The 133,317-nt window shown below is 47.3% G+C and overlaps 23 protein-coding genes and 2 non-coding genes across 35 annotated transcripts; 14 read left to right on the forward strand and 11 right to left on the reverse strand.

The window, feature by feature from the left end:
* Nucleotides 1-3,711: 3,711 nt before the first annotated feature.
* On the forward strand, nt 3,712-5,710 carry LOC120458138 (xylulose kinase). The gene has a single exon (XM_039645682.2). It carries the CDS (start codon nt 3,915-3,917, stop codon nt 5,631-5,633), a length of 1,719 nt encoding a protein of 572 aa, XP_039501616.1. The 5' UTR covers nt 3,712-3,914; the 3' UTR covers nt 5,634-5,710.
* Nucleotides 5,643-10,350, reverse strand: LOC120458137 (cGMP-dependent protein kinase, isozyme 1). The gene is made up of 5 exons (XM_039645681.2): nt 10,009-10,350; nt 7,745-8,115; nt 6,236-7,681; nt 5,984-6,169; nt 5,643-5,919 (listed from the first exon to the last, which is right to left on the reverse strand). Exons 1-5 carry the CDS (start codon nt 10,147-10,149, stop codon nt 5,757-5,759), a joined length of 2,307 nt encoding a protein of 768 aa, XP_039501615.1. The 5' UTR covers nt 10,150-10,350; the 3' UTR covers nt 5,643-5,756.
* A 20,611-nt stretch (nt 10,351-30,961) lies between these two features.
* Nucleotides 30,962-31,916, forward strand: LOC120450782. Its single transcript, XM_039633945.2, has 4 exons — nt 30,962-31,150; nt 31,201-31,413; nt 31,487-31,601; nt 31,658-31,916. The coding sequence occupies exons 1-4, from the start codon at nt 31,038-31,040 to the stop codon at nt 31,823-31,825; spliced, it is 609 nt and encodes a 202-aa protein (XP_039489879.1). The 5' UTR covers nt 30,962-31,037; the 3' UTR covers nt 31,826-31,916.
* A 70-nt stretch (nt 31,917-31,986) lies between these two features.
* Nucleotides 31,987-33,741, forward strand: LOC120455761 (probable ATP-dependent RNA helicase DDX28). Its single transcript, XM_039642214.2, has 2 exons — nt 31,987-32,898; nt 32,961-33,741. The coding sequence occupies exons 1-2, from the start codon at nt 32,020-32,022 to the stop codon at nt 33,708-33,710; spliced, it is 1,629 nt and encodes a 542-aa protein (XP_039498148.1). The 5' UTR covers nt 31,987-32,019; the 3' UTR covers nt 33,711-33,741.
* A 75-nt stretch (nt 33,742-33,816) lies between these two features.
* Nucleotides 33,817-36,387, reverse strand: LOC120455757. Its single transcript, XM_039642198.2, has 5 exons — nt 35,928-36,387; nt 35,728-35,874; nt 34,696-35,674; nt 34,404-34,637; nt 33,817-34,343 (listed from the first exon to the last, which is right to left on the reverse strand). Exons 1-5 carry the CDS (start codon nt 36,282-36,284, stop codon nt 33,901-33,903), a joined length of 2,160 nt encoding a protein of 719 aa, XP_039498132.1. The 5' UTR covers nt 36,285-36,387; the 3' UTR covers nt 33,817-33,900.
* A 78-nt stretch (nt 36,388-36,465) lies between these two features.
* Nucleotides 36,466-37,484, forward strand: LOC120458081 (peroxisome assembly protein 12). Its single transcript, XM_039645597.1, has one exon. The coding sequence runs from the start codon at nt 36,534-36,536 to the stop codon at nt 37,425-37,427; it is 894 nt and encodes a 297-aa protein (XP_039501531.1). The 5' UTR covers nt 36,466-36,533; the 3' UTR covers nt 37,428-37,484.
* Nucleotides 37,447-38,472, reverse strand: LOC120458082 (post-GPI attachment to proteins factor 2). The gene is made up of 2 exons (XM_039645598.2): nt 37,687-38,472; nt 37,447-37,625 (listed from the first exon to the last, which is right to left on the reverse strand). The coding sequence occupies exons 1-2, from the start codon at nt 38,339-38,341 to the stop codon at nt 37,489-37,491; spliced, it is 792 nt and encodes a 263-aa protein (XP_039501532.1). The 5' UTR covers nt 38,342-38,472; the 3' UTR covers nt 37,447-37,488.
* Nucleotides 38,473-38,476: 4 nt separating this feature from the next.
* Nucleotides 38,477-39,888, reverse strand: LOC120458083 (post-GPI attachment to proteins factor 2). Its single transcript, XM_039645600.2, has 2 exons — nt 39,090-39,888; nt 38,477-39,032 (listed from the first exon to the last, which is right to left on the reverse strand). The coding sequence occupies exons 1-2, from the start codon at nt 39,718-39,720 to the stop codon at nt 38,896-38,898; spliced, it is 768 nt and encodes a 255-aa protein (XP_039501534.1). The 5' UTR covers nt 39,721-39,888; the 3' UTR covers nt 38,477-38,895.
* Nucleotides 39,889-40,314: 426 nt separating this feature from the next.
* Nucleotides 40,315-41,572, forward strand: LOC120453105 (cleavage and polyadenylation specificity factor subunit 4). Its single transcript, XM_039637642.1, has one exon. It carries the CDS (start codon nt 40,444-40,446, stop codon nt 41,332-41,334), a length of 891 nt encoding a protein of 296 aa, XP_039493576.1. The 5' UTR covers nt 40,315-40,443; the 3' UTR covers nt 41,335-41,572.
* A 325-nt stretch (nt 41,573-41,897) lies between these two features.
* LOC120453093 (integral membrane protein 2B) lies at nt 41,898-44,876 on the forward strand. Of its 2 annotated transcripts, XR_005616526.1 has the most exons (4): nt 41,898-42,131; nt 43,351-44,062; nt 44,126-44,662; nt 44,714-44,876. XR_005616526.1 is itself a non-coding variant. In XM_039637627.1 (3 exons), the coding sequence occupies exons 1-3, from the start codon at nt 42,024-42,026 to the stop codon at nt 44,263-44,265; spliced, it is 960 nt and encodes a 319-aa protein (XP_039493561.1). In that variant the 5' UTR covers nt 41,898-42,023; the 3' UTR covers nt 44,266-44,876. The 2 variants fall into 2 exon arrangements, 1 of the variants encoding a protein (XP_039493561.1); XM_039637627.1 differs by having other exon boundaries at nt 44,126-44,876.
* On the reverse strand, nt 44,863-46,407 carry LOC120453084 (RCC1-like G exchanging factor-like protein). The gene has a single exon (XM_039637614.2). The coding sequence runs from the start codon at nt 46,365-46,367 to the stop codon at nt 44,967-44,969; it is 1,401 nt and encodes a 466-aa protein (XP_039493548.1). The 5' UTR covers nt 46,368-46,407; the 3' UTR covers nt 44,863-44,966.
* Nucleotides 46,408-46,521: 114 nt separating this feature from the next.
* On the forward strand, nt 46,522-53,496 carry LOC120453067 (cytoplasmic protein NCK1). Of its 2 annotated transcripts, none has more exons than XM_039637595.1 (6): nt 46,522-47,040; nt 50,078-50,738; nt 50,889-51,093; nt 51,477-51,822; nt 51,900-52,349; nt 52,485-53,496. In XM_039637595.1, exons 2-6 carry the CDS (start codon nt 50,306-50,308, stop codon nt 52,692-52,694), a joined length of 1,644 nt encoding a protein of 547 aa, XP_039493529.1. In that variant the 5' UTR covers nt 46,522-47,040; nt 50,078-50,305; the 3' UTR covers nt 52,695-53,496. The 2 variants fall into 2 exon arrangements, with proteins under 2 accessions (XP_039493529.1, XP_039493537.1); XM_039637603.1 differs by having other exon boundaries at nt 50,227-50,738.
* An 816-nt stretch (nt 53,497-54,312) lies between these two features.
* On the reverse strand, nt 54,313-71,631 carry LOC120453045 (arf-GAP domain and FG repeat-containing protein 1). 3 transcript variants are annotated; one of them, XM_039637568.2, is made up of 6 exons: nt 71,021-71,631; nt 57,409-58,238; nt 56,519-56,998; nt 56,166-56,360; nt 55,772-56,106; nt 54,313-55,354 (listed from the first exon to the last, which is right to left on the reverse strand). In XM_039637568.2, the coding sequence occupies exons 1-6, from the start codon at nt 71,188-71,190 to the stop codon at nt 55,316-55,318; spliced, it is 2,049 nt and encodes a 682-aa protein (XP_039493502.1). In that variant the 5' UTR covers nt 71,191-71,631; the 3' UTR covers nt 54,313-55,315. The 3 variants fall into 3 exon arrangements, with proteins under 3 accessions (XP_039493502.1, XP_039493510.1, XP_039493518.1); XM_039637576.2 differs by lacking the exon at nt 71,021-71,631 and adding an exon at nt 63,441-63,563; XM_039637584.2 differs by lacking the exon at nt 56,519-56,998.
* An 843-nt stretch (nt 71,632-72,474) lies between these two features.
* LOC120457942 (WW domain-binding protein 4) lies at nt 72,475-73,955 on the reverse strand. Its single transcript, XM_039645451.1, has 4 exons — nt 73,806-73,955; nt 73,675-73,747; nt 72,894-73,618; nt 72,475-72,816 (listed from the first exon to the last, which is right to left on the reverse strand). Coding segments are annotated over exons 1-4 (1,017 nt in total). The 5' UTR covers nt 73,808-73,955; the 3' UTR covers nt 72,475-72,599.
* Nucleotides 73,956-73,998: 43 nt separating this feature from the next.
* Nucleotides 73,999-75,763, forward strand: LOC120457953 (probable serine hydrolase). Its single transcript, XM_039645462.2, has 3 exons — nt 73,999-74,207; nt 74,393-74,479; nt 74,747-75,763. Exons 1-3 carry the CDS (start codon nt 74,138-74,140, stop codon nt 75,583-75,585), a joined length of 996 nt encoding a protein of 331 aa, XP_039501396.1. The 5' UTR covers nt 73,999-74,137; the 3' UTR covers nt 75,586-75,763.
* Nucleotides 75,764-76,696: 933 nt separating this feature from the next.
* On the forward strand, nt 76,697-77,470 carry LOC120454430. The gene is made up of 3 exons (XM_039639724.2): nt 76,697-76,864; nt 76,927-77,050; nt 77,102-77,470. The coding sequence occupies exons 1-3, from the start codon at nt 76,791-76,793 to the stop codon at nt 77,342-77,344; spliced, it is 441 nt and encodes a 146-aa protein (XP_039495658.1). The 5' UTR covers nt 76,697-76,790; the 3' UTR covers nt 77,345-77,470.
* Nucleotides 77,471-78,518: 1,048 nt separating this feature from the next.
* On the forward strand, nt 78,519-83,293 carry LOC120447857. Of its 4 annotated transcripts, none has more exons than XM_039629476.2 (4): nt 78,519-80,560; nt 80,732-81,753; nt 82,184-82,777; nt 82,858-83,293. In XM_039629476.2, the coding sequence occupies exons 2-4, from the start codon at nt 81,665-81,667 to the stop codon at nt 83,123-83,125; spliced, it is 951 nt and encodes a 316-aa protein (XP_039485410.1). In that variant the 5' UTR covers nt 78,519-80,560; nt 80,732-81,664; the 3' UTR covers nt 83,126-83,293. The 4 variants fall into 4 exon arrangements, with proteins under 4 accessions (XP_039485410.1, XP_039485425.1, XP_039485417.1 ...); XM_039629491.2 differs by having other exon boundaries at nt 81,490-81,753; XM_039629483.2 differs by having other exon boundaries at nt 78,519-79,059.
* A 49-nt stretch (nt 83,294-83,342) lies between these two features.
* LOC120447837 (epidermal growth factor receptor kinase substrate 8-like protein 2) lies at nt 83,343-89,995 on the reverse strand. 3 transcript variants are annotated; one of them, XM_039629451.1, is made up of 6 exons: nt 89,702-89,995; nt 85,918-86,314; nt 85,714-85,857; nt 84,064-85,644; nt 83,815-83,994; nt 83,343-83,753 (listed from the first exon to the last, which is right to left on the reverse strand). In XM_039629451.1, the coding sequence occupies exons 2-6, from the start codon at nt 86,263-86,265 to the stop codon at nt 83,661-83,663; spliced, it is 2,346 nt and encodes a 781-aa protein (XP_039485385.1). In that variant the 5' UTR covers nt 86,266-86,314; nt 89,702-89,995; the 3' UTR covers nt 83,343-83,660. The 3 variants fall into 3 exon arrangements, with proteins under 3 accessions (XP_039485385.1, XP_039485393.1, XP_039485379.1); XM_039629459.2 differs by lacking the exon at nt 89,702-89,995 and adding an exon at nt 89,483-89,608; XM_039629445.1 differs by lacking the exon at nt 89,702-89,995 and adding an exon at nt 86,434-86,480.
* Nucleotides 89,996-90,354: 359 nt separating this feature from the next.
* On the reverse strand, nt 90,355-91,549 carry LOC120458612 (KRR1 small subunit processome component homolog). Its single transcript, XM_039646323.2, has one exon. The coding sequence runs from the start codon at nt 91,458-91,460 to the stop codon at nt 90,426-90,428; it is 1,035 nt and encodes a 344-aa protein (XP_039502257.1). The 5' UTR covers nt 91,461-91,549; the 3' UTR covers nt 90,355-90,425.
* Nucleotides 91,550-92,198: 649 nt separating this feature from the next.
* Nucleotides 92,199-98,854, forward strand: LOC120458598 (serine/threonine-protein phosphatase 1 regulatory subunit 10). Of its 2 annotated transcripts, none has more exons than XM_039646304.1 (6): nt 92,199-92,278; nt 93,077-93,317; nt 93,391-93,488; nt 93,558-93,832; nt 93,986-95,317; nt 96,848-98,854. In XM_039646304.1, exons 2-6 carry the CDS (start codon nt 93,315-93,317, stop codon nt 98,545-98,547), a joined length of 3,408 nt encoding a protein of 1,135 aa, XP_039502238.1. In that variant the 5' UTR covers nt 92,199-92,278; nt 93,077-93,314; the 3' UTR covers nt 98,548-98,854. The 2 variants fall into 2 exon arrangements, with proteins under 2 accessions (XP_039502238.1, XP_039502246.1); XM_039646312.2 differs by lacking the exon at nt 92,199-92,278 and adding an exon at nt 92,771-93,010.
* Nucleotides 98,855-99,144: 290 nt separating this feature from the next.
* Nucleotides 99,145-100,100, forward strand: LOC120458135 (peptidyl-prolyl cis-trans isomerase, rhodopsin-specific isozyme). The gene is made up of 2 exons (XM_039645678.2): nt 99,145-99,708; nt 99,802-100,100. Exons 1-2 carry the CDS (start codon nt 99,202-99,204, stop codon nt 100,003-100,005), a joined length of 711 nt encoding a protein of 236 aa, XP_039501612.1. The 5' UTR covers nt 99,145-99,201; the 3' UTR covers nt 100,006-100,100.
* On the reverse strand, nt 100,011-106,872 carry LOC120458134. The gene is made up of 15 exons (XM_039645677.1): nt 106,672-106,872; nt 106,478-106,602; nt 106,215-106,425; nt 106,029-106,161; nt 105,832-105,968; nt 105,147-105,773; nt 104,885-105,086; nt 104,447-104,826; nt 103,839-104,395; nt 103,458-103,757; nt 102,784-103,395; nt 101,673-102,722; nt 100,658-101,616; nt 100,220-100,601; nt 100,011-100,162 (listed from the first exon to the last, which is right to left on the reverse strand). The coding sequence occupies exons 1-15, from the start codon at nt 106,814-106,816 to the stop codon at nt 100,109-100,111; spliced, it is 5,874 nt and encodes a 1,957-aa protein (XP_039501611.1). The 5' UTR covers nt 106,817-106,872; the 3' UTR covers nt 100,011-100,108.
* A 14,126-nt stretch (nt 106,873-120,998) lies between these two features.
* LOC120458089 (larval serum protein 1 beta chain) lies at nt 120,999-123,672 on the forward strand. Its single transcript, XM_039645607.2, has 2 exons — nt 120,999-121,298; nt 121,358-123,672. The coding sequence occupies exons 1-2, from the start codon at nt 121,089-121,091 to the stop codon at nt 123,521-123,523; spliced, it is 2,376 nt and encodes a 791-aa protein (XP_039501541.1). The 5' UTR covers nt 120,999-121,088; the 3' UTR covers nt 123,524-123,672.
* A 188-nt stretch (nt 123,673-123,860) lies between these two features.
* LOC120444168 lies at nt 123,861-124,025 on the forward strand. Its single transcript, XR_005615634.1, has one exon. It is a non-coding gene; the product is annotated as a U1 spliceosomal RNA (small nuclear RNA).
* A 921-nt stretch (nt 124,026-124,946) lies between these two features.
* Nucleotides 124,947-125,111, reverse strand: LOC120444179. Its single transcript, XR_005615645.1, has one exon. It is a non-coding gene; the product is annotated as a U1 spliceosomal RNA (small nuclear RNA).
* Nucleotides 125,112-133,317: the final 8,206 nt, after the last annotated feature.

Consider the following 133,317-nt stretch of genomic DNA (forward strand, 5'->3'; position numbering starts at 1 on the left):
TTTTCTAGTCGTTCTCTTTGTTGGAAACCTCTTACTACTAGTCTAGCTTTGTATGTCCCATCACTTTTCTTTTTGTACACCCATTTTACATCTATAATCTTTTTGTTTATCGGTTTTTCTACAATTTGCCATGTATTATTTTTATTTAAGCATTGCATTTCTGTATTCATTGCTTTGAGCCATTCTTTCTTTTCATTACTATTCATCGCCTCTTCGTACGTGTTTGGTACAATGGCATTTACATAATTGATATAAATAAAATGTGTTACTGGGTTACCGTATAGATTTACTGGTCTTTTATTTCTATTTGATGTTCTCTGCACTGTTAAATGTTCTTTGTTTTCCTCACCCTCGCTTTCATCGCTAGTTTTTGAATTAACTTCTTCCGTGTCATTTAGTTCGTCTGTCTTAGCGTTATCTTCATCATCTTCTTCATTTTCATCTATTTCACTTTCATTATCATTCTGCTTGTTTTTCTCTAGGCAAATTAATTTTGTTTTCTCTTCCACAACTTGAACATGTCTTGCGTTTATTACTCTATTGTTTAGTAAAACTCTATATCCGTTTGTATTATAACCAACTAATACTCCTAATTCTGATTTGTTATCCCATTTACTCTTTCTGCGTACTTCTGGAACTCTAACAAAAACTCTACTTCCGTATATTTTTAAATTTTCTACATTTGGTTTTATACCAAAAAATATTTCATATGGGCTTTTATTTACTGCTGTATTTGCGATTGTTCGATTTTTTAAATAAGCTACTGTGTTCATCACTTCTGGCCAATATCGCCTATGTATGTTTGCTTCTCTCATTAAGCACCTTCCAATATCCATTGCCGATCTGTTATATCTTTCTGCTACGCCGTTTAATTCGTGTACATACGGTGGACATGTAGTTAACTGAATTCCCTTATACTTTACAAAGTTTAATATTTCTCTATTCAAATATTCTTTACCGTTATCGCATTGGATTTGTTTTACTTTTTTACTGAACTGATTTTCAACATAATTAACATATTCTTTTAAGCAGCTCGCAGTTTCGGATTTATTTTTAATACAATATATTCTCGCGCATTTACTAAAATCGTCAACGAATGTCAAAAAATATTTTTCCCCACAATAACCTGTTGTGCTGTGTGGTCCGTTTAAGTCTGTATGTATTAACTCTAATGTCTCTTTAGTTTTCTTTCTATTGTTCTCGAATGGTTCGTTTGACATTTTACTTTGTATACAATTCGCACATTTCATTTCGGTATTCTCGATTTTATCTGGCAGACCATCTAACATTTTATTCTTAATAATTCTATTCAAATATTGAAAATTTACGTGGCCTAATGCCCTGTGCCATTTTTCTTTTTCAGTTAATTTAGTTACATTTGTATATATTTCATTTCTTTTATTTTTTGGCATGAAGCTTTTTACATTATATAAACTATCAATTTTACTCGCAACTGTCAGCAATTCTCTCTTTTCGTTATAGATTTTTGTATCATTATTTCTGGCTACGACTGTACATTTATTTTCAGTTATCTTTGATATGCTTAGCAAATTTTGTTTTATGCCTTTTACAAAGTATACATTTTTAATATCGATCAAATTTTCATTGTTGTATGTTCTAAAATATGTTTCTACATTTCCAATCTTGGTCGCTTGCAATTGTTTGCCATCGGCTACTTTAACATTAATAGGATTTTTCAAATTAATACAGTTCTTAAAAAGTTTACAATCGTTTATAATGTGATCAGTGCATCCACTATCTAATAACCAATTTACTGTAGTTTCGTTGTTACTTTCGCTGTTATTACAATTTATTAATTTTTCGTTTCTTATCATTCTTGTTGTCCATGACTGTACGCTGTCGCTGTTTTCTTGTTGTCTTCCTTGATTCCTGTCTCCTGAGTAATTTCCACGTCCTCGACCATTTCCATGATGTTGACCTCTGCCTCGGCCGCCTCTTTGATTCGTATTCTGATATCGCCTGTTGAATTGTTGTTGTTGTTTATTTTCGCCTCTCGCATTTTGCTCAGCATGCCAGCAGTCCCTCTGAATATGACCTGTTTTGCCACACACATAGCATTCTTTTTTAGTTTTGGTGTTAAATGTGCTTACGTTATTTTGTTTGTCCACTGGACCTCTGTTTAAACTTTTTTCTTTTATTTTTGATTTTACGTACTCTACCGTTCGTTGTGCTTCCGGAATTACATCTAAGAAGTCCCCAATATAACTGTAGCTTGTTGGTAGTGCTTTTAAAAGATACCTCATTTTTTCGTTTTCGTCTATGGTGCCTCCAGCGTTTTTTAATTTATTTACTGCTTTCTCGAATTCTATAAAAAATTCTTCCACTGTTTCATAGTCTTTTAGTTTAATTTCGTCGATTTTTCCTCTGCACAGTATTTGCAGGGCTGTTGATTTTGTCGAATACATTTCATTTAACTTGTTCATAATTTCTAATGTCGTTTGGCACTCACTAATATATTCTAACTGTTTGTCTGATATTGTACTGATTAAAATTGTTTTCGCTTTTAATTCTGTTTTCATCCATGTTGTTTCATTATCTTCCGTTGTTCTTGTTCGCACTGCTGGTTCTTTGCACTCTTTGTATTCCAATATTGTCATTAATCTGAATTTCCAGCTTCCAAAATTAGCTCCATCGAATATGGGCATAACAATGTCTTCGATTTTTGCGTTAGCACTCATTTTTTCCGTTTCACTTTTAATCTGTTTGCACACTTCTTTTATGTCTCTTTCTATGTCATTCATTTCATGCACATTTTCATATAGGGTCACACTTTTCTACTTCCATGTAATAAAAAGGCTTGCACGTGAACTTTTAAATTTTTAATCTGCTTCCATCAATCCTTTTAGTTTATGTTTTCAATCTTTTTCCGTTTAATTGTTCAGCATTAGTCAATAGTCTTGTTTACGTATTCGTATTTTTTAATATTTCGCACTTTTAATATTGTTTTTCTCTTTTTATTTCTTATACACGTTTTTCTTTTTTTTTTTTTTTTTTTTTTTTTTTCGCTTCACTCGAACAGCATTTATTTTTATAACTTGGATTTAGTTATACACTTTGGATTATTTTCTTTTCTCGAACCTTGCTCTGCTACCATGTTGATAATAAAGTGGATTGCTTTATTTTAGTTAGAATATATTTATTAATACTTTTGTTTTGTGCTTCGTGCACTTCCATTCAGTTTTACATTCTTTGAGCAAGTGACATAATTATGTTATTTAACATTACATTACATTTCATTACATTATCCGCGATCAGCTGATTCATTCTTATGCTAATTAACATTTCATATCAAGGCATACACATTTATTCCAACAATATCAACAAAAATTTTTTTTTTCTAAATTTAGCATTTTTGGAAAGGGGTACCATCATCATTTTTTGCAAAAAGTGGTCAAAAATAAAAATTTTAAAGTGGCAATGCAGTTCGATGCGGAATTTTATTACGAGTTCAACGAGACATAACACTCCATTCTAAGATTATTTGTTGGAATTTTATGCAAAAAAATATTGACTTTTTTATGACAAGAACATGGGATTGACATAAATGTCCACTTTTTCATTGCAATCTTATGTAGAAACATGTCCCACATCCAAACTTCTAGCTGAAGTCTCCAAATACAATTTAAAAGGCTTCAGTTAGTTATCAAATTTACCAAAATATGTATTCAAAGTATTTTGTATTTTCTATATTTTCAATAACTCACGAATAACTTATCTGGAAACTAAGAGATTCTAGTAATAATATATGTATCTACATTGCAAGCAACTACAGATAGCACTACACATTTATTGGTCAATGTGTTTCTGACTTTCCGTCTGCCTTAGAAAATTATAAAAAAATTCGTTCCCACAAAATTTTGATTTGCAGCTTGCATTGAATCCACCGATGGAACATGTGCCACCGCATCAAGCAGGACTACAGTGGCAACAGCTACCTGGGCCTCCACTTGGGCACCCAACTCTTCCGCGCCCTGATCCTCGACTCCAAATTGAACGTTACCTATGTGGCACAGATCCGCTATGACGTTGATCTTCCAGAGTTCAAGACAACGAATGGAATTCTAACAGATGGCGGTCCTGGCGAGTACCTGGCCAACCCGGTGATGTGGGTAAAGGCACTAGACATGCTGATAGACTGTCTGGTGAAGCAGGGAGCGGACATGCACTCGGTGGCCTCGATTGCCGGAGCAGCTCAGCAGCATGGCTGTGTCTTCTGGTCGGAGTTGGGCCTAAGGCGTCTGTGCAATTTGAATATCAACCTGCGGCTCCACGAGCAGATCACGGAGAGCGCCTTCGAGCTGACCAGGACGCCCACGTGGATGGACAGCTCAACGGACGTGCAGGTCCGTGAAATGGAGCACGCTGTCGGCGGTCCCGCTGAACTGTCAAAAATAACGGGCTCCAGAGCCTATACGAGATTCACGGGTCCCCAGATACGGAAGGTGTATACCCAGTGCCCGGAGCAGTACGCAAGAACTGCCAAGATTTCGCTGATCAGCAGCTTTTTGGCATCGCTCCTTATCGGAGGCATTGCCTCAATAGACTACACCGATGGCTCAGGGATGAATCTGCTCGACATCCGGAAAAAGAACTGGTCTCCTACGTGCCTAAACGCATGTGCTCCTGACCTGGCCAAACGTTTGATGAAGCCCATTCCCTCGTCGCAGCTGCAAGGACGCGTAGCGGACTACTACGTGAAACGCTGGAACTTCAGGACGGACTGCATGGTGGTGGCTTCCGCCGGGAGCAAAGCCTCGGAAATGGCAGGGCTTCTGGTGGAGAAGGACTTCCTCATGCTCTCCCTGGATACCAGTGATGTGGTGGTCATGCCATTGAAAAAAGCTCCGCGGCTGGAGGACGGCCATGTGCTGTGCCACCCGACAAGAAGAGACGAGTACATGGGCCTCCTGTGCTTTCAAAATGGGGAGTTGACACGAAGAGCCATCTGTGAGGATGTGGCGGGAGGCAGTTGGAGGCGCTTCTACGAAATGCTTGACGCTACGCCTCCGGGCAACAATGGCAATGTGGCTGTCCACTTCCGGGACCGGGAGATTATACCCATTGCCAAGGGCACTCTTCGCTGGGATGCGAACATAAACCCGCTGACGGCGGAGAGCCTACGTGGCCGACACCGCTTCTCCGCACCGGAGATTGAGGTGCGGGCTCTAATCGAAGGTCAGATCATGCACCACTGGGCCATTGCCCACGAGATGGGCTTTCACCAAACACCGAACACAAAGATCATCGTGGTGGGAGAGGACTCGCGGTGCCAAAGTGTACTGCAGATCGTGGCGGACATCTTCAATGCCCCCGTTTACCAGCGAACCGGCGTCGAGGTCAGCCTTTTGGGATGCGCCTTTCGTGCCAGGTACGCCTTTTACGAACACCGGGAGTCCGCCTGCAACTGCCAGTCCTGCATGATGCCCCGTGGCCGTAGGAAGAGACTTAGCTACGACGAGTTCTTCAGGGGCGTGCCTTCCGGCTTGAAACTGGCTGCGGAGCCAACGCCGGGCTGCGATAAGATCTACACGCCCCTGATCGCACGATGCTCCCAAATTTGCCAGCTGCTGGCTGCCAAATCCAGTGTGTACTTTTACAGCCCAGTAAATTGAGTGATAAACTTCAATTAGATGGTTTCCTTGTTCCTTTCTACGTCTATACGAAAATCAGTAAAGTAACCTACATTTAACTAAGGAGTGATCAAATACTAAGTCAAGGGGGTCGGCGGAATGGGCCTAGAAATCCGCATCCCAGCCGGAGAGCTCGTCCGGTGGCTCGTTCAGATCGCACGGAAAGCGGTCGAAGTAGCGCACATCCGTCGGATGGGCGATGGGTCTCACGAAGGGCGGAATCAGCAGCTGGCTGGCCAGGCCGTCCCAGTCGAAGCCGAGGAACCACCTAGGATTCAAACACATCATCAATAGTTATCCATCAGCTTTCTGAAACTCCTTCTCTCACTCACTTGTGCTTTTTGATGTCCTGGATGCCACCAGTCTGGTAGCCAAGGCGCTCCGATGGAACATCGCGGCATAGCCGCTTGATGAGCTGCACGGCCCAGCGGGAGATGTGCTTGGGAAAAGCTATCATGTCAATGCCCTTCAGGATGAGGTTGTACGTCTGCATGGGATCTGGAGCACTGAACGGTGGCCTACAAGCGAAACATGACCATTATTGGGGGAGTTGAAAATTTCAAATGGTGATCTCTGTAACGTACGTTCCGTTGAGCAGCTCATGGATGAGAATGCCCAAAGCCCAGTAGTCCACGGCTCGATCGTGGCCCTTGTTCAGGATAATCTCGGGTGCCACGTACTCCGGGGTGCCGCAGAAGGTCCACGTCTTGGTGCTCGTGCCGATCTGCTTGGCGAAGCCGAAATCCACGATCTTCACGTAGCCGCGCTCATCCAGCATCAGGTTCTCGGGCTTGAGGTCTCTATAGATGATACCGCGGGCATGCAAGTACTCAAATGCCTGCAGCACACAGCCGATGATGAACTGCGCCGCGTTGTCCTCAAAGGAGCCGCGATCCCGCAGCATCGTCCATATCTCGCCACCCATGCAGGCCTCGAGCAGCATGTACACGTACTTCTCGTCACGGAAAGTGCGATACAAGCGGCAGATGAAGGGCGACCTCGAACTGAGCATGATGTGGCGTTCGCTGAAGATGTGCTCCTCCTGCTTGGTGTCCACAATGTGTCGCTTCTTGAGGCACTTCAGGGCGAAGATATCCACGCGCTCCTGATGGTGGGCTTTCACCAGCTCCACCCGGCCAAAGCCTCCGATGCCAAGAGTGCTGACCACCTCGAGGTCCGTGAGCTTAAGGTCGGGGAACTCCTGCTGCAGCTGCTCCTTCGGCTCATCCCGGCGGCTTTCCCGCGCCTGCTTCATGGCTAGCATCCTGCTCTCATCGCCGTAGTCCTTCTCCTTCAGCTCGCAGAGGTCCCCAATCAGCCGCTTGAAGGAATCCCTGTCCAGGGTCAAGCATTCGACTCCTGGTGACAGAGCGATGATGTTGGCCGTTCGCTTGTCCTCATTGATCAGCGCCTGCTCTCCGAAGTAGTCTCCCCTGGAAAGCGTTCGCAGCTCCGTTTCCTCCGGCGAGGTGGGAGTTAGTTTCTGGGTCACTCGGACATTGCCCTGTGAGATCAGGAAGAAACTGTCCCCGGCGGTTCCCTGGCGGATGATGTAGGTGCCAGCGGCGTAAAACTCCAGCTCCAGAACATCTGCTATCTTGGCCAGCAGCTCTTCGCTTAGGTTCATCAGCAGAGGCACGGATCTCAGGAAGTTCACGCTGTTTTCGATTCGCTGGAGACCCGTGCACATCATGATCTGCTGAAAGACCCGCCTGTCCAGCACCCATACCCTCGCGGCCTCGCTTAGAACTCGAATGGAGGCCGTCCTGGTGCAGTTGTAGAGGATAGCCAGCTCCCCGAACGCCTTGCCCGCCCCCATCTTGTCCAGTACCTTGCCCTGCTGCATCACCGCAAACTCGCCGGCGGCGGAGACGTACAGATGTGCACCCACTTCGCCCTCGCGGATCACAAACTCCCCGGCTGCTATGCTCTTGGAGTACATTGAGTCCACCAGCTCCCGCACCTGCGAGGCGTCTATATTCTTCAGGAAGTCGTTGTCCATGATGGCGTCCTTGATTTGCTGCTTATCACTGGGGAGGATCAAGGCTATGGGATGCAAGGCATAAAAAGGAAGAGCTCATTTCAAGACGTACCTGAAATCCTTGTCGTATTTGGGAATGGGTATGCTGTAGGATTGCTGCATGGACTGCACACAGCTCTCGGCGGAGACACCTTGTTTCTTGATGGCCGCGGGCATGGCCTTGGGTCGCACTTCATCCGCAGATGTCGATCCGGATGGGGAGGCGGAGGATGTTGAGGCTGAGAGGCACAGCGGTCCCAGAGAAAGCGCCTCCAGGGCGAACTCCGGACTGGTGGGCAGCACCATGCCGCAGGAGCTGCACAAATGTGGATTCCGTTCCCTGTCTTCCTGCTCGCCACACTGCTCTGGTAAGGAGTAGAGCTTCGTCTTGGCCTTCTCATGTCGGCTGACGTTCAGGCTGTTGGTGGTCTGCTGGAGCACACTCTGGAAAACAAAGGAGATGGGTGTCAGAGGTTGGAGCAACAATTGCGATGCGTCCGTTAATCAATCCCCCGGCAATTGGGAGACAATCAATCGATGGAGGCGCGTGATTCCCTCGTCACCCGAGACCAACTCAATTAGCTGACCCACTGCGGATGGCATTCACGTGCTTTCGCGATGACAAACTCTGGGACGGAATACACTCCGAGAACGAAGCTATTTAACCAAATATCAGTGGCTTATTTATAATTCATATACTGTACTAGACTCGTTTTCATTTACCAATAAGTAGCACTGAAAATTATTAGTAAGTAATTTTAGATAAAATGCTTTTCACGCACTTTTTTGCCAGTGCATGCCAATTGGGTGCGTTTTTCGACTCCCTTATCACGATCCGTAAATAGAATGCTAAATTTTCCCCTCGGCGGTGTGACCCAAAAACAGCATAGATAAGGCCGCAGCCAAAAGGGAAATCCAAATCCGTGGCGCCTCCCCAGAAATTGGGCCTAGTCATGGAGTTTCTGTTTCAGTTTCGGCTACGGTTCCATTTCCAGCTCAGAGGGTAAACATGATAAGCCGAATGTCAGGGCGAGGTGTTACCACCCACCATCCCGCTCTCGTCCCTGGTCGCCAACCACCTTTTGCTTGTTTTCCAAATTATTTGCATAGAAATTAGCATTTCAAAAACACTCTTCGCGGGCCCAGCTCGTATTTCCTATGTTCTCGCTCGCCGCTTTTTGTGTCGGTTTCAGTTCCCAACCGATTCCGATTCTGTTTTTTTTGAGATGCGCGTGCTGCCTCGGTCGGAACTATATTATCTATGTATCTTTGTATCTCTGTTTGCCCGCAAAGTAATCTGGAGACGGAGACCTGAGATCTGGGGAAACAGAGGCGCGGGCACCGGATCATCTGCTCGAGCTGGAGGTGATTCGGCAATTAGCGACGCAGCCTCGTGAGGCATTTGAATTGGGTGCCGAAGAGAAGAATTACATCCCGGTAAAAGTGAGTCAGGAAAGTTAAATTATCCAGCCACTTGATCGATAAAACAAATCATATATTTATGATTGTTTAAATAACAATGCTTTAAAATGGGAACCTCTTTAAAACGTAGTATGCCCATTTCTGTTTTTATACCTTACTATTAACCATGAGAGGCCTCGCCAAATTATCTTATATTAGCAATTTCTCAGTCTCAGCTCTTCTCTTTACAGCTCCAATTAGTGAGATAATGGAAATTAAATGATTTTCGGCTTCCAGATTATTTGAGCAGTGGCTACCAAGTATCTCGCAGTCGCAAGTCTCGAATTTTCACTCCGCTCTTTGGGCTATAAAATTGTGCACGACGTTGAGATCTCGCCAAGAAGTGCTAATCACTTGGCTCAATAAATCTGCCTTACAGTTTGAATATGTGTGGATGGCAGCCGGGGACGGCGGGGGCTCAAGTACAAATTATAAGGCGGGGATGGGGCATTAGATAGATACGAGTATCTAGTAGATACGCCGGCAAGGGCATGGGTTAGCCCCCGTTTTTGCTGCCTCCACTCCTCCGCCTCTGCGGTTCAGTGGGGTAGGCATGGTATATGGGGTATATGGGCTGTATCTGATATCTGGGCAGAGTCTGCTGCTGTTGCCCAGATAACGATGTGATAGAGATAGAGGAGGGGCTGCCTGTCGGCGTGCGTATTTGCAGATACTTTGTATCTCTGCGATACACAAAGCGAATTCGAATTTAGTCCGAAAAATAGTGCGGTCTGTGTGGCTCCTGCTTATCTGGCAGGGGCAGCAAACAAAAAGCGAGCAAACAAAGCGATGCAATAGACAGCGATGGATGGATGGCTTTTCCCGACATTCCCCTCACCTGGCTGACCACCTCCACCTCCACCTCCACCCCCTCACCTTCAGCTTGTGGATTTCCCGGTGCAGCTTGACCAGCTCGCTCTCCCGACTCCGCACCATTTCCCGCAGAGCCTGCACGTCCTTGGTCAGGCTGCTGACGATCGCCTCCCGCTCCCGGTCAGTCAACATTCCAGCGGCCATTTCGGTCTGCTGCGTAGTCCGTATCCGTTGTCCGGGTCAAAGGTGACTTGGTTGGTGACCAATCTTCTGCCTCGAGATCTGCGATGTTCGGTTCCTCAACCAAAGGCGAGGGTTATTCCATTCAGGCGGAGATGCTCCTCCGCTGCTGTTCGCTGGCGGTTTGTTTGCGCGCGCGATTCGTTGGCGACTGCCATCCGGCGACGATCGACACGGCGTATACGTGATTTATCAAAGAGAGTGCCAGAGAAACAGGGCCGTGAATCGAAAGAGCGCCTTTAAGAGCATTCCCGGTTTATCAGCAGAGTGAACCAGAGCCGAAGAGCGCACAAAGGCCAACAAAGCTCACAAACCCAACAATAAGGCAATCTTCATTAATTTGTATTAATAATAATTTTGTAAACTCAGTTACACAATTAACTTATCAAATGCAATGATGAATTTGGTTACATAAAGGCGTCATATCTCCGATAAAGTAAACAAAATAATACTTAAATATTTAGCAGAGCCAGCTCTTGATAGCCCTGTAATGAAATTTAATTTGGCTCTTCTGCTGCCCCGAAAACAAAACCCAGCCACAAAAGCCAGGCGTAATTTGATGATGACAGCCAACGCGACATCCACATCCACAGAAGGACACCAGTGGCCTCCGATGATGGGTCAAGAGGGGTCAGAAAGGGGTGAGCAGGGACTCGGATGGCTGCTTTAGAGGGGTCAGTGGATGGCAGGGAAAGGGCAACTGGGGAGCGAGTCCTACGGCGTCACAGAGCGTATAAATGAAAACGAAAATGCGAAATGGCAGACTGAAAATATGAAAACGAAAGGCGGAAATTCTAAAAATAGGGAAAAGGAATATAGTCACCATAAGGTATAGTTACCAACGCTCCAGAAATTGATCCACGTTTGGACACCCAACTACAGAATACTTTTTGTTATTAAACAAGTTACATGTTTACAAATTTTTTCAAATTTAACATAGCTTCTTTAATATTTTCTCCAGAGAGACACAACCATTGGCTTTAAAGCTTTCTTCACCATCAGCCAGGTCCTTGATAAAGTGAATTGGACAATTTATTGGTGTAATCTTACTCTTGATTGCTTACTTTAAGTACCCAACTGGAAATTTGAATTTATGTGCACTCGTTGCTGTCTTATTTGTCATTGCAAAAGTTCGAAATGAGGGGAGCGTCTTAAAGTAAATGTTCAATGCTGAAAAGTTCCAGCCAAAGCCGTTTTTCCGTAGTTTTCCCTTGATGACTGACGTCGAGCATAAACAATGTGAAATAAAATTGCATTACAGCCATAATAGAATTATAGTGGTCCACTTCAGGACACGGCTTTAAAGCGAAAAGCTGGGGATATTTTTGGCTGTTTTTCGGTGTCTGCCAAATGCAAGCGAAAATAAAATGAAACGCAAACAAGCGAGAATTTCGCTGGTGGCATCGCTGGCTCCAGTGGCTACGGTGGCTTCGGTGGCTTCCGTTGGCGGTGGCCCACATTTAATGGAGACTCGCATTCCGCCGCAGACAGTGATATATCTGGATGTGCAAAAACCGGGGGGAAAATCCAACGTGGAGAGCGATGTGCGGGCGACGTGACAACTGGCGGGCAGGACGCCTCCCTCCTCCAAAGCAACGAAAACGAGACGTCGAGCAGAAGGATTAGCTGAGCTACAAAGGAAACGGCAGCGGGGCTCACACGGCGTATGCGCAATGATGCAGCAAATGATCTATTAAAGCATTGCCGCCAGTGGAGCCAAGATAAATTACCTGAGGAGAGGTGAGCAGGCGGAGCACGACTGCGGATGAGCCGGTGAACTGCGACTGAACTGAAAACTTTGACATGCTGTGGTAATTATCTGCAGGGGCAGAGGCGTCCCCCAGCATTGACCCCCACCAGGAGCAGCCTCAGGGCAATCCGGGGTCCCAAGGAGCAGAGGCCATAGAGCACAGAAAACCGGGGCCAGCAACTTAGCGCCAATCCTGCAGAGCCAGCTAATTAATGGACGCTAATTTCTGATGGCACAGGAAAGTAAAGTGGGGAAGGGGATGAACTGGGGCATTTCCCACGATGACGAGACGGGCTTATCATAAAAGTTTGTCGCGCATTAAAAACAGAAAGTGAGCGGGAGAACAACAGTTTCAAAACACAGATTAAAAGCCAAATAACTAAACTATTTTCACTGATTTTCATTGCAAGCTCAAAACGGTTTAGTAGTGAGTTGAGTGCGAGAGAGCTTCAAGCGATTAAATTCACAGTGCGAGATCTGAATTGTGTTAAAAATAATGCCTTGAGATGCAGCTATGGATGCACTATGATGATGAGTATGCACACCTAGTGCAATTTGTAGTCACATTCCATTTCGCAGGACGTTGTAAATCAGGATTATCCGATCAGGCGAAGTGAAAGGTGGTGGCAATCTGGAGGCTTGTGAATTTGCAGCCTGCCAATATTTGCATAATAGATATCGCATGTCACACATTTCACTGCGGTGATTACGGCTGCCGAGGGCCACAGCTCGCATGGGCTTTGCATTCCTCCGGCTGCCTGACTGTCTGTTTGTCTGTCTGTCAAAAAGAAAATCCGGAACTGAAGGGAAAACCATGGAAAACAATGGAAAACAGGGGCAAGACAAAGCCAAAACAAATGCGATTGGCGCGCATAAAAGGCGGAGGACAAATCAAGTGGCAATCTGCGGTTATGAGCGGGTTCACCATAAACATTTCTCCGAAACCCCTCATATGCATGCAGATCGTATGTAAATGGGAGCTTAGGCTGGCTTTTCCTGGGAAAACCATCAACCTGTCAACACAGGGGCGATGGAGGTGACAATGGAAGCGGGAAGAGATGAACAATGGCCCAGTTTCCTGCATTACTTTATACCATTTGTCCGACGAATCCAACGTAATCTGAGTGCCCTCCGTTTCCATTCCGCTGCCCGTGATATGCTGCGAGGACACACTTTCCCACGTCTCCACGTCCCCGGAAAGTGACTCCCCAGGGAACGGTGCCATATCTTATTGCCTTATCAACACAACATAACATTTCGTTCGTGCAGTTATTCAATTAAAATCGGCTGCCGAGGAGAGAGGCCAAAGTGTACGCCGGGGATTAATTCGAGGCACTCCGGACCAGGTGGATCCTTGTAACGGCTCCCCAATCCTCCGGCTGACCCCCCTAATCCCAACCAGCAGCCATTATCACTGGCTTCGACCAAGGTCCTGACCCGGCAACTCCACCTCCCATTCAGCCCATTCATCGTGGCCTTTTGTTGTTCTCCGCTCGTATTCGCATTCGTATCTCAGTTATTGCCTTTGCAATACCCTCTAATCCGAGGAGTATGAAGTGCTTTCGACTGGGAGCAGTACAGAGAAAACTTTGAAGTTTGTCCAGGTTTCCAGAGGTTCATGTCTACATCCAAATATAGCGTATTCCCATGCCATGCAAATGTATTGAAATACTAGTTATCCGATCCATCATTAGGTACTTTACCTGTCGATACCTCTCGGCTGGAGCTCTCTTTTTTAGGACTTTGTCCGTTTTTTGTCTGCTCCATCCCCGTCCAGATAAATGTAACATGTTTGTTTCGGCACAAAAAACCACTGGAATAATAAACCATCAGCCAACAATGCATCATGTGCCGGCCAGCAGGTCTTCTGAATAATTCCATGGACAGCAGCACCTCCATGTGGCGGCTAATTTGGAGATTTCCTTGGAGTGCACACATCGAATTATTCTGGGGATTACGTACCTGTCACACATCGAAAGGCAAAGAGTTGGAAAATTAATGGAAAGTTCTATTATTTGAGCCGAGGACAGCAGAAACTTTTTCACTTTGGCCAGTTTTTCGGTCGCATAATAAAAAGCCCTTCAAGGAAATGTTTTTTAGGATGCAATCTTGCCCAAGCACGTCTCCTTCCCAAGCACTTCGCCACCCGCATGCTCATCCACTTTCCCATCTTTATGCATAGTTGGCGTGCTTTCTTGGCCTTTTCTCCATGTCCGAAAGGAAAAGGCGAAATTTGTTGCAGATAAATTTAGATTTTCCGAATGGGTTTCGCTGGCGGGAACGGAGCAACAAAAAGAGTGTTAGTTGGCAAGTTAGCTAAAATGAAGTTTCTACCGAAAGGAAAAGAAATGCGAAATCAATTTTAAGTGTCTGAATGCATGAAACACTTTTCTTGTTGGATACATTTTTCTGCACCCGATTTCTCTCAGTGCACGGGGCCAAGCCCGAGATGCTGATGGCTGCCTGGTGCGTGTTTCTGAAGTTTTGCAAATTGCTCGCACACACACTCGCCAGTTGGCCGGTGGACAATGATAGATTAGCCACCCCATCCCTCACACTTTCGGACTTCTGGCCGGTTTTGGCCTTTTCGTGTGCGCTTGAGAAAACTTCAATTGGCAGTGCCAACATTTCTTACAACAAAATTAAACTGTAATTGAAAAAGTCAATTAAAAAGTTTCGCACGCCCCGTCGCAGCCCACAAAGTAATGTTTGCTGCACTGCTTGCGCCTGGGGGTATGCAACGAAAAAAGGATGAAAAGCCATGGAGAAAGCGAAAACTTTCTCCTCTGTCTCCGTCTCCGCCTTCGCATCCACATCCGCCTGCAGCGCCACCCAATCGCACAATTGATCCCTGCGGACTTGTGAATAGAGTCTTCCGTTGGATTGCAAAGTGTCAATTAGCGTGAAGTTCCCTAAACCCAGTAATTGTGCACAATTAGGGAGGCACGGCTTTCGCCAAATACCTAAATACCCAATGGCGAAACTATCATTACTATATATGTATCCCATATCTGCCAGAATAGTGAGTAATCATTTCTTAAAGAAAACACCTTCGGTTCAGTTATTATTTGGCCTGAAAAGCTCTTTAAAGCTCGAACACTCGATTTGCCGAAGGATATACTGTTCAATGGCTGTATTTTTAAATCATTTATGAGTTCTACGGGATTTGGTAGCATGAAATCTGTTTGAAAAATATGCCTCTGTATTTTTGAGCATACAATTCTCTTGTGTTTGTAGAGAGAAATCGACAATCACACGAACAGGATAAACACTCGAACCATTTTGTAATTTCAGAACAGAAGTGGAAAAGATAGAAGTAGATTTAAAGTATATCGTATTTTTCCACAGAAACTGACAATCCAAAAAGAAAATCTTAATTGAGTGAAAGTGAAATATTGGCAATGCCAATCAAAGTTTATGCTCAAAAATTCAAATAAATGAAACACTATCTGTACATTTTGACAGACACAAAAGATGCGGTTGGAGATTAGTTTTTTCAACACTCGAAATTCATAACGAAATTTGTCCAAATTGGACGGCAAGTGCAGTGGAAAAGCACCAGCAGCAAAACTTTAAAAGAAAAATACATTGAAATATATCAACAGTAATTGGCAAACTTGATTGCCAGGCAAAAACGGCCAGGAAATACACTTATTACACTGGAACTAACCATAAATTAGGAAGAAGAGATTTTTAATAGACACTGATAAGTAAAGAAGGTTGCTTAGATTGATAATAAAAGTAAGATTGTAAGATAAAAGTATTCTTAGAAAAAATCATCATATATTATAGCCATTTTAAAAGCCAGTGCATCATTTTTGTTTGTTTGTTTTTTTGTTTTCAAAACTAAATTGAGCACCTTTAACAGCATTGCGAAACGAACGAAGATGGATCTATTCAGACCGGAAGTGTACAAAATTCAGTACTACCCCTTAACCCCTTGGTGGCCGCCGTCCAGAATCCTTTATTTAAAAATGCAACAAGCAACGCTGAAACTTTTTGTTTCTGATTCGCAGCACAAGTCGAAAGAAGCAAACAAAAAGCGCGAAAAAAATGGAAGTGGAAACGGGGAAAGGGGAAAAACTGGCAGCCAAAAATGCCAAACAAATTGATTGGAATCGAAAACGAAACGCAAAAGAAAACGATTCGAATGATTGACTGGCTGACTGACTGACTGCCTGATGGATCGACTGACGGACGGATGAACAAACGGGCGGACGGACATACGGACGGACAAAATATGATGGCTTATGGGGGTGATGGAGGTGATGGAGGTGATGGCCGAGCTGAAATGTAACCGAAAAGCGGAGACTTTGATTGCCCACGTTCGAGGCTCACCTTCAAATTGGGGTTCGCAAAACATTTTAGCCCGGAATTTAATTTGATTGCCCGACTCATGAGCGTGGCAATGAATAAACGGACAAACGAATGGATGCCATTCGCCATTCATTTTTTGACGAATGCAATTACGCAACGGGCTGCAATGCAAACTTGTGCATCGCCTCCAATTGTTGTCCCACTGCTCACTCATCGAAAATGCATTTGGCATTATTTGCTGGCCGTCGCCCGAAGGAGACTTCCGCCGCCATTCAATTCAAATATCGCCTCGCATAGAACTCAATCGAATCGAATCGAAACGAACGAATCGAATGGATTCGAGGAGCGGCGAGGAGATTCGTGGAGATTCGAGCTGAATCGCATCGAATTGAATGCACGGACGTCTCATCCGCATCGCCCTCACCTCTTCCGGTGCACTGAGAAAAATTATTATATATGTATATCCCTTTTCATATATCCGCTCCGAAATCTCTGTCTCTCTTTCTTGCCAGGCTGTTGTATGAAACCTGAAGCTAATATGCAGAACAAAAGAACTTACAACATAAGATTTTCAAGAGTTACAGACTCTTTTCTCGCCGTGTAGGCTTCGCAATGACAACGGAGGCGATGGCAAGCCCGCAGCTCACAATGCAACTCATGAAATCGACGAATCGACAACTCGACGTGTTTATTCACTGCATTTCCTGTTGATATTCAACAAATGTCAGCCGCACCTCCACGGCCCCTCTGCGTCTCCGAGTCTCTGGAGGAAGCAGGAAGCGCATTTGCAGCGCTTTGGCAGGACATCCCGTCGAGGAAGGGGGCGCGGAGGCGGGCGGGGAAGCGGGAAGAGCCTGGAGCTGTGCATTGATTTTTGCACCCATTGTTGCCACACCAAACAGCAGGTCCTGCGAAGCCACGACTACTATAGGTGTAGCATGATTTGCTCACAATAGTTAGAACAAAAAAGTGCGGAGTGAAAGCAACTTTCTGACTGAGCTGGCAGGGAATATGGAATATGAGTTTATACAGCAGACGCTTTTAATTTGGTTAGGCCCTAAACAATCAACTGCACCGAGTGCTATCCAAATGTTATTTCAAATCAAATATGAAGCGGGAGTACAGCCCAAACTCCCCAAGTACCGAGCATAATTATTGACTCAGCCAGGACTCCTTCTGCCTTTCGCCAGCCACTTTCGCCTGCTTTCACCACCCAAGGCCGACTCCACTGCGTTCGAATGAGAATTTAATTTTCATAAATATTTCCCATTCCCCGCAATCGCAGATTTAAGCTTCTGTTGCAGTTGTCGTCATCGCATCGCCATCGCCATCGCCATCACCATCGCCTTGCTTTGTGCGGTTGGTTTCCCTCCGGTTCTCGGCACTCGGTTCCTTTGGATGCGGAACACCCGGGTTTTCCGCACAACATGTGCCGCCCCTCAGGCGGTGCCACGCCCACTGCAGCAGCGGCAAGTGCGTCAATACGGAAAAAAACTCTGGGAGAACGTGAGAGAACGAGAAAACGGTATGAGTGGGCGAAACGTGAAAAATTTAAACTAAAAATGTTTTATGCATGGGCAAACCACAACAAAGCGCGTAAATGTCATTTCCTTTTGACTAAAAGGATACTTTGAAATTGAAATTGTGGTATTTTTTACACACCCACACAGCTGCACTCTCGCCGGGGGCAGAACCTGCAGGACCTGCAGGCTCCCTCCATCCAGGGACAGGAGTCTAGCTGTCCTGCTGTCTAGCTGCCGGCAAAAACGTCAGCGATGCCTTTGTAATAGTTGTAGCTGCTCCCCCCAATTGAGTTGCTGTTTCTGTTTGGCCGGCTGCATTGTGCGGCCATCGAGCGATTTGAGTGGTCTGCTCATGTGAGCAGCCATCAATGGGTATGGGTTAAGGGAGGTACTTTGGTTTGGGACAAGGGCAAGTGCTTTTTGGGGCGAGGACACACCGAAACAAGTGGCGAGCTGGATAACAAGCAGCAGCAAATTTGACACAACGCAAGGCTATCTATTTATACATAACCAAATCGTGTTCGACACTCAGCTGGCAGATAAGTTTGAGCAATTTGCGGGAGTATCAGTTCGATGTTGACAGCTTATACCGCAGCTTATCAGCATTGGTAAGTACTTGTGCATAATGCCAGTATAATCCGCTTTTCTCTCTGTGTATTAGGAGTGCGGAAGAGAACGCCACCATCACAAAACCAAGTGGCGCAAGGACCTGCGACGACCAGTGCAACTATTGTGCAAACAGTATACTTTGCGGCTAATTACGCCTGACAAATGGGGGCGGAATGATGCCACGCCCTCGGGCTAACACTGCTTTTCACACCACTGCACAGTGTTGACTGAAAGTGGCTGGCTTTTCCATTCCAGGGATTCTGGGAGGGGATTTGGCGGCTCAGCAGCGGGCTTCCACTGCACACTTGCAGACAAGAGGTTGGATTTGCAGCTATTAAATGAAAATAAAGAAGCTCAACATGTTCAATCGAAAAGGTGTTCGTTCTAATTGCAATTTGCATGTATCACAGAAACAAAGGTGTCCAAAAGTAAGCAACTCTGTATTCTGAAATAAAAGTCCTTGTAAATTTCGCCTGTAGTAGTTATCAGAGCCCAAAGAGCATTCGCACGCTTAATGTGAAGCCAGGACTTTTCAGCAAGTTCTCAGTCCTCGGAGCCATCGAGCCATCCTGCCATCGACCACTGTGCCTGTGAGCTTTGAAAGTGGAGGAAGTGGGTCGGCGGAGGAGGAGCATTGTGCCTGTGACAACGAGCGACTAAACATCACAATTGAGTGCGAATCGGGCGGGGAAAGGGGTCTGCTCTCAATGCATTTTCCGACTGGCTGCGCAGCACTTGCACTTGCACTTGGAAAGCGGGAAAGCGGGGGAAAACTTGTCGCTGGCAGGGCGAGGAGTGCCAATTATCGGCATTTTGCATTTGGAATTTGTGGCCAAGGCAGTCGGGCCATGAATTATTATGCCGAAAAAGTTTCGAGACAGAACTCTGTGGCATGGGCATTGGGTTGAATTTGGATTTGGTTATAGCACTTCTTGTGGTCCCCATCTCATCCCATTCTCGGTCCATAAACCCTCGAAGGCTCCTTCTGAAATATTCATGCGTGTGGCGACAATTATGCCAAGTCCTGAGCAAAGAGGCCAAATGCCACGGGTAATGCAAATGCAACACAAGAGCTGCAAATGCAAAGGGGCAGCACTGCATTGTTTCTACTTTTTAGTCTTTCTTGCAACACTTGAAAAAATAGCTACATTTTCTCTATACTCTTGCGTACATATGATACTGCAGTGTTTCGTTTATTAAGGTGATTAAAATTTTATTGATCCTGTTTTTAATAGCTTCTTGCTCCTTGGTCACAGATGCTGGGCGGAGTGCAAGGAGTCCACCTGGGCCGCTTAAGATTTTAATGGGTTATTATTTGTCTCTGTGCATCTGCATCTGGTGGCGCTTTAGGGGTTTTCGGGAGGGGTAATTTGCGGTTGGCCTTATAAATTGGACCGACCACAACACGCGCATAAAAGCAGGCACACAGAGACAGAAATCAACCATTCGCCGCAGGCGGCGCGCGAAGAAAGCGGGAAAAATGAGGAAAAGTGAGGAGAAGAGCGAGGAAAAGTGGGCAAGGCGAGGAAAAACTTTTACGAGCCTCGCAATGAGCGGACAAAAGTTTGCTTTACGACAATTATGGCGACCAAAGAGCGGGGCGGGGTCGATGTGAAGTGCGTTTTGGGGACGACAAAGTTCAATTACGGTCAACAAATTGTTTCGCAATTTGAAAACACATTTTCATAGTTTCTTCTGGCCGGCAGCTCAGGGAAATGAGGGAAAGCCAGTCCCCCTTTTTAAAGCCCGATTACAGCCGCAAAGTATGCAATGAAAAGCACGCACAAGATTTAATCGTGATTTGCGCATATTGCGTAAAATTGAATTTTGAAGTAACACAAAAGTTGCCTCCAGAGTCTTAAGTGGGACAAAAGGCCGAGGAGCCAATGGGCGTGGCAAGCCGGAAAATTTCTCAATTCAAGTTTTGAAATGAGTGTAAGCACAGTGGCGATGACAAAGTGACTGCAAGTTTGAGTTAATGGAACAAAAATTGGTATTATTGATATAAGTGTATCAGAAGTATCAAATTCCTGTACTATTCCGATTCTTGGCCCCAAAATCATGTTTACATCTCCCCCTTCACTGCGAATGCCAGTTGCAGTTGGTAGAGCACTCGTGGCACCGATGTGTTTACATGTTGTAGCAGCTGGCAGCATCGAGTCCTCCGAATCGTTTGAGTCCTTGCCGCATCCCTGCACTCCGCCACCTCCTATTGCCCCGAGTTAATTGTGGACAGACTGGAATCGAAGGGAAGATAGGAAAACAGGGAAGCAGGGAAACAGGGCAGCTTACATCACTAAATCCTGGCGTGCTGTGGAATAATCTTCAAGTCGCCGCTTCCCAACCTCCTGTCCTCCTTTCAGCTGCTTCCAAGTAGATGCAACCATACCGCCAGGCTTCAACGATATTCTGTTTCCTTTGCTGTTGTTCTGGCATTATTATTTTTAGCGAACACGTTTTTAATTTCATTTGAAATTCATGAGCTGCATTTGCCTGCTGTCCGGGAACCAAGAGAAGTGAAAGACCTTAAAGCTGCAATTGAATTCGCGTAGCGTCGCGTCGCTTCGCGTTTCGACGTCAAACAGCTTTATTCCGGTCTGGCGCAGAATTCAATTTGGGGTAGCTCTTTTGATATGCGACGTCTTAGACATTGTTTTCCATTTCCATCTCCTAAGCGGCTTTCCTCGACCTTCAGGTGCTCCGCTCGCCAACCTCCAGGCTGTGCGTTTCGTTCTTCTTTTCTGGTATTGCCCAGCAGAATGGCAGTTTTAATTTAATATTCATAAGCAGCAGTTAATGAAAAACACTTGAAGTCATCACACGGGGCCCGCAAAGCGGAGGCGACACATGTGTGACGGGCGCACAACTTCTGCCGATATTGCGTTGTAACCTATATAATAAAATGTCAAATATGCTTGACGCAATTTAACCGCAACCCCCCAGCACCCAACCCCCAACTTTGCCACTCGACGACTCTGGAGGACCCTCGGGTTATCAGGTGGAGGGGGGAACGACTACAATATCGCTGAATGGGACTGCGACAACGTCGATGTGGCCGACGTGGCAGGTAAAACGGCAATTCCCGTCTTCAGTTACCCATTGCAGCTGCCCGGGAAACGGAGCCAATACTCTATACCCTGCAAGGTATACCTCTGCATGCAACAAGTGGGAAAGCTCTCTCTCTCTCTTGAAGTTATGCAACAATATGATATACAATATATTTATTCCAAACGAGGTGTTTCTTTTTATGACACAGCCTTGTAGTCTTCGATAAGACTACCCATCTATGTCAAATATCATTCAAGGGAATCGAGGTTGGAGTTCGGTTTCTTATGACAGGCATCGCCATATCCGTTAACCCACAACTTCCGTGCTCGGCACCGCTTTCGCTGTTATTGTTATTAGCATAAAATGGTACGTGAGCGTGGCGCAGGTTGAAGGCCAATCTTAAAGAGCCAATCAGAGCCGAAGAAGGGAGGAGGAGCGGGGGAAAGCCCTTAAAACGGTTGGCAAGTCAATCTATCGATTTTCCAGCAGCACATTTTTCACCTTCCCATCGAAGACAAAGGCGATGCACGCCATTTGTTGCGGCCGCAATGAGATATTGCCCAGATATCTGGGCGAAAGGACATTGCATGCTGCTCGGTAACCGGAGAAGGACGAAGGACGATGGCAGAGGTGTAGAAGAGTAGCAGGGGAGGAGCCGACCTTGTCCCTCCGGCCATTCAGTCAGCCAGCCAAGCAGGAAAACAGTCAATAAAAGTCCACTTACATTTCTGCCGACATCTCAATTATTTTCCTTTCTCTCACACACGAAAAATGCAAAGGACTCGCAGGGGAGGAATCCTTCACCTGGCGGAGCACTTTGAAGGCCTCTACGGGTCCGATTCTTGTCTGGCTTTGACACCTACATTTTCGCCAGCGACGATAATTCAAATTAAATTTTGAAATACAGTGGAGCGGGGGGAAATCATAAATATTTCACAGATTCCTTTGGGAGCTCATAATTTGAGGTGGCAAAGGATAAGACTCTACTTGTAATTGATTAATTAACAGCAGGCGGTGGAAAGCAGTGGAAAATTACAAGGAGCGTTTAAGAGAAAATTACATTAATTTATAATGCGACCACAAAGCTGGGATAAAGTAAAGTATTAAACCATTGATTTCGAGTCATTGCTTTAAAGTCATAATCGCACTTTGATTAGCATTCCTTTTTTGTTTGATTATTTAATTGGACATTTTTGGACTGTGATCGATTAGCGATAGGAATTCATAATGGGAATATAAATGAAAACGACACACATTTAAAAGCTTAGTGCATTTAGGGCAGACGTGACTTGTTGCCCCACAGGAATGACTCGAGTGAACGCTCGAAAAATCAAACATTGCGATAAGCGATAAAATGGATTAATGAATCGAGAAACCCTCAAAGCGAAGTGGGACAGGCAGCCAGCCGGGAGTCCAAAGCCAAATGGATCCCCGAGGAGCTCCAATTAAGCAAAGGAAAACGGACAAACATTACGGCGAAATCGCTTTATTCTTGAAGTTGTTCGAAAACACTCGAAATGAACAAACCCATTTGAGCAACTTAAGATGATTACGCTGCGTTTTGAGCCGGGCACACGACAATGCCAAACAATTCATTTGGCGAGCGGATTTCTTTCGCTCCGCCGGGGATAAAACAGCCGGCAAACGGAAAATGGGATACGGAACACGGGAATCCGAGCAGAGGGTTTTTTTCGGAACGGGATGGCGAATCCCGTCAAGCTGGCATAATCTGCGCTCCGCTTGCTTATTTGCATAAAATAATTGAAAGGCGAAATTTAAAAGAATCAACAAAGGCGCCAAAGCCGGGAAAACAGGGGAAAACCGGGGAAAACAGACCAACAGAAACCAAGGGAAAAACGCACTCGAGAAAATCCCCAGAAAAAAGGAGCCCGCCGAAACAAGAATTCGCGAACAAAGGCGCACGGTCAAGTGAGCCGGACTGCACCTTCGAGTGCACTAATTACGCCGGAGGCCAGTCCTCCGGACCAGCTGCTCTACACTGTGAGATAAGAAGGGATTAGTAATGATATAAGTTTTAAGATGTTTATCTCATATAAAATATTTATTGATACTATCCCTAAGAGGTACACATAAGTGCAGTGATTCTCGTGGAGTACCCTACCATCTCCATTATCAGCGGAATGGCAGGGATCCTTGGGCTTCTGTTCTTGTGCCTGGTTAATTGGGCTCGCACCCAACATTGTTTGCTCCCAATGGGAATCCGGATTGTTGCCTTCTGCTGATTGACTAATTGCGCGGCAGGATGGGGAAATGCTGGAGGAGATGCCTGCCAAGTGTCGCGGCAAATCATTCACTTATTCAATTTGCCAACGATGCGAACTCGATTCGATTATATGGAGATTCCGATTCGGATTGCAATTCTGCCGTGCAATTAGTTGCAAAGAGGCACTTTGGACTCGGAGGTGGAAGTGCAGGGGGGAAATTCAATTGCCGATGCCATCTTCGACGAGCAATTGAATGGAATTAAATCCAGCACACTCGGCCAATAATAATAACCCGACTACACGTGTCTATCCAACGCTCGTTACGTCCATCGATGCTCATAATTGAGTTAACTCAGCCGTCCTGGTCATTCGTCCTGGTGGGCGTTGCAATCACGGCACCACGTGGGTGCAGTCCCTTTCGCTGCTCCACTCCGTGGTGTCGGTTAATTGACAGCGACGTATTTAAATGGAATGCCCGGCGATGGACAACGGATGGCGACGGAGTCGTCATCGGGTGGACAAAATGTGAGTTTATTGCCACGCGTTAAGCGCCTCTGTCAGCTGGATTTGCCATGTTGGCACAGTGATGCTGTCCCGGCCACAAGTCATATGCTTGCCGCTCCATGTGAGTCCTTGAATCAACTACAAATTGTTGCTCGCTCTTAAGCACCTTGTAAACCCACGTGATTTCCGTGTGATTTGTATTTTGCATTATCCATCACTTGGCTGGTGGGCAGCACTGCTGCTGACTGTCGTCTCATCAGCTTAATTGAATCTGCGCCCAGCAACAGCGGCAACAGTAGTGGGATAATATCCGTGGAGTCAGGCTGGAGATGGTGGCTATGGGCATGGGGTGCAGGTAAATGGGGTGCCAGGTGCTGTCGAGGATTGCTTACCCAGTCGGCGGAGCGAAGAGGCGGCGGCGGAAGTCTTTGTAATTTAAATTCGCTGTCGGGATTGCTGACGCGGCTCCTCCGCGGGGAGTCCTCCTCCAAAATAAACGTCAGGTAGACGACATAACGCATACTTTTTTAATTATGCAAAGAGCCGGCGTCTCCGGGAAACCCGAGAGCAGAAGCAACTGATTGATTGCCGACAAGTCCTGGCTGCTAACGAAACAATTGATGACGACCGAGGCGGTGAAAGTGATGCTGACTGGGCTTACTCCCTCGAAGCTCCTGCTCCTTCAACTTTCTCCTCCTTGTGCCTTCAGCACCTCAAGCGTAAATCTGACCAAGCCCGCTAATGGCTTCCAATCCGCCGCACTCTCCGGACTTCCCGGACTCCCCCGCCCAAAGACGCGCCAAAGGAACTATCGATGTCGCGTACTTTCCTCGAACGACAACAGCAGCCATTACACTTATTGGAGGACACGCCTCCTCTTTCGCAGCTGCTCCTGAGAATCTTTAAGCCCTCTTCCCAAAAAGAGTCTTTAAAGATTCAACAACGTGTTTGAGGCAAACAGGATTCCCTGCCAGGAGGAAATGGCCGGAAGTTCATTTCGTGAAAGCTTCGCCAGCGTATCAGCATTTTACAATTTATCTTGCAGAAAACTTTTTGCCAACGGGAAATGTTTTTAATCCCAACTATATAATGCATTTTTAATATATTAATTTAAAGTGCGTTTCATGTATATTTACTTACATAAATTGTTCATTTGCCGAGGAATATTTAATCACATTCTTAATGTAACCAATGTGCGTATACAAGACAAACCCAATTAAAGCAATATATGTTTTTCAATCGAGTGTGGCATTAGGATATGGATTCCTTGGGATTTTCATTTGCAACAATATTGCTCTGTCCAATCGCATCTGTCAATCCGAACTCATGTAGAGTTTTAAACTTCAATTTTCTTCAATTCACTCAACTTTCACGGTGAATGCTATCGAACGGAATTCGATTTGCCACAAGGACTTCGTCAGCACCTCCCATCCACCCATCCACCCATCCAACCAGCCACCCATCCACCTATCCTCCCACATTCATTGCCCTTTCCGGCAACTGCTGACAAGTTTCGAATTTCCTGGCGCTTCAATAATAATAACCGGCACTCCATCTCGCCAGAAGGAGGAGAAGGAATGGAGGATGCACGGCTGCGGCTCCTGAACCCACTCCATTCTCGGGATTCCCGATTCCCAGAGCTAGACGCGATCTGCCTTGGCTTCCTAAGTCCGCACACATCGCTGCACATTTATTTCCGGCAAATTAGGCCCAGCACGGAACACGGAATCCCACGCCCACGTTCCCAGCCAATCCATATCCACAGCAGTTCCGCCATCCTGCAAGTCGCTTTTCGATGCGAACTTGACGTTGCTCATACGCCCCGTCGACCCGGCAGCTCGACCCCGAAAGCCAACCGTTGTCAATGCGAAAACATGAAAATGATAACGGACAATTTATTGAAGCGCTCAGCTATACATACCGACGGTCAGGGATTGCGAGCCACGGTCCCTCAGAAGTTCCAGTAGCCCCCAAGTTCCAGAAAATGCTAAGATACGCCCAGCCAAATGCGAATGCGAATGCCCATGATTATTATGATTTGTCGATTCCCGGCCACTGCCTCCTTTGCCGCTCGTATATTTCTGTGGTATATCAATGCGAGCTTGTTTATTTATTACATTTCCCATGCACTCTGCAAAAATATCCAGAGATGCTACACTGAGAACTCCCGAGCTCACTAAATCTGAAATGGAAGGACATTTTTTGTATTTTTAGAAAGCGCTTAAAGTTCTGCCTCTGTAGTAATTCAATCCGAAAAACTGGGTTTGGGTTTGCTGACACGAATCCCGGCCGAAATTCATTTCATTATCCACACACAGATACACACACAATTGAAATGCCGGCTTTTTCAACTTGACAAATATGCATCGCTCTTGAAAGCGAAGCTGTTTTGCATGTATTTGATTTTCTAGGCAATCCGGGGGGAATCCCCCGCCAGTCTGGCCGGAGGATCCCAACCCACAGGCCCACAGGTCACCTTTTTTTTGGCAGCCAGCTGCCGGGCGAAGGTCGGAGTTCCCAGGAGTTCCCAGGACCCCGACTTCAACAGCTTAGCAGCCCGTGTCAATGGCTCAGTGCGTGAGAATTTGTTGCTGTGGCAGCTTAGAGGGTGGAGCCGGGAAATCGGAGACGGGAACGGGAACGGGAATGGCAGGTGACAGGTGGCGGCGCTCACCTGAGCCACATACATCACTGGGAGCCCCCGATCCGTGTTTAGTAGACAGTTTTATTTACGCTGATGGCCATAAATATTTGAATTACAATATAATATTTAAGCCCGAAGCCAGCCTCAGCCTCACAGCCTCAGCCTGTGTTACTTTAGCAGAGCTAGGGGTGAAAGATTTATGGCTGCCGCAAATCTATGCCAGCCACTTAATGCATTTTAATTTATTAAGCTGTCAATCTGCCGGTGCGGAACAGGCCGACATCCACATCCGCGTCCGTATTCACATTCACATCCGTCTATCCATCCGCCACCGGCACAGGTGTGCCTTAACACGTGTGGATGGGATTTGGGCAGCGAAGAGTTATGCGATTTCACCTGGACACGAACGGAATCCAAGTTAACTGCATTAACCGGAGGGCAGGAGGGGGAGCCACAAGTTGAAATCCACACAGCAAGCAAATACTTGCGCCTGGATACAAAATGTATCTTGTGGATACAAAAGTTCCAATACCGCTGCTGTACTATGAAGATAGGTCCTACTATTGAGTCACGATTATAATGACACACTTTGCATGCCAAGCAACAAGTTAGCTACTTTTCTCTCCGTGCAGGCAGGATAAGTTGACAGTTTGACGTCGTTGCTTGCCATTCACTTGTCGCCTGTCATCCGTCAGTCCTGCGAACTGAGACCTGAGACCTGAGTCTCCATGTCGTCGGTCGCTGCAAGTCGTGTGCCAAATGACCAATTTCAATTAGAGATGCGGAGCCGGAACACCGGAGCTTACAAGGAAGCACGCAGCACCCACACGCACCATCAAGTGTCCTTGGGGGACTACACGGAGAACTACTTGCACTGCCATCAGGTCACCACATAAATAGGCAGATCGTTCTGTTCATAAACACATCTGCAGATACGAGTTGAAAGCACTTCATTTGAATAGAAACTTCAGCATTTTTGGCAGGGTCTAAGAAGTATTTGTGGCAACTTTATGTGGCATTCTTCAGTTTAAGCTGACTTTTTGCCTTTATCACAAAGAGCGTCGAGTGGAATTTTCGCAGTGCAGCCACACACTCAGCAATCTGCTGGCTGTTTAAATATGAGCAACAGATTAAAACTTAATTTAAAGTTGACCCAGCCGGGCTTCGTGTTTCCACTTCAAGTTTAATTAATATGTTAAGCCCGTAAAAGCCGCTTCGGTAAACTAACCCCACCATTCGGTTGTTGTTGTTGTTGCTCCGGTATTTGTTTTTTGTGTGCCACCCTACCACCCTACACCAAAAACAAAAACCACTCGAAAGCTTAGGCAAACAAAAGGTTGTGGCATTCCATGTAAAATCCAGCCGAACACGGAAGATGAGGCGTCTTCAACGATTTGATGGGCTTACATGTGTAGCTGGCTTGAATACTCGGCTTGAATACCAATTGTCTGGCGCTACTTTCGACCATTCTACTTGGGTTTCATCTGCGTGTGCAGTGTTAATCCGCAAAATCGGTAGAACTGCGGCTGCCATATCCAGATACGTACAGATATATACGGCCGAGTATATGGCTATAGCTGTGGTTTTATGCATTGTTCTAATGCGTGCTTAAAGCGCATTTCCAGTATTTCAAACTCGTCTGCACGCATGAGTACCCACAGCTGCGGTCACATAAATAGTGGTCGCCTCCCAGCCGCCGATTCGCGGGGAATTCCGAAAACTATAACAAGTCGTTTAACCAAGGCATATTCTGTACAAGCAGCTGCAGAGCTGATATATACCAGGCATACGCATGTGGCCTCCACTGTGGATTTGCATGCGAATGCAGCTTCCAAATTCACGAACAAAGCACAAAGCACCACTCGACAAATGCGCTGTAATTTGAGGCGACAAGTATGCAGGAAAATTTTAAATGCATTTCACGCACTGCGGCTGACGCACCAGCCAGCTCCACCAGCCCCAAACCATCCCCACTTGTATTCCCCCCGGTAGCTCCTCCATTCCTGTCACGCCCGAAAGTGTCGCCAATGGCCGATGGCTGTCGCTGGCAGCCAGTGCCCACTGTGGCACACAGAAAGAACAGATCAGTACCTAGCCAACATCGAATGCATTGGGATGGTACTCACACTGCTGCATCCTTTGATATTTGAATAGCTCATAATCAAGGGCGACCATGACAGCAAACCATGATAGCAAACTGAATAACACCATCAGCAAAGTGTAATAACTAGTTTCAGTTCCAATAAACACTAGTGTACTTTAACTGAAGAAACAACAGGATTTATTGCTGCATTTTATGGTTTCTTTCAGTGCAGATGGCGTTGGCTTGATTGGAGCTGGACCAGAATGTCTCAATTAGAGCCAAGTGATTTATCCAATTTGATGTAGGAGAATCGCTTGACAGGACACGCGACTTCCTGATTAGTAAAATTAAACTCGAATAACTTTGCAGCAATCTCACGTCAAAGGATCGGACACGAACGTTTGCAATTGAATATCAAGAACTTTCTTCCTTCCTCAGGATACAGTTGAACTTTGCTCAAGAACTGTCTGCTCAGCTATTATATGGCAACTCAAAGGAACAACTTTTTCGCAGGGTTTCTAAGTAAATGATATGGAGTTTATTAATAAGAAATATTTCCGGAACTTTACGTTTTCACTAATTAAAGAGCAGACTTTTTGGTAAAGCATATCCGCACTGCTGCAGTATTTTGAGCAGGACAAACAGTGCGAGAAATACATAGTTATTTGGACCGGTATAATTCGGAATTTAGAATTCAGAATTTAGAAAAGTATGCAAAACTTTGTCTCAGAATTTAGGCTCATTTGCATAGCAGTCCCACCACAAAAAGTCAACCTCTCCAAGTTCTTCACACCATGCGCACGAGAATAAGAATATTAAAATCGCATCTTGCTTGAGGTGTTCGCTTTATAAAGCCATTACCAACTATCCGCAGGACGAAGGCGAGTGTGGAGTCCTGGGCGGTGGTTTCTGAACAGTCCGCATGTGTCGGCCGGCATTTTAACACTTTAATCATTGAAATGCAAATTCAGAGCCGAGTTTTAGCAAGACAGGCGGCAGAGTAGCAGCACATGCATGTTAACACGGCCACCGACTGGCACGCCTCCTGATTCTGGAGGGGACAGCTCAGGATTCTGGCCGGGATTTAGCATATCTGAGACCCAGGCCACACACGGAGAAAATGTGTATCCATTTGGCGGAAGAGCTGGTTATTCGATACAATATAGTAGGTTTTTGAATCTCGCTTGAAGCGCCTAAAAGTATGCACCGAGTTTTAAACATCGTGAAAGTCCGATGGCAGTTTTCCGGGTATCGTATCGTTTCTCTGGATTTTATTGGTCATTATAAGATTGATGCCGAAATGATTTTTCCTGTGCAGGGGAGAACATTTCGAATTCTGCCTACTCCGCAGCTGAGTTCTTTTTGGACCCGGAAAATAATGGAAATGCAGGACCCGGCGAGCGAATAAATTAACCTGGATCGCATTTATATTCGAAAGTAGTGGCACGGTGATGCTTAAACCTGAATTTGCCGCAGAATGCTTCCTTTATTGCACGTAAATAAAGTCATAAAGTCATCATTACAGCCGCGCCAACAAGGGGCACACGATAAGGAGCACAAAGGACCAACTTTTGTGACTGCGATAAAAATTCGCAAATGCGCACAAATTACTCAAAACATATTAAAAACTGCGTCCCCGCCTCAACAATTTGCCCAAAACGTTGCACAAATTAAAAACCCTCTCGAAAGAGCGAAGAGATAAAAGGAAATTCCATTGTGGCAAGTTTTCCCGATGTGGAAAAGTGCAGTGGCAGCAAAACTTTCGGGGAAACCGAAAAGTGGAGTTATTGAGTGTTGGTAGCAAGTTTCCATCGCCGATACGACATGTGAAAAGTTGTGTAATTCAGTTCGTGAAATATACTTTGAATTTGGCGTTAAAAATGAGTTGTGAGCATTGGGTGTTATGAATTGTGATATTTGAATTGGCTGCGTTGAAATCATGTAGTTCGGTCAATTTAATAAATATTTTAAATACGCCTATTGGTACCGCCAAGCAGTAAGCAAGAAACAGTAAGCAAGCAACTTGAATACCCTATACCTACGTTCTTACAGGGGCTGGTATTCCCGACCTATCTGTAAATGGTCACATATGTTTTTGGTCGCCAATTTTTGTTTGTCATTATAATTTATCCAGGAAAGTGTGGAAAGTATGGATAATATTGAAGAGGCAACCGAAGCAGCCTTCAAACGGCTCCAGGCGATCATTCCCCAGGTGAAGCAGGCCTACGAGGAAGCCATTGGACAGATCTTCTCGGACTTAAAGTAGGAGCAGGGGTAGTTTATAAATTGAACCAGCACTTACGATTGTGTAGCTCCTCAGATCTTGAATCCTGCGCCTCCATCCTCGAGGCGCACGAATCCACAAGCCTGGACACAGAGCAAATAGTCAGCAGCACCCGGCGGCTCATGACCAAGGTTGTCCTGGATGTGAACCAGTGCTTCTTCTCCGGCAACGACGTGGAGACCAAGCTGACCACTCTGGAGATGCTCAAGGAGCAGTTTGCCCCCCACGAGGGCAAGAACTGGTTGGTGAATAGTTTTAAGCAGTTGGTTGGTTGTCAAGCAGCACTTCCCATGGCTTTTAATCGAAATCCGCAGGAACTTCAACTGCCTGTCTCCTGAGGAACTCACTCGCCCGCTGCGCATGCACAACTTGGACCTGAGCATCAAGTTCATGGAGAAACAGCTGCAGATCCAGGAAAGGGATCTCGAGGCATGTATTTAGGTGCATGTGCCTTCGATTTAAAGGTGTAATATCTTGGATTTCAGATTGCTATGACCAAAAGCATTGCAAATCGAAAGCGTATAGATGATATTAACGCCGATCGAGTAAGAGTGGGATGTATGATGAAGGAGCAGATGGCCGAGTACCAGGACATAAAGCCACGGTTATTGGAAGTTGAACGGCTGATGAATGATTCGTATTTGCAGCAATGAAAGTAATTGTATAAATAAACTAGATTATGTTTGAATACTCTTAGTGTATTAAGGTTGCTGTTTGTTGAATAAAAATGATTTTCAAACTTACCGCCACAGCTGGAATTGAATTCGACGGGCGTTTTCCAACACTGGCATGCGTGTGCACAGCTGACTTGCCGGCAACTGAAAACATTGAATAATATCCCAGAAGCATGCTGAACTTGTCCGTGGTGCTCCGGGTGCAAACCGCCCGCCAAACGGCTACATATGCCACAGCAGCGGCGGTGGCGAAAACTAAGACGCAAGCGAAGCCCCCAAAGGCAAAGTCCTCGAGGGACAAGGCGAAAAAGCAGAAGGAGGACCCCCTAATCTCGTGCAGAAGAAAAGAGTTCGATTTAACCCGATACGAGCGGACAGATGCCAAGTTTGGGAGCCTTGCGCTGGCCTCCAAGGGCTGGCTGCACAACAAATCCAAGGGAGACTTCTTCATTCTGAACGCCAGCGTGCGAGGTGAGGAACTGCAGCAGGAAATGCAGGCCGTCGATGAGTTCCTCGCCTGCACGGGGATGAGCATTCACCCACAACTCCTAGAGAACCTGCGAGTCGAGCTGGGCATCAAACTACTGACGGGAATCCAAAAGCAGGGAATGCACATTGTCCATGGAAAGGAGCACTGCCTCATTGCCGCCGAAACTGGGTGTGGAAAAACTCTCACTTATCTCCTTCCTATTGTGGACAAACTCCTCCAGAAGGAAGAGATCACCGAGCGAAAGCTCAACACTCCCCGTGTCCTAATTCTCACTCCCGGCAGAGAACTAGCCACGCAGATTGCTGGAGTCACGGAGAAGCTCACCCAGGGCACCAATCTGAAGGTGCAAGCCTTACTTGGCGGCAATACCAAGCAGCTCATGATGAACCCACAGTTCGCGGAGGTGGACATACTGGTGGCCACCCTGGGGGCACTTAGCAAACTTGTGACCACAGGCATCTATCGCATGGAGCAGGTTCGACACCTCGTTCTAGATGAAGCGGATACCCTGCTAGATGATACATTCACGGACAAACTCACCTACTTCCTCAGGAGATTTCCCGTATGTCTTGGTTGCGGATTCCCAAAGGAGCCACTTTAAATAACTTTTTTCTTATTCGCCAGTTCCACTTGCTGCAAAAAGAAGATGCTGGCACCCAGATGATTCTGGCCTCGGCCACCATGCCCACGAACACCAGGGAGATTCTTCACAAAGTCATCGACGTGGACACCATCCGGGAGGTGGTAAGTCCGCACCTGCACCGTCTGATGCCTCATGTGACGCAGAAGTTCCTGCGCATGTCGAAGGCCGATCGACCCGCCACACTCCTGTCACTCGTGAAGCATGATCTTGCCAAGCGGCGCCCCCTTATCGTGTTCAGCAACAAATCCACCACCAGTGACTTCGTTTCCATTTTCCTGAACAACAGCGGAGTGAACTGCTTAAATCTGAATGGGGATATGTTAATGAAGATCCGTCTGGGTCGATTCGAGCAATTCCAAAACGGCCACTGTGACGTCCTCTCCACCACCGATGTAGGAAGTCGTGGCCTGGACACCACTCGAGCACGACATGTGGTAAACTTTGACTTCCCGCTGCATGTCTCCGACTACATCCATCGATGTGGCAGGATCGGGCGGGTGGGCAACATGGACAAGGCGCTAGTCTCGAACCTGATATCATCGCGCCGCGAAATCGACGTCGTCCAGCGGATTGAGCACGCAGCTCGAACAGGTGGACTTCTGCCGAATGTGAATGCCAACATCCGAAACATTATCAACAAACGGATTGTGGCCGAGATGAAGGCTGCGGGCATTCCCGTACCGCCTTTGGGGTCTCAAAATGGACATCCAGCTCAGGAAGAAGCCTTTTAGTTCTGCGTTTGTTATGTATTGCGAGTAAAGTTGAATCAGTATGAAATCATCCTTAGTTTAAAAACCCACTTCAACAATTCGCCTACGAAAGACCGGAGAACAAGACTAGAGTAAACAAAGAGTTTTATTGAGATCCGCAGGTCTCCTCCTGGACCTCCAGAAGGTCTCATAATACTATTCTAAGCCCCTTTCAGATCCTCAAGAAGTGATAGCCACTGATGGGCGACCACTTTCTCACGTTCGTTAGCGGCTTGAAGAGTTTTCGTTTGGCGATCAGAATATCGGAGCTGGCACCGCCACCGGCACCGGCACCACCGTTTGCTGTCGACGAAGGCGACTCTGCCGAGTGGGGAGCAGTCGAAACCTTCGGCTTCAGCAGCACCGGGCGGCAGCCTGCGAACTTAAAGCGAATGTTGCCCGCGCAGTTGAGCTGAAGATTCGGTGACTGGAGGTCAGGGAAAGCCTCGCAGAGAGTAGGCTTCGGTTTGAGTGCCTTGCTAGGATCGTCCCCATGGCACATGGCTGCCGCAAGAGTACTCCATTCCAGCCGACGCACTCCCGGCACTGATTCAATCCTGTAAGCGGGTTGTTTGGCCTTCACATACCGCCTAGTTACCATCTTTTCATAGGCTTCTGCAATAAATTTTAGTTACTTAACAGCTTTTCACGGAACACTCTGGTGTTTCTTCTTACGCGCATAGTGGACCATGAAGGGCTGCAGAGCAGCACCGCATCCGTGTTCCAGCCATTCATACAGGTATACGTCATCACGGCCGCCGAGGAAGATGGCAGCGGGAGTCAGATCCGGCCACAGGCTATCCGGGATATCCTCTACACGAAGTTTGTAGATATAGGGAATAAACTCACGAAAGGCATATTCTCCGAGGGCAATAAGCCCACGCACTGCTCTACTAATATACCTAAAGTCTAAATTCAGAAATCCATATAAAAGGATCCAGGCTAACAAATAGTAAGGATGATTTACCCCTTTCACTGCAAACATGCCGGCCCTCGAAGAATCTCGCTAGGCGTCTTTTGATCAAGAACAGGCACTCTGCTTGTAGGTAGCCACTTTGAGATGCCAGTTGCCCAATAGTTTCGCACAGCTCGTCCACCAGGCCATTGCCGACTGGACTGGCGAAGTAGCTGGACAGGTGTTCTGTCTCCGGCTGGGGATTCACTTCTTCCTCATCCGATTGCAGCTTGTAGATTGTGTGTTCCATTGTGTTTTCACCCGGAAACATCTGCGGGTCCTGCTCCTGTTTATCGACTTCCATGACATCCGGATTTTCCTGAGTTTCCGGATTAGGGCACTGCTCAGGCTCAACCTTAAGTTCTTCTTCAAACTCCATTTTGATGGTGGTGGTTTGGCCTGGATCTGGGTCGACAGGTGGAGCCTTGATGGTTTCGTAGGGCGCCATTAGCTGACTGACAAGTACCTCCGCCAGGTTGAAGTACTCCGGCCGGCAGGCATTGTGATTAGCAGTGGCGTTGTAGTTGCATGCACGGAGCAGTCGCCAGCATCTCTGGCTCAAATGGTCCTGCTGCTTAAAGGCCAGCAACTGGACCATCTTACTCACTATCACTCGGTAGATAGATCCCATCAGGGGCGTCTGAAAAGCATGGCAGACGGCGGCCGTCTGGGATTTGCTGTCCGCAAAAAGGGCTGCCGTAACCAGACTCTGGACGCACTGCCTTAGCTGATCCGTGTGCTTATCCTCCACGGGACAGATGCTCTGAAAGTCTGCATCATCGGGTGTGCACAGATTAATTTCCTTCTGAAACTCCGCGCTCAGTTCGAAGATCTTATCCGAGTGAAAGTAAAAACTGCCGTCATAGTCGATCCGATCCCAGTCGCTGTCCATCGCACCCAGCATGGGCGGTACATCGGCGTCTTTAAGCACTTCGTTCACCAGATCGTAGGTTACCACTCCGCCCGAGTGGCGAGAGTATATTTTGACATTCTGAGAAATCAGTAGGTTAGAGAGATTAAAGAGGTGAAATACGGCGGACATACATTGATCAGCTCCCAGACTTTGTAGGAGGCATCTTCCGCCAAACGGGCGCAAACATCCTGAGACAGTTCGACATCGGTCTGGTCGTGCTGCTCCCAAAAAATCTTAATGCTGCGCGGATCAAAGCCAGCATAGCTCTTCTGGTGACCCTAAAGTAAGGAGATTTGGTACCATGAGAGTGCCCAGAGAGTGGTATCCTCACCATTCGACTTGAGTTGCCGGAGGCTTCTGCGCCCGCGATGCCGCCTGCGAGTCCGTGCCCACCGCTTCCTGCAACCGCAAATGAGGCGTCAAACAGATTGTAGTTACCCAGACTGGATGTTGGCGTGGTGGGCGTTGTCACCATGTTTAGGTGGGTGGGCGTGGCCGGCAGGCTCCCCACTGCAACGCCCCCGCTGACTGCGGATACGGAGGAGGATGATGCGGATGCCGAAAGGGAATTCTTCCCAGTCAACTCCAATTTCGCCGACTTGGATCGCGACTTGGTAGACTTCTTGCTGACCTTGCTGTGCGATGACTTGTTCAGCTCGTCAGGATTGCCGGCGCCAGAGGTTTTCATCTTCTTGGTTGTATATAATACATAAATGTATATATTTTCATCAGTTGGTAAATAAACAATGAAGCTGCAGCAAAAGATAAACAAATCTTGCAGATTATTAGCAAAAATATCGATGGTGCCGACAACTTATCGATATATTGATGAACACTCGACTATTTTCAAGCCAAAAGCGATATCAACCAGTGCTGATAAGAAACAAAACAAATTGCATTCGAATTTATTTTTATCGTCTTAATGCTATAAACAACAATGGCAGAAGCCGCCAATGTGCGCCAGAACCTCCAGAATGTGCCGTCAATCTTCGAAATTTCGGCGGCGGAGACGCTGGACAACCTGATTTACCCGGCACTGAGCAAGATATTCGACTACTTCGGACTGCGCCTGGACTTTAAACTCTGGGGGAGTCTGAGGATTCAGGAGGAGCTGTCGCCGTTGCTGACTTGGCTGCTGCAGTACCTGTACCTGCGAAAGAGAGCCTCCTCCTTCGGGGAGAGCTTCTACGGATTGCAAAGAACGGTCACAAGCACAGGGGACCTGCTGAACCGCAGGCATCAGTTCGCCTCTGCCACACTGCTAACTTTCATGCCTTACGTGGAGCGGAAGCTGAGGAGCAGGATCACCAGGCACGAGGAGACTAGTCCTTGGGAGCAACGCCTCCTAAGCGCATTCCATGCTTTCCATGCCGCCAAGGCGGCACACACATTCCTTTACCTCGTAAAGTACGCCTCAAACCACTCGCCCATCTTCAGATTGTTGGGTCTGACCCTTCGCTATCCCAGCGAACCGCCCAAGGAGGATCAGTGGACCTATGTGGTCCTCAAAATGCTTGAGGTCCTGGCCTTCTTTCTCCAGTTTGTCCAGTGGTGGTACTCCAACGACCAGCGGCGCAAAGTCGGTGGAACCCTGATTAATCCGGAAGCGATGCCAAGAAAGCAGCTGCCCAAGGAAGTGGAGCAGAGCCTTCCGCAGAGTGGAGAATGCCCGGTCTGCCTGCTGTCCATCCAGACGCCCACTGCCTGCTCCGTATCCGGCTACGTCTTTTGCTGGAAGTGCATCGTTAGCCACATGAAGGAGCACGGCACCTGCCCGGTCACCCAGTATCCCATCAGTCTGGACGACCTGGTGCGCATCTACGAGACGTAACGTCTTTTTGTGTTTTTTGTATATTGTTGTTTAATACATTTCATAATCAATTGGGAACTGTTTACAACTCGCTGAGGAAGAAACCCAAACGTTGATCGTAGTATATGTAGACGTGGTAGAAGTCAAAGTAGACCGTGCTCAGATAAATAAAGAAGCACTCGCAGGATATGAACTCGCCTATACCGAACACGGAGTAGGCTGCAGAAAAACCGGGGATTATAATTATAAACATCCTTCCTCTCGGTTAGGTTCTACTCACCCAAGGGAAGGCAAAACTTCTGGTGTACAAAGTAAAAGATCCACATGATCACCACCCACGTGTAGTAGGTGAGCACCAGGCCGCTCTTCAGCCGCAAGGAGAGTTCATCATGCATCTGCCGACTCCTTTCGCGCATATAGTACTTGGCGCACACAAAGGAACCTGCCATGTAAATGGCACACGATCCGAAAAGCGACAAGGCAATGGCTATGTGCAGCAATGAGTCGCCATCCTCTTGGGCAAAGTTGCCCCATAGCAGCATACTGAAACTACTGACAGCCATAACGATGGCCATCAGGCAACCGAAACTACGCACCGGCCTGGGCAGATTCCTCCGATAGAAGCGGATATGCAGCCATGCACTGGCCATGAGAAATGGGAATTCCAGCCAGCAAACCAGAGCCCATACTTTGTGCTGGGACTTGGCAGCCGCCGATGTAGTGGGAAAGATGTTGAAGGCATGACAGGAGGTATACGTGGTGGACTGGAAATCCGTGGTGATGGCCATCACCAGGTTGTATGCCATGCCAACGGGCATCTGCAAAAGTCCCAGCGCGAGAGGTGGACCAACTGGGATGCGGAAATGCCGCCTCGCTTGCAAGTCCTTGATGGAACTGGGCAACAACTTGGCTTGATCCTCCACAAAGTGCTTCATTTTAGAGAAGGTAAATCCTAGATTTCTGTTGTCCCTTTAGACAAAGTAAGACACTCGAAAATGACACATAAAACTAAGACTTTTGCTTGATATTAAATATTAAGAGTTGACTACAAGTACCAAAAGAATAAGCAGTTAAAAATTTCATAATTTATCTGAATTCTAATAAATACATTTTTAGACTTACAAAATACGAAATTAGAGCATCAAAGCCAATCGCAAGTTCAGTACGTATAAAATAGAACCTTATTAAAGCCTTGTTCTTAACTGAGCATGTGTATAAATAATGCATTACATAATGATGGAACTCGGTTCGAATTTAACTAGATCCTTTAGGTGTAAAATCGTGTTAGAGTCTAAAGCTAAAAGCGTGTGTATGCATCAGATCCTGTCATACTGAATCGTTTCCTCTCGGAATCCCACGGAAGCAATTTCCTTTTGGTAAAATTAAGTAAACATTGAACTTAAGCTAATACCGCGTATGTACACAATACTCGAGGACGACCGGCTGGCTAAAATGGCGGCGCAGGCTGGGACTGATATAATTCATTGGTCTACGATTGTGATAGGTAAAGGCCGTGCTTGGCATCGCACACCACGTTCAGGGCGTAAAAGTCCCAGTAGGAAGTCATGTGGAAACCCATGTTGGTCAGCACTACGATGTACTCGAACAACGCGAAGAATGTGTAGACTGTATGAAGAAAGAGTTTATGATCGCAATGGTGATCGCAAGCTGATTCCCACTCACCTCCCGCCTCGCAGTGTGAGTTGTGTCTCACGAAGCAGTATCCTGCCATGCCAAATGAAATCACATTCACCAAGAACAGATTCCTCTTGTACCTCAGCGACTTCTCCTCGTGCGGCAAGAGCACTGTCTTCCGGATATTCCTGTTTAGCAGGTAGGAAACCAACATGTAGCACTCGGAGCAGGCAATGAACACCACAAACGCGTTTCTGTGGGTCTCGTAGTGATCCGCCGAGGTCCAAAACGATAAGCAGAAGAGGGCGAGATCCTCCACGACATTCAAGACGCAGGCCAGGATGCCCAGCAATCTTCTGCTCCGGCGAATGTGTTCTCGGTAGTGCTCCAAATAGATTTTGGCCACTGCCAAACGGAGTGGTAAATGCAGGAAGATGGCCAGTCTCCAGACGGTTTTTTGGGGCTCATAGTTCCCAATGGCCGCCGAGACGGAGGGCAGATAGTTGGTCACATCGCAGTGGGTGTAGGTGCTCCTCACGAAGTCAAAGGTCAGAGACCAAATCACGCAGAAGAAGAAGCCACCTAGGGGCAAACTAAGAGCCACCAGTGCCAATCTCGCGAAGGGAAGCCGGAAGAAAACGCTTTTGGGATCAGTGAAGCGCTCGTAAGTAGGCAGCATTTGACCTTTGGAGTGGGTGGACTACGTGGGGAGTTGGTTGGTTGGGTGGTTCCTTCAGCGGCGCTCGCTCCACATTTTTCAGTTCCTCGCTATATTAACTAAAGGCTTTTCACGCGGATTGCTTACGTTGTAAACATTGCGAAAAGTTGTAAACAAGTGATCGATACCAGCTGACTATCGGCCTCTGGCGGCGGGGGTGGTTTATAATCGAATTTACCACTGCTCAATGTTTTAATCTAAAAGCCGTTCAAGTGTTGCTCTTGTGTAAGGGCAATTCTTTAAATTCGCTTGTCTAATTGCAGATAAGCCGTTTTATCATCAACACTAACGGGGCGGATACTTAATTTCCATGCAATGATTTAGCCGCCAACAGTGCTGACCAACAGCAACTGACTTAAATAGTTAAATAATTTAAGTAGTGTTAAGTTAAATAAGTGTATACAATAATATAAAAATATACGTCTTTTTATTTATAACCATTCTTATAAATTTAGCAACATCTTGTAAAACAAATGTATACTTTGTGAAGTCGGTAGATTTGGCTATTAAATAGCCAGATGGCCAAGGCCTGTCTAGCTGTCTATCGATATCGATAACGCCGGCTCCGTGTCAGCACTATTCGCACTGAAACAACAAAACACGCGCAAAAAAATAAGAAAACTGCATTGTTTACCAGGTTAATAAGCTTTCTCATCTATCCGAGAATCCGCGAATCCGGCAGAGATGGACATCCTTTTGGCCAACGTGAGTGGGCTGCAGTTCAAGGCGGAGCGGGATCTCATCGAGCAGGTGGGCGCCATTCCGCTGCCTTTTTACGGCATGGACAAGTCCATTGCGGCGGTCTGCAACTTCATCACGAGGAACGGCCAGGAGTGCGACAAGGGAAGTGCCTGCCCCTTCCGACACATTCGCGGCGACAGGACGATCGTGTGCAAGCATTGGCTGAGAGGACTGTGCAAAAAGGGCGACCAGTGCGAGTTCCTGCACGAGTACGACATGACCAAGATGCCCGAGTGCTACTTCTACTCGAGGTTCAACGCCTGCCACAACAAAGAGTGCCCCTTTCTGCACATCGATCCCCAGAGCAAGGTTAAGGACTGCCCCTGGTACAAGAGAGGCTTCTGCCGCCACGGTCCCCACTGCCGGCACCAGCATCTGCGGCGTGTCCTGTGCATGGACTACCTGGCGGGCTTCTGTCCCGAGGGCCCCTCCTGCAAGCACATGCATCCCCACTTCGAGCTGCCCCCCCTGGCGGAGCTGGGTAAGGATCAGCTGCACAAGAAACTGCCCACGTGCCACTATTGCGGCGAACTGGGCCACAAAGCAAACTCGTGCAAACAGTATGTGGGCAGCCTGGAGCACCGCAACAATATCAACGCTATGGACCACTCCGGAGGACATTCAGGCGGGTACTCTGGACACTCCGGTCATTCCGAGGGCGGCGAGGACATGCAATCCAATCACCACAATCAGTCGCATGGACCCGGGTTCGTCAAAGTGCCCACGCCCCTGGAGGAGATCACCTGCTATAAGTGCGGTAACAAGGGTCACTACGCCAACAAGTGTCCCAAAGGCCACTTGGCCTTTCTCTCCAACCAACATAGTCATAAGTAGGACGCTCTGCTCTGTATGATTAGACTTTAAGAGTGCAGAAATAAAGGTCGAAACGTGGTCTGTATGGACCGCTGTGTAGTCCAGAGGTCGTAGGATCGTAACTGCTGCAGGTGAACGTTTTAATCATTTTGTGTTTAAATGTATGTTAAGAAAACTCGCTCGCAACTTCGAAAATGTCCCAAAAACTGCCAGTAGAACGTATTGTGTTATCAGCGAAATAAACTTCCATAAACTATTACTAAAGCCATTCGTCTTGGAAGGGAATTTAGATGTTTGTTTTGGTTTTCAAGTAAAAGATTAGTAGAGTTTGTTTTTGGAAACCCTTTCTCCTTACATTGAACCACACTTGGAAAATATATTTGATGTGTTTCAATAAAAGTATCGCATTTTGGTTTGTAACACTTAATTCCGTGCTCATTGCATTTGCTTCCTGTAGATACAAATTTCTATTCGAATTCGAGTTTGAATTTTGTGCGGCACACTGTCTTATCCGAGTTCACAACCACTCATCGGATGCCTCACTTTTGGTCACTTTTTCAAAAGGGTCAACTCGGCGACTGAGAACTGGCCACATTGGGTCGTCTGGATCGAGATTTCAGCTCGTCAACAATTGCGCACTAAATTTTCAGTAAAAACAAACAAAGTGGTCGTTCGGAGGCGTCGAGAATACAGAATATAGCCGAGCAGCCATGACAATTCTTGGAAAACTGCGTGGAGAGCCCACGGACCAGGAGAAGGTGCCTCTGCCCATGAACCTCAACGACGAGGCCCTCATGCACCATGGCTCCCTAATCGCAGTGAGTTTTGCATGGCGTCGCATCTGCGAGATGTGGCCTTATTTTTGCGCAATCGTTCTGTGTCCTTGTCCACCCCTCGCGCCATGTCCACGTCCATGTCCGTGTGTTTCGTCCTTCGGCCCGAGAGCCACAAGTTTCGTGATAAGTGGGTGGCGCTGGGGGCAGGTGCAATCCGATTCGGAATCCGAATTACAGCCTCAGCAGCTCGCCATCGATTTTTCCCCGCCGAAGCTCCGCACTCCTCGGTGTCCTTGTGGCCCCCGAACCCCCCGTGCACTGCTGCTCCACTCCAAGTGACGTGTGCCCATTCACTTTCCTGGGCTCTCCGCGCCAAGGACTCGCTCGCTCCCCGAGGTCAGCGCGGAGGGTGTTCCTGTTGCTGGCGGAGATTGGCCCTGACGGCTGGGGAAAGCCACTTTCGGTGCCAATTCCAGCCCTTTGTGTGCTGGCGCTGTGCACTTTGGCCTCGATTTGTGCTCGAGCACGAGGAGTAGGTAGTGCGCTCGGGTATCCAGAGAAAGTCGTGTCTTATCAGCTGGCAGCCATAAGCACCTACTCATTCCTAGCTCCCAGCCGATTTGCTCATCTACAAGCTGTATCAGGTTTTTACGAATTGCACAGTCAATAATTTACTGCATTCTGTGGAGATATTACTTATCTTACAATTTGTATTTTCACGAGTCATAAATACGGAGATATTGTATACAATTTAATGTAAACTATGCACTATCTAGTAGAACAAGGTCCACTCTAGAGCATGCAAATGCTTTAAATTGAATCACTTGTGGCAGGGGCATCTTCTCTGACCCCATAGAGAAATCTCTAGCTAACTACACATCTTCTGAGTCAAAGTAGACTAAGCAACGCAGTTAATTATTGGAATATAAACCGGCTGAGCTGGCAGAAAATATAATAATAATATTCAGCAAATACACCCCTTTTGAGTTGTGGAACTTGCACTATCAACATTTCAGCCAACATTTAACTGCCTTTATTTGTATTCTTCTACGACTTATCGTCGTTTTTATGACTTTCGACTGGAACAATGGGTGATAAGGAAACAGATATAACAAGTCGGTCCATTTAGATAACTTTAGAATACAAATAGAAGTACTACTACAAATAAAAGTACTACTTTCCTCCGAAATGGCGAGTGACTCCTAAAGGCGTAACCCAATTCTGACATCCCCTTCCTTAAACCGCAATTTTCCTTGCACAGCCCAAGGTCGCCTACAGCGACAATGAAGCCGACACGGAATCCATGGTCTTCAACCGGCCACAGCACCATTGTCTCAAGTCCTTTCTGCTGTTCCTGATCGCCGTGGTCGTGATGCTCCTGGGTGTCCTGGGCGGATGGACTCTGTACCGAGCCTATGCTCCTTCGCGCAGCAGCATGCGCTACCACGCCCTGTGCGAGATTCCCTACCCGGAGGACTCGATGGAGATGGCGCGGGTGTACCCGCGCACCGTGGAACCCTTCGCCCTGAACTGGCGCTCCTTGCTGCCCGAGTTTGCCCAACCGATTCCCAACAGTGGATCGCTAGACGAGAGCTTCTTCCGCGAGGACATCGAACTGGACGGCGACAGCGATGAGGAGGGCTACGCACGGGTGGATGTTCCGGACTTCAAGGATGGACGCCGAGGTCGCTTCATGCACGACTTTAAGGAGAACCAGTCGGCCATCATCGACACCACCACCGGGCGGTGCTTCATCATGCCTTTGGATCGGGACACGACCCTGCCCCCGACCAGCTTCGTGGATCTCATGAAGAAGATGAGCACTGGCTACTACAACATAGATACGGAGCGCGTGCGACGGCAGATGCGCGTGGTCATGCCCCGCATCACCGACGTCTCGCTTATCTCGGAGCGGATTGCCAACGAGTGCTTCGATATGAAGGTTTACATGATGGAGAAGTTCGTCTCGGGCGGTGAGTATCAGTAACTTTCAGGTGCACGTAACTTTACTTATCTATTATACTTATCTATTGCAGTCTCGAAGCGATCGGCTGATCCCCTGCCGGAGTCTGCCAAGTACGCCGAGTTCATGGGCAAAGGCGTCGTCGAGTACGACCTGGCCAACATCGCCGAGGTGGAAGCCTACGAGGCCAACGAGGCTAGCCAACATGCCTGAGCTTTGGAGGAGGATCTTTTAAGCTACAATATTCATATGAATACACAACCTAAACAAATTATTACTTAGAATCTATTTATACATTTAGCGGAGCGAGGAGACCTGTTCGAACTTCAAAGAGCCATGCCTACAAGTCTAGATCTGGTTACCACTGGTTAGCAGGACACACACCCCACTCCGGGTGGATATATCATCATTGGCCAAGCGAGTTTAGCGAATCATAGACCATAGACCCTAGTAAAGAAGCGTAACGAAAATGTACCTAGAACGCAATCAAAAGCGATCGACGAAATTGTGACAAATACATACGTGCAATGTTTTAGCCTTGAGTGCGGGTTAAAAAGGATGTGAAGAGATTGGATCGGTACACACGCACAGACACACTGCGGCATTCCAAGTACATATTTTATATATATGCTCTTCAACAATTCTAACAATTAATGTATAGAACGGATTCAGATCGAAGCTATTTACAGCAAAACCAAAACCAAAACCAGGCGGAAAGCGAAGTGGAACGGAAACTATCAGCATGCGTCAGAGAAACAAATAAATTAATCTAAATGTTCTTTAAAACTACTTACATGTATTAAACGCGAATTTGTGATCTTTAACAGTTTTCTATTTATTGGTTGGGCTGCCATGGGCAATGATATTTCGACTAGAATATATTCTAAATGAACTAACCTAACAAACAGCTTAATCTAGAAGAACGACTTGCACAAGGCAATGGTGTGGTCCACTCCGTAGGCCACTTTGGTGACCTTTCCATTGATGGCCGTCTTGAAGGGGAAGAACTGATCCTTCTTGTGACCCAGTCCCAGATGCCCGAATCTGTTCTTGCCCCACATAAAGAGGTCTCCATCCGAGTTGACGGCGCCCATGTGAAATACTCCGCATCCGATGGAAACCACAGTGGTTTCGTTGCTGAAGTCATTGCGCCCGAATAAAGGCGGCAAAAGATGCTGTGGCTTGGATGTTTGCTCCACGAAGGGTCCGAAGCCGAGGATGCCAAAGCCCCAGGTGTACACGAGACCCTGGTCATTGAGAGCCATGCAAAATGAGCCTCCCGCAGCCACGTCCTTGATTTTTCCGAGGGACTTTGTTAGTTTGAGGGCTCTTGGAATATTTATTTGGGTTTCGGCCAGCTCAGAGTCATCTAGCTGTCCGTACTCCGAGTTGCCCCAGCCAAAGGCATCGCCCGCCTCGTTGAGGGCCAAAACGCAGTCTGAGGAGCAGCTGAGCCTCACAATCTTTTCCTTTTCTATATCTCCTCCAATCAGGGTTATTTGCCCAGCGGTATGGTAGTTTCCCTGCCCTGTTTGTCCATCCGCACCCCAACCACAGGTGTAAACGCGTCCCTTTTTGGTCAGGAACATGCTGTGATCCTGGCCGCACTCCACCTGGACCACCTCATCCTCCTTGCCGCATATATCTTCCTGGGATATCCTATGGATCAGGGCACTCTTGCTGTACCGCTCCTCCTCGATGATGGAGCGTCCACATTGGCCGTAGGAATTGTTTCCCAGGGTGAAAATGGTTCCATTCTGGGTGAGAACCACCAGGTGAGCTCTACCCGCCGACATGTTCTTCACACGCATGTCCTCATCGGTTTCTCCGTGGACTCTCGGCAGTTTAATGGCTGTGGGATAGATGATCACGTCCAGGTTGGCTGGATCATTGGGATTTCCCTTCACCTGGAAACCTAGCTGGGAGTCGGTGTTCAAACCACTGCCAAAAAGCGTCTCTCCGTCATCTCTTTTTACGGCGTAGGCGGTGAATCCGTACCCGGCAGCCAAGTCTGTGATTTCGTTGTTGTTGGAGAACTGCAGTCGGGTCGGATGGTGTACCATCTCCGTGTAGCGTTCCTTGGCCTTCTTCACGTTGGTTTGAATGCCGAGGGCTCCGGTTTCCTGAAAGCCCCAGACGTAGACTCGGTGCTCATGGTTATCCGTGGTTTTCGGCGAGTACTCCTTGATCTTCGTCTTGTCCTGCGCCAGCACAATTCTTTTCGCCTTGGCAGTGTAAGATCTGCTGATGCCGATAACAATTCTCTGGGTTTTCAGCATGGTATTCCCGGTAAAGACCATGTAACCCAAAATCATAACAAATAACGCCACCTAATATCGATAGCCTCGATGACTGGACAAGTGTTGCAGAGGGCGGAAAGTTTTAATCGATAGTTCGCTGAGAAGTCTCCGCTGCTACGCCACCTGACAACCCTAGTCCTGGGCAATCGCTATCGCCTTCCGCATATCGAAATCGGATGGGCGACGTGAAAGAAACGGCTCCGGCGAAATCATTAAAATTTAATTAGTTAACCGCAAGGGAGCGCTGCAAAATTGTGCAAACAATTTGCCACTAAACGTAGTTAACGTGTGCGGTGATCGGAAGCGTGGAAAAGCGTTTATTTGCCAGGATTTGTGTGTTTTTCAATCGCGGCAGCAGCATATGTACACACACACACGCTCACCCCCGCCCCACTCACACACACACACTAACGGCTAGGTGTATTATAATTAAAGTTGTGTTTCAAGTGTGTGTAGAGTGCAATAGCCCAGTGGAAAGTGGAAGTGAAATAGAGTGCGTTCCAGGAGTTCCAGGAGCAGTGTCTTAGCCCACGTCTTCCAGACCCAAATCCTGAGGATTGCCAAGGGTTAAGGCTGAGAAATACGGTCTCGGACTTTCCGGATAAGGATACGGATACGGATAAGGAGTGCCAGGATAAGGAGATCCAGGAGGAATATAGGAGTTGCCAGTCCAACCGCTTCGTCTCCGGTAGGTACACACAAAATATTCGGCTGCTCCTTTTAGCTCCTGTTCGAATCTCTCTCGGCTCTCTCTCTTTCCCTCTCTTGACCTGCGCTCTCTCTGTCTCCCGCCCTCGTCACCTGGTGGTGCGGAGTCCTTTGGTTCGGTCCACCACCCTCCCAGTAGGCGGTGTTGCAACCCTTAGCCCTCCGCTCCCCATCACCTTTTTTTGGGTAACCATGGTCGTGTTTACGGCTAACTGTGCCACCGAAGTGCCAGTGTTGCAGAGCTCCTAGAAAAAGATGTACCTTTTCCTTGTCCAGATGGTAGGATTCGTCTTGAATGAACCAAAAAATTGATTAAATACCAACAAGTCTTTAAATATTAATAGTTTGGCTTACCGTAAATAGATATAAAATCAGGTTGTTACTCAAAGAATACTAAAATAGGTACTTGTGTACCTTGTGTAAGCCTATCTCAGGTACAAAAGCTGGTACTCTTACCAACACTGGCCACGAGTCCTGCCATCCTTTGCAGGACGAGAAGTTCACCCTCTCGCTGCCAAAAAGCCACCACCTTGCAGAGATTTTGCGCAGCATCTCTTTAGGAAACGGCCGGCAAATGTCACAAACTCCCTCGGCAACAAAAGCGAGAAAATACAAAAAACAAAACCGAAACTGAAACCGAAACCCCATTTGAATCCCATTTCCCAGCAAAAGCATCTACTTAATCAACTCCGGGAGTAAACTTTCAGCCCACAGAATGAGTGATCTTATGTAAACAGGCTGCCCTTTGCCTCCCACGCCACACGCCCCAAGATCCAGATAAGAGTGCCCCACTTTCAGTTCCTCCTTGGCTGCCCCATCCACCCATTCATCCATTCACCCATCCACCCAAGTCGTAACTCAATGTTATAGACCCAAATGCTCCCATTTCGGGGCCACCAATTCGTTCGTGATGGCTTTTCTTGGGGACCAGTGGCTATACTCCCTCGCCTGGAACCGATCTCCAAGCAATACGCAGACACAGCAAGGGGAAACAAACTTTCCGCCTCATAAACTTGTGGGCTTGTCCCCCAAGCACGTGCAACTCTTTCTTTCCCTCAGCGAAAAGACGAACTGCTGTCAGGAAAACAATGAGCGAGTGCACGGAAAAAAATAAATATGTCATGCAGGAAGCTAACAAATCATACCACATTAGTTATGTTTACAGGCAGAAATCATATGACTCCCAGTTGGAAAACTAAGTGGAATTCCTAAAAAATAGATCATCTTTTTTCCCTCTAAAGTTGTTGCACCCACAGTTGTGAGTCTTATCGGATTATTCAAGTTCATATCTTAGTAATAGCACACATTATGTTTTTTAGATCATTTCCAATGATAAGACCCAAGTAGTTTACATATTCTCCGCATTAACAATACCCAATCTTATCAGTAAATTCAAGATCATATCGCAAACAGATGATCAAATTCAGTTTCCTTCCGATTTCGTTGGCTTTTATCAGCAGTGTAATGTCAATGTCTCGGCTGTTGGGCTTATGCAAGCGCAAACAATAACAAAACAATTGCCAAGCCAAAGAAATCCAAACACCAATCCGAATCCAACGGTGGTGCATTTCAGTTCATTGGCAGCCAGCCAGTCAGGCGTTTCATGTTTACCAAGTCCCCAACCAAACCTAACCGAACCGCCCCCTTATCACTCGAGCATTTGCACAAACATAATCTTTTTCGGGTTCTTTCTCCGTGCTATCTGGGTTCGGTTACGGCTACGGTTACGGTTCCACTCCCGCTTTCTCCGCTCAAGAAATAGGGAAAACACAAACAATAGCAGCGAAAAGTGATTCACTTTGCGACCAGTTCTTCAGTTGAACGGGGGCTTTTTCGTATCTCTGGCTAACGCAAAACCTTTGACTAATCGATGGTAAGATAAACAAAAACACTCGTTATCACATGGAAATTATTATGGCAACGATTGGAATTTTAACGGAGAAGCATACATTCCTGCATTTCTTTTTATACACCGATTGGTTCTTAGGAAACTCTAGGTCAGTTGCTAGTAGATATGGCACAGAGCTGGAAGAATTGAATGTATTGAAAACACTTTCAGCTGACTCAGCCTCTCGTGTATGATCTAACAATCATAGAAAAGGGAAACCAAAGTTGGCCTAGAGTCAAAGCCCGAGTAGAGCGTTTTCTCGGCGTGGGCCACACTTATTGATTTTTAATTATCCAAAGATGGCCCTCGGCTATGACATTGACTTTGATTTTGCTGGCTCGCTCGCCAACCTGGCCAACGAACTCGGGAAGCCTCTCTAGAGATCTGTGGCCGTGATAACCTTCTCCGCCGCCCGCTAACTGCCTTATGTCACTCTGTAAATCTCGGCCAAGAAACCAATTTCCCAATACCGCCGACCATTCCCGTTCGTGACTCATTGCGGTCGAATGTCGCAGTTGATTTCTGTGTCTTTCTTGGCCTGAAAAGGTCCGGATTTCGAGACTCTGGTTCTCCAGCCAGCAGCTTCGGTGAACAAATCAATACCCGATGGCCACTCATTCGCTCGCCTGGCAATTGGATTCAATTGAGTGGAGTCAGGCGGAGGCAACTTTCACTTGCACAGATTTTAATTGCCCCACAACTGGAATGGCCAGATCCCTCAGCCCCCATATCCACCTCCCGCTCAAACTATCATCATCATAATCATCATCATCATCATCATCATGATCATCATAACACAAACACTCCACTCATTCATCTTCATCGCCGGCTCGCTGACCCCAAAAACAAACATTCATCTCTCGGCTAATTTTGAGTTGATTTCCTATTTGGATTTTCGTGTTTCGTGTTTGAGTACTTGCATTGTATTGTTTAAGCTAATCATTTTCACGCTTTTTAGCTTCTTGAGTGCTAAACAATTAAGCCTAATTTGCATATATCATTTGCTCTCTTTTCCTTTTTTTCCTTCTACGTTCATTGCTTATGTTATTGCGTTGCTTATGTTTACGTTGCCACGCCTACGCTTCCGCCCACGCTCACGCCCATTCGCCCCCTGAAACCACGCCCACAGCAATTATGCATTGGCTAGAGGCGATCTGCAGCAAGCTTAGAGTGCCAGCGAGCAACTGCAACACATAACCAAACCATCAAAGACTTGTTCATCAACTCCAACCCCAACTCCAAGTCCACCAACACTGAGCCACCGCCTCTTGCCTCCAGGAGCAGCACCAGGAGCACCAGGGCAGTCCCAGCTGGAGGAGCAGGAATCCCCCCGCGGCGGAGGAGCAGCCAGTCTGGAATGTTGGAACACCCCCAGCGGTTCGTGCGCAACATCCCCGACTCCTCAGCCAGTTCGCAGCAATATCCGCAGCAGCAGCATCCGCCACAGCTGCCGCAGCACCAGAATCTGAATCTCAACCAGAATCAGAATCAGAACCAGAATCAGATCTACCAGTACCGTCCCCAGGTGCCCGTGCCCGTTCCCGGCTCACCTGCCCACCACCAGCGGCACTCTTCGCTCTCGCAGCAACAGCAGTTGCACCACCACCGCACCCTGTCCACCGCCTCCTCCTGCAGCGCCCAGCACAAAAGTGTGACCTTCGGCCAGCCAGCGCTCGACTGCGGCGGCAACGGCAGCGGTAGCGCCAACGGAAGCGGTAGCGGCAACTCCTCCAGTGGCAGTGCCGCCGGCAACGCTGGAACCCAATCAATGGCGGGCAACATGAAGCACGGTGAGCAACTGCAATACAGTAACATCACAGCAGGAAAAGCATTGGGGTGCAAATATGAACCACTGGGCCTTTTTGCTTCTCCTACTGTGTGCTCTTGATAAATTTCTAAAACTAAATCCATACTAACTTCTCCCATTATTCAACTCGCAGGCAAATCTCAGGACGACGTCTGCTACGTGGTAGCCAAGTACGACTATGCGGCGCAGGGTGCCCAGGAGCTGGATCTGCGCAAGAACGAGCGCTATCTGCTGCTGGACGACTCCAAGCACTGGTGGCGCGTCCAGAACAGCCGCAACCAGTCCGGCTACGTGCCAAGCAACTATGTGAAGAAGGAGAAGCCCTCGCTCTTCGACAGGTGCGTCAGATTCCTGGGCCGACTAAATCTAAGCGTTCTTCTTGCTCTGATTTCAGCAGAATTAAGCCCTCTCTATCTGTATCTGTACCCGTATCCGTAGATGTATCTGTATCGCGTTCAAATGCCCGCCTCCACCTTTTGCTTTGGTTATCGTAATTTAACTTATAACTGCTTTCGGCTTTTGTATTTTGTATTTCAAAACAACAAATTCGTTTTGATTTCGTTGTCTGTCGAGCCCCCTGCCCCCTAAAACTAAAGCTCCACTAACACCCAAACCAACTAGGGCTAGTCTAACCCACCTTAAAACCCCCCTAATGAAATCTAACCAAAAAACATCAACCCAATACTGAACCTTAATATTTTGATTTATGATTTATGTGCAGCATTAAGAAGAAGGTGAAAAAGGGCTCCGGATCGAAGACGCTGCCCAATTGTTCACCCTCGCGACAGATCGAGAGTCCAACCATGTCGCGCCGACTGCCCCCAGATCCCGCAGAGGCCATCGGAACGGCTGTGGTCAAGTATAACTATCAGGCCCAGCAGCCCGATGAACTTTCGCTGACCAAGGGCACCCGAATCCTCATCCTGGAGAAGTCCAACGACGGATGGTGGCGTGGACAGAGCGGCAATTCCGTCGGCTGGTTCCCCAGCAACTACACAACGGAGGATTGTGATAACGACGGCGAGATCCACACCTACGCCATGGCCGAGAACGTGCTTGATATTGTGGTGAGTATAAGTTCATTCACATCAAGCTTAAGATGTTTTCTCAATATGTTAATAACAATTTTCTTTCATTTATATAGGTTGCGCTATACAGCTTCACGTCGAACAACGACCAGGAGCTCTCGTTCGAGAAAGGCGATCGCCTGGAGATCGTGGATCGGCCCGCCTCCGATCCGGACTGGTACAAAGCTCGCAACAATCAGGGCCAAGTCGGTTTAGTTCCACGCAATTATCTCCAAGAGTTGAACGACTACCTGGCCACGCCCTATCGTAACACGAGTGCCAGTGCAGGAAACGGAAACGGAGGAGGAAGTAATGGCGGAGCCGGGGGTGGCGGAGGAAGTGACTCCATGGAGCGACGCAATGAGGGTAATAAGCCGGCGGCGCAATCCTCCGGCCAGCCAATTGAACGGCCAAATCTGGCGGGCAAGTCGTGGTACTATGGAGCAATCACCCGCAGCCAGTGCGACACGGTGCTCAACGGCCACGGGCACGATGGCGACTTCCTCATCAGAGACAGTGAGACTAACGTGAGTGGAATCCACCATTGAAATGCCGCAACATAATTCCCCACGAATTTTTAACTTTTATGGAATGTTGTGGCATTTTACCAAGGAAACTGCCAACTTAATTATACGTATTAACGAATTCATCCTTCCTTGCAGATGGGTGACTATTCGGTTTCGTTGAAGGCCCCAGGGCGCAACAAGCACTTCCGCGTGCACGTGGAGCAGAACATGTACTGCATTGGACAGAGGAAGTTCCACTCGCTGGACCAACTGGTCGATCACTACCAAAGAGCGCCCATCTACACAAACAAGCAGGGCGAAAAGCTGTATCTGGTGCGATCGCTGCCGAAGGCCAATGGCACGTAAGCAGGGTAAAAGACCAGGACCAGAGCAGCGGAATCTCAGCATTCATATTACCCGTATTCAGCAACACACATATGCAACACAAAGATATACCAAGGCTAACTTGTAGGCAGCTCAGCTCAGCGCGACGTGTAGTTCAATGTAGTTCGGTTTGGATATTCAATTATGGACTCAGTTTTGGATTAGATCAGACCAGCGTGTGTATATAGATCGGTTGGTTCAACGCGACCCGTACATATAGCCACGGCCAAAGGACCTTTTTGTACTTTTATATAATTGAATTAACTAAATTACCGCTTAATTACCGCATTGGCTATGTTAACGAGAAACGTAAAACTCAAGAACTCATTAATGCATTCGATTCGATTTGAGCAAATCTAGATGTCAACATGCAATACATTTACATATTTACATACCGTACATGTGCACATATTATACTATATTCTAACGCAAAGTTGTAGCTTCCCTATGTACACAGAGAAAAGAGGCCGCTTTTAATCAGAACACTCGAACATGTAATATGAGATATGATATGATGTCTATTATCCCCGCGTTAACCATAAGCAAAATGTGTACGATCGTAACCAATCCGCATAGATATCGATTTCGTGTATGTACATACATAGGTGAGACATCCTGATCCTGGATCCAGGACACTCAACCCACAAAGCCAGAGTGAGGAAAACGCTCCTACAGTCATTTTTGTTATTTATCCATTTAATTATCGACTACGACATAACCACGCAAAACAAATACACTTGATATCTCCGGGCGGAGTCTGCTCCCCGCATTATTATAAACATAATCTAATCGTTTGCTGGCGTGGAGAGGGGCGGCGACTTATACGCGTATAAGCCATACTGTACAGTTGATGCATTGCTAACCTAGGCACTCTTTCATCTCTAGATATACGTGTACTCTTATTTACGATTACGATAGTAGAACGCAGCGATTCCAGCTTTAACTTTTGTTTTGAATTATTGCTATTATTTGTTTTTCTACGTTTACGGTTTATTACGATTATTACCATTACGATCATTATTTTGTTTTTATTTAGCTCTAGGAAAGTAATTAGCGAAGGAACGTAACGATAGAAGGAGAAAGGAGTGGCTGCCAGTTAAATGACTTTAGACCTTTTTCTTTCACGCGCGAATTTTTAAATTATAAATCTACATTATACGACTACGTAACATAAAACTTAAATAATTTATAGTAATTTAAACAATTGCTAAACCAACTAGTACTAAAGACGAAGAGAACAAACTAGAAATTATACCGAAACGGAAATGAATAAAAATACATTCAAATAAAACAAACGACCGGCTCTTTGTTACTTACGCATTGGAAATCACTATCAGTAGCATACTTTTCGGAGTCTGCGTTTCCATCCTGGAGTCTGGGGAAGCTTCTGATTTGGAATCGTAAAATCCTGCATCCCCATCTCCCACTTTCTCAGATTGCTACATCGCCATTGACTAAATGATGCACAGTAATTGTACGCACTTTTTCTACCCAAAGAAACTTCCTAAAAGTATGCCAATTCATTAAAACCATTTGTTTTGAATTGGGCTAAAGATTCGACGACAAAAACCTACAAACAGGAATCAAGAGAAAACAATGATAGCGTTCTTATTTGTTTTATTGAAATTTTCGTAGTTTTAAATAACTTTAAGGCTTCGATAATGTTTGACACGTTAAGGCTAAAATGGAAAAATTCTTGCTTCTTATCTGGACATGGACATGTGAGCAGTGAATTGAGTCATGGATTCGGGGTTCGATCGATGGATGAACGAATGGCTGGGGTCGGGTGGGGTGGTATGGGATGGGTGTTAATGGAGGTATTACACGAGGCTTACAATCAGACAGTAGTATATGTACAAATGTCTGCCGTGGGTGCAACCAAAAGAGGTTCGACTCGCGAGCTGAGCAATCTATCTGCACGGCCGATATCGCACGTACTGGTATATAAAATTAGCACACGGAAAACAGATGATTAGCAATGGAAACAAGAAGCTATTAATTAGGTACAAAAGCATATATATCTGTATCTGTGTCTGTATCTGAATCTGTATCCGTATATGTATAGTCGTACATTATAATATTTAGTTTTATAATCTTATTAAGGCCACACAATCAATAACTGACAAAGTTCTTATCCGCAACGAAAGTGCTAAATGGGACAAAGACAAGTACGAGGACAGGCAAAACAAATAACAGAGGGTCTGGACCAACTGCATCCTCCACTAGGATCAGGATTAGTAGCTATGTTAGTGGATGAAGTGTTCATGGGCGCTTAGTACAAGTATAGAGTTCTAGGGCAAACGGCAAATACAAATATTCGTATCCGTAAACGTTAGAGTAGAGTTACCATGTAAAAGAATATATCAACGCCCCAGTCCGCCTCCGCCATCCTCCAGGACTGGCGTCAGCGTGGAGCCTTTCGGGTGTACATATTTGGGCTATGTACACAAAGAGTGCTCTCCGGCGTGCATTATGTATACATAGATTAACGCTATTGTTCGTAAAATGGACTAATTTCGGTTCGGTTCCTCCGCTTCTGCTCTTTGTTCGCTGGCTCAGCGCCTCTGCCAGGTGGCGCGTGGCGAGTTCTCCTGGGTTGAGTCTCATAAGAATGGATTGTTAGTGTTCATGGCGCCGCTGGCCTGTGGAATATAAAGGAAGAATTGTGTCTTTAGCAAATGTTGAACTGGACGGAACCAATCCTGTCTGGAAATCCACCGACCGTCTGGATTTAATATGTGGCAAAGGAACGTGAGAAACAGACTAACGTGCACATGATTGCTTGTTTGCTTGATTAATATTTATTGAAGCGAATTACGCAGCTCTGTGATATTGTTTATCACTATGGTCGGCACACAACGTTCTACAATTGCTAATTAGAGGAATCGTAAGTATCATCAATGGGGACTGAGGTGTGTTGAGGTCCAAAAGGGAAAACAACACGTATCTAGAATTCTTCACTATTTTATTTCTGTCGTTCATCACTTTTAACAGATTACCGCCTTGCCAGCACTTTTCAATTTGTCGAATTAACTCAGAGAGTCGGCTCGCATACTCACTGCAAAGGGATTGTTGGCCATCACAGGCGCGGGTTGCATGCTGCCAAAGCCGCAGCCGTTGGGCAGACCCTGCGAGATGGCGAATCCGTTGTTGTTGAAGTTGAAGAAGCTCTGCTGTTGCTGCTGCTGCTGCTGCTGCAGATGCTGCTGCTGCTGGAGGAGATGGTGCCCCATCTGCTGCTGGGGACTGCTGCCGTAGGCATTTGGTATGAGCGTCAACTGGCCATAGAGATTCTGCTGATGCTGCTGCTGTTGCTGCTGGAATGGATTCACCACATGGCTGCTGAGCTGCTGCTGTTGCTGGCCCTTGAAGGGATTTGGATTGTTGTTGAGGGCTGCAAAGAAGTACCCAATTAGCGGGGGCCCCAAGAGAAAGGCTCTGTGAAGGACTCACCTCCACCAAAGGCGTCTGTGGCCTGAACATTGCCATTGGTGGGCGTGGGCGCTTCCGGGGCGCTTTCGCTGGCCTTCAGTTCCCTTAGCTGCTCGTCGAGGTCCTTGAGAGCGGCATATCTGTCCTCACTGGGCGCCATCGCTGCACTTCCGCCTTTGGGCGGACTGGTCGCATGGCCGTTCTGCAAGGGTGCACCTGCAAAATGGGGAGACTAATTAATAAACTCTTCGTGTCTATGTTTTCGTAGTAAAAACCGAACATAAACAGGACAAAAACAGGATCAATTAAAAGAGCGAGCCGAATGCAACAGAAACCATAACAGAAAACAGAACTCAAGGCAATCAAGAACTTACTCCACGTAAAGAAATCATGGAAATTGGCATTTAAAATATTCATCTCACGATCATCCGCCTGATCTTCTTGGGAACTATTTGATATGGAGCTGAACAACGAATACGAAAAGGAGGGCTTCTCTGGGTGATTTCGATGCTGCTCCTCATTGATAAGGTAGGGCAGGAAGGGATTCGAAGGGGAAAGGGGCGGAGTACTATTCGAAAAGGAGTAGCTCAACTCCTGCGCCTTCTCCTGCGCCTCTATTCGCATCTCCTCCTCCCAAAAGTTCCACGCCAGCTCTGGTTCCTCTCGCACGGTTGGCAATGGTGATGATACTGCGGGGACTTGAGCAGAAGCTGCAACTGGAACTGGAACTGGAACTGAAACTGCAACTGGAACTGGAGGCCGGAAGCCTGGTGGCGAGTCATCGCAATCGTCGAAGGGATCGTGGAAGCCCCGCCTGCTCCAGTCGCTGATCCAATCGTTAAAAGTCGGTGGAGCTGTGTTCAGCCAAACAGTGAGACATTAGAAAGTGGATGCGAACTCTTGGTGTGGGGTGCTCGAAGTGGAAGGCGAGCGGAGGGCGCAAGCAAGCTGCAGGATCTTTCAGGATGCCAAGCCGCAGGTGCAGGAGCGAAGGTATGTGTTTGAACAACTCTTATTTGAAAACTACTGCGTTTCGTTTAGCGTTCGATACATGTACAATTTGGTTTGCTTCGATGGATGATTGATTCAGAAAGTCTAAAGCTGTACAATGTTTAATTATGTTCTGAATAATAAATCATGATAGTTCAAAAATATCGTGCTGAAAATAGCTTATATTTGACTGATGGTCGGATCAAGAAAGCATTTTTTTTGTTAAAAACTAATTGAAGGGAGAAGAAAGCTGGACTGAGAGATGGAAACTTACCCACAGCATTGTAGATGGGCGCGTGATCGAAGTCGGCAAAGTTCTCAGTGGCCTGATGGCCATTGCCATTGAGGAGCTGCTGCTGTTGCTGCTGCTGCTGCTGCTGCTGCAACTGCTGTTGCTGCTGGAGATGAGCTGCCCGGATGGGCTGCACCTTGGCGTAGCCATTGCTGGAACCCACTGAGGAAACGGAGGATACCGCCGGCGATCCTGTGGAGCGCGCCGATGTGGCATCGAAAATGTTGGCCGAGCCAAAGTCGGCCACAAAGTCGGAGTCCGCACCGAAGCCATTGCTGGCACAGCTGCTGGTGTCGGAAAGGGCTCCGGTGGATGTGGAACCGGCGCTGTTGAGGCTGCTCAATCCGCCACCCAGGCCAAAGGCATCGTGATTGTTGTTGTGGTGATTGTACTGTGGCCTGCTGATCGAAGACGAGGACTTTCCAGAGGAGCTGCTCGACGAGTTGGCCACTTTCTGCAATCCATTGGCCGAGGTTCGCTGGGCAGCTGGAGGCGTCAAATGGATGCTGGCATACCCATTGTGGTGGCCATTCTGCGTGTGGTTTGTCGCCGGCGCAGACGACTTCAGGTTCACCGCATTGGCCAGGGACTTAAGCGGACTGGCCGGCTCCAGGTAGTATCGCTTCCTCTCATACTTATCCATCATGAGCTCGCGCTGCTCCTGCTGGTGCACAGCCCGCTTCGGATCCCACAATCCCAGCCAGGTCTTGGCGCACAGCTCGTTGCCATGGCTGCGCAGGAAGTCGATCTCGTCCTGTGTGAATGTGGCCATCGATATGGATTTCACCCGATGAGGCGGTGTCAGGCCGCGTCTGGAAAAGATGCAAATGGATAATTATTATAATGAAACACCAACCATTTTCTTTCACCAACTTCACTAATTAATATTGCAACATCCACAACCATCCTCCCTAATTCTCCCAAGTAGTTCTCTATTCTATTTCGGAAATTGCCCAAGATTAATCCAACTTGTCGCCCATTTGTGGTCAGGTGGCGGAGATGGTGGGGGTTGCTTGACCCACTTGCACCTACCAGAATGACCCGTCAAATAGGCGTTCAATTTCAGTTAATTGCGCAAATTAATTGCGCTGGCCTTGGGGCCTTGGGGCAGAAAGCAATTGGAGCACTTTGGAGTGCCCAGAACGGCATGAAAAATGAAACCCATAAACAAACCGAAGAGCCGCACTGGCTGGTGGAGAGTTTTCCAGCAAATTTCGCCCCACAACGATGGCTAATTTCGGTTTTTCACGAATTTCCCGAACGAAACGAGTACACACGGGTGGCAGCAACAACTTGGCCACAACATGGCAACAGCAATGGCAACAGCAACAGCAAAAGCAACAACAACAACAGCAGCAGAAAAACAGCACCAAAAGTGGCAAAAGTGGCAGAAGAGGGCCAAATATGCATTGCAGGGGGAAGCAGAAACTGGACGTTTCACATGAACGCTTCGCTGGCTCCAGTTGGTTGTAGGTTGTTGGATGTTGGTTGTTGGTAGCTGGTTAACTGGTTGCCGCATGGAAAAAGATAGAACAAGAGTTACGGGTCTAGCGACCAGAAGATACCCTGCAGCTTAGGAATACGAAATAAAATGTTTGTAATCTTTAATCCTTAGGATGTTGTGGTTTTCCTTCGCTGAATTAGTTAATTTATTGATTGAAATTAGTATAACCCATATACCCCATCACGCACGGGGTATCAAAACCGGCAAGCTGATGTGGAACATGCAGCGAAAATTCTAGAAGCTGCTGATTGCTGGCTAATGGCATTACAGCCATCTCAGCCAAGGGAACGACGTCCTTTGTCATTTCATCTCGTCCATTCCCATGCTTCTTATGCAATTGTGACTCAATTTGAGGACGGAAAGTAGTGGAAGACCCTGGCAGAGATAGAAACAGCGGCGGAGGTGGAAAGCGGATGTCTTTGAGTGCTCACCAGAAAACAATCAACTCTCACTTAAGTGGGGCTCGCAGTGGAGCGGATCGCAGGGGATTGGATTAGAGCAAACTCCTCCACGGCTGACCCGTGACCAACGGAGCACAGCTGAAGAGCTGAAGAGCGGAGGACGACTTCCGCCGGCGGATAAATGATCTGTGAAGCTGCGATTCCGCAGCGGAAATCAACAGGAGGTTGTCTGACCTTACACGGCTTGTAAGCCATCTCAATACAGAAAGGCCATCGCTGCACAGGCAGAAAAAGAGCTTACCTACTACTTCTTCGATTGAATTAAATAAACAAATCCAAACTTGCCAAACTGCAGTAACAAATAGTTTATAATGAAGGTGTTACTCCATCGTTGTCTTATCTTATCGTACCGCTCTTGAACTACTGCTATTAGTGAGTATGTTAAGTCAGTTAGCCTCAACACAACGGTGACCACATTAAAAGCACTTGAAGGAAGAACAGTGTGCTTGAAACCCTCGAAACAACACTCCTTAATAGAGACTTGATTGAATCTTTAAGTGAACTCAATCTACGGTGTTCTACTTATCCAATGACACTTTAATTTCCATTTCGAAACACACAGCTAAGAAGTTGCAGGCTTCAGGAAAAGCTAGTAGCTGCAAAGCCATAACCCAGTGAACGAGAATCATTTTCGAATCCGATTTACCTTCATAATTTATTCCGTTTTAATCCTATTAAAATATAAACTAGGCATTTGCCGGATTAAGGCGAGCACGGAACGTGATGTTTTTTTGAGTGGCCACATCTAGAGAAGCACGCACAGGCAGTTCGTTAGGGCACCGAAGGAGGAGGAGGAGATGGGGACGTGGACGTGGATGCAGATGTAGCTGCAGTGGCAGTGGCAGTGGCAGCTGCAAGTGGCAAAAACAAAGAGCGCGGCAGAATAATGCGCCATGTGGCAGTGGCTATTTTTGAAATCCAGCCGCGTCGGAGAAAGTGAAAGTTGCCTCCGCACGGAATGTAAAAGCAGTGGCGGCATTAGAGGCACTCACTCTGCCACGCCCACCGTTTAAGGCGCGCATTTGAAACGCTTTGTCAAGATGGAAAAATAAAGAGGGGAGGAGGGTAATTGACAATCACAGCGGTAATGACTGCAAATTTCTATGCAGCTGCGTCTTCGGTTAATGCGAAAAAAACCCAATATGCTGTGGTAGTGCTGCTCCACCCTCTTTGAATGCGGTTCTGGGAAACAAATCAGCTCGAAACTGCCGGATGGAAAATATATTAGCGCCAGTAAATGCCACAGTTGCGCTGCCAAAGGGATGTGACTACTAACGTAATCATCAAGTGGCTTAAGGACATGTATTTCCTGCTTACAGAATGATCGAGGATTTGCAATAATGAATCCCCCAAACTAAATGCATGAAAGCATTTATCTGGGTCTCAGTTGCCAATTTCCCAATGCAAACTCTGAGCCGCTTTGCGCGGTGTTCAATATTAGCATTGCAATGCTAATTGTTATACGAGCCCAGCCAGTAAACACACTCGCATTGGTACACACTGGGCGTCATCGACGGAGGAGTTCTCACCCAGCCACATCTGCAGGCCGAGATCAGAGAATGGCAGAATGCCATGCTAATTGAGAGTCAACAAAGCAGCGCTGGAACTCACAGCTGGAATCGGAAAACTGTGTCACACCTCGCAGGTCATGGCAGTTCAAAGGGCAAAGTGCAAAGGGCGCAGGCAAAGGGGAATGACTGCGAGACTCATCCGCTCTGATACAATTTACCAATTTACAGAAATAATAATCGACTTTGCTCTGACTTAAAATCAAGTCTACCCTTAATAGTTGCATACAAAAAGCGAAACCAGCTCAATGTTGAAAGGGAAGCGAGAATAATCATAAAATCAGGTGCTTTAGGTGTTTGAAATACATGAAATACATACATACATTAACTTTGGCAAATAACTTCGAGTGTAATGGGAATTTAAAAGGCGGCGACGACTTCAAGGATGCATTTAAGCTAATAAGCTGGGAATTGTTTGAGATTTTATGGACCGTTCTGAGGAAGGTTACCACAGGTTTACATATGTACATATGACCGACCACTTCCCTCCACGACACCCAGCGCCGAGTTTCCACAACGTCGCCGTCTCCGGCGGATGAGATGGGCACCACGATCTGAGATCTCGGATCTGAAATCTCGGCGGTTTCGGTTTCGCTTCGTGCTTGGCACAAGTGGATACAACGAAAATTAAAACAAACACAGAGACAATTTAAAGACTAAAACAGAGACGGAGACGAAGACGAAGACAGAGACGAGCGACTGTAGTGCAGATAAACAAAAAGCTTAGCTTACAATCACTCACACTCTGGCATTTTAAGTTGGCTTCAAATGTGCAAAACCCGTTTTTGCGCGTTTTGCGCACTCAGCGTGAAAAAAATCAACTCAGCTGAGCTCCGCTCTCAAACAAAAACAAAAGTAAAACTCGTTGCGGCAGAAAATACAAAAAACCCAGGCGATATGCATAGAAAAAATAAATACAATGAGCTTCGAGTACGTCGTCGAACAATCCACGAGATACAAAGCAAATCCAAATCAAAATCAAAATGGGAATCAAAGTGGAAATGGAAATCGGAATCTGATTCGGAATCGGACCTACCACATACTATATATATATATATAGTTCTTTGTGCAAAAGGCGAATTAAGCGAAATTCGAGGAAATAGAGAAGCAAACAACTGCAGGCCGACATATGACAATAAATAACCACTTAGGTACGAAGTGGGGAACACCCCAACCTCCAAAGAGGGGACATTAGGGGGCACTTGTGGACAACGCCATTTCGATGATTATGAATAATGCGAATGCTCGCATTTAACAAGCAAACAATCACTGATAATGATTATATTTATTGACGTCTGGTCCGACACACTCGCAATGGTTTTTGGTCTGAGTAAAAGCTGAAACATTACTTGTCAGGTTCAGGAAACTATTTACGAAATACGTTTAGATGCACTGAGCGGATTTGCAGTTCAGCCAGCTGCCCAGTTCCAGATTTGAATAAATTCCCCAAAGCAAACAACACGTCCATTAAAATTAAATGCACAACAAGTTCAGCATTCCCCCCGTCGAGGGTATGCAAATATAAATGCGAAACAAAAAACAGATACCGAGCAGAAACAAAAAGAGAAACAAAAACAAAAGCATCTACGCAATTTCTCGAGTATAAATACGAATACCATTTCTTTTTCACTCCCATGAGTCACGGATCCCAGACAGTCGGGGGTTCAAGAGCGGTGCCAATTCAGCAGCATATCTGTATACTAGATATATGTTGGGTATATGTTGGTTTACACTAAGAGAAATACCATGGAACATCGAAATAATGCATATATGATATATATTATCCGATTACTGCCTGAGTAAGCACTGCATAGCGCAGCGATATCACTCTTTTTCTCGCTGTGCAAGCGGAGCACATTCACTGTGGGGCTGGAAAAAGCAATTAGTCAATTTCCAAAGAACCCCAGAGACGGGAGACCTTGCCCCAAGACATGACTCGTTGCTCGGCAACCGAAGAGGAGAGATCTCGACGAGATGGGGAAGAATGACTCTGGGGCCACTGGAGCAGTTACTACGGTTAGTTATGACCACTCCAAAGAGCTAATTTAATTTTTAGAGCTCCACTCTTTAGGCCAAGCACTTTCTAGCTTCACAATGTGGCGTGGTCCAGTTTCCTAACGATGCAGAGCCTTAATGGCCTGAATGCCGCTTACGAAATAGCCCAAAATGGATGGCCGGTATCGAGGCAATAGAATCAATATCACCACAGCCATCAATACACGTTGTAGTCAATTATTACGAGCTCCATTCAGAAATCGAAAACAAGACAATTTATCATTTCATTCTTATCAATTTGTGGGGCTGCACTGCTTAAATCACTTTAATGGCGTCAGGAAATCGAAATTTATTGGTACAATTTTGAGCATTCAATTCACTTGAAACGGTCATTGATCCATAATTAAAAACAAATCTCCATTTAAATTTATTTCTTTTCCTTGGTACAAAAGAACGTCGCTTTGATTTGCTCCTAGGCCAACTTACTGCGTTTGAATCGCGTAGTGGGAAGCGCTCTTGATCGAAGACCTCTGGCAGAGGGATTGGGAATGCGACTGCTGGAGTGACTGGTGATGAGCTCGGAACCCAACTGTCGCCCCACCAGACCGGACCAGACCACCACAGCCGGAGAAGTCTGGCGCAAATGCGTTTCAGACGAGGCGGAATTCGGAATTCATGCAAATTGCGAGCGACAAGTGCGATAAGTGCGAGTCAAGGGGCCGGCGTACCAGGAATCGATGGTTGCTCACAATGCGGACTGGGAATATCATTAAAACGCCCCAATGGAGCACTAGTTCCTCCCTCCAAAGCATCCGAAATAATGAAACGGTGATCTGCACTTAACCCTAAGAACAACTGGCAGAACTGCAACTTGATCATGATCACCATCCCGAGCATTACTTCTTTATTGGATCTTTACTTCCTAATTAAGCGACAAATTGAGCTGCATTCCCTTGTCTTTTCACGAATTTTCCCCCAGAGGGAACAAAGCGGCGCCATAAGCCACAAAGCACGCTTGCAGCAGAGTTGAGATTGATTGGCATTGATATTGACCTCAAGATAAAGAAGTGCCATCGATGAATCAGCGGCGAGTGAGTCGTAAGTAAGCTCGTCGTCGCTTTGTGGGTGGCGTCCCTGGAATTACACTGAAAGTCAATCTTTGTCTCGGGATTACAGGGGCCCCAGTAAGCTCATGCTCATGTGCTCATCCAGAGCTAAAAATAAAATGCCGCCTGGTTTCAATTTCAAACCGCAAGTGACACACAAGGCGAAAAAGTGAAGCGAAGGCGACGGGATCGAGACACAAAGCCTGGCCATTGAGGCGCGCACATTTCCAAGCACAGTGGACACTGACTAAGTGGAACCCGGCATCTGATGGTGTGACTAGCTATTGACTTGATCAATAAAATACTGACAGCATGAATAATGGCAAACTTCAATATCATTCCAGTGGTTCTATTCATTCGCCTGATATCTTAGTGTGTCCCATATTCCTCCTGTTTTAGACTTTAAACAAAAAGTCTGGTTTATCTAGACTTTCATTGCCTTGCAATTGATAATGCCATTATTGGCTTGTTCTTAATTGTAAATTGGCTAACTGAAATTACCAGTTGCAAGATGCCAATTACTTGGCTGGCCATTTAATTGCCCAGCGCCCACTGTACTTGCGAGTGGGCTCCACAAATATTGGCTGAATATCTGTTTGTTTGGCAAATAAATGAAAATTGCCGCTAACTTTGATTTGGCTGCCGTCCCCTTTCCCTGCCCAAAAGTGCGAAACTGACCTCGACTAGACAAACACGCTAAGTGAGCCAAGGTCGATCGGAAGGCAAAAGTCCGGACTACTGCATCCCGCTCTACGGCGATCCCCGCTGGTCAAGTGTCCTACACGGAAAAATAAATGGGGTTGGTGTGAACTTGAAATTCGTAGATTCATACTTATTCGCCTTAGCTGAGTGCATGATATTACATGTGATGTGCCTTTTCTTTCTGTGCAAGGGAAATCACAATTCAAGGTCGTTGCGGCTGGAGGAAGCAAACTACTAGACTACTACTAGATGAATAGCTGAGCCCACAGATAAAGCCGCAGACCAGCGATCCGTCTCTTTTTCACTTCTCCACTCGAGAACATTTCCCCGACTGCCGGAGCTCGAAACTGCACAGTTCGCGCTTATTCATAACGCCGCGGGTTCCCAAGCCCGGAAAAACATGGAAAGCGGGCAGAACTTTTTGCGGGAAAAGCGCTGACCCACTCTGAATGCAGAGTGCTGAATGCAGAGTGCAGAATGCTGTCCAGCTGGGGAGCGATTTAATTGCAAAGTTATGCCGAGCTGAAAAGTCAGCAGAACGACAGACGCTGCAGTTTCCCATTCCCGCTCCCTCGGTGGCGTTACTCAATTAGGCCAGGCCAAATGGAAAGAGAATCCCACGCATTCCGAACCCGATTCCCGTTCAGCTTCTTGCCTCCCATGTGTCCCCCGATCCCCCAGTTCCCCCGATCCCCCAGAGAAGCTATGTGGGCGCCTTCAAACGAGTCCGAGTCTGCTGCCTAACCCCCAACCATGCAGCTCACACTTCTGTGTGGCTGCACTGCGAGAAATGGCCAGCTCAAGTGGCTCGTTTTAGACATCAGCTTTCGCAGTGTTATTTCAGCAAAGCCCAAATATAGGAGCACCATTACTTAATATACTTTATCGCTTTTGCTAGTGTCGCTTTTGGCGCAGAGTGGTCGCCTTTGGCATTCGCTGACAGTTGTCGCGTTTGTCGCACAATGCAAATTAAACTTGGCAGGCGGAGGAGGAGTTCAAAGAGGAGGAGGAGCAGTTGGAATGAGGACCCTCCACTGGGGGCCCATGAATATTTTAATAACGCCATCGTCTGGGCCAGAGCTGCAAATTGCCAGAAGAGCCTTGAGCTCTTTCGGTGGCCGTGGGATGGCGAATGAAAAATGCAAAAGGACCTCCGGATTTGCCATTGAGCCATTCACTCGGCCGGAAAGAGATTTCTCGGACAAAGCCTCGTGGGCAGCCGGATTATGGCATCTCCGGCGGACTGCACAGTGGCTGACCGCACTGCTCGCCATAAATCGTTGCATTTAATGACTGAAGTGAGTTATTCCATGATTGTAACATATATAATTTGATTAATTGAATGCCTGGTTGCGCCAAGAAGCTGCATTTGCAGTTCTGCTCGCGGATCCCCCTGATCCACTGCATACATGCACATGTATGTGACCATATGGCAGCTCACCCCAGGACATCCCATAACATCCCAGAAGGGGCATTTGGGGCACGCAGCGGGCTCCAACTGACGATGTGCCTCCCAGGGAGAAAATGGGGATGCGGGCCAAGCAGAAACCATAAATCTCCGTGTGGGCAGGCGCCTCCTGCTCGTTGCTCTCTCTTCAGCGTGCTCTTGGAACCTCTTTTCTGCCGGCATACACTGGAAAAAAAAACTTATTTCCTACCTATAATTGGGAAATTACCAATGTGAAAAGGGGATAGGCCTTAACGAAAACTAAAAGCTTTTCCAGTTGATTTGAGATTGATTAAATGTTTCACTTGTTCCCTTTATTTCTTTTGGTGTATCGAGCACTCTTAATTGGCATTTGGCCCTTCTCTCCAGCTGTTTGTGCTCTTTCCAGGGGGAGGGTGTGGCGCCTGGTGGGCGAAAGTGGAGCACCCCCCTCCTCGCGCCATTCCCGCCCACAAGTTTCCGCATTTGAATTGCACTCACATCTGAGAATCAAGAATTGAGAATTCAAAATCGAGAGCCCAATCGCTTGACGCGCCGCGTTTGCGCCTCTGCATTATTAATAGATTTCAAATCTCTATTTCAAGGCAAGCGCCAAAACGGGCAGAGGGAGCAGAGGGGAGGGGAAGGGGCTAAGTTGGGTGGGTGGGGGAATTAACAACAACGGCGAAACAAAGGAACCAACCAGCAGTAATTACAACAACGACACCTTCTGAGAGTGCTTTTGTTTGTGTTTGCTTTTGAATCAAAACTGCGCAATAATTGCCGGCACCCCCACCACCACCCCCACCCCGCACCTCTTCCTCCTTTGTATTTATATTCCTATCTTTATGGCCCCACGCCCCGCACAACCCCCCTCCTTATCCACCATTTCCACTTCCTTCAAAACTCAAAAGCGATTCACGAACATTTCCTCAAATGCTAAACGAGTTAGAGGCGACTCAGTTTAATTCCAGGAACTCAAATCGCGCATATACAGTGGAACAAAAAACGGGGTCATGTTCGAGAGTATTTACGCGAATTTAATCTTTATCTTATCACGTTGATCCAGTGGCTTAACGATTGCTAAATTGTCATTAAACATTTGCTCCGCTTTAATTTCGTTACGTCATTGCGAAGAGCAAGCATATTGTATCATAATAGGGAATTTCGGATTATTGCGATAAAATACAGCTGCTAGCGCTGAATAGACGTGCTTTTTTCTCAGTGTGGAATACATTTTGCATTTTGAATAGAGACAAAATGGGAGTGCTGTTCAGTGTACACACTCGGCCTCTTGTATTTTGTATTTTTATTTAATTGCTCTTACGCTTCGCCTTTTGGCTGCTTTTCTTTTAGTTTGTTCGTTTGTTCGTTTGTCGTCTTGGCTTTTTCGGCGCATAGAGAGGCAGTAAAAAAAGGGGCCACACAGCTGACACCGCCTGGTGAAAGTGGGCCCCTTTCCCCTCCACCCCTCCCCCAGTGCTCCTCTCTTTTCGGGGCTGTCAAATGCAGACGTGTTTATGCTGTTTCATAATCGGAAATTAACATACGAGCCGCAGAACGGGCCAAATGAAAAATAAAAAACCAGAGAGCGAGCGACGTGCTCCCTGTTTTTGTTGTGGCTGCCTCCACTCGAAGGCAGTTGGCCCAGTTCGACAGTTCGACTGCAACTGCAACTGCAATGGGGAAGCGGAAGGGGATCGGGGGCATGGGGATACGGGTGGGGTCTGGGTCTGCTCCACAGTTCACTTGCCCGCTGACGCATGTAACTACAACACGACACGCGAAAATGTATCCAAAGGTTTCGGATACTATGTTAACTAACTGATATCACAGTGAAAGGCAGTTGTTCATTGGTGCTTTTAGAAGCTTCGGATCAGATTGTGTGCTTATTTCATATTCGACATCAACCAAATATGCCATATATACTATGTTCATGTATTTTCCTGTGAGCAATGGCATGACTGTAGTCATCGACTCCCAGACAGATAGAAACGCACAAAAAACACAGCGAACGACTGCAAACATACAGTTGCGAACAAAGAAATAGCGCAGATAAAATATATTCCTAAAAAAAAGTTGAAACACCAAATATTAACAACTAAACAAATTCTACGAAATCGCACATAATAAACATTTGAGCGCAAAGGAAGTGCACAGACTTGTTTTGAAAGTTCAAAGATAAAGACTGCTTATACACTCGAAATATGTAAAAAGTTTAGAAAAAAGCACAGCTGACTCACAAATGGTTTGAGTAAAGTAAACATTATGACTGATAATATATCTAACTGAAATTTAGTGAAGAAGTAGAGGCAGCAGCTTCAATGTTTGCCAATGTTACAAATCGCAAGTTCCATCGACTCCATGGGTTTTTTCCATTTTTCGCCTGAACTCGCACTAATACACATCGCTCGGTTATTTAATAATTGGATAATGCACTATTAAGCCGGCAACTCCGTATTCAAATGCCCGTTGCTGTGTGTAGTTGGTGCGTTGTGTGCGGCGGCAATGATGACGAAGCCTGAGAAAGTGGCTCACCATTGCTGCTCACCATTCCTGCTCTGTGCTGCTCCCAATGGTCGTTTGCTTTCGCCTTATCTAATCAACAAGTTTCTTGACTTTTATGAGCCAGCACAAGCTTTGAACTCCGCCAAAGTTAAAGCCAAAGCCAAAGGCAAAGGCAAAGCTAAAGACAAAGCCAAAGCCACGGAAAGAGTCCACAAAAAACGGAGCCACCGAAATGCGGTGTGGCAGCAGATGGCGGCGACTGCTGCTTGATTGAGGTGCAACAATTTGTCTGCAATTGGAGGCGCAACAGCAGCAGCAGCAGCAGCAACTTCGGCCCAACGAAACAATCGAGTGGCAAAAGCCGTCGGACGGGTTTGCGTTTTCCTCTCCCTCCCCCCGCGCCGCCACAGACATTCCCATTCTGAAACCCACTCCCATGCCCATTCTCATTCCTGAACCGCTTCCTCCATTAAGCGCTCCAAGTGACCGGCCGGTCTGGTCTGCAGCGGATTCCGATATCCAAAGGCGGGCCGAACATGCACGGCCATTTCTTCATTTCTTCATGGAGTCGGTTTCATTTGGTTTCATTTGGTATTCCCTGCACTCGCTCCCTTGTCGCAGTCCAAGTTCCAGTCTCATTTTCAGCCAGGAAGTTCGTTGTCGCCTGCTGTCGCCCCTGCCACGCCCCCTTCCCCTGGCCGAGTTCCCTATTTGCTGCAGTACCTTTCCACACCCCTGTGGCTACACAGGGAGAAACGTCGCTCACTTCGATGAGTGCATAATGCAACTTAACTCAATAAACGCAGGAGTATCTAGATTGAAGAAGTACTTGTTTAGGGCAACTACGATGATTAACTCTTTCTCGCAGTGCAATCGTTTGGCGTCCCCGGCATTTATGTGGCTTTTCATTTACATGCCAACATTTGTTTCCCTTGGCAGTTGGCAACGAGGCTTGAGGACTATGGACTGAGGATTGAGGACCGAAGACCGAAGACCGAGGAATGGGGCATGAGTCATCGAAGGAAGAGTTGGGGAGTTGGGGACTGCAGAGTGGAGAGCAGCAGTGCAGCAGGGCGAACGCATTGCAGTTGGCCACTTTTCAACCTGGTTTCGATGATGGAGATAACTCAACGGAGGAGCCCGCATGCTGTCCAATTGAGAGGCCACAATCTGGGGCACAGTTCGTGGGAGACTGGGCTTCTGGACCTGGGCCAAGCGGAAGTTTAAGAGCAATCATGTAATGTGCTTGATCCGGAAATGCGTAAATCAAATGAAATGCACTGCCGGTGGAGTGCTAATATATGACCCCAATTCAGCCAAAGTGCTCACAAATCAAAGCCAATTACTTCAAAAGGTAAAAAACACAACTGCTGGGCGCCAAGGACACCCACAACTCAATTGCCAGGTGGGCGGTCCTCGAAAACGTCTCCCCACCACGAAAAACACGAATAGAAAGCGCCGCCGGCGAAGACAAAGCAATTTTGTTCAACGCGATGTCGCGCAATTGAAAGTTGTGTCTTCGATTTGCATTTCAAAAAGGAAAGGAAGCCAAATTGTGCAAAATTGTTCGAAATTGTCGGGGAATTGCTTTCGCTTTCACACACAATACAAAATAATAATGGCAGCCGGGATCGGACATTGCATCGAACTCAAATTATCGGTCACTCCACTCGGCCGCCGATCGAAAATGAACGTCAGGCGAGGAGTTCAAAGCTGGGTTCAAGTGAAGATAACACGGCTAAGAAAGACCAAGAAAGGTCCACGGATCGATGATGCTTCTCAATTTTCAGTTCTATTTTTAGGTGCACTCAGGGCGATATTTAATGAGATCCTAGAAATATCAGCAGTGAAATACAGTGGAATTCCCCGGGGTAAACCATTTTGTAGTTATCAAGTTTCAAATTAGGTAGCCAGCACTTGTGATAAGAATGTGTGCGAATTCAGGCATAGACCATTAAAGTAAGCGCTATCATAAATGTCATGAATTTAGATTCTTCTTTTTGGCAGGTTTTATGAGATCATCTTAGTAAGACTGCCATTTTATAATCCAGCATCCTTGAACAGCAAATCACAAGCTGGTTCAATGTAAAGACAATATCGTGGATTGGAAATAGTATATAATCTTTTTCAGAACTTTCATGAATATCGGGTAAACTCAGCGAGAACACCGTGAACCAAAGAAATAGCCAATATATGAATTGCCAAGTTATATATCCCAAACAAAGACCACCTAGCAGGGACTTATGCCAAATTCCCGGACTTGCCCTCCACAGGACTACCCTACATTATCCTTATACATAGGACAAAAGAAGGCGGATACTTACAGGACTCCGGAGCAGCGGGTGCAGACAAAGGATCCGATGGTCATGTTCACGTAGGTCGGTCCCTTCTGGCCGCAGTCGAAGCACTGCCGATTGCCCCCCGTCCCGCTGGCCACCAGTTCCCGCAGGGCGAGCAGGTACTTGTCGTCCTGTTTCTTGCGCACCACCGCCATTGTCGCCGTCTCTGTTGCTCCCTTGGCCGTCGCCTTTGGTACCGCTTCCGGTACTACTGTTGTCGTTGTCCTCGTTGTTGTTGTAGTTGCTGCTGCGATGAGCGGCCTGACGGAGGGTCCGCTACCTGCGCGCTCCTCCTCGGATTCCGCCTCTTCCTCTTCCTGGCCCTGAGCCCGATCCTCGTCGGATCCAGCTAGCTGCTCGGTGTCCGAGGGCAGCCGCTCCTCCGGGGGCGGGAGTGGGTGGTGGTGGGTGGACCGCTCGGCCGCGTAGGGCGCAAAGGGGGCGACGGCGGTGCGGTAGGAGGAGGCGGCGTGGGGCGCGGAGCTGTTGTAAGCGTACACGAACTGAATCTTGCCTGATTTTTCGAATTCTTTCGGGAATTGGTATCGGTATAGGTATCGGTATCGGAACTGACGTAAATTTCCACTGTTATCGTTTTTTGGCTATCAGGATCGCCCAGGGAATCGAAATTGTTTATAGTGCATGCGAAACTGACGTAACTCCCCGTTCCCCTCTCTCTTTGCGAAATTCCTTTACGCAATTTTCGGCTTGACCTTTCCTCTCCTTCGACGCACACTGACACACTCACTTTGCACACATTCACAGGTGTGTGTATGTGTGTGTGTGCGGTGTAATTTATCGAAAACCACTTTTTCGATTGCCCGTGTTATTGTTTACTTTTCACTCCTTCGACTGGCAGAATTTTGCTTTAATTCAATTTATTTACACTGCAATTGCCACACAGATTTCAATTGAAATTTCGACGCTGCGATTGCACTCGCCACTTTTGCTGCTTCCCCTTCTTCTTGTTTGTTTGCAGTGCGGAATCGCAGACGAGTGGAAGGCGAACAACGAACAAACGAACGGCGAAACGAAACCAAACCAAACACCACAGCACGGCGCACTCGAAACAAAACAGCGCGACTCGGACTCGATTCAACGCAATTCCGACGCAATTTCGACCGCTCGCCTACAACAACTGCAGCAGAGTGACCATCCGCGGAAGCGGGAAATATACCGCGGTTCGTCGTCGAAAATGTACTAAAATTGACAGTGGTTTTTAGACCTTAATATGCCGCACAAAAGCCGAGACACAAACCGAATTTACTGTTATCGGAGACACACGCCGATTGTACAGAAATCGTCTACTGTTATCGGAATTTAAAATTTATAATCATGGATTTGAAATAAATGCATTTTAATTAAAGCAAATGGTAGCAAATAAATCCAATATTTTAAACTGAATTCCCTAAGCCGGGGAGCTAATACATCTGCAACAATAGCTTTATGAAATCCTATATTATTTGAACGCATCTCACTTTGTAATTGTTATAAGCAAACACTTAAAAACCTAAACATCTCTTATGCCTAACCATATCTAATAAATATGGAGTCCAAAGAGTCTTTAGTCCTCGACGCGCTGACGGCTGTTTCCCTTCTTGATGAACTTCCTCTTGAAGGTGGCAGGCGCAGTGGCGGCTGTCTCCGCATCCAGACCGCCTATCGTCTTCTCCTTGAACTTCTTGACTGGTGGTTCTGGTTCAGTGGAGGCGGAAACCACGGGAGCAGCAGTGTAGTAATCCGTTTTGGGTAGCTGCCAATCGATGGGCTCCTCAGGCGCTCTACAAAAATCATAATCAGTTTCAGTAAATAAAAGAAAACCGAGTAAACAGCATGGATTCAATTGTTAAGGCCTTACTTCACTTCGACAGTTTGCCACTGCCCAATCTCCTTGGTGGCCGCCTCCTCCTCTGTTTTGAATGTCTGACGCCTCTCTTCCTTCTGCTTCTTTTCCTTGGGATTATCGGTCTTGCGGAAGGCTTTCATCTTCTCCCGATTCACCCTCGCCACTTCCTCGTCGGCATTGGCGCGAAACTTGAGGGATTCCTGCGCCTGGGAGATCTCCTGCTGATCGATGGCCAGTTGGTTGATGCGCTCGTACTCCTCGTAGGACAGATAGCCCTCCTTCGGCGGCTTCCAGACGGATTCATTGGTCTTCACGTTCCAGTAGTAGGTGTGTCCTTCGTCCGACTTGCCCTCCACCCAGAGCGAGGCTTCGGGAGCGGCTGTTTCGCTGGTCACCTTGCCGGGAGCCACCCGCCTCTGGTCCTCTTCCTCGTCGGAGAGTCCTTCCAGGCGCATGGGGTCCACTTGGCGGGATCTTCCAGCCGATGACTGAGCTCCGCCTGAAGAGGAAGCAGAGGCGGTCGCCCTCATCACCGTATTGATGGACCGCGCGGTCATGTCGCCGCGGGAATGCACATCCTGGGCGTACGACTTCATGGCCGCCTCCTCCATCTTGCGGATCTCCGCGTCCATTTTCTGGCGTTCCCGCTCCGATTTCTCGCTGTTGCGACTGATGTCGGTGATCCTTTTGGCCACATTCAGCTTGTGCCGCTTGCCACTCTCGTGGAAGGCGACGCTCTGCGGGATTAGGAGTCATTGGTGTGAGGAATAGAGCCTTTATTTCATAAACTCACCGCCTTGTTGTCGCTTAGCCAGCATTTGCAGAAGTCGCAGAACTTCCGCTCGTTTGACTTCCAGTACTCCGTCCTGTTGGGATCGAGGGTTAGCTATTGTTATAGCTGGTGTGAAAAAAGAGTAAACTTACATGTTGATTTCACAGCTAAATTGCCTAAAACGCGAGAAATATTAAATTTTGTTTGCAATCGCAAATGAAAACAATGTGCGGTAGTTGCCACCTAGTCGAGAATGGTTTGCGCTCAGTGCTGAGCATAACCCACAATAGCCTGGTATCTGGCTTTCTAAACATTCCTAGTCATTCTGACATCTCTGTCAATACCTATCGACAATCGAATTCAGCGGATCGGGAAACTTTGCGAAACTAAGTTTAGTTAGTCGCTCTTTGAGATTCCCCGAGGCAGGAGCTCGCCCGATCCGCGTCCAGCATTACGGAGCACTACTTCCGAGCAGCAATTAGCCATGGGCCAGACACGCGTGGCAACAACAACAGCGACGCCATCTCCATCGGCGTCACCTGCGCCAGAAACAAGTGAGTAAGCCGGAGGAGGAAGTCGTGGTCAGGTCAGCAATTCGCACGCTCTGCGCACCTGAGTCCGAAGTTTTCGCTGGTTGCGCTTCACCTGGCTTACGGGCGATTTCACCAGACACACTTTCGTCACAGCTTGCTTTTGTTTTAGTCTTGCTAATGTGAATGTGGATTCCCCTTGTTTTCAGATGGCCAGACGGAGGAGCCCCTGCAGCTGCTGGGCGAGGACAGCTGGGAGGAGTTCTCTATTGCCGTTCCCTGGGGAACCGTTGAGGGTGAGTCCCCTGCAAGCCGTTTCCTTATCAACATCATCGACCATTCATGGCAATCTGACGTGATTTTTTTTGTGACGCAGCTGCGCGAAAAGAAAACTATTTTGATAGTTTCGGCGGACTAAAAATGTTTAGGCTACTTGACCACACAACGCTATCTCTTTACTTTTTGAAACATCATCCGATTCCTCGCTACTATTAGCATGCACGTGATAAATATAAGTTATGTACCTTTTCTTTCTGTGAACTAATTGATTTTCCCGCTTGCAGCCAAGTGGTGGGGCTCGAAGGAGCGGCAGCCCATCATCGCCCTGCACGGCTGGCAGGACAACTGCGGCAGCTTCGACAGGCTGTGCCCCTTGCTTCCGGCGGACACCTCCATCCTGGCCATCGATCTTCCCGGGCACGGCAAGTCCTCGCACTATCCGATGGGCATGCAGTACTTCATCTTCTGGGACGGCATATGCCTAATTCGCCGCATAGTGCGCAAGTACAACTGGAAGAACGTCACCCTGCTGGGCCACTCGCTGGGCGGAGCTCTGACCTTTATGTACGCGGCTAGCTTTCCCACGGAGGTGGACAAGCTGATCAACATCGATATCGCGGGTCCCACGGTGCGCGGCACTCAACGGATGGCGGAGGGCACTGGCAGGGCGCTGGACAAGTTCTTGGACTACGAAACGCTGCCTGAGAGCAAGCAGCCCTGCTACTCGTACGACGAGATGATCAAACTGGTGCTGGACGCGTACGATGGCTCCGTGGATGAGCCTTCGGTTCGGGTGCTGATGAACAGGGGCATGAGGCACAATCCGAGCAAGGATGGCTACCTGTTTGCCAGGGATCTGCGGCTGAAAATCAGCCTCCTGGGCATGTTCACCGCGGAGCAGACGTTGGCCTACGCGCGCCAGATTCGCTGTCGCGTGCTCAACATCCGGGGCATTCCCGGTATGAAGTTCGAGACGCCACAGGTGTATGCGGATGTGATTGCCACGCTGCGGGAGAATGCCGCCAAGGTGGTCTACGTTGAGGTGCCTGGCACCCATCACCTTCACCTGGTCACCCCAGAGCTAGTGGCGCCCCATGTCAACCAATTCCTGAAGGAGGCGTGAGCTGCTATCGGGATTGAGTAGCAAATTACTTAAGTAGACGGATAGGTAGAGAATACTGTATGTATATAGTTAGTGTATTTCATCCCACATGTGATGTGACAGTGAACAAAGGTATGTGCCCGATTTGCGCGGATCTAAATATTATGACAGATAATAAACACAAATTATGGTCAAACAAGGTAGTGCCTTTTCGTCACAACTTGGTAGGCTTTTGCCACTTGGACTTTGAGCGGCGAGTTTAGCTAAATATCTTCAACAGATATCTCTTCATGGCTACTATTCTCCTTTTGGCAAGTCATAATTAAAAACACTTTTATGTTATTGAGGTGTTTAGCGAGTCATCATTACAATTCAATTTGAAACCTGGTGAAAGACTCTTAATATTAAATATCTCTATTTAATTGAGACCCATACCTTTTCTCGACCTTTGAACCAAAACATGGATACTTGATGGTATTGAAGGTCCCATAAGATATCACAAGCTATAATCACCCTTAGTCGCTAAAGTAGATAAAAGAAATTTAAGTTCGTCGCGCCTAAAGTCGTAATTTGATCAAACAGAGATTATAGCCTGAAGGTGTAAAGACCGGAAAAGGTTCCACCCAGACAATATACTTTCGTCTCCAAGATAATGCTGGCATACAAATATCTTCCATGGAAAATAAAGCGGATATAACAACTTATGGATCATACGATATGAACTGAAAATTAATTTGGAACAGCAAACTAATATTTCTATGGCAAGATAGTTGACAAAATTGGTTTATTCCACAATATAATAAATCTTGTGGAGATAAACTATCGCATTTTCCTATGTAATTACTTTCGCATTTATTGGCTATGCAGATAAAGCTGAACTGATTGCAACCAACTGATATGGAAATAGGGTTCTAATTGTACACCCATTAATACTCTGAAAATTGTTATGCTTTACGATATTATGTTGCTCATGTTAATTTATTTTGAAATCAAATTAACTTTACTTTAAAGTGTAAATTAATATTTTCAAATTCTTAGCAAAATACCGTTGGACCTTAAGGGTTAACACTACCGTTATATTTATCTATCCATGTGGCAACTCTTTCTCTGCCTCCATAAGTTTCCAAGCAGCTGGCAACGCCCGGTAACGGCCACAACAAAGTACCGTTGCATGGCAACTCTTTTGTTTGGACTTTGTTTACAAAATCCGTTTGCAAGGCCGCACAATGGACCTCATCAAGGAGATTAACGACAAATACATGGCCCTCGAGGCGGAGATCGACCAGAAGCTGGAGAAGGTGTAGGTTGGCCCTGGTAGAGTGCAAGGATATACAAGGTTATATACATTGAGCTACTTCTTAGGCAAGCCGAGGAACTGAAACTGGAGCGGCAGAACGAGCAGCTGGCCGAGACCTCAATCTGTGCACCTGCTCCCAAGATTTTGTCTTACGAGGAGGCTCTCCTGCGGAATACCAACACCTTGAAGGTGAGCCATCTCCTAGGGTATCATAGGAGCTCACGGACATTACCATTTCAGGCTCTGGAAATAGCCAAGGCCCGTTTGAGATCGCGCTCCACCTACTCCCCGGTGGAGAAACTGCTCCAACAAGCCCTGCACAACTACCGAAAGGAGCTGGAGAGTCTGCAGGATGCGGTGGATGAGCGCCAGGACCAGGAGAGACCAGAAGACCGGAAGGAGGAGGAGGAGGAGGAGGAAAACCTGTATGAACTGGTCATGCAGAATGTGATGGAAGCCAAGAGGCAGCAGACCGACCTATAAGACATGTATTTCCCTGGAACTCGAGCAGTTCGTGTGGCCATATATGATCTAGTTGTATATATTGTTCACAAGCTAGACATTGCCAAGCTGAATAAACAGGCCGCAAGTGCACACATTTGCTAGAAATTGAATCGAGAATGGAAGAATGGGAATGGGAATGCCGGGTGAAATGGGGTGTATGCTCACTTTCTGTTCCCACTTAAAACAATGATCAAAATGGAGCAAACAACGGATGACGAAACGCAGCCGAAGCGGACAACCTTGTCGCCATCCCAATCATCTAAGTGGCCGATCGACGACGATGTTCCCACCCTCGACGTTATCGCCGCTGGAAATATATATCTGCCAAGGCGAGAAGATATCACCCAGAGTCAGGTAACATCAGAGCAAACACATTTACCTAATTAGTTGGCCATCTAACCACTTGGACATCCCCAAATCTGTCCGGAGCAGGCCGAAAGGAAGCCCAGGCAATCAACTTGGGTAATAAATCAATTAATGACACTCCGTCTCGTGCAAACATCAAAGAACATTATGGCTGGGTTCTCCTGGCATGTTCGCCTTGTCTTCTGATAAAGTCGCCGGCGACAGCGGCAGTGTGGAGCAGATCGCTCCAGCGACTGGAGTTGTCACTTGTCACAGGTACAGCTGAGGGCAAAAAGATGTGCCCAATAATCAGATTTGGAGGTACTACTTTAGCATAACCCCTTACATTATAGAAGTAAGTATTGTAATACCATCATTGGAAGTAAGTTTGACACATAAGATGTCATGGTATTCCTTCCTGTTTTAGATATTAACGTAATGAGGATCCAATCACTTGAGCACTATAGTAGTGACCTCAGCTGTGAGTTGGCTTGAATGGATGCGCACGACCGGGTCGCAGGTAAAGGAAGCGGGCGGGGGCGAGGGCGAGCACCCTCACCTGTGAGCGCACTACCTGTGCTGATAAGGCCAGCCACGACGGAATCTATTGAGACAAATTGTGGGGCGACACCTCCATATTCATTTCCACTGGCACTGGCACTGGCATTTCCATTTCCATGCCGTTCAGCCGTTCTCTTCAGCCCTTCGGCTACGTTGACAGCAGCGTTTAATGGCCAATACAAAGACAGCACGCACGCTCGGGTGTGAGTGCTATCTCGAGAATATCACCCACTTTCTGCTCCAGTTCAATATTTCATATTTATTTGCTTTCCGTTTCTGTTTTTCGGCTCTCCCTCCGCTCTCCCGAGCTCCTTGCACTCGCACCTGTACAGGTGAGATATGGACAGCCGATCGACGACACGGGGTGCACTTCGTGGGCCCCGATTCTTCGTCGGGAGCTGGTGTTTTAAACTTCACCGTCAAATCCGACGTTTCAGTTACGTTCCGAGTCGCGACAAGTGCATGTAGTGCCGCCCCGATCCCAGCGATCGCCAAGATATGGGCCACTCAGTGTGGAAGGTGCCTACGTGTAGCTACTCCGCTCCATGGAGCCATCCGAGTCCCGGGCAGCGAATTACTTGGGCCAAGGGAATGCAAACTGTGATGCCTAGTAGTTTGTTCGTTTGGCTTAAGTTATTTTCATGTCCGACTAAAGCGCCACGTGGTGGAGATCGGTTCTAATCGGATCGGATTGGATATTCATGGTGCATGTGGTATCTCTCAATCAAGGAATCGGGTGAACTAGTGCGTTGGCCACGCTTGGGCATCCTAACTGGCTACGTCATCAGGTGAGGATCGGGGTGTGTGTGAGTGTGAGTGTGAGCACCTGAGCAGCGCCTCCTCGAAGCCCCATCGATCTGGAATGATTAGCCTGGCGCTGATACCGAAGAGCGACGTGATTCGCTCCGCTCCCAAAAAGTAGACGCCGGCTGATTAATTCCGCCGCCATAGTCGGCTTCCGTTTGGTTTTCGGAGTCCGATTCCGAATTCGAATCCGTATCCGAATGGAGCACTGCTCTTCGGATGGGCGTTCGGGTTCGGGCTGGGAATCGACTCCACTTGGTGCGCTGGCACGGTCTCTCGGGCCGTAAACCCATTATCACTATATTGGTTGTACGATTTGCGGATCCGTCGCCAGTTGGCCGACTGTAAAATCTGATTTTTGTAGACGTGTCGTCGCTTCGCCACAACCGATTCGATATGGCTGGGGAAACTGACTTGGGAACGAGATAAGAACTCTGGTCTGGAAAGGCACAGAGAGAAAAACAGAGACATATGGTGATCATTTCGAAGATCTATCATCACACCACCCAGGACTGAATTGATATGTGGAAATATTCAAAGGGTTGAATTGAACTGGGGGGATATGAAAAGATATCCTTTTGATAGCGACTTGAAATTGAGGTATCTATGTTATCCTGGGAGCATTAAGTTGGTTTTTCCCAGTGCAGTGGGGTAGCAAAGGGTTTCTGGGTAGGACAAACGTGGCACTCGGCGAGTGTAAGGCGAAAAGGTAGCCGAAACCAAACTGATAATTGTGCAACGTACACAAACCTTGCTCGCATTGCTCCACTTGCTCGCGGGTTATCAGTTGGAGTGACAAGCGGAAATTAAAGTTGAAATCGACACGATTATTTCATTAGTTCTGTTTAGTTTGCGAAGGGCCGAACAAGTGAGCATATGCCCGGGGGGTGGAAGTGGGTGGTATCCGAAAGGTCGGGCAGGAGTCGGCAAGGTCACCCGGATGTTTATATTCGGCAGTCTAGTTGCCGATTGACGGATTGATTGTCAGTGGCCATAACTAACCAATTAGCGATTGCCATTCGTAGCAGGCAAAGCCAGGCACATCCTTGGGTGGTTGGATCGGGTGGGTTGGACCTGCTGCCTCACCAGGTGGCTCGGGTGCTCCAAGGTGAAACGCAATCAGAAATAAGTGCGCCCAGCCAAGTCGAGTTAAGCTGGAGACTTGGACCCAATTCCATCAGGTGCAAGCGACAGAAACAGCGAAGACAAACAGAGGCCACGTTTTCGCTAAGGGGAGTACAGTGAAGCCTCCAAAAAGGGTTCAGTTTCGCAGAAAGCCGCCTTAATCCTAGATATTGTTCAAAAATAAGGCTAATAAAACACAAAACTCCGATTAGATATATACTCTGGTCAGCTTTAAGGAGCTTCCACTGTTGGAGGGCACGAGTGGAACCCTGGGAAGATGTCATTGGTTTGGACGTGGACGAAAGCGAAAGGTGTAGACGCAGACAGAGACGGAGACAGAACTTCAGCGAATATGCCAAGGTACGTCAAAAGAAATGAATTACCCCGGACTGGAGTCGAAGGCTCGAGGGGAGGGGGATGTCTCGAGGAGGGAGTGGAAAAGTGCTCCAGCCCCCAAGTCGCACTTTACTGCAAATGCAAAAACTTTAGACAGGGAATCAATTGTTGTTACCTTGTTTTATTTCGCCCAAGACACGCAACAACAATGGAACCGTCAAAAGGGAGAGGCCAAGATGGAGAACACGGCGAGAAGACATTCTAATACTCGTAGTACAATGCCTCGGGTCGACAGGGCGTATTAAAATGTAGCAGCATGATATTCATAAAAAGGATATGAGCAACCATCAAAGAGTCCTTATCAATAGAGCTCCAGCAAGTAAAACTCCTCCAACTTGCAATTCTAGATCACAAACCCATAATATGCTTTGTATTTTTATAACCAGTAGCTTGCGAGGTTATATGCGCAATAAATTTTATGATCGGAAATTTGTATGCGATAAGTACTGTTTCGAGTTAGGATCATAAATGTTTTATCTTCGAAAAAAGTATTTGATTTTGCTTATGGTATAAGTGCTACGATGATGATCAAATACTTAAAGTTTAAGCAAAAATAGGGATAACAACTCATTGCAGGCTAGTTTTTCTCGCAGTGCCTCTGGTAACTAGCAACAAATGGGCAGTCGGCAGTTGGGGGCGTGACAGCAACCGTGAAAAGAACTCGAGGATGACAGTTATGGGTTACAAAGGCAAGGATTGAATCAAATAAATAAACGCGCAAGGTTCTCGTCATGGAGCGCGGCTCACTGGGTCGGATACAGGGGGCGGGGATTTATATGGGATTCGATTGAACGGGTTGAGCTGGGGATTCGGGCATGGGCATTGGCATGGGCCTGGGGGTAACCTTACCACGTCCACGTCCACGTCCATGTCAAGTTTGCATGCGGCTGCAGGTAATTCCCCATTTCACCCGCCTTTACATAATCACAACAAATGAACGAGGAAAGGCGACGGATGGCGAATCTATTAGCATAAGGGCGCATAAAACGGCGCCGTATTTGGATCCGGCTGGATTCCATCGAGGATTCGCACTCGTCGACTCAGTTGCAGTGGAGCCGTGGAGCCGCGATGAACGTCTGGAAAGCAAAGGTCCTAACGGAAGTCCCCTTCGGACACGTCCTCATCGTCAGTGGGCGCGTCAAGCCTCATCCGAATAAGTAAATTATATCCTTGGGATACCCGGTTCTCCAGGAAAAGAATATTACTGTACCGCTTTCATCTGAGTTAAGGTTTAAGTTTCTAGCCATCAAACAGAGACAGTGGGTTTAGTTATTCCAGCTAAATTATGTTTTCAACACTATATATACGTGTCAAGCTGTTGAATTCATAAATTATCAAGCAACTAATTCCAATTAGTTCAATTACTTATTGCGATTAGGTATAAACTGTATTCAAGTTATCCGATAATTGACTAAACAATGCAATTCTAATGCCAACGAAAAACTTTCAAGGCTCTGCCAGAGATTTGCCTTCATGCATATAACTGAAGTTGGTATCCTTAGCGAAGTGGAGTGCCGAGTATCCTTGACCCTCATGAACTCAAAATCCTTCATTTCTCACTAACGAAACCTCTCGAATTGCGGACAGAATTTCGCTGGACCTAACGGATAATGTGAACGCGCAGAACGAGAGCGAAACGGTGTTCCTGAAGATCGAGGCCAACTTCCGCGAGGGCCAGATCATCCGCAGCATGTTCCAGCCGGGCGAGGGATGGCAGCAGGAGGAGATCTCCAAGAACTGGAAGTGCGACGGCCCCAAGAATCCGCTGCAGCCGGGCCAGAGCTTCACCTTCCGGGTGGCGGTGCTGCAGCGATGCTTCGAGATCTACGTGAACGATCAGTTGTACGGGTCCTTCGAGTTTGTGAAGTTCCCCAAGCAAATCAACTACGTGCGCACCTACGGGGACTTCGAGAAGATCACTCAGTTCCACCACCGCATGCTCTTTCCGCTCGTCTTCCCCAGAACGCTCATGTGTCCGGACAAGGTGGCCTTCCAGAGCGACGTGCCCAGGCGATACGAAACCGGTACTGTGGTGGCCATGGAGTGCATCGCCAAGGGGCCACCGACCACGGAGTTCTCCATATGCTTCCAGTGCAACGACACCGGGAGGACGGTGCTCCGGTTCCACGTGAACTTCGATCGGACAACGGTGTCACGCAGCTACCAGCGCGAGGACAACAGGTACAATGGAGTCCAAGACTCCAATACGTACATTTAGCTAAATTTGAATAGAAGTCTTTAACTTTACATACTTGTTCTAGCTTTGCCTTAAGCGACGAGGAGACCGAGGGCGAATTCCCATTTGTGCGCGGAAAGCTCTTCAAGATCGCCTTTGGGCTCGGGGATCGGGCTTTCCTGATCGCCGTCAACGGGCAGTACTTCACCTACTACAACTTCCCCGGACGCCCCTTCTCCATATCCACCCTGAAGTGTTTCACCAACGAAGTGGGCGACTTCGCCGTGAGGAGCATGGAGTACCACTCGGATTCCCCGCTTCTGTCCCGCGTGGAGAAGTTGTCCATCATTTAATCGAAAGTGATTCCTGTAGTCTTCTATAATCGATTCGATTTCTCGTAGTATGCTCTTTGTTCAATCGTTGGCTTTGATCACCGTACAGCACCAGTTAACTTCTTCTTGTGAGCATATAAATAAAGCAAAGCAGCTCTCCAAACTTACAAAGTAATATATAATTCCTAGCAATTAACCTATAGTGTTATTCTCGGCTACAATTATTCACAACAGGGGATCCTTTGGATATAATTTTATTAAAACAAATTATTGCCGGCGCCTCCCCTTTTTGCCTGGATCAGCATCAGCTTAAGCATCCGCATCAGCAGGAGCCACGTGCTGCTCAACAGCTCCCATCTGGAGCTCAACTTAGGTTAGTCTTAAGGTTAGTTCTGGTTTGCACACTCCTGCGAGCGAGTGCAAGGTATGGGAGCCAATCCGATCGCTGGTGACCTGGATTAGCATCCTAGACGGAACTGCTGATGTCTGTCTCTCTATAACGCTAGATTCTCACTACGGAATATGTGTATATGTATATGGTAATCGTATGTCGATCCTAGAAGTAGCGGAACTCGCCCTTCTTGCCCAGATGCTTGCTGCGCATCATGTCGGTGGGATCCGGCGATCGCTGTTCCATGCCGGGATTATCCTGGGTTAAGATAATTCTGTTAGCAAGTCTAGCTATGAATCGAGTTGCCATCTTTACTCACCCCTGATCGCGATTTGTTGCCCGGACCCGTAGGACCCGCCTGCGGCTGCTGTTGTTGCCCGTAGAACTGGGCTCCATCTCCATCCCCGAAGTTGAAGGGGGTCACAATCGTGTGCGGCACGTGGGCCACCTGGCCCCGCATGTTGCGCGCCTTCCACCACTTTCGGGTGTCGTCAAGGATCTAAAGTTCAGAAGAGATGGTTAGTGAACAGAACCCAGGTGAGCAACGTTGGGTGGGTGAGTAACGTACCTCCAAGTATTCGCCTCGCATCACGCTAAGCTCCTTGTCGTTGTTGGCGGTGCGCGGATAGGTGACCAGCACAATCTTGGCTCCCGTCGCCTGCAGATCCTCCAGCCAGGACTCGAGCATCTGGTCATCGCTGACGTTCGGCAGACCCCTGCCTCCACCGCCCAACTCAGACGAGGGCCCTGGGCCTGCTCCTCCTCCGTAGCCGTTTCCACTGCGAGACTCCCTCGTGTGCAGATTCTGCAAACCAGCTGTGATGGCGCTGAGGGTGGGTCCAGCTCCTGGTCCATGGCCATGACCATGTCCATGTCCCGCTGCTCCGCCGCCTCTGCCTTCAATCGAGTCGAACGATAGCTCGCTGCGGGCGTTAAAGTCGGACGCGCTGATGGCTCCCGTCCGATCTCTGTCGCGTTCCCTTTCCCTCTCCCGCTCCCTCAACCCTTCGTTGCCGTGGTGGATGGTGTACTTCTCGATACCCATGGCCATGTTCATCCCGTTCCCCGAGTCGTAGTCATCGTAACCGCCCCCTCCACGACCATTTAGTCCGGATCCAGCCTGGACCTCGAGTCTGCGCTTGCTTACATGAGCGGGCGGGGAATTTGGTGCTGGCTCCAGTTCATCGTTGATCAAATAGTCCGGTGACCAGCCGTCAAGGAAGACCGGATGGTAGGATCCAACGTCATCCTTCCACTGATCTCGCGGAATAACCCAGGCATCGCCCAACGAGCGCCACAGCTCCGTTTCCTTGCTGGTTACACAGTTGATGAGCAGGTTGATGGCCTCTCTGGTCAGCAGGGGATTGACCACGCGCGCCGGCAGCTGTGACTCGTAGTACGTGTCGCTGGAGGCCTCCACAATCAGAGCTAGCGGCGTGAAGAGGAAGTGCACCAGCTCGGGGGCGTTGGGATCATGGATGTGCGCCTTTAGCTTTGCCAGCAGGTTAAACGACAGCTTAAACTTGGCAAAGATGTCCACGAATTCCTTCTCGTGGGGTGGCCGCGTCCTCAAAGTGAGCAATCCCTCCCCCGGATCCCTTTTCTTCGACTTCCGATTGCGACGCCGACGCTCCAGTTCCCGGGAAGCGGCAGCGGCGTGCTGAAGACGAGCTATGAACTTCTCGATGTCATCGAAACAGTGATTCAGCACTGCCACATCCCGCTCGTACTTCTCGCTGGACGTGGAGCTAGTCTCATCACGCTCCGTAGCGCCACCGCCACCAATCCCGCCGTGTTCCGAATCCGTCTCGCCACTAATGTGGGCCACGTCGTCGCCAGAGACTCCAACTCCAGCACGGATTCCATACTGCTCCATGCTGCTCCTTTGGTGCATGTGGTGGTGGCTTTCGCGCTCTCGGTCTCGATCCCGCTCCCTCTCGCGCTCTGCCCGCTGCTCCCTGTGCTGGTGCAACTCCACTCTACTATGCGACGAGGACGAGGAGGTTTTGCTCATCATCATGGCCATGCTGGAGGCACCTCCGCCGCCTCCGGATTGCGTGGGTGTGGCACCGCGCTGCTGCGTTATCATCTTGCCGCTTCTCAGCTGCTTCAGATCCTCAACTAGGTGAACGGCGGACACGCTTTGTGACTGCAGGGATAAAGCATTTGATTAATATAGAAGATCCGGTCATAACATTCTACTGTAATTATTTCTTACCTGGAATATGTGCATCTCGGAGCGAGAACCTCCGCCTCCGGATACGATAAAGACCAGAATGTTGTTGTATAGCTCCATGGCGTCATTCGAGGTGAATGCGGTGGGCTCCTGAACCAAGGAGGCGGGGAATCTTTCGATGATGTTCTGGAAGGCAAGGATGAATATAAGTTCCAAAATAATCATATCCAAGTTTCTGTAACTTACCCCCGTTTCATAGTCCATGATAAGCACCCACTGGTAGTCCAGACAGAGCTGCATCTTCTGCGACCAAATGCCCGTGGTCTTCTCCAGCTGAAGGAGGCGACGCATTCCGTCCGCCGGATACACGATGCCGGACTCCTTGTTCACTGTGAAGGTGGCCAGGTGTTCCAGCAGGTAGGTGGGCTTGTCGTGCAAATCGCTTTCCAGCCGCTCCCGCTCTTCACCACCTCCACTGCGATCGTCTCCGGAATAGTCTCCTCCTCCGCCGCCGCCTCCATGTGCACCGCCTCCTCTTAGGCTTCCGCTACTGTTGCCGGCACTGCCGCCTCCGTTCGAGTGGTGGTTCACCATGGTGTCTTCCGATCCCGGTACAGGCTTCGATCGACGCCTGGAGCTCCGTCTAAAAATAACAGTGTTTTTATTAGCTTCTTATTCTTATTCTTATTTTCGAAAATCAGGACATTTTTGGAAAAGACCAATAATTTTTATATTCCTTAATGAATTCACAATTTCAATTACCGTTTAAATGATGATCTTAGTAGCTTAAACATCAATTTAAATTTATATCGTTACCAAGTTATTTTACTTTTTCTCCTTATGTATTGCGAGCGTAACTATCACCATTGGAAAATATTATTTATAATTAGGTTTATGTTTTCTATTAATCATATTCATTCTTTTTTTCTAATGAATGACGAGCAAGTACACTATTTTCGACTAAATTTATCATGGGCCCGTACATAAGTAACTTGCAGGGGTGTGGTTGTGCCCCTTAGAAGTCTTGTTCCCAATTTGGACTCTCAAGATCTTGAAGTTTCCGATGACCAAGTCTGCGAGCTGCAATCTTATTAGTGTCGGATTCGAAAATTGGTCCTACAGAATGTGTTAAATCATTATGCTGTGTTTATTTTGTGCAGCTGAGACTAAGTCCCTCTGCATCCGAAGGCCCCTAATCCCGCCAAGCCACTTGGATATTGCGCAGCCAATCGTCTCTGACTCAGACCGCATTCCAATTCCAAGCCACCACTAGCTTTTAGCTTTGGCACACACACTCCAAACGATCCGCACATGGCCGCAATTATTCTCAAACTTTAACATTTCGTTGTTGGCTTGGATCAGCATTGGAATTCAAAAATCGCGCTACTTCCACTTCCCCAGGTTCTCCCTGTCACTGTCTCCACTTCTACTACACAGAAAATATCTTTGGATAGTTTACTTCCGATTATATTCATCCTAATATAATACAATTACAATTTGGGGAATATGTTTTCTATTTTTTTTTAAATAATCTTATCTTTAATTTATCGAACAAACAGCTTTAGTGACCGTTCTAAGTCACAGTAACATTCTTTTCAATATTCGGATTAAGCTATCCTATTTTTTCTGTGTAGCAAGTGAACACACCTGCAAAAGACACACACATACACACACGTGAAACTGAGATTTGCAAACACACTTTCTCGCTCCCTCTCGCTCTAACCCTCGGAGACTCTATCCAAACCGCTCCCTCGACTCAAGTGACAGCAACAACTTTTCCGCTGTTTTAGGCTGGGCTCAGACGCCGACCGCGACGCGGACTGCGCAGTCAACGGTGGCAGCGGCGTCGCATGCCTTTCTACACTAAACAAAAATCGCAACTCCTTACTGTATTTATAAAGATGGTGGGTGAAGAACCCCTTATTCTGGTTGTGATCACATTGAATTGCTCAATAAATTACATTCTCTAGAATGTAGTCCTGACAATATTTTGATTTTGGCAATATTTTCGATGGTATGAGCTGATCTACTTTTTTCGGTGTATCATTCCAGCAGTGACGCAGGGTCAACGGGCAGGGGAATGTGGAAAGGAGGTGTTTGTGTACTTGCAACAGGTGAAAGAGAAACTGTTGGGGGGTCAGCTGGAGTGCACTATCTGCTTACGATCTTGTCCAAACCGCAGTAAAATCGCAGTAAACAAACAAGGCGAAGTGCGCGTAAAAAAGAAAACACTGACCCACTACACCCCTGGAAATGTTTTGTTTTCGTTAAGTTGCGCCGCTGTGTTGTTATATTTCGCGTTTTATTGTTCGTACAAGCCCCAAATTGCATCACACTTGTGGAATTTGACAGATTCGTGTTTTCGCTCTCTACTCTGCAGCAGCAGCAGCAGCAGCTTAGAGGCCAATGACGAAACGTGATAAACATTATCGCAGTTGAATAACGTCGAAATAGTTGGGCTTCCATAAATCCAGCTTATAGAGAAAGTACTAGTGCTCGGTGATTTAGGGTTTAGTTGGGACATCAAACTAAACTTTTCAAATTCTAGAAACATCTACAAACATAATGCTAAATGAGATATCACTTTACTTAAGCATTGACAAGCCTAAGATAACATCACTACTTTTGTATCTCTAGATTCTAGACTATGAATCCAGACCTATGTAGATACAACATGTATCTACTATCTGTAAATAGTGGAAACTTATTAGCCTAGGTAAGGTAATCCCAGATACATAACTGCATTGGCATGTGAGTGCTCCGCAACAAAAACCGAAAAACTTGGAGACATGCTTCCATTTAGGCGAAGATAATTAATTGGGTCCTGATAAGCATGAGATGGGTATTAGGGCCTCAAATAATACAGACAGCTGGGATTTAGATAAAAAGGCGGCGTGCGGTACACTTGCCTTTTTATTTTATCTCGCATACTTCTTGGTTTACGAAGCAAATGGCAAAACAACAAATAACAATAGTTGTTTTTGCTGTTCTTTGGGTGGGAACCCGCTTTTGGGGCGGGGGAGGGCTGGAGGGGGATTCGAGACATCGACACCCCGATCCACACTATGGCCGTCCCCCTCGCGCGCATGCGTGGCAGGTAAGCTGATGTCTGTGTTTGCGCTGGTGTGTGCGGCTTGAAAAGGTATTTGTCTCCGTGTCTCCATCACCCCGGCACCCGCCACCCCCTCGTCAACTGCTGCAACTTTAGTTTTTGACCGACCGCATTTTTTAAGCTTTCTTTTCCACCTGTTTTCCGTTTTCCTCTCTCACTGTGCGCTGTTGATATTTCTTGAGTCTCTCTCACACACACACATGTCGCCTCCAAGCCGCACTCACACAGGTGAGGCTTCATAGTAATGTGCGTGTGCGGATATACAGTGGACCCCCAAACAAGTAAACTAATTGAAAGTACATAGTGCACACAGATTTAACATATAATCTTTTGACGAAGTAAATATATCGTCAATATATTGAAGTTCAAATATTCTAATTATTAATCTAACCAAACGCTGAAATCGGGAGGAGTGCATTTTTTAGATTTCCCGTAATTGAGGATTCGCTTTTTCGAGGCATCACAGTATGTACAAAAGTGGGAGCGGCGGCAGGTTTCGTATTGATTTTCAATGCTTTGTTCAATTCATTCACTAATTCACAGACACAGGCTCAATTCGCTATATGTATTATTCTAATTGACCGCATTTTCCGGTGAAATGTGTGATATACATATGCATGTGTATACACTCCCTTCACACACACACGCACAACACACAGGTATCGATATCACGTTAGCATTTCGATATCATCCTCTCACCTAACACATTCTTTTTCTAATTAGCACGAATCCGAATCTCTGTCACGTTTGCTTGGCATTTTAACTGGCTTTCGGGCTTATTTTTAGGGTTTAGCTTCGGTTTTAGCCGTTACAACTGCGATCACTCGAGCATTGTTTCAATTTTAATTCAAACATTAAAAGTAACTGTAGTTGAGCACTTAATCCTCTCTTCCTCTTCTTCTGCCACCTCCTTTTTACCTGTCTTCGCCGTTCTCTCCGTCCTTTTCTGGCAGCCGCCGCCTTTGGTCTAGTGCTTTCTCGCTTCTCTTCGATTTTTATTTTTAAGACGGCTTTCTTTCGCTCCGTTCTTTTTGATTCTCACAGACCGATTTTCTATTTTTTTGTCGCTTGTGGAAAATAAACGTACAAATAACAATAACCCCGCAACACCGTTGTTGTTGTGGCTTTTCAGTTACTGTTTTTGTTGTTTTTGTGGAACGCACGCGAGCGTCATCCGCTTTTTAAGCGCGGTTAGTACATGTCAGTCCGGTACCAGAAATCGTACTAACTTGGCTCATTCGATGGCCTTTTGAGTTGTTTGTATATTTTTGTATTAAGCCACTTGTTGAGAGAGTGCGGCAGAGAGAGAGAGAGAAAGAGAGATCTCTCTTTACACTAGCGGACACAGCAATAGAACCAAATTTATTTTATGCGTTTGAGTACACTTTTTCTTTCGGAGTTTAACGAATTAGAAATATCATCTTTACGCAGAATTATCAATATGATTCCCATGGATTTTATGTGATTGACCTTTTTAAAACAAAACAAGAACTAATAAGATACCGTCCCCACAAAATTTCTCATCAAAACAGATTGAAGGTTTTTCATCCCATTATTAAAACCTTTTGATATTCATTTGCACTTTGCTCAGAAAATAATTTTTATTGAATAAGCCTATGAATAATTAAAACTATGAAAACTATCAGCTGCTCTTTGCCTTCTTGTTGGCCTTGATCAGCTTGGCCTTCAGGGCCTTCACGTCCACCTTGCTGGAGGAGCCGTCCTCCTTCTTCCGACTTGAAGCAGCCGACTCCTCCGTGGGCGGGACAAAGTCCTTGTTGCGGCGTTCGTCCTGGCGCTTGGCCGCCTCCTTCTGCTTCTCGGTGCGCTCCTGGTTCCGCTTTGCTTGCTTCTGCTCCTGATTGAGGAAGTACTCGCCGCTGGCCAACTGCTTGTCCACCTTGCTCTCCGGCTGGCTGGGCGGGAATGGGGTGTACTCCTTCTTCTGCTTTTTGACCTTTGGCTGCTTGCGTTTGCTAATGTTTTTGTTTTTGAACTTGGGCAGGAACCGGGACCAGTCCTCGTTGGCCAGGCGGGGATCCTTCATCAGCTCCCGCTTGATCATCAGAGCCTTAATGTTGTATATAGGGTGCACGTTGTTCATGGTCTCCAGGACAATGTCCCGCACCTGCTGAAGGCCCTTGTAGGGACCCAGGGCAGAGACTGTGTTTCCTTGGACCAAAACATAGCAATCGGTCAGCAGTTCAATGGACTTGAGGGTGGCTCCGTTGGGTCCTATTAAGCGCTGTCGCCGCTTCACAAACTTTTCCTTCTTGTGCACTAGGTTCCCAATTTTGATGATGTCACACCCAATGTCGTCCTGCAAGACCCGCTTGGCCTGCTCGAAGGGAACACTTCTGGCCATCAGCTTGATCATATCCCTCGCCTTGATGATGATGTAGGGATCCCAGGTCTTGCGACTGGTCTTCACCACCATGCTGCCCTCCATAAGATCCAGCTCCGCCTTCAGGTGGTGCTCCGACAGGCACTGCTCTACCAGAGGCCAAACCTCCTTCAGATAGCGCTCCCGATATTTTGGAAACAGCGTGGCAAAGGAGCTCTCCTCCACCACCCCGTGCGGGTTGTCCTCCTGCTTGAATGTCGGGATTTTCATGGCCCACGCATTGTCCACCGGCTCAGTGCTGATTTTGGTCTCCTCCGCTTCACTTTCGCTCATTTTTACAGGTCTTTTAGAAGCCTAATTCCTTTGCAGGTAAAATTCTTGCACGCTTGTTTTGGCAAGGCTGCCAGATCAACGATATATGCGTGTGACCTTATCACGAAAAACTCTCTGTTAATACTTTGCTGATTAATTATTTGCATAAATATAAAATTTTATGTTGTTTATAAATGTATAAATAAATTTTATATTTATATATTTAAATACAATTATATTTGTATCGTTTGTCAGATAAATTTTTCATCAAAATTGCATTTGCAATCTAACACCAATTTCTGAGTTGGGAACATTACAATTTTACTGCATATATTATGCAGTTTTGAATTTTTGAATTAATAGAAAGAAATAAAATAATATACATTTTAAGAAATAAAATAATATACATTTTAAGAAATAAAATAATATACATTTTATTTCTTGATAGTAGATACTAATTTGTATAGTTTACTTATTTACTTATTCCATCACACATATGCATAAGAATGATTAAAGTGAATCCAAATCGTAATTTAATAAATTTTGTATTAAAGCATTCGCTCTTATGCACAGTAAATTAATTTTGAAATTGTAGAGGAAGAACCCAAATTGTTTTATATTTAAAGTAGTTTTATTTAAATAATAATTGTTAAGAGTAGTTTTCAAATAGTGGTATTAATTATAATACTAGATCCCGGCTACGCCATGCGGTATTTTCTAAGCCAAATAATTTTTTCCAAGCTAGTAAAGGTCACACGATTTTGTAAACCTAAGCAAAGCGCACGCAGGAGTTTTCGGAGAGAAAGAAAAATCGTCGCAAATAAAATATTTAACAAATTGTAAGGCCGATAAACCATTGTACATATAATATATATTTTCTGGTAGGCTTATTACCTATTTGCTCGACCAAAGTGTGCGGACCTAACCGCATGTCCAATTTTGGGGCGTGGACGTGAACGAAAGCCAGTAAATTAGAATTAAACAAAGAAACAAAGAAAATGAAAGAAAAATCAATATAAAGTGGCCGATATTGTTGTAGTTGCTAGAAAAAAGGCACTTTTCTAGCATTTCCCTTGGCTGCGGATGTAATTACGCCTTTGTGAAAAATTGTGAAAATCAAAATGGCGTCATTTTTGTGTGCGTGGCAAGGCGCTGCCAACCTGCTTGAAAAGAAAAACTGAGTAACTTTCACTTTTGTTTGATCCTAAAGTCAAACTTAGGTTGTAACCATAACGAGGCAGAGAGACATTTGTGCTACAAACGTTCAGTCAATCGCATGTTTTCATATTAATACGCTGTAGAAATATTTTGTTTTCGGTTTTGAGAGAGTGGACAGTCCTCAGGGCTGCACTGGCTTATCGATTACCGATAGCCGCGAGCACACGTCCGCATTTCACCAGTGCCTGAAAAAATCGCAACGCGAAAAACACGTTTTCTGCAGCTCCACAAAAATAAAAACTTCTGCAAAGGGATTATTGGCTTACTGCCAGTTGTCACAATAAAATAACAACTTTCATCATATTCCGGCGCTGCGGCTGGAAATTGTTTTATACTCGTTTTAAAAGTGAATTGTAGGGATCTAGCATAGTTTTATCCTGCAAAATATGTTTTGAGACTAGTGTTTTCTCATATTTTAGATACTATTGGAGTACTTGATAAAGCGAATTCTAATGGAATTACGTAATAATCAGTGGAAATTTAGTATCTATTAAGACACGCATACCAACAAAAGTAAGCGTCGCTGCACACACGCACGATCCAACACACGCACACGTTCGCGTATGGTCATACCTCCAAGTGTGGGAGAGAGACGGCAATAGGGAGTTCAACGTTGCCAGATCAATTCTCTTGTTTCCCCACGATAAACAAGCCAAAATGGTGAGTTATTGACAAGAATATGAAATTATTGACGTGTATTATAAGTGTCTTACTTAATATTTTTATTCAACAGCCTCGAATAGTTCCATTGCAATTGCTGAGGTGCCTGCGGGTGCTCTTGGACAACAATGGTGGCATTTTAAGTGCTGTGGAGGTTAAACGCATTTCGGGGTAAGTTTACCACTTGTCGTCAACAGCGACACCTATCGGCGTTTGCTAATAACAAGTTTTCACACACAGTTTGATGGCAAAGTATTCAAAGAAACTAGTTTCGAAATGTGTCTATGTACAAATTCTGAAATCCACAAAGACGGAACTATTGGGCGACTTTATGGCTGTGGGCGGTTGGTCGCTGGTCTACACCTGGCTGAATGATGCCATCAGGGCGATGAACTGGCCGCTGGTGCAGGAGATCCTGGAACTGCTGCTCCTTTCTCCCGTGGATGTCAATCGCCTCAAGATAAACTCTGCACCCATTCTGGTCAAGGGGCTGTGCAAGGATGGCGGCAATGAAGGTAAGTTTCGGGTTTTCTTAGATTAATTCTACTCTAGTCCTAGTCCTCAGACCTGATTAGTATTTCTAAGTCCTGTTCTGGGCTGTCTTTTTTGCATTTAATTACCTAGGGATTACTAATTGCCTTTTTCTCGACCGTTCCGACGTTTTCCAGGTGTACGCATTCTAGCCAAGCGTTTGGTAGAGCAGTGGCTGAAGATTGTGACGGAAAACACAAGCATGACGATCCAAGGTGCTGCGCCACAAATTGCAGCCACTACTGCTTCTCAGGTTCCTACATCAGTTTCTGGAGCTGGCTCCGCTCCGGTCCCGGACTCCGCCTCTTCTTCAGACAGCACGGATAGCGCCGGTGCACCTGTGACGTATACCATCACCTCGGCGGCCAACAGCAGCAATTCCAACAGCATAACCATCAAGTGGAAGCCCTTGTTGGATAACCCAGATGGCGGCGATGAAGCTGATTCCGGCACAGCACCGAAAGGCAACGAGGAGGAACACCTGGAAAAGGGCTCCGCAACCCACTCATTAGCCGACGCTAGTCTGGGGAAAAAATCCGGTTTAGATGATAGTAGTTCAGCGGCGGAGGTTAAGTCTGGGGAGGACGTGGATAATAAGAAGCATAAGAGCTCGAAGAGCGACAAAAGTAAACGGTCCGAGAAGGAGCGCGAGAAGGATAGAAAGAAGGAGAGTTCAACGAGTCATAGGTCCTCCTCATCTAGCCATAAGTCGTCCTCTTCCTCGTCGTCCTCCTCTTCGAAGAGCAGTTCTTCTAAGAGTTCCTCCTCTTCTTCCTCTTCCCATCGCAGTTCTAGCGATAAACACCGCGATAAAGACAAGCCTCGCTCTAGTTCCGGTTCCTCCAGCTCGAGCAAGGACCGGGAGCGCAGCAGCGGTTCGTCCTCTTCTTCCTCGAATAAACACAAGTCCTCAAAGTCCTCCTCATCGTCGTCGTCGTCGTCGAGCTTTGGTTCTAGTTCCTCCAAAGATCGCAAGTCGTCGTCGTCGACGTCGTCATCGTCCTCATCCTCATCCTCGAGGCAGGACAAGGACAAAGACAACAAGCTAATGCCTCCGCCAGCAGTGGCCGCAGCAAGTGCTGCAGGTTCATCGCCTACGGCTTCGGCAAAGGAGAGCGACGCACAGAAGCCAAGATCGATACCTATCATGTCCCGCAAGGCGTCCATTTCGATAGAGATTCGCCGGGACACTGAAAAGACAGGCACCGTAAAGACGTACCAGTCCAAATTCAGATCACATGGCCTGACGGAAGAGGCGCCGCCTCCCCCATCACGCAAGGGTCTAAAGAAGCCCACATCGTCGGCGGTTGCCGCTTCCCCTGCCCTAATGACGGTACCGCCTTCACTGAAACGTCCATCGCCGCCGCCCCGGGATGCGGCCAGCGACAAGAAGGCCAAGATCGACATCAACAACGTCGCGGGACATGTGGAGAGGCCCGGAGCCGCCAAGCTGATAGCGCCCAAAAAGAGTAAGCAACTGATGCTGGAATCCATACTAATGCTCTTCTCTATTTTATTCCACAGCCCAGCAGCTTTGGTGGCTTTTGCTTTTGTTTTCGATCGGATTCGAAAGTCGAACTCCGCCGTATTATTTGTTGATCTCTATTCCCTTCTCAAGGTGTTTAATTTTGCTTGGGGCGGGTCTTAAATTAATATAAATAGTGCAGAAGTGGTGGGGCCTTTTAGTGTGGGTACTTTGCATTACTACTATACATTATCAATTGTTTGCCATGCGAGTGGCGGTGTTATCCCCGGATCGAGTTTGAACTGCAAGCTGCCGGAGTGTGAGTCTAAGTCCTTAACCCCGGATGACGGCGGATGAAGTTGAATCCCGAAATCTGGGCACTGCGCATGCGCTGAGACCGAATGAAAACGAAATCTAAGGCACAGACGATGTCGCCGTCGTCGTCGCCGCTTGATGTTAAGTATCCAAATCTGAAATCTTGAACGTATTTAGCTTAGCTTAGCTATAAGGTATGTAGATTCACTTGGCGAGCAGCCCAAAAACTTAAAAACTTACGAATAAAAATACGGTTTCCTCTAGAAAAATACGATTTTTCTATTGAATAAAAAAATGCATTGAGCGCAAAAGAAACTAAAACGAACATATTGACTTGAGCTGGCGGTTCTAGAAGTTTGGTAGGTGGATCGATCGATCACCACCGTGGGCATGAGTCCCAGCTGCTTCGCTTTGGCCTCGATTTTGCTGTCGTGCGTCACCGAGGGTCGCCATACATGTTTGCCTCGCCAGACCAGGGAACCCCAGTTCACCCACATCCTCTTGGTAGTGCGTCATCAGTGGATGCGTCACGTTGGCAGCAAGCTGCTCGGTGCGCGTAATCTGATCGCAGTTGGGTTCCTTGGATAGATTAGTGTTTAATACCAAATTACCCTTATCACTGTGCTGACGGGCGTCTCACATAAATATTTATTCTCACAAATGTAATTGATTATAAAATATTCAGCTTCAAAGATTAACTAACGAAGTCTTATCGACAGATACTGCTTTATTATGTGGCAATTAGTCCTAACAATGCACTTAATGGGTGTACTTTTTATGTTTTAAACGTAACGAGAATGTTTATAACTCTTAATTATGATGCTTAGCAGTACAGTACACTCAAATAAAATACATGACAAACTGGTCTAAAAGTTACATTTTGCCAATCTTGAATGATTAAGGTTTGAACCTAATAATGTCGCCATAAAATTATAGCACTGGGAAAAATTTATGAATTGTTTAGTAGTAGTCTCAACTACTTTTTGATTTTAGGTTCGGTTAGATATACGGTGCTTATTACTTAAACTATCAAAAATGCCATTGTGTGTTTGAACAAAGTCCAGAATTTGTTGTTGTTTATAATTTGTTTACTTCTACCAATTTCCAGCAAAAGCAAAATCCACCAAAGCCAATGGGCCCCTTAAAGAAGACCATTAAACCAATTTGTTAACCAAACCAATTACTAGAACAATTACTTACATTCCCTCATTTTTTTCAGTTCAAACCCTGGTGGAGACCAATCTGTTCTCGGATGCCCTGGCCGCCTCCATCGAACCCAAGAAGGTGGTGAAGCGCAAGCGAACGTCCGCCACATCGCCCACGGACAAGGATGCGCCACTGGCGCCGCTCAAGTTCTACCAGGATACGCTGGACGAGTCGAAGAGCGAGGAGAAGTCGGACGACAGCAGCAAGGAGAACGATGATGCTCGCTCCGCGTCACCCGGCAAGGACACAGATGCCGATGACGACGACATTCCCTTGAAGCGGGTCAAGGAGGACATCGAGCAGAAGGTGCAAAAGGAGAAGGCTGCGGCAGGAGGAGAAGGAGGCGAAGCGGGTAACACCTCTGACAACGCCGAAGATCTTCCCGAGGAGCCCAAGAAACCGGGACCGGGCTGTGGACCCAATGGACCACCGGGAGTGCTCATGCTGCACCGCCGCAAGGGCCCGAAAAAGAAGCTAACCTGGCAGCCAGAGGAAAAGCTCACCCAGATCCGGTACTTCGAGGTCGATCGATCGGAGCGCGTGAACGTTATGAAGCAGACCTTCCTGGAAATGAAGAACATGGAGCGCTTCAGCGAGCGGGACGCGCTGACCATTGCGCGACGTGGCTTCGACGACACCATGGAGCCGCAAATGGAGTGGCGCCCGCTTATCGAAGTCGACAATGTGCCCGACCACCCGAACGGAAACCTCTCCAAGCAGCGCCAGGTGCAGATGGACAGGGAGGCCACCACGCTCAGAGCCCTGTACTTCTCGCCGGACATGATTCCCGACAGTGCAGCGGAGGCGGAACTGGAGCCGCACTTCGCTCACGACATTCCCGTCATACCCATGGATGACCTCACGGGCAATCCGGATGCTGTCAACGACTACAGTACCTTGGCGTGGCCGGAGCCCAAGGGATACGCGCCTAGCTCGGGAGTCGGCGCGAATAACAGCGGATCGGACATGGGCTTCAATGACAACATGATGGCCGGACTGGGGCCTGGACCGAACTTGATGCAGAATCCATTCGATCCATTCATGGGACGCATGCCAGCTCCCACGGGAATGCCACCTGGACCGAACATGATGCCCAATCAAGTGCCCAATGGACCGCCGCAAATCTGGCAGAATCAAATGGGTCCGGGCGGAGTTCCACCCGGTGTGCCGCCCATGATGAACGGACCCGGTGGCCCTGGCATGGATATGGGCAACATGAACAACATGAACCAGATGCCACCGCAGAATTTCATGGGCAACCAGTTTGGAAGTCCAGTGCCGCCATTTGGAGGCGGCCCACCACCCGGATTCAATCAGTACCCGCCCATGATGATGAATGGTCCGGGGCCAGGACCGGTGATGGGACCCAATGGTCCGGTGATGGGACCCAACGGTCCCATGATGAACGGGCCGCCCAACGGACCCATGATGAACGGACCACCCAATGGAATGGGACCGGGTCTAATGATGGGCGGGCCCAGGAACAACAACAACAACAGGAACAAGAACAACGGCGGCGGCAACTGGCGCAGCGGTGGGAACAACTTCCAGGACAACTCCGGCGGCAACTGGCGCTCAGCAGGATCTGGCTCCAACCGAGGAGGTGGAGGAGGAGGCGGTGGCAACACCGGCGTCTGCAAGCAGTTTATGCGAGGACACTGCAACATGGGCAAGAACTGCAAGTACGTGCATCCGCAGAAGAAGCGCTTGTAGGACTTACCCGAATCTTCTGCGGAAGATTCAGCTGTGTAGATCTCAGACGCGCCACGGAGGCAGTGATTTCCGAAATCGAGTCCCCACATGAAGACTGTATCCAGGTTAGCCGCCGCTAGTTAATCTAAGTGTATATATGTATTCGGTATATTTTTGTGTAGACGAAGTCTATCCCTAAGTTTTTTAGACTAGGATATGGGTTTAATCCCCTGCCCCGCTTAACTTTATTTTTAAACAGATTACCATAAAGTTAAATATTTATAAGTTTATAACTACGCAATTAAATACCAAGTCATATGATGCAGAACCAATTGAGTTGATTTTTAGCAAAGGAAAACTATGGAATCGAATTTAATACACCCCTCTTTTTACAAAACAATACTTTTGACTTTCATTAAGTATGTTCATCAGGTTTGGTTTAGTTGATCCAAACATTACGATTGCTTTCCAATGTTTGCTGCCGGGTGGTGAAATCGATTTGTGAACAGGGGGTATGCCATCATCATGCGGTGCTTGCACTTAACCTGGAACTTTTGTGGCTTCCATATCCAGGCCCGCGACCCAGAATTCGCTGTTTTCACTTTCCGTGGTTTCCACAGTCCAGTCATCGTTTCAGTTGGGTGTATTTCATCAGCGCGTTAGCACCGCAAAATCATGAAGTTCCTCAATCGGATAATCCTGTGCAGCGCCTTCCTGGCCGTGGCCAGTGGCTTGAGCTTCACGGTGACGTCGCGGATCTACATGGACGTGAAGCACAATAAGAAGCCGGTGGGCAGAATCACGTTCGGACTCTTTGGCAAGCTGGCTCCCAAAACGGTGGCCAACTTCCGGCACATTTGCCTGCGCGGCATCAATGGCACCAGCTACGTGGGCTCGCGATTCCATCGCGTGGTGGACCGCTTCCTCGTCCAAGGCGGCGACATCCTGAATGGCGATGGCACTGGCTCCATCAGCATCTACGGCGACTACTTCCCGGACGAGGACAAGGCCCTGGCGGTGGAGCACAATAGACCCGGCTACTTGGGCATGGCCAACCGCGGTCCGGACACCAATGGCTGCCAGTTTTACGTGACCACCGTGGGCGCCAAGTGGCTGGACGGGAAGCACACCGTTTTCGGCAAGGTGCTGGAGGGAATGGACACCATCTATGCTATCGAGGATGTGAGTATGCTGACCATTATTACACTTAAAAAATCGGCTACAAAGTCGTGGCTGAAACCCAAGAAACTCTTTGTGACCGATTTTCCGTTCCAGGTGAAAACCGACACGGATGACTTCCCAGTGGAACCGGTGGTGATCTCCAACTGCGGCGAGATACCCACGGAGCAGTTCGAGTTCTACCCGGACGACTTCAACATCCTCGGATGGATCAAGGCGGCTGGTCTGCCGGTGACCAGCTCCTTCTGCGTCCTGCTCATCTTCCACTACTTTTTCCGCCAGCTCAACATGTACTGCTGAGGGACTTTAGAGTATAAGCTTTATTACTGCACATAAGACTAAGTGGCCCCCATCCACTCCAAATGAAACCCACAATAAATGCATACAAAATTTAAGGATTTCCCTAGGACACGAGCACGGCTTTCAAGAGGATGGGCAGAGTCGGTCCCATGTGCAACTGTGGGATAGGTGTCAGCACCTGAGTATTGGATCAGCTTATACCAAAGTAACTCACATCGATGAAGATGTAGTCCTCCACGTGCTGGTCCTTCTTGTAGAAGCGCGACTCCGGCTTGAAGAGCCCAACGATGGTCACGTCCACTCCGGAGTAGTTGGACAGGCAGCCCGAGAAGATCTTGGCCAGCGTGAAGTGGTGCTTGTGGTCCGGATACACAGAGCGGTTCAGGCTGTTGTAGTATTCCTCCATGAGGCGACGGTCCCTAGGCGCCAGATCCCGCTGGTGCTGGACCATTTTGTCCAGGTCAAAGGAGTGGGCGTGCTTCACCTTGGGGTCCTGCTCCGCGTCCATCAGCCGCTCCATCATGTTCCTGTACTTGTCCTTGAAGTACTCGAGTGCCGTGCACTTCTCCGCCCAGAAGGAGAACTTCTTGTCGGAGCTTAGGGATGTTATTACTTGAATCACCAGATATTAAAAATATGGTATATATATTACTGCTTGGGATCCGTGACATTGAAGTCCACGTATAAGCCTGGAATCCGGACGGCCGTGCGTGCTGCTGCAATGAGTTTCCCGGGCCCGAAGAAGTGCAGCTTGAGCTCGAAGCGCCGCACGGTGTTCCTGGCCAGGGAACCCAGGTCCAGGACGTAACCGTGCTGCTCGCAGGGAATGGGTTGGACGGTGAAGTGCTTCACCATCGCCGCCTGTTTGAGTCCTGGGGAGGTGTGCATCTTGTGGTAGGAGCGGTAGACCTGCTGATGCAGCTCATACAACTCCTGATTCGAGCGGAGGCGCTTGAGGTACCGCTCCGCCAGGATCAGTTGCCTCAGGACGGTGGCGTGCGGCAGCTCCTGGTTGTTGTTCACCATCACGTAGGTGTGCACCATGCGGAAGAGTTGCAAGTCGTGCTGTTCCTTCCGCTCGGAGGACATTTCAGACTCGCTGAGGGAGAGCAACGAGAAATCCTCGGAGATGGAGGGCTTCTCCTCCACTTGGCACTCCTCCTCGCCCTCCGCGCGTTTCGGTTCCTCATCCACCTCCGTGATGGAGCGGAAGATCTCGTAGTGGTAAATCTTCTGCAGCAGGCGGTACTCCTCCTCCACCTCCAGGGGATCCAAAGGAGTGGAGGGCAGTGGAGAGGCCATCTCCAGCATGGGCATCACGCCCTGCCCCCGCAGGTAAAAGTAGCTGGAGTCGCTGTTGTTGATCATCGCTCCGAAGGAGTGGTGGAAGCTCTCGCTGAAGCCCAGGATGCCCCTCACACGTATCTGATCCGCTCCCAGTGGCTCCAGCTGCACAATATCGCTGGTCACCAGCTTGCAGTAGCCGTCCACCAGACGCTTCTCCTGCGCCTGCTCCTTGCCCGGCGCCTTCACCTCGACGACGACCAACTGGAGTGGATACGTGCTGAGGTTGGTGACGCGCAGCGTGGTGTCGAAACTCTCGTACCAGGGCTATTATACAGATCATAGGATTAATCTTTTGAAATATTTATAATATTTATACCCACCTTAATTCCCATGTAGACGCTGTCCTTGTGGAACTTGATCTTCTGCGGCAGGTTGACCAGCGTCACGGTGAATCGCTGGGTGCGTCCGCCCAAAAGGACCAACTCGAAGACGGCGCGCATCTCGTGGTTGCGCCGGATGTGCGGCAGGTGGAGCTTGCACTCCATGTCCACGTCCGTGACGATGCCACGCTTCTCGTAGAAGTAGATGAAGCGACTGGAGAAGCAGTACTGCGAGGAAGCCTCCGACCACTGGTCGCTGGAGTCGATGTGCAAGCGATTGAGAATGTCCGAGATGGTTTCCCGCACCACGGTCGCCGAGCTCTGATCGCGGTCGTCCTGATCGACGGGCGGATCCTTGGTCGGGAACAGCAGTGGCTTGTGCTTCAAGTCCATGTCGTTGACGACTTCGTCGAGTAGCTCCATAATGAAATCACCCTCCTCCTCAAAGCGGCGGAACTGGCAGCGACACTCCTGGTATCTCTTGGTCATGTTTGGCTGGTCCTCGCAGCTGAAATCGTACTCCAGCATCCGCAGAATCTCGGAGAGAATTTCGCCAGCAATGCCATCCGGATCGTCCTCGTCGCCGATGTACACCTCGGTGGTCTCCAGCCGCTTCCACTTGAACTCAGCTGGCATGCAGCCTTGGTTGACCAGATTGATGACGCTGTCGTAGGCTTGGCCGCGATCGAAGAGGACGAGATCGGGTTGCAGGATCACCACATCCGGCACCATTATGGCCAGCCGGATGGGCAGAGACTTCTGTTGCTTGCCCAGCGCAAATACCGCGATCCTTCCTTCGATTTGGCGGCAATACTGGTTCTTCAGGCCACCTCTGTTGAGGATCACAAAGATCTCCTTTCGCTCCAAGCCATTCATGCCAATCTGAATCTCCTTCTCGTAGTTGTCCTCGTAGAACTCCTTTATCCTGAAGGGACCCGTCACCTGCAGCGTAACCTCGGAAAGAGGCACCGAACAGGAGTTCACCAGTGTTGGGGTTTCCACGTAGGAGCGCTCTTTCAGCGGCTCACAGCGTTTGTAGTTGAAGCTCAGCTTGGATTATTAATTATAAAGTAAATAATTTGATAATAGATTAATCTAAATAATAGCTAACCTGCTTTGGAGTCCAGTGCAGTTGGCAGTCCACGAACTCGGCGCAAGTCCTAATCCGAATGATGTGCTTGCGTTGCGGGTACTTTTGGTCGATGACCTGCAGCAGGAAGTCGCCGGTGGCGTGGCCCTCCACATAGGAGCTGGCCAGGATGTCCAGTCGCTTTTCGCAACTGGGCGACAAGTAGATGTTCTTCGGTTCCATGTCGAATCGGGATGTTAGCGCGTTGGTGGCACAACCCGACGTGACATTGGCCCCCGGTCCATGGGAATTCAGCCGGATGATGAGGACACGGTATGCGCGATGACCCTTGTTGATCACTCGCACGGGAAAGCGGTGCTGGTAGAGGCTCTCCTGGAACTGCTCCTTGGTGTCGGTGTACAGCAGTCCCGCATCGAATCCCTTGCGGATGTCGGGCTCAAAGTAGAGCGGCACTCCCTCCACCAGAAAGGTGATGGGCAGCATCATCACGTGGTCGAACTGCAGGTCGATGTACAGGATGTTCTGGTACAGATCGGGATCGGTGAACACCGACACCAGGGTGGTGTACATGCTCTGTCCCGTGGCCGCCAGCGCTCCTCCCCGCGACGTCAGGTACTGGAACTCTATATCCCTCTAGCAGTACAACAGTGTCTCTGAAAGGAAGTCGGTGGTAAAGTATATCCGAGTATCCTTACCAGCCTCATGCTGAGCTTCGTCAGCGTGGGTGTGTAGTTGTCGATGTAGAAGTGCACCACGCTCCTCTCGTAGACCTGCAGGCGCCGGTGCACATAGGTGGGCGTAATCCGAATCTCCGTGGGCAACACGTTGGCGAACAGGTGGAAGGCGTAGGGTCGGCTGGCGCCCACGATGTTCACCATGCCCGATAGCCTGGTGTTGCCCAGCGAGCGGAAGGTGACCGCGCACCTGGCAGTGACCTCCGATCCGCCGTCGATGAAGAACTTCCAAGTGCCGTCGCGGAAGGTCATGTCGTTGGGCTGTGGAAAAAAGTGTAGTTTCAGCTGATGGCATCCATATTTTCGATTCGTTTCGAGGGACCAAATAAATCCAGGACTTACAACGACATCGAAGTGCAGAAAGGCGCCTATGATGGATTTGTTGGCGAAGGTCATCTCAAAGTCGTAATCCTCGCCAGCGTAAATGGTTCGGCTTGAGAGGTCAACCATGTTGGACCACACTATGTCGGGCACCACGCAGTTGTACTCGAACCAGAGCTTCGAGCACAGGAACTCCGACTTGATCATAGTCTTCATGATGGGGTGATCTTCACTGGAGTCTACGGCAGGGTTCGCAACCACGGGACAAATCCGCACGGACAGCGATCGGTGGAAGTAGCCCACCTTGTTGGGCACCAACAGGATGGTGATGCTGCGTCCGGTGTTGGGACGCAGGTAGATGATCTCATTGTCGCAGTAAACTTCGCGTGGATCGCTGGGCACGGCGTTCCAGTCCATGAATATGTAGTTGTTGTGCTTGGTGAACACGGAGAAGTACTTGGAGTTCAACAGACCCACCAGCGCCTCCTGGATCACGCGGCGATCGGTCTCGGACTTCTCGAAGATCTTCTGCTTCTTCAGGCTGGTCAGCAGATGGGCGGCCATCTGCGGAATGGGTTCTACGTGGAAAGTAATACATATGGTACCTATAGCTTAGTTACAAGCCCTACCCATCACCTCCTCCTCAAACTCCGAGCTGTAGATGGAATCGCTCGACTTGACCGAGTTCATGGACAGCATCTCCGCCTCGGTGGTGGTGAAGCGGAAATCTCCCTGCTCCTGCGGCTGCTGGCTCTGCAGATCCTCGTGCACCTGCTGCAGATGTCGTATGGGATCCCGCACCGTGATGGGCAGCAACTCAGTGGCGCTGCGTATGTTAAGAACCAGCGGCGTTTCCTCGCCATCCTCCGTGGTCTTCACCTGGAGCGTGATGGGCACTGCCAGGGGATTCATGAGCAGCATGTACCGCTTCTGGGGCACCGCAATCGGGATGCTGCCGAACTCCACCAGTTGGGGGAAGGTGCGCAGCTGCACCGGCTGTCCAGTGCCTCTGGAGGAGATTCGTGTCATCAGGAGCTACGTTTAGCTTTCGTTACATTGGTAGTTACTTTAGCAGGATCTTGTAGTGGGCTCCATTCTGCACCTTGAAGCGCAGGGTGTTGGTGAATCTGGAGGGCAGCAGCGTGTAGTAGGACACGTTGAAGATGCCGCGTGTGCACGGGTCCAGAAAGAAGCCTTCTGCTGGCGTGATGCGTATCCCAGACACCTCGGGATCCGAGCAATCTGTGTACACCACCTTGGCGGGCACATCTGTGGAGATATGCAATTGATATGATCTATAAATGGGCAGAGGATTGGGATTGGGATTACCTTCCACATTGAGCACCTTGATCTGGGAGCAGTGCTCCTCGCCCAGGTAGATCTTCCGGAAGTCAATGATCTTCGGATGGAACTCCAGCTCAATGCCAGCGATAGATCCGGAGAGGATAACGTGATGGGATTCGATGCAGTCCTGGGCGTCGCTGAAGCAAAAAGTGACTCGCGAGCGCTGGAAGTACGGCGGCTCCACGTCGTCCGAAAATGGGTTTTCCGGATTGTAGTTCGGCCGGAAGATCAACCTAATGTCAGCGGAAAAACCGGCTCCAATCCTGGCCGGAGCATCGTAGTCAAAGTGCTTGGCCGCCTCCGCGTCGATCTGCACGTTCTGGACACTGGTGTTCTCCTCGAAGTCGAAGAGCAGCACGCTGTGCATGCTGACGGCGTCGTCGATCAGTTTGTTGGACAGCGTGTCCTCCTTATCGAGGCTGTCGCTCACCACTGGCGGCTCCGTGAAGAACTTGCCGGCGACGAAGATCTCGTGGGTGCTCTCGTTGCACACGGTCACCGTGCGCACATCCTCGCGAGAAAACTTGGTCATGGCGAAGAGCACGCTGCCGATGCTCAGGTGCACGCCCATGGACTTGGGCGTGAAGAAGAACATCACCGGCTTGGGCGGCACTGCAAAAAGGATTTATTGGGAAATAGAAAGGATATACATAAGTTATTTCATACTCACACACGCCAAACTTGATGTTGAAGAAGCCCCTGTAGACGTTCAGCTTCTTTGGCTGGATCACCAGCAGGAACCTGGCGTAGTCCTTCGGCGGCAGGATGTCCTTGTTGTTGTTGGTGATCTGCAGGCCCCGATTGGTGCTGCAACAATGGGAACATGATCTATGTGCATGATATACACGATATAAGGGCGAAACTTACTTTCTGTATCGCACGCGGACACTATCCTTGGTGGGGTTGTAGATGATCATCTCGTAGTGGGTCTTGTTGCCGGGCACGCAGCTGGGAAAGGTGATGGTGTCGCTGATCGAGGGATTCTCCAGCTTGTCCAATACTGCCGAGGAGTAGGACAATGAGATACGAATCATAGCAACCAGATTGGCTTACCAATTATGGGCACCTGGAAGATGATATTGGGGTGATAGCACTCGATGAGGATGTGGCGCCTGCGATTGATGTCGCGCTTGGAAGTGGCCCTGATCCAGATCTTCACTTCCAGGCTCTCATCGGTGTCCAGGTAGCGATGCAGGTCCAGTTCCGGTATAGAAACCGAAGTGTCTTCGGGACTGTCGGTGGTCACATTGATGAGGCGGGGGAACTGCGGACAAGTTCCATGAAAACGGGAATGTATAGGAGTGTAACTCACTCACCAGTCCGGTGTTCTTGATGTTGAGGGTCAGGCCGTAGGTGCTGTTCACCCGGAAGCACTTCTTGTGCACCATCATCCGCGGCGTGATGTGCAGCGTGTCCACCATGTTGGAGTACTCGCTGTAGTCTGCGGAAGAGGGGGAAGAGGAGTGCATTGATATACCCACTACCAATACCCTGTAATCTGTAAGCTCACATTCCCTGGCGATGCAGCATTGAAACTGGCGCTTGGATTTGCTGTAGCGAACTGGCGGCTTTGCATGGCGCTCCTTGTGCGTTTTTGCAGCGCCTTCGGCGGATCGAGCGGGCTCCACCGTGGGATTCGATTCCGAGTCAGACATTCTGGCATGTGATGTGTGCCCTAGAGCTCAAAAATAGGCATAAAATATAGTTTGGATTTTCGTTTCGACTTGATTTAAATTCAAAGGCCAGAGCTCACCACAGTTTGTCTTTTATGTTTTTCTAACAGGGTGGCAACATTTAGGCGCACAACTCACCACAGCGAAACGGTTGGCATTTGAAATTCCATTCAAGCAGTGCAGAAGTCGTTTTAATTGATTTTTTGGCGTTCTTAATTAAGTAGAAATGCGGTTGGTCGGCGCTCTCGTTGTACTCGTTTTTATTATTACATCTATATACCTCCTAATCAGTGGTCCTCTGGCCTTAGTTTGTTGGTTTGCTGGGGCTGCTGTTTTGGCAAAACAATTTCAATTTGGAAAACCCAACGCAGCATGAGCACCACAAAATGTCGAACGTGTTGCAGCCTCTTCTTTTTGCTCAACCTCAACCGCAGTTTCATCGGAAAGCCCAAGTGCACTGCGAGAAAAGAGCAGTGGAGTCGGAGTCTCGACAGCAATTGGTAAACATGAAATAGGCAAGAGATAGTTGTTTCTCGTTTCTCAAATAATTAGATTTGATTATTAAAAATATATGTGTTTAGAAAATCAGTAATATATAGTTCAATCTTCCTGATAAAGTTAATATTACTATTTTTTAGAGTGCAACACCGAGGCAATGCCAACCGCAAAAGCTGCCAATGCACAACAAAGTCCGGCTGTTTGCCTTATTTATTTGCTGGTCCGTTCGAAGGATGCCGCCGCCTGTGCCCGATTCTGCACTTGGCAAAAGGACATTTCGTCCTTTTGTGCAAAATTAATGATATGGGCGAGGAAGAAAGGCATTTGTGCGGTTGCGAGGTTGTGAGGTTGCGATGCCCTCCGCCATCCTATTGCCATTTTTATTGTCAACGGGACCCCCGAAACTTGAGATAAAAATTTGCCGGAAAGCCAAGCGACCGCAAAACCGGACAAAGAAAATTGAAAGAAGGTCCTGTGGATGTGGAATGCCAAATTTGCATGTGTGCCTGCACTGCAACCCATTCTAGCATCCTAGCATCCTAACATCCTACGATTCTACTATCCCACATCCCCATTGGCCATTGTTTGTTGGTCCAGCCCACTTGTGTTATCGCCGGCAAAGCGCTTATAAATCACGGCACTTCAGATGCCAGGACCTGCCTTTGGACGCACAGAAGTTAGCATAGAAGAGCAAACACATGACCAACGGAATGGCCGAAAATTGCAGCAGCCCTCAGTGGATTGGATTGGCAGGCAATCCGTGATCCGTGGTCCGTAGCTCATTCCCGTGACATGTTACTGTGATGGAAAACAGTTGGCAGGATTCGGTGGCAGGACATCGCTCTCATCATGGCTGAGTTGGCTCCTTTATTTAGTACAAATTGGATGCCATAATGATGACAAAGAACCAACGCCAACGCCAACGCAGCTTTAAGTGCTCCCTTACCGTGGATGGCATTTTTATGACATCCAATCCAAAGTCTGCGACTGATTGCTCCACTGCATCGCATCCCCGCTGTCCAGCAACCAAGGACCAAGCACCAAGGACCACCTCAAGGATGTGGGGCCCTGGGAAAAAAGGGGTTTTATTTGTCCGGCTTATGTGCTCCTTACGACTGTAAAGTGGCAATTCTTTAACAATTTATGTTGCCAAACCAAAGTCGAGTGTGTGCTGAAAATGGGAAATGGAGGGGTGGCTTCTCTGGCCAAGGGCTGCAACAGCTGACGCCACTCCCCCGCCGTCCTCCGCCCTTCAGCACCCCCCTCCCCCCTCTACCATGCAGGACTCTTTTTATTTTGTTGGTCCGTCGGCGGCTGTGAAATTTTCGTGAATTTATGAGCACTTGAGAGCAGGCGCCATCGCCAAAGGCAGCCCCATTCCCCCTCACCCCTCCCCGCCTTTTCTCCAGGGCGACTTTGTTGGCCTAATATAAATTTCAACTTGAACAACAACAGCTACAGTTAGAGAAATGTGCACCTGTTTCTGGACTCATTCCACCAAGTTTTATAAAGATTTCCATACAACTTAGGGGCATAGTTCAACAAGCAAGTATATGCATACCTATTAAGACGAATCTTAGATGTTGGAAATGTTTTTTACTGTGTATAGTGGATGGGAGGCCATGGAGCTGGGGGCCTGGGCAACATTTTAATGCGCCACGCGGTATTTTTTGGGTTTTTTCTCGCCCCATTCCTAAGTGGCAGCAAACGGGGCAATAAAATGGTCGCCGAATGTTATGAAAGGATTGCGGCAAGTGCGAATGCTCGTAAATCGTAGGCCAGTAGCCCTTATAAAAATTAGTTTACGTGGCACATAATTTTGCATTAATTCCGCCTTGAAATGGCACTCAGCCGGCGGCGGAGGAGGAGGAGGAGGAGGAGGAGGAGGATGTGGATGTGACCAGAGCATCGAGGATGGCTTGCCAAAAGGAGCACTTTGCCACATTTTAAAGTGTCTGTCACATAAAGTGCTCACTGGGGGCCACAGTGCCGAGCGAGAAAACAAAATGCAACAAAATATTTTGTTATGCTGCACACAGAAAAAACAACACGGGTTCGGGGTTGGCAAACAAAAACAGAAAGAGAAACAAGAGCAAAAACAAATGCTTATGGAATGATAAGTTGCAGCTGGATGGGAACGTGAAGTCAAGTGAAATGCAGCAGCAGCAGCAGCAGCAGCAGCAAGGACCTCCTCGGCAAAGGACCTGCCATCGACGATGTGTTGCGGAAATATTTTGTGTGAAATTATTGCGGCCAGAGCGGAGACAAGACGGCTGCAGCGGACGGAGCAGGATACTCGCCGTCAAGGATGCTCTAAACTAGATAAATTTAAAGGGAATGAAAAGTTTGCATATTTTGTGCTCTTTTTATGCTGCATATATGCCACTAAACTATTAAAAACTAGTTTGGTTATTTGTGTAAGAAGGACTTGAGAATCGATGGGCGTGCCACAGCTCATTTACACTCCCATTTGCAACGCATATCCGCTGCAAGGGAGCGGTGGCGTATGCGTAATATTTGTGACATGGCCCGACGCCACCTAGCGGCCAGCCGCAGCAACAGCTAATTAGTGTGACAAATTGCTTAGTCGCAGGCAGAGGCCGAAACCACATCCCTGGTGTCCAGTGGCCAGTGGCCAATGGCTGGTGGCTAGTGGTTGGTGGCCACATCCTGCTCCGCCAGTCACTCTGCCAGTCAGCCAGTCAGTCAGAATGAAAACTCATTAAAAATTTACAACTGATTGACTCGCAGAATGCCCAAATAATGGGCGGCTATTGCTATGCCAGAAATTTCCACTGTTCTTGTTCATTTTGGGTTGCAGTGGCCAGGACTAAATGATGCAGGCAAACGCATCGCATGGCATATGCGCCCTTCAACTAGAGCAATTTATGCTAATGCTCGTTAGTGAAATCAAACAGCAACACAGCAACACAGCAACATAGCAACAATTGTGTAAACAACAGGGCCGTAAAGCAAACTACGTACTACGTAGTAGAACTACGTGCGATGCAACTGCAACTGCAACTGCATCTGTCGGTTGCACGAAATATTGACGCTTATATTGGCAGTGACAATTAATCTGCTAATTGCCAATTTAAGCACGTAAACCAAACACAGGCGGTGGCATCGACATGACCAGGGCGTGGCTACCGCATGCCCGGTGACAGATAGAGTCGGCACACTCCGAGCAAATGGGTGTTAGTTGTGAGCTTGAAAACCATTGGAATACAAAGAGAATGCGATAAGCTTCAGATAATAGAAAGTAGAAATAAAGAAGCTATGTGAAGGCATTCAAGTGATTGTAGTTCGACTGCTGTTTAAGCTTATTGTGAATACAATAATAATAATCACATGTTTTTCTCGCAGTGCACGGATCGGTTATAGGAACGGCCAATGGTCCGTATCGGGGTCGCCGTTTACGGGCTGCCTGCAGGATGAAAGTGGAGGCTGTGGACTGCATCTGCAAGTGAATTTGATTTGCAGGCTGATTTATGCGTGCGACGCTCGAGTACTTTTGCGTAATTTGAGCTAATGAAAGTCAACAGTGGCGCAGCATGAAGCAGCAGTATCAAGGACCAAGGACGAAGGGCGAAGGACGAAAGAGGTGGGCAGCCCAAGAGGGGCCACAAGTGCGTATGAATAATCAGGCTTTAAAGCGAGCTCGTAAATAAATTAGTTTTGCTGTTGACACGACAAATTGACGTGGGCGGAGCAGGGAAGCGATGCCGGAAGCCAGAAGCCGGAAACCCCATTACTCCGTTCCGGATGCAGCACAATGGTGATCTAATGAGCACGCACTGCCTCCTGCCTGCTGCCTTTGAGTCCTGAGTCCTGAGTCCTGTGACAGGGAGTTTATTTCCTTTTTTTCGCGCGTACTTTCTTGCAAAACTTTCGCCTAGTTTGTCGGCCTGGCAATGCGAATGGGCGTGGCTTCTTTGGGGGGCGTGTCCCTTTCGACCCTGTCAACTAAATGCGTTCCATTGTTGAATGAGTTAGTCCTTCTTCATGCGCCATGACGATTGTGTCGCAGCTCATTAAATCCAAGGCAAGACAGCAAAAGGCAGCCACAAAAATGCTTTGCACTCGCACAAAGAGCTCCATTGTGTGGAGTCCGTCCAGTCGGCAGCCACATTCAAAATGCCATTAAAAGCATACTAAAATTAATTTGTAGCAATTAGTTGCAAATTGCCAGAAAGCAAGGCGGCAGCCAACAGCAAAAGCAAAAGCAAAAGGCGCTTCTGTCCAGAGAAATGGCTCAACATTTTTATGTGTTTTTGCTCATTTAGAGAGCTGTCTATGGCCAAGCCGAGCAAAATCATAAAAACCCACTGCCAATTGCCCGGGCTCCTCCTCTATCTTTCCTTTCTGGCAGCGAAGTAGTGGAGCATAAATAAATTCTCTGTTATTTTGGCAATTATTTTCACATTCGACTACATTCCTGCCCCCTCCTAGAAGTGGGTATGTGTATCTCTTGTGTCGAACTCATTTGTAATTTGCAGCTAGTTGGACCGAGAAATGCCCTTTGCTCCTTTGGGAGCCTGGGGATATCAGGCAGCTCAAGTCTGGATGGTGGAAAGAATTTGAGAAACTCTCTTTTAAATTAAGAAATTACACACTTTTCTAGAGTTTTCCCGATTGCTCATTGAGTTCCCTAAAAGACCCCATAAAATATATATTTAAATTCAAGTACAACTACTTGAGATATTTATATTCTATTTTTTCTGGGTACTCCTCATTCGAATTATGGCCCGGAAAATACTTCCCATTTGTTGCTGTTGCTTTGACTGCGACGCCATTAATTAGCCCCCACCTCCAGGATTTTCCCCCGAATTTCCCCGCCCTCTTTCCCCAAGGCCCGCCTCCTTTTCACCAAATCCAACTGCGATTCCCAGCAGCGATAGACATCTCGGTGCCGCATTCGTCTTGAGAATGGAAGGGGACTTTGCATGACACATGTTGTCAGCGGGCTCATCACTCATGCTACACAGCAAAATAATTCCAAATAAACTATAATTAACTTTATGATTATTCAGATCAGTCAGTTTTTTAATTAAAACAAGAGAGAACGCAAACAGCAGTGATTTTTCATATGTATATTTTAAAATATTGAAAAGCAATAGCTGGCTGCTTTTTATGTGTGTACCGATGGGTGAGACAACTATTCGCTTCGCTAATTGGAAAATGTCACAATTTATTTTATTTTTATGTTTAATTGGATTCCGCTGAACGGAAAGTTTACTTGCGAGGAATGGGATCCGTCGCCTAGGTACGATGCATGATAATTTTCTTAATTTGCGCGCCTTGATGAGCAGCAAAAGTGGGAAAAGCGGGAAAATCGAGAGGAGTGGGAAGTTGCTTGTGCTAGTGAGAAAAGGAAACTTTTTCCATTTTGCTGATGGCATGTGTACGTGTAAAAGTTTTGCCCACATCTAAAGGGGAGGGGCATTGAGGGGCGAGAGGGAGGGATGCTGCTGCCACAAGGACGACTCTTCAAAGGTGCAAATAAAGTAAATTATTAGATTCTTCTTCTGCAGCTTGTGGATTTCCGCTTCAATTACGGCCGCTGCTCTCGCATAAATTTCACTTGACAAACTTGCTCGTGATAGTTGGCCACCCCAACCACACACACACACTCGTACACACACACTCTCACACACACATTGACAAATTAAGGACTTCCGCAGGGGGCGACATGTAATTGCTATTAGTTATACCCCAGCCAAGTTTAATGAGAGTGGGGCGAACGTGTAATCGCAGCAGGAGCAGCTTCTCAACTAGCCATTTGTCCTTTTTAGATACATTTGGATTCATCCTAAGCTTAAAGTGAAGTAACTGAATGCATTTCAGGATTTCGGGGCCACTAATCTCAATATCAACATGAATTTTCCTGGCCCTCAAGTTCCATAAGCCCCACCAAATGTGGCAACACATCCGCTGCGCCTCTAATGAGCGCTTGAAGTTGTGTGGTTTCGGTTTCTCGACACCGCTGCTCTTCCGCTTCAACAGGCAGCTTCGTATGGATTTGGAATCAAAGGCGGCGGCTTTGGGTATAATTTCCCAGGCACATAAATAAATCACGTTGTCTGCCAGATAAAAAGCTTTATTGGCTTCATTATGGCAACGGCATTCTGCTTGGGCTTAATGAGAAATATATGCTGCACGGCGTTGCGTATACGCCGTGTAGACGACGCGTGTCCTTCGCCTTAATTTTTTTTTCCTTCGAGGGGTGCGCATAATAAATTTTCATTTTAATGACTTAACGCATAAAAACAAAAGCAAAACCAAAAACAACAAGAGCGCTGAGCAGATGATGAAGAATGCAGGGTGTTACAGGTGTTGTTGTGCGTCCTTGTTGCTGGTTGTTGGTTGCTGTTTTTACAACCATTTCTTGAGCTCTCGTGCTCTGCGCTTCATTTGTTACGCATTTTCCCAGCTCTGCCCCATTTCCCCATCGAGTTTTCCATCGCCTGGCCCCCGAGAGGCGTCGCATAAATGTGTTGGCAAAACATTTTTATGATGACGTGCTAAAGGGAACACTGGGATCTGTACTCCTGGATCTGGGATGCGAGTTGTGCCCACGCGTCGCCTGCGAGCTGAAAGTTAATTAGAAATTATGCTCGAGCTGCGCAGCTCGAAGCAAAAGTATACGAGTATACGAGTGTGCTGAAGTGTAGGTGTAATGGCGAACACACAACACCTTTGGGCTTTCGCAATGAGGCTTAAAAATCATACAAACATATAACCAGAGCCATAAACCTCGACGGCCTGGGCATAAAGCTAATGAATGCCACTCCTGATGTGTGTGCGTAGCAGAAGCGTGACAAGGCCTAAAAGAACACTCACTCAGTTAATGCAGTACCTGCCAAAGAATGCTCTAAGTACATAAATATGGTAACTATTAGTAAGAAAATCGATTTGGCTCAATTGAAACCAGCTAGATTTCATACCCACAAGCATTAGAAATAAATAACATTCTTCAGACACTCGGAAGAGAAAAGTAAATTGAGAAAAGAGCATTTTCGTTGTGCGAGGACATTCGATGCCAGGCGAATGTTGTATCAAATGAAGAGTTTCGCATTTCACATTTCACATTTCGCAGTCAATTGTCTTTTATGTGCTTTCGCCGCACTCATTTCACTTCCGCCCGGAATATGTGTACACTCTGCTGTTTTTATAGGGCCAAAACATATTTTTCGTTTTTGGCTTTGCATACTTTCTGAGTGTTATTCGCACGCCAGGGTTGTCGAGTGCTTTTACATTTTCCATATAGTTTTTCTTTTGAATCGTTTCAAGCAATGAGATTTAAAAAGTTGCTAAGCGCTTTTTATGTCTAATTTATTTTCGAAAAGGCGTTGACCCTGCAAGTGATTTAATCGTGAAGCGTAAGCGAACCTGGCAACCCTAGCTGAGGTGAGGGTGTGCTTTTAATACATTTTCGCTTCAACATTTCCACAATAACAGGGCGGAGCGGAGTCGGGAAATTACCATGCCGCTTATCAACACACTCACATCGGCATGAGCATCGTTTTGCTCGATGGCACTTTGGGGAGCAACTATGCAGCGCGTTCGCTGTGACAGTGACTAATAAAAGTACACACACACACACACACACCCATACACACACACCAACACAGCATATCCTGGCATTGCCACAAAAGCAATATAATAGTCAAGCTGCCTCGCCGCTCCCCCCTGGTGGTAATATACAATATTTTCCGCTTTCTTTTTGCACCGTTTTCATTTGTTACTAAAATCATAAACAAATGTTGGTGCAGAGTTGCGCGCTATCTCGCATATGGAATAAAAATGGAACACACACAAACACGGCCAGCAAATAAACTGCTCGTAAAGCAAAAAAAAAAATGTAAAAAAATCAAAAGTAGGGGGAGATAGACAAAAACCAAATGTTGCGAAAAACAAGTAGAACTTTGTGCTTGCGTCTCCCGACTAATGACATACCTAGTACTCACACATATGGCTCTTTACAATCCGGCTCGAAGGACCATATAAAGCAATTCTCTTTGAATGGATAGTTTCGTGGCATATTTAGTTAATTTCTATGATTTCGTAGTAGAGCATAGCCCTGCGTCCAGGAAATACCCATTGTCAAAAGGCATGAGTCGCTGAATCTGTGGGTTTGGAGAGGTTTTCAGGCTGAAGAGTCGACTGGCGTGGTGGGGACTCCAAGGGGTAGCGACTTAATCTCCATCTAAACGCAATGGAGTCGTAATAACAACAGAAAACAAATAAAAAACCGAGTCCTACGGAGCAGACACACAGGATATCTGCGCATACATATGCATGATCTGTACGTCTGTGTGTGCATATGGTCGCATTCATAGTTTACTTTTTTCCACTTCATTTTATACCACCACCCTCGCTTTTCCACTGCGGAGAAGGCAGGAAGCGTAGGAAAAATGGCAATTTGGTGTTCTTTTTTTCATTTTTTTCATTTTGCTCATTTCTCTTTTATTTCGAATGTTGACTGACTCCCTGACTCACTCGCTTGTGCGTCGTTACAAGCGCTTTTTCTTTTCCTATTTCCAAGGATGTGCGGCTGTGTGTGCTGCTGATTAGCCCACTTGGGTGCCATTGGAGTGCTTCATTTGATCCTTGGCCGCAGTTCTAAGCCCCCCTCCCACACCCCTCGACTCCTTTCCCTTTCCCTGTCTGTGTCCATGTCGATGTCCATGTCCTTGTGCCGCCAACATTGTACACACACGTGTCCGCTTGTGTCCGTTGTGTCCGTTTGTGTCCGTTTAGGTGTAGCTCCTTCTGCAATTCGCCATCTTGTCTCCTGCACTTCTCACAGGCCACAAATATGAGTGTGTTCGCAGAGAAGAGCAGCAAAAAAATGAAACAGCTGGAAAACCGAGCAATATGCCCTGCATCGATGACCTACAGAAAAGCTATTAGATATTTGTTGCTATGATGCGGATTTTGATCGAGTAAGCTGGATAAATAAGAACATTCTAGGCCAAAATACAACTATTTCATATCTCACTTTAGCATAATTTGTTTGTAAAACGGCCAAGCTGGGAATTATTTCAATTAAAATAAAGTTTAATAATTCCTGTACTGTGTAATATACGTTATCAATTTATGGACTGAGGTCTTGAGTTCTGTACAGCGTTTTCGGCGTTCTCTCTAACCGAATGGCTCCAACTTTTCCATGTTGCTTACATGCTGCCTGTTACATGGAGTATTGTACATTATTGTGTTGTTGTCTCGCCTCATTTGTGTCCAGCCCCATCCACTTCCATCCTATTCCATCCTCTTCCATCCGAACATTGTCGTCCTTGCTACCATGTCTTTGTGGTCATTTCCAGCTGCTCCTTTGCCCCGAGGCCCGCGTGCCCAAGAAATGACAGAGGGAATAAAGAAATTCCCGCAAAATTGCTGGCCAAGGAACAATGAATTTGCCAGGGTATCGAATGCTTCGACAACAGCCACCCACTCGAACCCTCGTGTGTTTCGTACACTCGAAACACTCGAAGCAGTCGCCCTAATTTGGTCATTACCCAGGTTGATGGGATCGTAAAGTGTGGCTGTGCGTCTGCAGGTCCTTTTCATGCTGCTCCTGACAGGGTAGGGACAATTTTCAGGTCATTTAATTCAAAAGTCATATGTTGTCGTAATTGAAATCCGCAGGGCGAAAGGCGGGGGCACACACACAAACACACAGAGCAACAGAAACAGAAGTCCACTGAATTGCATAATTTGATTAAAATATTACGGCGTATTTATTCTTGGGTTCGCTTTCACTTTTCTGCCCAAATCGAATATTTCATGCGAACCGCTCGCCATATTTTCCAGCGGTTGACCCCAAGGGAAAATCTGATGAGGGGGCGGAAAGCGGAAAAGCGGAAAAGGGCAACCTTTGCTGACTCGGAAAAGGCGCCGCAGATACAAGCAGATACAAAAACAGACAACCAAAAAGTAGTTTGGTGTAAATTTACATTTTATATTAAAGTGACGCAGCTGTCGTTTCGGGTTTTGCCCCAGGCAAAATGAGTTTTTAAGCGCTTTTCCATCCTCATGTGTGTGTGTGTGTGAAACCGCAGAAATCAAGGCAAAGGGCAACATTTCTGGAGGAGATTTCTACTTTAAGGCTGGCGTGAGTCCCTTAGGCGTCTAGTTGCCCTATTCATTCAGAGCATCAGCCGGAACATCATTATCCTCGTTTGCCCGATTTTCACAATTTTCCTGTGGCTGCAACTAATTAGTGGCTGCACCTGCTCATCACTGCGGCGTGGAAAACCCTTTGCTCCTTTGGCTCCTTTGGCCATTAATAATGCTTTCGCTGGCGTTGGCCACGTCATCGGATGCCGCCGACTGCCCCTTCATCTTCTGCTGCTCCGAGTCATCTGCTGGCCTTCTCATTTTTTAAACCGCCCGATCTGCGAAAACCCCAAGCCAAACAAGCTGATAAAGTTGAAAGCAGCCACATGAGTGGGTTTGCTTACACCGGAAACAGTGAACATTAATTAAAAAGCATGGAATTATTCCTACAATTCGATTATATTCTTGATTAAGCAACGAACTTACAGCATATTGATACTTGCTAGTATTTTATTTTTCATTTACGCTGTTTCTTTGCCAACTTCAAGTTATTTCGCGCAGTGCAGCGCTTGTGTGCAGCATGACGGTCAGCAAGCGACAAAGCACACGATTAAATTACAAAATGTCAATAACGATAACGAAATGAAATTGATTGAAACGAGTGGCGACCACACAATGGATGCGACATCCCCTTCCACACACATATGTACTATATGTGGACCTGGACCTGGACATCCTCATCCTCATTCCCAGTCGCGTGATAAATGATGCGTGTGTGCTTGAGTGGATGACACCTTGCAGATATGGCAGCTATGGCAGATATGGCTGAAATGCGCCACACAATGGCATGTCAATTAAAATGCCCGATGTTGAAATCATTCGCAATTAATTCATAATTAAAATGCGACACATTATCAAAAGAGTGCGCAGCGGGGTGGGTGGTATTTACACAAATTGCGAATGAATATTCATGAGTGTCAGCCAACAGCCAACAGTTCACTCGAAAGGGTTCATTTGGTGCACTTCGTTCGCTTGGGGAAAACCTAGTTGGTGTTCTGAACACTGAACACACCTCAAGTTCCCAGCTCAACTGGTCCTTCGCAGTGGTGTGGACATTTTTCGGGAGCTTGCAACTTTGGCAGCCCGGAGCGAGAACAATGAAATGCACTTAAATGCATATATAGTTGTAGCGACAAAATTTGCAGCACTGAAATGCGGTTCAGTTGCCGAAAGCACACAAAATGGGAGTGGAAGTGGCCAATCCTTTGCAAATAATGTGCGTGCATAAACAAAAAGCAGAGGGAGTGGGATTTTATCTTCATCAACTGATCCTTCCGTTGCATAGATACACGCAGATGAGGTCCTGCTCCTTCCAAATTAGCGCCATAAAGTATGCAACACGCTTTTGCCAGCGCTTTTAATTTGTTCGCCGGCACTACGACCATCAAATATTCATTTCTGCGGCTTCTGCGAGAGAAGTGGTTCTGGGTGGTGCTGGGTGGTGCTGGGCGGTGGGAGGTCCATCAGAGTTCAAGACCTAGCCCGTTCTTCAAGGGAAAACTTTCGGCTAATTTGCGTGCGGCAACTAAAACATTTTCCTCGTAGGCGGTTTCTGTGCGGCTTTGTGTGGCTTCCGGTTAACGCTCTGTTCGCAACTAAATTTCCATTCAACTGTCATTTGCGAGGCAGCAGCCAAAATGCCAAATTGCCAAGCTGCCACAATGCCCATCCCATTTGAATTTTCATTTCACTGTCATAAGCAAGCGATTAATGACTGACAAGTAATTAAATATGCTGTGTTAAGTCCCCATCTTCATCATTTTCATCGAAAGAAAAGGCGAGATGAAGCTATCTATCATGGGATAGCTTTGATTGGGCCATAAAATTAAATAAACGGCTGGCTAAATTCCACTATCAAATTGAATTCGGCAATTTGTCCCTGCACTCTGCAGCTCCGTTTATTATGCAAAGGATGGGGAGCAAACTGTTTATGTTGCCTGCTCGGCCCATAAAAAAGAGGCGGACTGCGGTTCTCCGCCGGAAATCTCATTTTGTTTGTAAATCAGCAATTTGCAGCCGGGCACAGGACCTTCTCGTTCACGTTTTCGATGTCGATGTCGTTGTCGCCTCACCAACACACTCGCCCACATCGGTACACAGCGCGAAAACCTTTCTTACTATTAAAATGCTAAAGTGTCGGAATACATTTGATATATGTTTCCTGCTGAGTAGATTATATGCTTGATTCTATATGGGAATCATACATGCCAAATATATAGCTCAGCTTGACTTGGAGTCATTTTTCTCAGTGCACACACTCACATTTTTAAACGCTCAATAAGATTGGAAAATTGATGGCGGTATTGCTCATTGGTTTGGTAACGCTTTCCGCTCCCCGCTTTTCCGGGCACCCTTTTGCTTATCGCTCGGCAGGACTCGCAGGAGCAGGAGCAGGAGCAACTGGCTCCACCCACTTGGTAAGTAAGTAAATCCCTCATTTTCAGTGAAAATAAAAATTGCCCCAGCAGCGTAACGCAAAATAAACACATTTAAGTTGCAAATTGAATTTTGCATAATCCCAGGCGCTGTAGCGATGCCACTTGGGCTGGGTTTCTGGGTTCTCGGCTCTGGTTTTCTGTCCTGGTTCTGTGTCCTGGGCTTCTGGATCTCCTTATCGCGGGTCCGTCTTCGTCCTGCACTGTCTGTCGCCCTTTTTTATGTGCTGGCTGCCGTTGGTGGCACTGGCACACTTCACATCAGCGCATGAGACGGAATTTCTGATTAGTTGCCATGGATTCCCCTTCGGCGCCCAACACTTGGCACTTGTTTACCCAGCTTTGACTTTGCCGGAATTCTATTTATTTTCGAAAATTTCTTTTGGGAGTACGTACGCGCCACTCTACCCACATGAATGTCACACACGCAGGAAACAGGAGGCAGGAGGCAGGACATCTCCTCTTTCTAGGCGTGTGATCCTGGGGGATTTACAAAGTAGCCGCGTAATTGAATTTACTTTATACTTTGCCTGATTAGAAAAAGTTGATTGGATTTCACGCAGCCTCATATGGCGGCACACGCAGCTCTTCTCTTGGTTTCCAGATGAAAGTGTCTGGGCCAAGTCAATTAATGTAGGTAGATGGTAGGGAATTCAATATTATTACAAGTTTTAAAAATATTTACATTTTTGGCATGACATTCTAATGTATCTGTTTCGCAGCAAAAGACGCAACAGTTCTAAAAATACATTGGCGACAACAAAGATGCATCGAACGAGAGACTTGAGATAGCCGGTCACGGATTTGAATTCGGTTGACGTAATGCCGGCTTGATTGCACCTGCAGAACGAGCTCTTGGCAACCCAATGAGCTGAGCCCTGGCTTCGATAAGCGATAAGAGGGTAGCAAGGCGAGTTCGGGTGATAAGAGGTGGACGACGAATTGGCGGCGAAATTGGACAGATGGCGCGGTCGCAGCACCTGAGATACACCCAGTGACCCCCAAACTGCACCGCGATATCTCGCCACAGATTCCGAGCTCCATATGCCGCGATCGTGGGCGATTGGCGTTGGGTATAAAAGCAGCCAGGTGGACGGCAGTAAGGCAACAGTCTTTAGGCATTGGATCCACTGGGTGCATCTGATCCGGAGCAGTTGAGTGTAGAGTTCAAGCGTAGAGAGTTGCAGGAGTCCTCCAACATGAAGATCGCCATCGCATTGCTGGCCTGCCTGGGCCTGGTCGCCGCCGCCAGTTTCCACCAGACCCACGAGGTCAAGATCGCCGACAAGGCCTTCCTACTCAAGCAGAAGTTCCTCTTCGAGATCGTCTACCGCGTGGAGGATCCGCTGATGTTCGAGGAGTACATCAAGCAGGGCTCGAAGTTCTACTTTGAGGAGTCCTACTACACGGTGAGTGCAGACAGCATTGGGTCAAGTGTTCCATCGCCCTAACCGCCGATCCCTTCCAGCACTACGACCTCTACATGAAGAAGTTCTTCGAGGCCTACAAGGCGCACGCCCTGCTGCCCAAGGGCGAGTTCTTCGGCGCCCTGGTCATGTCCCACGCCAAGCAGGCCCGCGGTCTGTTCAACTTCTTCTACTACGCCAAGGATTGGGAGACCTTCGCCGCCAACGTGGCCTGGGCCCGCATGCACGTGAACGAGGGCATGTTCGTCTACGCCCTCACCTTGGCCGTGATCCACCGCAACGACTTCCACGGACTGATGCTGCCCTCGATCTACGAGATCTTCCCGCAGTTCTTCTTCAACAGCAAGTTCGTGTTCGAGGCGGAGAAGTTCGACTACGAGATGTGGATGAAGATGAGCATGTACGAGAAGGAGTACATGGACGTGTACTACAAGGGCCACTCCTACGGATACGACTACCCGACCATGTACCAGTCCAGCGACTACACCTACATGAAGGACTTCAAGACCTGGCAGTGGTGGAAGCTTATGGGTCTGGGCGAGCACTGGTACAGCGAGGACAAGTACATACTGCGCGAGAACATCTACGAGTTCAACCAGGAGAGCAAGTGGCTGTCGATGATGAAGGACGTGAAGAAGTTCTACATGCCCGTGGACTACAGCCGCGACCTGAACATCTACAACGAGGAGTCCAAGCTCTCCTACTTCACCGAGGATCTCGGCTGGAACGCCTACTGGTACTACCTGAACATGGACTACTCCTTCTTCCTGGACGGCAACACCTTCGACCTCAAGAGCGACCGTCGCGGCGAGTGGTGGCTGTACAACGTGCACCAGCTGCTCAGCAGGTACTACATGGAGCGCCTGTCGCAAGGATTCGGCGAGATCCCCGAGTTCTCCTGGTACCACCAGATCGAGATGGGCTACGATCCCCAGATGATCTACTACAGCGGCATCGGCTACAGCTACCGCAAGAACTACTACGAGATGGACACCTACGCCAACTACGACATGCTGGACAAGATCACCGGCTTCCAGAAGCGCATCCACAACATCGTCGAGCTCGGCTACTACAAGACCGCCGATGGCCACACCATCGATCTGCGCAAACCCGAGGCCATCGAGTTCATCGGCAACATGCTGCAGGGCAACGTGGATGCCATGGACAAGATGTTCTACCAGTTCTGGTACATGCTCGCCCACATGTACTTCGCCGACGCCGACTACCACCAGATGGACGTGTACCCCAACGTGATGCTGAACTTCGAGACGATGATGCGCGACCCCATGTACTACATGTTCTACAAGTCCATCGCCCAGGTGTACTTCCAGTTCATGCACTACCTGCCCAAGTACACCAAGGAGCAGCTCCTGATGCCCGGCGTCACCGTGAAGCACGTGGAGGTCAGCGACCTGACCACCTACTTCGATCTGGTTGACTTCGATGTGACCAGCATGCTCAACGACAAGATGATCTTCCAGGACGGCAAGTTCGTGTGGGACAAGTCGCTGTTCGCCCGCCAGATGCGCCTCAACCACAAGCCCTTCACCTACACCTACACCATCGAGTCCGAGAAGGTCGAGAAGGTGGTCATCCGCGCCTTCCTCGGTCCCAAGTTCGACGAGTTCGGCAAGGTCATTTCCCTGGCCGAGAACCGCATGAACTTCATGGAGATCGACGAGTTCTACTACGAACTGAAGGCCGGCACCAACATGGTCACCCGCAAGTCCAGCGAGTTCTACTGGACCGTCAAGGACCGCACCACCTACAGCGAGCTCTACTACTACATGATGATGGCCTTCGACGGCAAGTACGACTTCCCCCTGGACATCAGCGAGCCCCACTGCGGATTCCCCGACCGCCTCGTCCTGCCCATGGGCTGGCAGAAGGGCATGCCCATGCAGATGTTCTTCATGGTCGTCCCCTATGTGGCCCCCGCCCACGAGCAGTTCTCCACCTTCGACTACACCTACTCCTGCGGCATCGGATCCGGAGCCCGCTACGTGGACAGCATGCCCTTCGGCTACCCCTTCGACCGCGAGATCGACGAGTACGAGTTCTTCGTGCCCAACATGTACTTCAAGGACGTGTCCATCTACCACGCCGACACCATGGAGCCCTACTACAAGTACAAGAGCTACTCCAACTACGGCCACTTCGACTACGCCTTCTTCAACGACTACTACACCAAGTACTTCAAGTTCTGAGCATCGTCGTTGTGTGTGCGGCCTCGAATGCGAAACCCGTAAAGGAACCACGGCACGATCTACCCATTGAGCGGATGTTTTTAGAATCTCTGATACCTAGCTTGTAAGGTGCGCAAAAAGTCTAATAAACTTTCGAAAACCCTGTAAAAGTGCTGCTATCGCTCGACTTATTTCTCATATGTACATATACATATTCCAGAATTTGATAAGGCAATAATCTTTGAGTAAGGGGCGTCACATACTTTTGGGGTCATTTATATACAGCAGACGTACCTACAATTCCCAACTGCTTCTGGCCAACGCCGCATGGAAAGCCATCCCCGGAGCGGAGAAAAGCATACTTACCTGGCGTAGAGGTTAACCGTGATCACGAAGGCGGTTCCTCCGGAGTGAGGCTTGGCCATTGCACCTCGGCTGAGTTGACCTCTGCGATTATTCCTAATGTGAATAACTCGTGCGTGTAATTTTTGGTAGCCGGGAATGGCGTTCGCGCCGTCCCGACATAAACAATAAATTATTATAACTTAGTTAGGCATTTTCTTATTGTCTTACTTTATTTTATTTATAAAGGACGAGAAGAAATCTAACAAACTTGTCTGCGCTGTGCGCTTAGATTTATTTCGGCTCCAACAGTGTCAAATTGAAAGTACTTTCTGTTCATGATACGATAGCCTTTGACCTTTGAGGACTTTGAATTATTTAAAAAATTTTAAGCATTTTCTTGTTGTCTTTACTTTATTTTATTTATAAAGGACGAGAGGAAATCCGACAATCTTATTTGCGCTGTGGGCTTAGATTTCTTTCGCTTACAACAGGGTCAATTTGTTCATGATAAAAATAGCCCACGTTATTAGATGCTGTTTGGTTTTCAATATAATAATTTCTTTTAAAGCGACTTTAAAATTTTTTAAAACATTTATAAGACTAAGATGCCTTAAAATTAGTTCTATGCATGAAATAAAAAATTAAAGTATGTGTTTGTTTAAGAAGAAAAGATATACGCAAGAAGATTGTAAGCAATGGCTCTGGATGAGTAGTAGTAGTGCCTCGAGAGTCAACAATTGGAAACCATTTTTTAAATTAAAATTAATTAATAAATAAAATATAAAGAGTGAACAGTGACAGGATGAACAGAGTAACACAGTAAACAAATTCAGGTTCGAGGGACTTAATTAACAATGAGAAATGCGCATTTCAAATCTACTGTAACGTTACAGTTAGAGAGGCATTGTAAAACGTTTGTTATACGGACATTTCATATATGCCAATATTATGCGGATTAAGACATTATCATATATACAAAAAAAAAACAATTTGTAAAATCCAAACTTAGACTAACGCTTAGGACCTTTTGCTGGCGCCTCATAAATACAATAATAAATATAATAGAGACCTTAAAACTAATTTTAAATTTATTTCTCATGTCGGGACGGCGCGAACGCCATTCCCGGCTACCAAAAATTACACGCACGAGTTATTCACATTAGGAATAATCGCAGAGGTCAACTCAGCCGAGGTGCAATGGCCAAGCCTCACTCCGGAGGAACCGCCTTCGTGATCACGGTTAACCTCTACGCCAGGTAAGTATGCCTTGCTCCGCTCCGGGGATGGGTTTCCATGCGGCGTTGGCCAGAAGCAGTTGGAAATTATTGGGGTGAAAGTGCGTGAAAGTCTCACCCCCGAAAGTATGTGACTCAATGCGACTGCTGAAGATGGGTTGATTGCGAGAACTGTTCGTTGATATGTACTTCTTATCTGTGTGCACCCTTATATTTTATGTACCAAGTATACTATGTATTTAGTCTGTAGACAATTTTATTGGAAATTTTAAAATTTGATTAATATTTTAACAAGCGAATAAGGCAGTTTTTAAGCCAAGCAGAGTGGTGCATAATTTTTAATTAAAAGTAAACAATCTACCCACTGTTGTTGTACTAGCCACGAAAATATCAGTAATAAATCGTTATGAATGGTGAAAAATCAGCGGAATATGGTTAACCTGATATATCTTCTATTCGGAATATTTATGGCAATAAAAAATGGTTTTGTAGAATTTCACAGGCCGCAAAAAACAAATAATGAAAATAGTTTCGGCAACTCGACAGAAAGGATCAGCGGGGGGGACGGGGACACCGAAAGTGATTTAATTTATGGCAATTACAAATTGTTATTAGAAATTTGCGGTCAGCGAGTGCGCAAACAACCGCAGGTGAATTTAAAATCAAATGGGAAATGAAGCAGGCTGAAACAGCAAAAAACAGAAAAGCAAAAATTATTGTTGACATAAGCCGCATATTCTGTGTGATGTGCGTGAATTGTTTGCTGTTTGTTTGCTTGTTTGTTCGTTTGTTGGTTTGTTTGTTTGTTGGTTTGTTGGTCTGTTGGCGGGCCACTCGTGTCCTTTTGCATTATTCCAGCACATATTGTGATGCGCTGAAGGGACTCGCTGAAAATGCATAATTAAACTAGCAAACACGGCCATCAATTTGGCCCCTGTGCTTCGCAGTCGCTGTCGCTCTGTTTTTGATGAGCACTTGACAAAACGCTAATGAAAGTGCTGCAGGGGGAGTGTGAGTGCTTGTGTTTGTGTTTTCGCGGCATTTTAATTAATAAATGTCCATCCAATTTGGCCGGGTAACCTGGCCAACCGACCGCCATTGTGCCACCGTGTGACCGACCAACTTTGCCACATTAGCTGCAATTCAACTTTATCAATAGGCTTCTAATTAACTCGCACATGAGCGAAGTTTCACACACACACATACAGCTCGTCCTGCAGGACCCTTTCTCCTCTCCACAACCCACAATCCACAACACTTTTGCGATGAGTTTGCTGATCTAGTTTTCGGGCTTCATGTTTAATCAGTTCAAACGCGATTCCGCAGTGAAGCCATCTAATCCCCTTTCGACTCCTCAGTCACGTATTCAGAGAACATTTCATAGTCTCCGGTGGGTGAGGAACTAGTGTACACTTAACCAAATATTACAAAGCAATCAAATTGACAAAATATATAATGAATAGGTATAGGGTATGAAAACATTATAGGTGCATTCAAGTTATGTGAGGTAACAGACTGCAGTTTTTATGCACAGGAAGTAAATAAGATCTCGAGTTCTGATATTTATTATTTGTGAAAATCTCAGAAATCCCTATCTAATTTCTGCTCGGCAAGGACCAAGGACCAAGGACTAAGGAGCAGCTCCTTGATGGGCGTCCGAGTGCGTTTCCTGCGTAATTATTTGGGCATGAGATGGAAACTTTTTGGCCGGCAAACAGCGAAACTTTGCCATCATATTTCTAGCTGCCGTGCCGTGTCGTGTCCTTTGGTTTCCCGGAGACCAGTTTCTGGCCAGGACGAAGGCGAGTGTGGGTGTGGGCGTGGGCAGCATAAGCAGGGATAAGTGCTCCTGAGTGGACAGGACTCATTGTGCCCGGCCTTCATTAGAGCTGACTGAGCGAATAATAAACAAGAAGCAATCGCCTCCTTTTCCTTTGCGGACTTTTGCTTTTTGTTCCGTTCGGGCGGTGTGTTTAAAAGCATTTCCATGCTAAAACAAAAGGCCATTCAATAGGATTTCGCCTTTATGGGACTGGCTGCCCAAATGCGGCTTAAGTTAGTGCCTCTTCCTCTTGCTCCTGCAGTCGAAGTCCTTTCGCCGTCCAGGACATCCACAGTTGGCACTCCCCGTGGCCGTATTTACATGCTCGCCCCCTCAGTATTTGCTCGTCCAAACGACTTTTCTTCGTTTCCTCTGTTCTCGGTGAAATTCTAAACCTTTTATGGCAGTGGAATCGGTGGGTGGTGGTGATGGTCGTATGCGAGGCATGGCCTCGCACAAACGGAGCTTTTAAAATATTCATAGAATTGCTTTAATAACGGCAAATGAGCAAGCCAAAACGCTTCAGTCAGCCCCAAAATGTCATTCTGCGATATGCACTGCAACAAAAGGAAGTCAGTTGGATTCTCTTACTAATAACTACACTATCAAACATATTTTGTTGAGGTGTCTAACTCAACGGCGTAGACAACTCCTACGATCAAAGTTCTATGATTCAATTAGTTTGAAATCACACCCCAGTTTCCCGCAGTGTGAAGTGCTCACTTTACTATCCAATTGTCCATCTCTATCGACGGATGTCGTATGGCTGGAAGGAGGGAGGAGGGGGGGAGTAGGCCACAGGTTATGCGGCAAAAAGCAATTTTTATTTACCAGCGGGCTCCGCAAAATCCACCGGCTCCATTCCACTTCGTTGACTGATTGGCGAGACGGCGCCACAGCGCAAATACCGGGAACGGGATCCACAGACCGGCGACCGGAGACAAACGAGGCGTCCATCTCAAGATGCGCACCCCAATCCCCACTCCCCAATCCCCAATCCTCAGTCTCCGATGCCGAAGCCCATGCCCGCTATCGAGCCACTCCATCGGCTTGGTATGCAAATCAGGGACGACGACGCCGGGCAGGAAGTTGATTAAATGACAAAATAAATAGAAAGTGAAGGATAATGTCAACATTCTAAGTGGTTTTCTTTTAAAAAGCTTAACTGACAATGAACCGCAGGGCAGCGGTCGTCCTGCGCTCCTCCTCGCTCCCCTCATCGTCCTGCGGCGACCACGGCATCAAGTTGAATAAATTATTTTTGTGACTGGCGGGCAGGCTGGAATCCAGAATCAGGCAGGAGGAGGAGGAGGAGGTGGAGGAGGGGAGCTGCGGGAGTCGGGATTCAGGACACAAGTCCTTGAGGTCGCTGCCACAGGAAATTGACTTTGATAGTGCATGAAATTTGATGATAATTTAACATTTTTCAATTTGGCTTTATGGGCCCAAAGCCCACGTGGCGGCTACACTGGAAACAATTTGGCATGCTCTCGTTTGGTAAATGTTAACTTAAGTAACTACCTAGTTTGTAACAGTGTGTATTTGTTTTTTAGTACCATAATTTCCTTACCAATCAACTTTGCTTTGTTTAGTGCTTAGTTTTGACCACTTGTTCAAGTTTCTCGCAGTGCAGGCCCATATGAAGCCACTTCGAAGGCAAGGGGATGATGGAAATGGGGAATAAGGGTGCTGGCAGAGCATCCCCGTCGGCGGCTAATGAGCTGCCCTTATTAAATTGAGCGTGCGGAAATGTTGGACATGGCCAAAGTCAAAGTCTCTTATCCTGACAGCAGCAAATTGTTTTGCCCGCACTGACAAATGCTCGGCTTGCCGGCCAGCAAGGATCTCTTTGAGCCGTTTTTGTGTCGCCAATTTAATTGAAAGGACTCCCGCTGGGAGCCTCTTTGGCGCTGTTCCTAATTGGTTGCTCCGGATGCAGCAGATCCTTCGTCCTTCGCCCTTCTGCACGCTGTCCGCTCTTCGAGGACAAATGGCGGCGACACGTATGCATCATTAAGTTTCTGGCCAGACGCCCAGTCTGTTCCTCGTTTGATTTAGATGGAAAGGACACAACTGCATTATAAATTAGGAAACTACCTTTTCAAACTCTCAATGGGGAAGAGCTAAGAATACAGCCCACAATTAAATTACACATAAATCACTTCGATTGTTGGTGACCTCTCTGAACTCCCTGATAACTCTTCTTTGAACTCCCTGATAACTCTTATCAGCTGGTGAGCAATCTCGAACTCAAACTCTGTGCGCTTTCTTCAGTGCGCTGGAATCTGTTTGCTGATTCAGTTCGTGAGTTCAAGAGAATGCAAATCGCTAAAGTCTTCACTTTGATGCTGATTCTGAGGATCTCAGAGGGTCACGGCACTCTGAGACTGAATTGGAACGGATTTATCAACTTTCACTTTGGGCAAAAGATTTATGAGAGTCAACCAACGAGTTTTCCAGGAGAATCATCAGAGGATACCGCGGATGAAGTGAACCTTCCCATTGAAGAACCTTCCATGGACATATACGACCAGTTCAGTCCGCGAGTTCTGTTCTCAGGAGATGCCGATCATCCCATCGATACTAGTAAGCCACCTGTGGACTTGGCCAGGATCTGGTTGAGGGAACTGGAACTCTACCAACTCCAGAACCAGATCCTCCAGGCGAAGCATATGACCACCAAAAAGGGCACTGTACTTCTGGAGTTGAGGACCGCCCTGCAGGCCATCCAAGTGGTGGACAAACTGAGTCATTCGCCGAAGGAGGGACTTCTCGAGGGCTTAAGTGCCAATCAGACTAGGATAGACTTCTTTAACGATTTTCCAAAAAGCGAATTTGATTAAATAGTAATGAAACACCAAGGAATGCGGAAGTGTATGGATATGAGTTTATGAATTATGGAAATATTTGCAATGGCTGATAATAAGAAGAATGACATCTGGCCAATCTGGGGGATTGGGTTGCGGCAGTTTTGATGCTTGTCAAACAAATTATGAGCCGTAGACTGAGCTGAAGGAAAGCGGTTTACCTACTTGTGTTCATCGTCCTCCGGCTCAATCTCATCCTCATTTCCAACCTCATCCTGGCTCTTCAGTGCTCTTCATTGCTGTTCTGTGCTGTTCTGTTGTAAACTTTCCCTGCTGCCTCTGCCAAAAGCAGCTTATGGCTAATCCGCATATGGCAAATGATATAATATATACATGAGGCAGGTCCTGTGGAGCCAGAAGGCAGAAGGAGAGGGGCTGGGGGGGGTCTAATAGAACTTTCGGGATGCACAGGACTCTAGAGCTGACAAAGCAATTTCCACAGTGACACATTTTCCCGAGGAGATCCACTCGAGTTGCGAGTGCAATTTATTTGCCGCATGCATGTAAATAAATACAAATACATGTGCGCATAAATAATAAAAACATATTAGTGCACATTTTAATTCGTTTTTATTAAAAAGCGCGCAGTCTGTCGAAAGCGGCAAGGTTTTCCCCGGAAAATGCCAAATGGGAGCTGTCTGTCTGTTTGGTTTGCGGCTTCCCTGGCTGCCGTCAGTCAGCCTCGTTAGTGGGTTAAAGGGGGGCTGCAGATGGGTGGAGATGGGCATTGGGGGGTTAATGCGGGTGGGGCATGGGGAGGACGCACTTACATCAGTGCACAATTTTTTACATTAATGTGTAAAGTGCTCGGCTGCAGATACAAATATACGGATACAAATACAGAACGTGTGCCGTCGAGGGAAATTAAAATAAAAGGCAAGCACAAACAAACAAACTACAGCAAATGCCACTACAACTATATAGCTTCAAAATGCACAGCTGCGGGCGAAAAAATAGGGTCTAGTACTATTAGCAGAGTTTTACATCGAATGCGGATAGCCGTGTCTTCAATTTGTACAAAATACTTGAGTAAGCTATTGCCTATTTAAGATTATGAACAAGGATTTCCCTAAGTAAGTTAAAAACCTACTTCCCTCAATAGTTGCATATGCAGTCTTACACGCATTGCACGCACTGTCCCGGGCACATAGTCCTTCTGTCTGTGTGAGCGACTATCTCGCAGATGGGGAAATGCAATTTCTGACTTCGTGCTGTTCACTTTTCACTTTTCACGATTCCCGCTTCCCATTTCCCAGGTCCATGTCCAAAATGTGGGCGATGCATAAAAAGGCGAAACCTGGAACATGAAACATTGGTGCTGTTCCAAGCCAAGTGAATTGCGGTCTAATGGCTTGTCTTTCCAGCTCGACGGCGGAGTGCAGAAGCGTGTAAGCTGCCGTTGTCGCAGTTTTTCAATTTGATTGAAGTTCGGCCTGGGGATCATAGCCCTCAGTCTGGGAATCAATCGCCGCTTTTCCCCTTTAATTAGCGCACAAAGAGCTCTATTTTATCGATGGCGAATCAGTTGAGCGGCAGGAAGTAGGAGGCAGTTCGCTTTTGCTTGACAAGTGTGGCATGAAATGAGTGCGCGACATATTCATAAATTATGCTCCTTTCATTGCCAATTAGGAGGTCCTGGGCCACGCAGCAGCCGCAGGAGCACCCCAAATGAAGCCAATTAGTTGACGTAATGCTAACGACAATCATGAGCATGAACATGGAGCATGGAGCATGGAGATGATGTTGCTGATGGGTGATGATGATGGTGGAACTGGGGAGTAGCAAGTGCAGGTGCTTCTATAAATTGGGAAAGAGGAGCAGACACTTTTTGAACTGCCTGCAAAAGGAAACATTTGAAGCTGAGCCATGACGACGAGGTGACACTGAAAGTAATCTTGTAGTTCTTGATCTTAATGACATCGATATGCGGGACTTTGCCATTAGCTGTTATGTGTACTTTAGCCTTGGAGTTAGAGGAGATAAAACAAGTTTAGCTTTCAGGGAATTTCTTCCAGTGCATTTGAACCCTAGACAGGTGATGGGCGTTTGGTCGTTTGGGCGGTGGCTTCGAGCAGCTAATTAATACGCGCCGCTGCACCACAGAAAAAAGAGGACGGAATGTGGGAGTGGCGGAGTAGTGGTGGACCAGGACCAGGACCAGGACCTGGTCTTGGAACCACCAGCACCGAAAGACCTGGCTCAAACTGTCAGCTTTTCCATCGCGACCTGTAATGAGCGTTCAGAGTTAATTGGCGTGCAAGAGAAAAAAAGGAGGAAAGCAGGAAAATGGCCAGGCGACAGCGGGAAACTTGGCAAAATTTTATGCGTCTCAAAGACATTAATTAGGAGTAATTGGTGCGGCCTAATGAGCTTGTTTGTCGGTTGGCCTGCTCTCCAGTTCCACTGGCTGTGGATATCAGAGGCGACTTGGAGTGGATTCATAACCCTTCGGTGAAGAGTGCCCCACTGGCCTTCGCTGGCAATCAACTCATATTTCATGGCATGTTGCGCTGTCATTAGGCGCGAAAGCAACGAATTGAAACGCGAAAACAATCAAAACTTTTAATAAAAGAAAGTCGGGCCAAAAGCCGAAAGGGGCGACGCACACAATCGTAAATATTTCGATGGGCACCGCCGGCAAAATTGCCGCCCACTTGGGCTCTGTTTTTATGCGATTTCAATCAGGGAACTCGAGCAACTCGAGCCACCATTTCGATGTGGAAAGGTTGCAACAATTCGAAGCGGCGCCGCCTCAAATGACGCGCGAAATGAAATGAAAATGTAGCCCATTTCCCATTTCCCACCCACGGACTAGGAAAACTAAAGTGTAACACTTGAACTGCTGTTTGTGTTTCGATCTGTGTTGTTTTCTTTTATTTCTCAGCGATTTCCATATTGAACTCTGACACGCAACATGCAAACGATACGGATAAGGCATCGATACTGGATGGGGCTCGTAATGAAATGTGCCAACTTTGATGATGTGTCATATCGCGCGATTGAAATCCTAGACAAAAACGGGCCACTTTGATTCATTAAAATATTTCGGTAATGCGATGGATGGCTGGAATGATGGTAGAGAGGTTTATGCAATGTTTCTTTGACTGAAAGTTGGCGGGGTGGGGTTCCCCGTAATTGAGTTCCCTTGACAACAAAGCGGTTTATATGCCATAAATTGACTTTTATGTCGGCAATCGAGGAGGTTGGGCATCGGTTTCGTTGACGACCCCCCATCATACCTGTCTGCATATGCTTAGAACATGTGCCGGAATGGGGAAAACTCTGATGGAAACAGGTAGTTGATGGAAAGCAGCTTACTGCGAACTAACGAACAGCTCATTGGCATCCATTGCCATCCAGATGCGAGATAAATAAATGTATAGAAACAGCTGGCAATTTAAGCCCCAAAGCATCTAGAAAATATATTCGTCAAATTCATAGAACACAGTATTTTTTGTATTTAATGAGAGAATAAAATCATTCCATAAACCATACTTTCTATGTACCGCCTTTGCTTGCATTATAAAGTTTTCAGGCCTTTAAATT

The sequence above is a fragment of the Drosophila santomea genome, chromosome 2L, assembly GCF_016746245.2.
Source record: "Drosophila santomea strain STO CAGO 1482 chromosome 2L, Prin_Dsan_1.1, whole genome shotgun sequence".
NCBI lineage: Eukaryota > Metazoa > Arthropoda > Insecta > Diptera > Drosophilidae > Drosophila > Drosophila santomea.

What these genes read in the sequence shown, in the direction of transcription:
- LOC120455757 (XM_039642198.2), bottom strand. Translation starts at nt 36,284, where the DNA reads ATGAAAACCTCTGGCGCCGGCAATCCTGACGAGCTGAACAAGTCATCG. An exon ending in CCGGCAACTCAAGTCGAATG is followed by an intron (nt 35,875 to 35,927) that starts GTGAGGATACCA and finishes TCCTTACTTTAG; the next exon opens with GGTCACCAGAAGAGCTATGC. An exon ending in GCATGTTTGCAGTGAAAGGG is followed by an intron (nt 34,638 to 34,695) that starts GTAAATCATCCT and finishes TTCTGAATTTAG; the next exon opens with ACTTTAGGTATATTAGTAGA.
- LOC120453045 (XM_039637568.2), bottom strand. Translation starts at nt 71,190, where the DNA reads ATGGCGGTGGTGCGCAAGAAACAGGACGACAAGTACCTGCTCGCCCTG. An exon ending in CCATGATTTCTTTACGTGGA is followed by an intron (nt 56,361 to 56,518) that starts GTAAGTTCTTGA and finishes CCCATTTTGCAG; the next exon opens with GTGCACCCTTGCAGAACGGC. An exon ending in CACAGACGCCTTTGGTGGAG is followed by an intron (nt 56,107 to 56,165) that starts GTGAGTCCTTCA and finishes ACTTCTTTGCAG; the next exon opens with CCCTCAACAACAATCCAAAT.
- LOC120457953 (XM_039645462.2), top strand. Translation starts at nt 74,138, where the DNA reads ATGGGCCAGACACGCGTGGCAACAACAACAGCGACGCCATCTCCATCG. An exon ending in GTCACCTGCGCCAGAAACAA is followed by an intron (nt 74,208 to 74,392) that starts GTGAGTAAGCCG and finishes CCTTGTTTTCAG; the next exon opens with ATGGCCAGACGGAGGAGCCC. An exon ending in TCCCTGGGGAACCGTTGAGG is followed by an intron (nt 74,480 to 74,746) that starts GTGAGTCCCCTG and finishes TCCCGCTTGCAG; the next exon opens with CCAAGTGGTGGGGCTCGAAG.
- LOC120453067 (XM_039637595.1), top strand. Translation starts at nt 50,306, where the DNA reads ATGTTGGAACACCCCCAGCGGTTCGTGCGCAACATCCCCGACTCCTCA. An exon ending in AAGCCCTCGCTCTTCGACAG is followed by an intron (nt 51,094 to 51,476) that starts GTGCGTCAGATT and finishes ATTTATGTGCAG; the next exon opens with CATTAAGAAGAAGGTGAAAA. An exon ending in TCAGAGACAGTGAGACTAAC is followed by an intron (nt 52,350 to 52,484) that starts GTGAGTGGAATC and finishes CCTTCCTTGCAG; the next exon opens with ATGGGTGACTATTCGGTTTC.
- LOC120453105 (XM_039637642.1), top strand. Translation starts at nt 40,444, where the DNA reads ATGGACATCCTTTTGGCCAACGTGAGTGGGCTGCAGTTCAAGGCGGAG.
- LOC120458598 (XM_039646304.1), top strand. An exon ending in CAAGGATGGCGGCAATGAAG is followed by an intron (nt 93,833 to 93,985) that starts GTAAGTTTCGGG and finishes GACGTTTTCCAG; the next exon opens with GTGTACGCATTCTAGCCAAG. An exon ending in GCTGATAGCGCCCAAAAAGA is followed by an intron (nt 95,318 to 96,847) that starts GTAAGCAACTGA and finishes CATTTTTTTCAG; the next exon opens with TTCAAACCCTGGTGGAGACC.
- LOC120458082 (XM_039645598.2), bottom strand. Translation starts at nt 38,341, where the DNA reads ATGAAGCACTTTGTGGAGGATCAAGCCAAGTTGTTGCCCAGTTCCATC. An exon ending in GAAGTTTTGCCTTCCCTTGG is followed by an intron (nt 37,626 to 37,686) that starts GTGAGTAGAACC and finishes GTTTTTCTGCAG; the next exon opens with CCTACTCCGTGTTCGGTATA.
- LOC120458137 (XM_039645681.2), bottom strand. Translation starts at nt 10,149, where the DNA reads ATGGCCGCTGGAATGTTGACTGACCGGGAGCGGGAGGCGATCGTCAGC. An exon ending in AAATACGACAAGGATTTCAG is followed by an intron (nt 7,682 to 7,744) that starts GTACGTCTTGAA and finishes GATCCTCCCCAG; the next exon opens with TGATAAGCAGCAAATCAAGG. An exon ending in CAGGACATCAAAAAGCACAA is followed by an intron (nt 5,920 to 5,983) that starts GTGAGTGAGAGA and finishes TTTGAATCCTAG; the next exon opens with GTGGTTCCTCGGCTTCGACT.
- LOC120450782 (XM_039633945.2), top strand. Translation starts at nt 31,038, where the DNA reads ATGGATAATATTGAAGAGGCAACCGAAGCAGCCTTCAAACGGCTCCAG. An exon ending in CCCCACGAGGGCAAGAACTG is followed by an intron (nt 31,414 to 31,486) that starts GTTGGTGAATAG and finishes CGAAATCCGCAG; the next exon opens with GAACTTCAACTGCCTGTCTC. An exon ending in TCCAGGAAAGGGATCTCGAG is followed by an intron (nt 31,602 to 31,657) that starts GCATGTATTTAG and finishes CTTGGATTTCAG; the next exon opens with ATTGCTATGACCAAAAGCAT.
- LOC120454430 (XM_039639724.2), top strand. Translation starts at nt 76,791, where the DNA reads ATGGACCTCATCAAGGAGATTAACGACAAATACATGGCCCTCGAGGCG. An exon ending in GACCAGAAGCTGGAGAAGGT is followed by an intron (nt 76,865 to 76,926) that starts GTAGGTTGGCCC and finishes GCTACTTCTTAG; the next exon opens with GCAAGCCGAGGAACTGAAAC. An exon ending in GGAATACCAACACCTTGAAG is followed by an intron (nt 77,051 to 77,101) that starts GTGAGCCATCTC and finishes TTACCATTTCAG; the next exon opens with GCTCTGGAAATAGCCAAGGC.
- LOC120447837 (XM_039629445.1), bottom strand. Translation starts at nt 86,465, where the DNA reads ATGTTTAAGCTACTAAGATCATCATTTAAACG. An exon ending in CTAAGATCATCATTTAAACG is followed by an intron (nt 86,315 to 86,433) that starts GTAATTGAAATT and finishes TGTTATTTTTAG; the next exon opens with ACGGAGCTCCAGGCGTCGAT. An exon ending in TGCGAGGCGAATACTTGGAG is followed by an intron (nt 83,995 to 84,063) that starts GTACGTTACTCA and finishes TCTGAACTTTAG; the next exon opens with ATCCTTGACGACACCCGAAA.
- LOC120458138 (XM_039645682.2), top strand. Translation starts at nt 3,915, where the DNA reads ATGTGCCACCGCATCAAGCAGGACTACAGTGGCAACAGCTACCTGGGC.
- LOC120457942 (XM_039645451.1), bottom strand. An exon ending in GGCTAAGCGACAACAAGGCG is followed by an intron (nt 73,619 to 73,674) that starts GTGAGTTTATGA and finishes CTAATCCCGCAG; the next exon opens with AGCGTCGCCTTCCACGAGAG. An exon ending in TGGCAAACTGTCGAAGTGAA is followed by an intron (nt 72,817 to 72,893) that starts GTAAGGCCTTAA and finishes TGATTTTTGTAG; the next exon opens with AGCGCCTGAGGAGCCCATCG.
- LOC120458089 (XM_039645607.2), top strand. Translation starts at nt 121,089, where the DNA reads ATGAAGATCGCCATCGCATTGCTGGCCTGCCTGGGCCTGGTCGCCGCC. An exon ending in TTGAGGAGTCCTACTACACG is followed by an intron (nt 121,299 to 121,357) that starts GTGAGTGCAGAC and finishes GATCCCTTCCAG; the next exon opens with CACTACGACCTCTACATGAA.
- LOC120458134 (XM_039645677.1), bottom strand. Translation starts at nt 106,816, where the DNA reads ATGTCTGACTCGGAATCGAATCCCACGGTGGAGCCCGCTCGATCCGCC. An exon ending in TTCTGCACTTCGATGTCGTT is followed by an intron (nt 103,758 to 103,838) that starts GTAAGTCCTGGA and finishes TTTTTTCCACAG; the next exon opens with CCCAACGACATGACCTTCCG. An exon ending in AGGACTACATCTTCATCGAT is followed by an intron (nt 100,163 to 100,219) that starts GTGAGTTACTTT and finishes CCTATCCCACAG; the next exon opens with TTGCACATGGGACCGACTCT.
- LOC120458612 (XM_039646323.2), bottom strand. Translation starts at nt 91,460, where the DNA reads ATGAGCGAAAGTGAAGCGGAGGAGACCAAAATCAGCACTGAGCCGGTG.
- LOC120447857 (XM_039629468.2), top strand. Translation starts at nt 81,665, where the DNA reads ATGAACGTCTGGAAAGCAAAGGTCCTAACGGAAGTCCCCTTCGGACAC. An exon ending in GTCAAGCCTCATCCGAATAA is followed by an intron (nt 81,754 to 82,183) that starts GTAAATTATATC and finishes AATTGCGGACAG; the next exon opens with AATTTCGCTGGACCTAACGG. An exon ending in TACCAGCGCGAGGACAACAG is followed by an intron (nt 82,778 to 82,857) that starts GTACAATGGAGT and finishes TACTTGTTCTAG; the next exon opens with CTTTGCCTTAAGCGACGAGG.
- LOC120458083 (XM_039645600.2), bottom strand. Translation starts at nt 39,720, where the DNA reads ATGCTGCCTACTTACGAGCGCTTCACTGATCCCAAAAGCGTTTTCTTC. An exon ending in CTCACACTGCGAGGCGGGAG is followed by an intron (nt 39,033 to 39,089) that starts GTGAGTGGGAAT and finishes TTCTTCATACAG; the next exon opens with TCTACACATTCTTCGCGTTG.
- LOC120458081 (XM_039645597.1), top strand. Translation starts at nt 36,534, where the DNA reads ATGGCAGAAGCCGCCAATGTGCGCCAGAACCTCCAGAATGTGCCGTCA.
- LOC120458135 (XM_039645678.2), top strand. Translation starts at nt 99,202, where the DNA reads ATGAAGTTCCTCAATCGGATAATCCTGTGCAGCGCCTTCCTGGCCGTG. An exon ending in CCATCTATGCTATCGAGGAT is followed by an intron (nt 99,709 to 99,801) that starts GTGAGTATGCTG and finishes TTTCCGTTCCAG; the next exon opens with GTGAAAACCGACACGGATGA.
- LOC120453093 (XM_039637627.1), top strand. Translation starts at nt 42,024, where the DNA reads ATGACAATTCTTGGAAAACTGCGTGGAGAGCCCACGGACCAGGAGAAG. An exon ending in ACCATGGCTCCCTAATCGCA is followed by an intron (nt 42,132 to 43,350) that starts GTGAGTTTTGCA and finishes TTCCTTGCACAG; the next exon opens with CCCAAGGTCGCCTACAGCGA. An exon ending in GGAGAAGTTCGTCTCGGGCG is followed by an intron (nt 44,063 to 44,125) that starts GTGAGTATCAGT and finishes TATCTATTGCAG; the next exon opens with TCTCGAAGCGATCGGCTGAT.
- LOC120455761 (XM_039642214.2), top strand. Translation starts at nt 32,020, where the DNA reads ATGCTGAACTTGTCCGTGGTGCTCCGGGTGCAAACCGCCCGCCAAACG. An exon ending in ACTTCCTCAGGAGATTTCCC is followed by an intron (nt 32,899 to 32,960) that starts GTATGTCTTGGT and finishes CTTATTCGCCAG; the next exon opens with TTCCACTTGCTGCAAAAAGA.
- LOC120453084 (XM_039637614.2), bottom strand. Translation starts at nt 46,367, where the DNA reads ATGATTTTGGGTTACATGGTCTTTACCGGGAATACCATGCTGAAAACC.